Here is a 130193-nt window from a genome sequence, read left to right as displayed (position 1 = left end):
TTTTATTTTATTTTATTTTATTTTATTTTCGAGACAGAGTATCACTCTGTCACCCAGGCTAGAGTGCAGTGGTGTCAGCCTCGCTCACTGCAGCCTCAAACTCCTGGGTTTAAGCAACACTCCTGCCTCAGGCTCCTGAGTAGCTGGGACCACAAGCAGGTCCCACCACACCCCGCTAATTTTCCTTATTTTTTGTAGAGACGGGGTCTCGCTTTTGCCCAGGCTGTACTTGAACTCCTGATCTCAAGAGATTCCCCCGCCTTGGCCTCCCTGAGTGCTAGGATTACAGACGTGAGCCACTGCACCCAGCCATAGGCTGGTATTTTTAAAAGTCATTTTTTTATTGCTAAAGGGGAGCACGTGGACAGTGAGGAAAGAATTGAGGATCTTATCTCTCATTATCCGTTTATCTCCACCAAGGCAGTCTGCCCTCCTATCTCTCATCTTCCCCTCCCCAGCTTATCTCTCTTGACCCTTCGTCACCCTCACCCATTTTTTCTGTCTTATTTTCACAAAACAGTGTGTAGCCTGCGGCAGCATGGGGACGGGGACCAGAGCTGTGTACCCCTTGGGCTGCTGGGGCCTGGGGTTTGTAAAGCGTGTCTCTGTCTGTGACCCAGTTTGGGTCTGCATTTCTGATTTCCTGCCTGTACTTCCACCGTTCAGGCATTGGGCAGATATTTTCTGAGCTCCTACTTCCTGGGTGACAGTAGTAAGAGCTAACAGTCATTATATATAACTTTTATACCCATTCCGGAGCTGGGGAGATTAAAGCCCTATGCAGTTAAGGGACTTGTCCCAAGTGGAACAGCTGGGAGGCAGGTGACCTGGATGTGGCTTTCATGATTCTGACCCCAGGCTGCAAGTCTTCAAACATCGCTGAAGGAGGTCTGGGGACGCCAAGGGGAACTGCACCCATCCCTTGGAGGAACTTGAAACCGCCCCGAGGTGGAAGGGCAGTTAGAGGGAGGAGGAAGGTCGGGGAGGGTACAGGCCTGGGACTCACATGCACCTGACTCGCTGTGCGCACCTGACTCACCGTGCGCCCCTGGGCAAGTCACGTCCCCTCCCCGGCTTGTCCCCACCTGAAAAGTGGGAGAGAGGTTTGCCTCGGCCACGTGGGGCGCTTGGCAGTCAGCGCTCGTTAAATGCCGGCTGGTATTATTATGATCATTATCTCCATTATATCGTTAATAACCAATTAGGTAGCTCTAATGCGCCCTCCCCACATCCGGTCCGGGAAGTCATGGGACCCCGAGGCCAGCTCGGACTCAGACCCCCGCCCCATCTCACTCCGTCCTCCCCGGCCCGCGTTAGGACGCGGGCGGCGCGGGCCTAGAAGCAGGAGTCTGGGTGGGCGGCAGTGGTGTCGCTTCTCTATTTCATTGTGCAGGATGCGGGCGGTGGTGACGGACTCCCCACGGTCCGGAGTCCCGCAGTCCCGAAGAGTCGGGGTACCCGCGGGGCGCTAGGACCGCGCGAACGCGCGGTGTGGAGGACAGGCTCGCCCCGAGGCCACGCCCCTCTCCACGGTGATTGGCTGCCTGGCCCCGGCGCGCGGCTTCGATTGGGGGAGGCGGCCGCCGCTCGTCCGGCTTTCCGCCCGCCCCGCCGCGCCCGGCTGTAGAGTCCCCGCCGCGGGCTTGGCCGCTGCACAGCAGCGCAGGGCGCGGACTCTGCGCTCAGGGGCCGACGCGCGGCGGGGGTCACGGCCCCGCGGGGTCCCGGTGCGGAGCGTCTCCAGCGGCCCGGCGCCATGGGCCCGGGCCCCCCCGCGGTCGGAGCGGGAATGTCCCCACGGCCGATGTCGCTGGTGGCGCGGCTCAGCTATGCCGTGGGCCACTTCCTCAACGACCTGTGCGCGTCCATGTGGTTCACCTACCTGCTGCTCTACCTGCACTCGGTGCGCGCCTACAGCTCGCGCGGCGCCGGCCTGCTGCTGCTGCTCGGCCAGGTGGCCGACGGGCTGTGCACGCCCCTCGTGGGCTACGAGGCCGACCGAGCCGCTGGCCGCTGCGCCCGCTATGGCCCGCGCAAGGCCTGGCACCTGGTCGGTAAGCACCCGCGCCCGCGCCCCCGGGACTCCCCATCCTGAGCCTCTTCTGTCCCCGCACCGCTCTGCCCGCCTGCCCGAGCCAGAGTCTCCCCTCTGTCTGTCCATGGCCTGAGCCTCCCCACTCTGTCTGTCTGTCCACGGCTTGAGCCTCCCGCTCTGTCTGTCTGTCCATGGCCTGAGCCTCCCCACTCTGTCTGTCTGTCCACGGCTTGAGCCTCCCCCTCTGTCTGTCTGTCCACGGCCTGAACCTCCCCGCTCTGTCTGTCCAGCTCTGTCTGTCTGTCCACGGCTTGAGCCTCCCCCCTCTGTCTGTCTGTCCACGGCCTGAGCCTCCCCGCTCTGTCTGTCCAGCTCTGTCTGTCTGTCCACGGCCTGAGCCTCCCCCCTCTGTCTGTCTGTCCACGGCCTGAGCCTCCCCGCTCTGTCTGTCCAGCTCTGTCTGTCTGTCCATGGCTTGAGCCTCCCGCCTCTGTCTGTCTGTCCATGGCCTGAGCCTCCCCGCTCTGTCTGTCTGTCCATGGCCTGAGCCTCCCCCTCTGTCTGTCCATGGCCTGAGCCTCCCCCTCTGTCTGTCTGTCCACGGCCTGAGCCTCCCCGCTCTGTCTGTCCAGCTCTGTCTGTCTGTCCACGGCTTGAGCCTCCCCCCTCTGTCTGTCTGTCCATGGCCTGAGCCTCCCCGCTCTGTCTGTCCAGCTCTGTCTGTCTGTCCATGGCTTGAGCCTCCCCCCTCTGTCTGTCTGTCCATGGCCTGAGCCTCCCCGCTCTGTCTGTCTGTCCATGGCCTGAGCCTCCCCGCTCTGTCTGGCTGTCCATGGCCTGAGCCTCCCCGCTCTGTCTGTCTGTCCACGGCCTGAGCCTCCCCTCTCTGTCTGTCCAGCTCTGTCTGTCTGTCCATGGCCTGAGCCTCCCCCTCTGTCTGTCTGTCCACGGCCTGAGCCTCCCCGCTCTGTCTGTCCAGCTCTGCCTGTCTGTCCACGGCTTGAGCCTCCCCCCTGTGTCTGTCTGTCCATGGCCTGAGCCTCCCCCTCTGTCTGGCTGTCCAGCTCTGTCTGTCTGTCCACGGCCTGAGCCTCCCCCCTGTGTCTGGCTGTCCATGGCCTGAGCCTCCCCCTCTGTCTGGCTGTCCACGGCCTGAGCCTCCCCCTCTGTCTGGCTGTCCACGGCCTGAGCCTCCCCCCTCTGTCTGTCTGTCCACGGCCTGAGCCTCCCCCCTGTGTCTGTCTGTCCACGGCCTGAGCCTCCCCCTCTGTCTGGCTGTCCATGGCCTGAGCCTCCCCCTCTGTCTGGCTGTCCACGGCCTGAGCCTCCCCCTCTGTCTGTCTGTCCACGGCCTGAGCCTCCCCCCTGTGTCTGTCTGTCCACGGCCTGAGCCTCCCCCTCTGTCTGTCTGTCCACGGCCTGAGCCTCCCCCCTGTGTCTGTCTGTCCACGGCCTGAGCCTCCCCCCTGTGTCTGTCTGTCCACGGCCTGAGCCTCCCCCCTGTGTCTGTCTGTCCACGGCCTGAGCCTCCCCCTCTGTCTGGCTGTCCACGGCCTGAGCCTCCCCCTCTGTCTGTCCACAGCCTTAGCCTCCCCCCTCTGTCTGGCTGTCCACGGCCTGAGCCTCCCCCCTCTGTCTGGCTGCCCAGTCCCCCTCTACCTGCCTGACCCATGAGCCTCCCCACCTTTCTGCTTGGCAGCCCTGTGTCTTCTCTGTCTGCCCGTGGCCCTCCCCATCTGACTGTTCAAGGGATCCTTCCATGTCACTTCCCTTTGTCTGAACCCTGGGGGCACTCAACCCTCTCTGGGTTGGGCCTGTGTGCTCAGCTGAGCCCCCCTTTCCTTCGGGGTGACTGTTGGGACAGCTCTGCCTGAGGGAAGGTCAGCTGCCTAGAGCCCCTCTGTCTGTCCATCCCCCCAGAACACCCCCATCCATCCCCCGCCTCATCTCTGGCCACCTGGAGCTTGGGCAGCCTGGGGGTGCTGCCCCGGGAGCTGAGAGTTGGGGATGGGTGGGACCACAGGGTCAGAGGTCTGTGCCCTCTTCTTGCTTCACATCTGACTGGCTGACCAGGGATAGGGCACCCCCATGTCTGGGGAGGGGCCCTAATTAGAGAGGGCTGTCGCGGAGGGCAGGAGGTAGGTCCCATGGGGCTGGGATGATAAGCCTGCCCAGCTGCTTCCCAGTGGCTCTGCTCTCTCTGCCCACCCTGGGCCCAGAGATTAGCTCCCACCACCTTTGGCCATGTTCCGGCTCTGGGCAGGCGGCATGTGTCTGGGAGCCACCGGAGGTGGGCTGGAGCCTCCATGCCCTCAGGAGCCACAGCTGAGGGCAGAGGTTTGAAGCATTCAGTCCCTCCTGAGGGACATTTTTTGCAAGATGAGCAGATCTCCGGGTGGCCTGAGGGAACTGGCATTGCAACAGCCCCCGCCTGGGGGCTGGACTTCCAGGTTCCTGAGGGTGCCCTGGGCTCACTGTGGTAGACTGTGGCAGACTGGCAGACCAGCAGGGGAACGGTGGTCTCTTGCTCTCTGACTGACAGATTGTTTGCAGAGCTGAGCCCAGAGTCTCAAAGGCAAGTTGGATTCTAACTGTGGGGCAAACTCAGTGTCAGAGAATTCCCGGGCAGGGGAGCCCCTCTGCGCCTGCCCCTTACCAGCTCTGCGCCTCCCAGCCTGACTGTATGCTCCTTCCATAGGTGGAGGCCTGAGGCTCGAGGAGAGTCCCGCCAGACCCCAGAGGAGGAGTCTGAGGCCCCCAGCAGAGGCTGGGGGGTAGAAGAGCTGGGGGAACTTTGTAAATAAAGGACTGAAGGCTTTGTGTTTTTGCCTAACAGCCTTGAAGCTTCCACCTTGGCCCTTCCCAACCTCCGGGTGGGCACAGGGGAGGCCCCAGGAGGGTCTGTTGGGCCAGGAAGCTGGGGTGACCCCTCTTGACATTTGATAAGGTGACTCGAGTGCTAGTCACCCTGGCAACAGTGCCGACTTCTCTTTTTCACCCTCGAGTCCATGGATGGACTCACTCCGTCCCTTAACGAGCCCTTGGGGCTCCCTCCTGTAACCTCAAGAAGAACCTCAGTCACCGTGGATGCCTGTGGGCTGGGGCAGATGGCAAGACTGGGCATCTTGCCAGGAAGAGGGAATATTAGCTTTGGGGTTTTGAAGGGTGAGTAGGAGTGTGTGCATGGGTGGTATTCCAAGTAGTGGAAATGACTGTGGAAAGGCATGAAGTGTCCTTGGCCTGGAAGCTGCTGAGGTTCACACATTAACTCGTAATCACACTTTACCCCTGTTTTCTGGAAACTGAGGCCCAGGGAGACAAAGCCACTTGCCCAGGGTCCCCCAGCCAGGCAGCCTGGCCCCAACAATGGTTAACCCAGCCTGGTCAGCAGGCAGGTGGAGTCTGGCCAGGGAGGAACATTCTCCTGACTAGAGTCCACAGTTTGTGACCACCCCCGTGCCCCACCCTGGGTGGCTTCCACGCCCCCAGGAATCTTCCCACAACCCTCCGGGGCACCAGTTCCAGAGAACTAGGCCAGGGTGGGTTTGGTTTCATTTCTCAATCTCGAGGGCGGGTCCAGGGTCCGGGGGTGGCAGTGGGGGATGAGGTCACCTCCGGAGCCTGCAGGAAGGAAGCCCAGCTGCTGGCACTGCACAGGCCCCTCCAGGCTCCAGGTTGGGAGGCGCAGGCCGCAGCAGGCTGGATTCGCCAGACCAGTGCACTCAGCGAGCCTCAGTTTCCCCGCCTAGAAAACTCGGATTATAACACCCCCCCTTCCAGGCTATAGATTGAGGCCACGAGTGCTGTTCTTCACTCATTCAAAAGACAGTGATGGCCGGGCGCGGTGGCTCACGCCTGTAATCCTAGCACTCTGGGAGGCCGAGGCGGGTGGATCGCTCGAGGTCAGGAGTTCGAGACCAGCCTGAGCAAGAGCAAGACCCCGTCTCTACTAAAAAATTTAAAAAAGGAAATTAGCTGGACTACTAAAAATATATAGAAAAAATTAGCTGGGCCTGGTGGCGCATGCCTGTAGTCCCAGCTACTCGGGAGGCTGAGGCAGGAGAATTGCTTAAGCCCAGGAGTTTGAGGTTGCTCGCCCCGGGCAACAGAGTGAGACTGTCTCAAAAAAAAAAAAAATAAAAATAAAAACCTTAAAAAAAAAAAAAGAAAGACAATGATGTGTCGGGTTCCCTGCTAGGCGCTGGGGACATGCAAGTGACACGGAGGGACCTGTTACCCAGCCCCATGGAGCCTGCTGTCTGGTGGGGGAAGCAGCCAAGAAACACGCAGACAGACCCCAGAATTCCCAGGGGTGCCGACGGCTGTGTGGTAGAGAGAGCAGAGCCCAGGACAGAGTGTCCCGGGCCTGGAGGGGACCACTGGTGACGGGGCCAGTCAGGGAGGGCTTCTCTGAGGAGGTGACATTTAAGCACAAGCCTGAAAGAAGTGAAGGAGTGAACCAGGCAGAGGGCACAGCTTGTGCAAAGGCCCTGGGGTAGGACTGTGCCTGGCATGTTGGAGGCGCAGCGAGGAGGCCCGTGTGGCTGGAGCAGAGGGAGGAGGGGAGGGTGAGGAGGGGACGGGGCAGGTTGTGCAGGGCCTGGCAGGCTGCAGGGAGAACCCTGAATTCATTCCGAGGTATTGAGGTTTTTCTGAGCACATAGATGGGGAGAGTGTGGCACACAGCAGGTCTTGGTACGTGGCAGGCTCTAGTTTCTAAACTCTGTCCCCAGGGACCAGGACACCCCAGTGTTCCAGGGAGAGGCCCCTTAGGAGTTGATGGGGACAGCGGGGAGCGGGGCTTGGAGAGGGAGCCTTGACTCCCGGAGGATGCTCGCTAGTGGCCAAGCGGGAGGAACAGGCCTCCTGCCACGAGCGACAGGGAAGCTGTGGCTGGACATAGGCCCCTTGGCGGGCAGTTCCCCGGGGAACCCGCTGCGCCCTTCTCACCTGCCGCTGGCCTTGGTCACTGTGTCAGTTACCTGCCTTCACCAGAGGGCAGCCCGGGAGCCCCGGGCTGGCAGGGAGGGGCCCATTCCTGCCCCTTCCCACTCCCCTGTCCTCTGCCTCAGTTTCCCCATCTGACTGGTGGGTGGAGACCTGGCCCCATCTATCCTGCTTAGCTGTGTGACCCGAGAGACACCCCAGATCTTTCTGCCTTGGTTTCCCCCTTTGTCACAAGGGGCCACGTGCCTGGGAGCCCTGGGCTGGTGCGGTACGACCCCATGACGTGTCCCCCCTGGCCCCGTCCACAGGCACCGTCTGCGTCCTGCTGTCCTTCCCCTTCATCTTCAGCCCGTGCCTGGGCTGCGGCGCGGCCACGCCCGAGTGGGCTGCGCTCCTCTACTACGGGCCGTTCATCGTGGTCTTCCAGTTCGGCTGGGCCGCCACGCAGATCTCCCACCTCAGCCTCATCCCGGAGCTCGTCACCAACGACCACGAGAAGGTGGAGCTCACGGCGCTCAGGTACCCCTCGGTGGGGCCCTCTGCCCTGGCTGGCACAGGTGTACAGTGGTGTCTCAGCCGGGCGCGGTGGCTCACGCCTGTGACCCCAGCGCTCTGGGAGGGCCAAGGCGGGAGGATCCTTGAGGCCAGGGACCCACAACAACCGGTGTGCCTCTGTGGAGCCACCTGAGAATTCTGCCCGCCACACGCAGGTGTGGTTGGCACCTGGCTTACGCACCATCCTGCCTGAAGTGCTAGAGGAGGCTGTTCCGGATGTGATGATAAGAGCATTTATTGAGCACTTGCTGTGTGCCAGGCATCGTTCTAGTCCCTTGACATGAATCCACTTCTTTAATCCTTGCTATGTGCCAGGGTGGTGGGAACGGCTGTCCCCTCCGTATTCCAGAGGTGTGCCCCAGGCTGCGGTTTGGGTAGCATCTTCATCGGGTCTATTCCATCTCCAGGCCAGCCTGTCCACCCTGGCCGCCTCCCCAGCCCTGCCTTTCAGTTCCCCACTGTGGCACCGACGGCAGGGACTGCCCAACGCCCAGGGTCCCCGAGGGCCCTGCTGACCAGGGCCAGACTCTGGGGCACTTCCTACATGGCAGCACCTTGCCAGTGACCTCCTGTCAGGCTCATCTGGCCTCTGGAGATGGCATCGCTCCTGCTTTCAGAAAGGGAAACTGAGTCCTGGTGAAATCCGGAGGCTCCGCCCTCTGCCCCTGGCCAAGCAGGGCTGCAGGCCTGGACGCTAGGCCAGGATCCGAGAGCCAAGAATTCTAGAATCCTGGTTTCTGGGCATCTGGGCACTCAGTTTTGGGGTTGCAGCCTGGACCTGGCCCTGGCAGATGGGAGGTCATGTAGGGTGGGGTTGCAGGCCAGAGCTGCACGTCCTCGGATCATGTGTAGGCTGGGGAAACTGAGGCCAGCAGGCGCTTCCCTGAGGTCACCCAATGTGTTGGTGGCTGAAATCACCTCTCAGCCAGGGATCCCCCAGATGCCGCAAATTGCCCCGAAGGTGCGGCCCCCGGGAGGAAGCAGCCCGTGGTCCACGGCTGCCCTGCTGAGGCCGTGCCCCCCCGCCAGGTACGCCTTCACCGTGGTGGCCAACATCACGGTCTACGGCGCCGCCTGGCTCCTGCTCCACCTGCAGGGCTCCTCGCACGTGGGGCCTGCCCAGGACCTCAGCGTCAGCGACCAGCTGGGGATGCAGGACGTGCCGGTGTTCCGGGTGAGCCGGGGCCCGGGTGGGTCACTCCAGAGTCCTTGCCCCTGAGGCTGGGGCTGGGAGAGCCGCCGCTGACACGCTCCTCGGGGTCCCCAGAACCTGTCCCTGTTGGTGGTGGGCATTGGAGCTGTCTTCTCGCTGCTGTTCCACCTGGGCACCCGGGAGAGGCAGCGGCTGCGGCTGGAGGAGCCGGATGAGAGCAGCCCTCTGGTGGCCCCCGCCGCCCGGCCCCTGCTGCTCTGGAAACACTGGCTTCGGGAGCCGGCTTTTTATCAGGTACGTCGGGGACACCCCTCTCCCCAGCCCAGCCCTTTACCCTGCAGGGTCACAGCGTCCAGAGAGCAGTCAGAGGTGGCAGATGGCAAGCGTAGCCCCTGCTCAACCCCACACCTGGGCAGACATTGCTAGTCAATCGCCGCTCTCTTCTGGCCTGACCACCTGGGCAGTGAACTACCGATGGATCAGACACCTGCTGCAGGGGCCGCGCCCAGGCCCTGGCGCCCCCTGCTGGTAGGAGTGGAGAAGGGCCGCCAGACCCCTGCCCGTCCCTCTGGTCGTCTGCCCACAGGTGGGCGCGCTGTACATGTCCACGAGGCTCATTGTGAACCTGTCCCAGACCTACATAGCCATGTACCTCACCTACTCCCTCCACCTGCCCAAGGTGAGCTGGGTGGGGCGGGGAGTAGAGACGGGACGCCCCGTAGCCCCATGAGCTGCGCCTGAAACGCCAGTGCCACCTCTGCCCCGACAGAGGTTCATCGCGACCATCCCCCTGGTGATGTACCTCAGCGGCTTCTTCTCGTCCTTCCTCATGAAGCCAGTCAACAAGCGTATCGGGAGGAATGTGAGTGTGGGGACAGCGGGCAGAGGGCGGGGCGGTGGGGGCTGGGGGCACCTTGCAGCTGAGAACCCACCAGACACAGCAGACCCGGCAACTCTGGTTCCAGCCCGGGTGGTTCCAGGCCTGGGCGTTCTCGCCTCGTAGCAGCCCCGGGTCTGAGAACCAACAATTCCAGAATCCTGGCTTCCGAGTATCTTGGGTTCTCAGACTCTCGGGGCTGCAGAGCTCTGGGACTTTCTGTCCACCCCGTGTGGCTGCGATTGTCTTCGCTGTAACCAACTTGCACTTAGACATAAATGGCCCCCTCTCTCATGGCTGCACTGCACAGAAAGCACAGCCCTAGGGTGTCAGCCCCGCAGAGCTCTGAGCACCTCTGCGTCTCGGAGTCTCCCACTTGGCCAAGGTCCGAGCTGGGGGCTCCTGAGGAACCGTCCGGCTCGGGCACCTCATTTGCTGGGGTTGGGGGTAGGGGTGGTGGATTGAAGACCAGAGAGGGCAAGTGCCAGGCTCGGGGGTGCCCAGCAGCATGGGTCTGATGCCCAGCCGGGCTTCCACCTCCCCTAGCTGACCTACTTCACGGGTCTCCTGGTGATCCTGGCCTTCGCGGCCTGGGTGGCGCTGGCAGATGCACTGGGCGTGGCTGTGTATGCGGCGGCTGTGCTGCTGGGCGCTGGCTGTGCCACCATCCTCGTCACCTCGCTGGCCATGACGGCCGACCTCATCGGCCCCCACACGGTAGGGCCGGAGGGCAGGGCTGGGGTGGCGGAGGCTAGGGACCTCAGGGGCCGCAGTACTCACCACCTGCCTGTCACCCCCAGCACAGCGGAGCCTTCGTGTATGGCGCCATGAGCTTCTCGGATAAGGTGGCCAACGGGCTGGCAGTCATGGCCGTGCAGAGCCTGCACCCCTGCCCGTGAGTGCCACTCACTCATTCGTTCGTTCCTTCAGTGAGCACCTGCTGAGTGCCAGGCAGTGCTCCGGGTCCCGGACATAAGACACCTGCCCTGGTGGGACTCACAGGCCAGAGAAACCTCTCATTTCTTACTTTGGGCACTTCGTTTATTCATTCAACAAACTCTGCATCTGAGGACACAGCAGGCATGTGTACTGGGGAAACACAAGTGGGTCCGGCTGGAGGGAGCCCAGAGTCCATGATACGCAGACCTGTAGAGCATTGGGGTCCGGACATGGATGGTTCTAGACCACTGAGTTCGAGCCTGTAGAGGCCCAGGACCTGGGAACCAAAGCTGGCCTGGTCTCCTGTCCTCATGGAGCTGGGGGCAAAGCCACGTTAATAATCGCAGGCAAAAATGTGTAATCGAGACCAGTGGTGAGAGGTGTTGAGGTGACCACTTGGAGAGGCCTGGCTGGTCAGAGCAGGAAGCCGGGGAGGGCTTCCCTGAGGAGGTGACATTGGACCCAAGGCCTCAAGGATGTTAGGAGTTGTAAGCCTGTGGGGAGGGACAGCTGTGCAAAAGCCCTGGGTCAGGACCGTGCCTGGCGTGTTAGAGGCACAACAAGGAGGCCCATGTGGCTGAAGCAGTGAGGGGAAGAGAAGGAGGAGAGGGAGGGCAGGGAAGGGACAGGGCAGGCCGTGCAGGGCCTAGTGAGCCCCAGGGAGGACTTGGGCTTTGACCCAGAGGGAGGTGGGAGCCATGGAGTGCTGTGGGCAGAGGAGGGACAGGCCCCGACTCAGGTGCTCACAGGCGCCCTCTGGTGGCCGATGTGGGGAGGAGACTGGGGGCTGAGGGCAGGAGCAGGGGCACAGGGCGGAGGGGACTGGGCTGGTCCAGTTGGGGGCAGGGGAGGGGCAAGAGCGGGTGGATTGGGGGCAGACTGGAGGCAGAGCCAGGACGGGCGGGGTGTGGGGTGTGGGAGGGAGTCAGGGGGCCCCAACCTCTCTGGCCTGAAGGACAGGCCGGAGCCACCCTGGGTGGGAGGGGAGGGTCCCCACGGACGTCCACTCAGCTGTCCCTCCTGCCCCCAGCTCGGAGCTCTGCTGCGGGGCCTGCGTGGGCTTCTACCACTGGGTGATGGTGGCCGTGACCGGCGGCGTGGGCGTGGCCGCGACCCTCTGTCTCTGCAGCCTCCTCATCTGGCCCATCCGCCTGCGCAGCTGTGAGTCATGGGCCCCGCCCTGCCCCCCAAAACCAGCCAAGCCGTGGTGGGTAGGGCCGGGCCAGCCCCGCCCTCCCTGACACTGTCCTCACGCCCCCCATTGTAGGGGACCCTGGTGCCCAACCCTGACAGCCCCACGGAATCCTGCATCTGCACAAGTGACCCACATTTCTGCACAGCGACATCCAGCTCGAGGCCTCTGGGAGAACCCCCCCAACTTCTGGATTCTTGTCTGGCCCTGGGGTGCAGGCCAAGAACTGTTGGGGGGACCTAGCGACTGATCCTTGGACTTACAGGGGCCGTGGGTCCCCCAGGTTTGGGGGTACCCCAACTCATCCATTCCCAGCCCCCTGGAGGACTTGGGGTGCCCCTCTGTAGAGCAGGGGGGCCGGAGGTGTGAGGGTCCCAGTGGGGCCCAGGGGCTGCCCTGAGCTTAGCCCCAGTTTGCCCCCCACTTCCAGCCTGGGGGTCTCTGGACACTGCCAGGGGCCCCTTGGGACGGTGCTGTGACCCGAGCCTGCCAGGAGACCTGGGCTGCCGGACGGGCGGGCTCTGTGGCAGTGAATAAAGAAAGATAGGACTTGGCCTGGCTCCTGCCTGTCCCCACGCTGGCCTTCGCTCACCTGGGCGTGGTCGGTGACCCGTCTATCCGGGTGCCCGGCCACCCAGTGCCCACCCGTCCCCAGACTCAGGCAGCCACACGGGGGAGGGGCAGCGTGACCTTTATCAGAGGGTGGGCGTGTAGACGGGTGGGGGCCGCTGGCGTGTGGAGGGACAGTAGGGTTCCAGGCCCCACTGGCGGTAGTTCTGGGTGGTGTAGCGCGGGCGCTGGGGCGCCGACAGGTAGGGCACGTAGTCGGACGCCCGCCAGAGCGGCTCCGCCTGGTACCTGTTCCTGTTGAGCACTGTGGGCCGGGAGGTGGGTCACCCCGCCAGCTCCCAGCCACAAGGGCCACCAGGCCTCCCCCCACACCGGCCTCCCTGCCACCGGGCCTTGGGGGACACGATCCCACCCCGTGCCTGGCCTCACCTAACTCCTTCCCGCGGGTGGGCCTGTCCTTCCACAGCACGCTGCCCCACCGGGTGCCCAGCGTCGTGTACTGGGCGGGGACGACGGGGTCATAGCAGGCCATGTCCCGCAGGTGCTGCGTGTAGGCTGCGGGGCGGAGCGGGCCGTCAAGTCTGGGCCTGTCCCCACCAGGGGCCTGGTGCCGGGGGCAGGGGCCGCACTCACCCGAGGGCATGCTCCGCTCCTGGTGCTGGCAGCACCCGTGCCAGCGGCCGTGGGCCTCACGGCACGGGCTGTCCAGGGCCCGGGGCAGGTTGTACCAGGCCTCTCGGGGGGCCGAGTTGGTCAGGCCTGTGTACCACAGCTGGCCGGCTGCGTCGCGTCCCATGGGCGTGTACTTCCAGCGTGTCGCCTGCTTGATGGCTGGAGCCCAGCGGGGCCCCTCCTGGGACAGGTAGTCATCGCTGAGGGCCAGGGCATGGACAGAGAGTGAGCTGGCCGTCCCCTGTGTCCCCCGGGCCTCAGGCTGCTTCTAGGATGGGTGTCCTGAGCCCTCTGTGACGTGCCAACCCCATGCGCTGCACCTGTCCCTCAGCATGGGACCCCCCCTAACCCCGGGGCTGGCAGAGGGAAAGAGGGGCCAACTCTCCTCTTCTCTGCATGTCCCGCCCCAGCCAGCTGAGACCGTCACCAGACTGGTCCCCTCAGAGCTTTTCTTGCCTGGAGACCAGACACCAGGGAGGGGAGGGCCAAGGACAAGGGCCCTAGCCACTCCTGGGGCCCTAAGGACCTTGTCTAGCCTCTAAGACTCCCCAGCCTGAGGTGCACCAGGAAAAAGGGTCTTGGCTGGGGTGCGGGAGGGCTGGGGTCGTGTGGCCTGAGGAGGACACAGCAGTCCCAGCGCAGCTCACATTAAAGAAGAAACTAAGTGGCTGCACAGCGAGTGCCTTTCAGGCCTTTGGTGACAGAACCTGTCCTAGGCCGAGAACACAGGGAGGGCTGCCCGGAGGAGGCGGCAGGTGGCACACACAGGCCCTGAAGCAGCAGGGGACGGCTTAGGAAACAAACTAAGGACTAGAACCTGCAGCGGAGAGGAACACGGGAATGCTCTCATGGCAAAAGTTGAGCCTCGACCAGAGACGAGGCTCAAGGATGCTCGCAGCCTTTGGCCTCGTGAGCTGGCTCCTGGGATACGTCTCCACCAAGTCACCCCAGGAGCAAGGTTGCACCGGCAGGGCTGGGCACCAAGCAGTTTCCTCCAAAGCCTGGCTCAGGGTCGCCTATTCAGGACTTTGGTTAAATCACGAAAGCCTGGAGTCCCGCGTCCCACGGGACATGGCATCAGCCTGGTTGACCGTGGAATCTGTGCCAGGGACCTGGCATGCACTTGGGTTCCCACGTGAAAGGGAGTTGCCAGGTCATCTGGGATACCCCACCTTTCGAAATGACCATTTCTGAATCGCAAGGCCCATGTGTGGGTGCAAAATAACAGTCGATGAAAATGGGTGCCCTGTGCCCCAGCCACCAGCCCCCGAGCCAGGGTGCCCACTCTTCCTGGTTTCGCCCGCTCCCTCCAGACGCAGGTGGGGCCCGTGTGCCCGCCTGTGACACGGGCAGGAGCTGCAGCACCTGCTGCTCCACCGCTGGGTTTCCTCCCTTGGACTCACGCATCTCTCTCCCCAGCTGCGGGGCAGCCTGTAGGGGCTTGTTTGGACAGGCGCTTACTGATGGGTACGGGACTGGGGTGAACGGTGTGCCCCAAATCCACGTCCGCCCAAACCTCTGAGCATGGCCTTATTTGGAAACAGGCTTTAGACAGGCGGGTCTCAGTAAGCTGAGGTCACACTGGGTGAGGTGGCCCTATCCATGCCTGGTGTCCCTGGACACTGGATTTGTCCTCAGTTTTCTCCCAGGTCAAGGGTTCCCGACAGTAAATGTCCGCCAGCTTCAGGGCCTTGCTGTGGCCTTGGGCCGGGGGCGGGAGAGGGCCCCACTGGTAAGCCTTGAACGACACTGCCCCGAGAGGGGGCGGGTCCAGGCGGACCCAGGTGTGCCAGGACTCACCTGTACAGAGGGGCCGGGAAGTCCACTTCGAGGGTCCCAGAGGGGACGTAGGTCCCTGAGGGGATGTAGGGCCGGGCAGCCTGCCGCCTCAGGGTCTGCATGTCTGCCTCTGTGTCCTTGCGGGCTCCTGCCAGGAAGGCCTCTGGGGCCATTGTTGACAGCGACAAAGGCCACCCAGTGTCCTGGCAACCACCTGACCGCTCCCTCCCTCCTCCCAGCTGCGGGCAGGGGGAGTCTGGAGAGCTGCTCCCCGTACTCGACAACCAGGGCAGCAAGGGTGGGGCTCGTGGCGAGTCCCCAGTTCCTCGCACCCCTCTCGTGGGGCTCAGTACCCCCAGGCTCCCTCTGCACATCCTCAAGGCAAGGGGGAAGGGACTCCATCTCCCCACATCCCGCCATCCCGGGAGGCAGTGCCCCTGCCAGGACTCCAGCACCCGGAGACCCCGATTCCCCTCCTCACTCCACACCCACGGTCCACCTCTGTTCACGGCACACGCGGAGCCGGAGCGTGTCCGGGAGCACGCACAGCACGACTCGCACCGGCCTCCGGTGCCCGTCACCCCAGCCGGTGTCCACAGCAGGTGCGTGGGTCAGCACACCGGTCCCTCCACTATCACTCAGCCACCAAAGGAGACGAGGCTCTGACACAGGCCACAGCGTGGAGGGACCTTGAGGACGTCGTGCTCAGTGAGAGACGCCAGACACAGAAGGACACACAGTGTGAGACTCCATTTATATGAAACGTCCAGAACAGGCAGATCCACAGAGACGGGACGTGGATTCGTGGTCACCAGGGGCTGGGGGAGGGGGTAGGGAGTGACTGCTGATGGGGACGGGCTTCCTTTTGGGGTGATGAGAATGTTCTGGAATTAATGGTGGCCACACATCACGAAGGTACTAAATGCTGCTGAATCGTTCCCTTCGAGATGGTATGTTGTACGTTAGGCGTATTTTACCACAATAAAAAAATGTAAACAAAAGCCAACGCCCCCTCTGCCTTGGGTCCCGTCCTGCCCCGCGTGGGTCCCCCACACAGCAGAACCTGCCTTGTCCGTCCCCCACAGCCAGGGCTCCCCCCCCACCGCATTCCGCAGCCCACCAGGCCCCACCCTCCCCGCCTCACTCTGCCTCCCCTGCACATGCCACGCCCCTGCCTGCAGTGCCACCCGCGTCCTCAGGCCCTCGCTGGAAGTCAGGCTGGTGCTGAGCCCTGATGCAATGCCACCCTTCCCCAGGGCTCCTGTCCCCATGTCACCTGTCCACACACTTCCTGATGACCTTGTCTGTCCTGCAACTGCCCCAGCACACAAGCTCCCTGGGTGCAGGCACTCGTGCATCCTCACCCAGAGGGGAGGCCCAGATGCAGCTCCCCTCACCTCTCTCCTCGGTGTGGCCAAGACCGAGCCTGGAGACCGCATGGGGTCCTTGGGCTGCCAGGCCCCCTCCTGGCCGCCCCTCCCCCTCGTCCCTCCCCCAGCTTCAAACCATCCTTCTCTGTCCTCCAGCCCTGGCCCCTGCAAGGCCCGCCAGGCTGATGCACCCAACCCCAGTCCTCCCTCTCCTGGCTCTGCTGGGCTCTCGCGAGACCTGTCCCTGTCCCACCGCACCAGACCCTCCCTCCAGCCTTCTCCGCCCTCACCTCACTTTCCCAATGGGAATCCCAGACTTCACCCTCTGGGGCCTCAGGCAGCCTCTGCCTCCATCCCGGCTTCCCCAGCCTTGGTGATGCCCCCCGACCTCACACCCATCTGTCAGGTGGAGGTGGCAGCAGTGCCACCCGAGGCCTCACATCTCGCCCTCCAGGCTCCTCTGCCCCTCATAGCTGTCATTCCCGTGGCCAGAGCCCTCTGGGCCACATGAGAACTGATGCCTGCACACTCCACACGAGCCCCGCCTGCCCCCTTCCCCCTCCCACCAGCAACCTTCCCCTCACTTGCTGTGCCCCGGGTCCCCCAGTGTGGCCAGCCCTCAGAGGACACGCTCAGAGCAGCACCACCCCCACCCCCATCCTCCCTGCCATGGTGACAACACATGTGGGGAGCCAGTCCCTGACCCACAGGACTGTGAATCTGGGAACTGTGCCTGCAGAGACAGCTGTGAGGTCTCTGTGGCCTGTGAGGCCAGTCCCCTACCGTGACAGCCAGGCCTGGGGCAGGACTGTGCAGCCCCCACCCAGCCAGGACCCACAGACGCCAGCCAGCCCTGCTGTGCATGAATCCACAACTTGTTTAATGACGGTGACACTGCATTACATGGAAAACAAGGCTCCGTCTGTCCTGCAGGGCACCCGCCACCCGCCTCTGCAGCCACAGTCACCTGCCAAGGCGACAAGTGTGTCGCCCTCTCCTGCGTGTGGACCTGCAGTGGTTCTGAGCCCAGGGGAGGGTCCCACAGAGGCCCGTGCGGGTCCCACGCTCAGAGCCAACCAGGCCCCCTGCTGACAGCAGCTCCGGGCTCCAGCCCGGCAACGCACAGGGCTGAGTGAGGGGAAGGTGGGGTTTGTTTTCTCGTTAAAAAAAAAACTCAAACAATAAGACTAGACCAATCAAACGCACACCTCCTATGTACACACGACCTGCCGAGGCAGGAGGGGTGGGACGCGCAGGTGGATACCAGTCGTCCCGGGAGTGCAGCGACCTGCCTCCTCTACACAAGTAGGCTCTGGCCCGGTGACCTGGCCCCCAGGAGCAGTGGCTGGGTGGCGGGTGGTGGGAGGCCTGGCAGGCCCCAGCCCCTCGCTGTCTAGCCTCAAACAAAAACGTGGAAGTCCAAAGAAAAGTCACAGATACGTATGTACACATGCACACACCCTCGTGCTCCACCCCACAGCCGGTCTCACCCCTGCCTGCTGTCCAGGGACAGGAGAGCATAAGCCAGTATCTGAGCGTCAGGTGTCAGGGAAAGCCCAGGAAGCTTCTGGAAGGACCAAGGCCCAACCCTTCTGCCCTGGCCTCCCCACGGCATCAGCACAGACGGACACAACAGCATGAGTCAGCCGAGAACGGTGAGGCCCCCACGGTCACCCAGACCCAGCCACTTTCAAAGGGACCCCGGCCACCCACAAGCACGAGGAACTTGAGTCTGGCTTGGGGAAGGAGGATGCTGGACCCCACTGGGGACACGATGAGGTCACTCTCCAGCCAGCATGGCGAACGGGTTCCTTCTGCTTTCCTGGAGGACGATTCCCTCTGCAGAGCTTCTCCGGTGCGAGGGCCACGGCCCAGCAGGACGCTCGGACCCCAACTGGGGCTGCTGCCCGCGGGCGTCGCTCCACGTAGCGCTTCATCCGCGACCCTGCCTGGGGCGCTGACCACAGAGATGGCAGCAAAGATGCCTCCAACCCAGCTGGGGCCCCTTGGTGCACCGGCACCTGTGGGCTCACAGGCCCCCGCAGCCACCTGGCTCTGGGCTGGCGGAGGGCTGCATCTGTGAAGAGGCAGCCGGGGGTGCCAGGCCCCCGTGTCCAGCTGTCTGTCCCAGGCGCGTAAGCAGAGGTGGCTTCCAGGAAAGGCATGCAGCCCCGACCAGGTGACAGGTGCGGCAGGCGAGCGTCTGGGGCATCCATCCTGCTCCAGGTGTAAATGGTCCGACCAGGGCCACGTGGCCACCCACGGTGGTTCTTGGCCTTCGGGAGGGAGATGGAGCCCCCCACGGGCCCACCCCAAACACCGGCGACGTGCTCACAATCAGGCGTTTAATGAGACTCCAGGGTTCTCCAGGCCCAGCTCCCGCCCCGGCCGCCCCTCTGGGGTTGTGCAGGAGGCAGGGTCCATGCAAGCTGAGCACGGCTGGGGGTCTCCAAACCCCGGACAGCTGGCGCCGCGTGTCCCGCCCGGCAGGTTTACCGGATCCTGGTGAAGAGGTTGAGGACAGACACGGACTCCTGCAAACATACAGGAGGGACGGGCTGAGCCACAGCCCCAGGGGGGAAGGGCTGCCTGGATGGAAACTGAGGCTGCGGGCCTGGCCCCCAGGGTGGCTGGGAGGCGCCGTCCCGCCCTGCCCTGCTGCTCCCTGGGTGCTCCTGCCCATGACCTGAGTGTGAGGTCAGGGGCGTGGAGGTGGGGGACCCCAGGGGCAGGTGTGCCCGAGAGGACGGGGCAGCAGGGGGCATGTGGCCCTGTGATACCAACCGACTTTACCTTTGTCGAACGGGTTTTGCTGAAGACATTCCAGAACCTCAGGGTCTCGTCCCCAGCACCGGTGACTATGGCCTCCCCATCAGGGGACATCGCCTGTGACGGGAAAGGGCTGAGCTTCAGGCAGGGCCCTCCAGGCCGCATGGGCAGAGGCCAAGGTGGCAGCGTTTTCCCCCAGGCACAAAGACGCCCCTGCAGGGAGGGACGGTCAACTCTTTGCAAACGCAAAGGGTTGACACGCACAGGCCACCCAGACATGTTGACTCGGCTCACAGCGTTTTCTCTGGGAAGAACAAAACCTTGGAGAGTGAGTGGCATTGGGGGTGAGAGCCACCCCTTTGCCCTGTCCCAGCCACGTCCACACGGTTACTTTGTGAGACGACCACACAGATTACCTGAGTGGCCAAATGTAGGTTATTTTTGGCTTTCTTCATGTCTCTCTTGGTGAAAAAGAAAAAAAAAAAGAAAAACACAACTAAACGCAGGTTCTCAAGCAGGGCCGGGACACTGGTAAAGCACATTCATAATGATGACAGAACCAGGCCTGGTGCGGTGGCTCACACCTGTCATCCCAGGACTCTGGGAGGCCGAGGCAGGAGGATCGCTTGAGGTCAGGAGTTTGAGATCAGCCTGACCAAAAGTGAGACTCCGTCTCTACTAAAAATAGAATAATCAGCCAGGTATGGTGGTGGCACCTGTAGTCCCAGGTACCTGGGAGGCTGAGGCAGGAGGATTGCTTGAGCCCAGCAGTTGGAGGCTGCAGTGACCTATGATGACACCACTGCACTCCAGCCTGGGCGACAAAGTGAGACTCTGTCTCCAAAAAAAAAAAAAAAAAAAAGGAAAATCAAACTGATGACAAAACCAACATTTGAGACACAACCTGCCACGTCTGCTGCCCGGCTCCAGGTGCCCATGTTGCACCCAGCCCAGTTCCTCCTACAGAAGAGGGTGGGCCACGGGCACCTGCGAGCCATCCACTCCACACAGACTCACCAGGTACAGGACGCGGTAGGAGTGCCCGGTCAACTTGGCCACCTGGGTCAGGGACGGGTACTTCCAAACGAGGATCTGGTTCTGCGAGTAGCCGTGTGTGCTCACCTGGGTGGCCAGAGGGGGCAGGCGGTCAGGCCGGGCCGAAGCGGGGCCACCCTCTGCCCCGGGCTCCCACCGAGTGCACGAGAGAGCTCAGAGACGCTAGCCAAGGCCCTGGAGGAGCGGGACACAGCAAGGCCACGATGGGCCCAGGGTCTGGGTCCCTGACAATTTCCTGCCTTCTCAGCCGGCCTCCTCCGCCCTGCCCCGCGCTGAGCCACACTAACGCTTTCCTCGTGAATGGCTCTCAGGTGCCAAGGGGGGAACAGACGTCCAGGCCGACTGTGGCACCTGCGCAATGCCCCACTCACCAGCTCGTTGGCGTGCTTGGACCAGGCAAGGTTGCACACTTGGGAGCCCGTGTCAATGCACTGCAGCGGCTGCCCCGTGAGTGTGTTCCAGAAGCGGATACAGCGGTCGGCCGTGCCGCCGCCGGACGCCAGCAGGCCGTGCTGGTGTGGGGACCAGGCAATGGCCTTCACGGCCGCCAGGTGCTCTGTGTACTGCTGCACGGGGCTGAGGCTTGAGTGGTTCCAGACCAGCAGCTGGGGGACAGGGACTGTGAGGCCTGGGGACACCCCCAACCCCCGAGCAGCTGTGGCCCTACAGGCTGGCCCCTGACAGGGAGGACCCACACCCTTCATCCCCGTGGCACAGGCCCCACCTGAAGCCCCTCCTGGTCCTCCCTCGAGGATCTCTCGGGGCACACTCTTGTCACCCTGTGTAATCCTGCAGCACTGGCCCAGTGGGAGGGACAAGCCCAAGGCCGCAAAGCCACCAGGGGCAGAACCTGGCTGACCTGCAGCAGAGAACCCCTTGCCCCCCATCACCAGCAGTGTGGGGGACAGTCCCTGCAGCAAGGGGCACACCACCCAGGGAAAGAGAAGCCCTGGCTGTATATGGGGTGGTGTTCTCGTCTAGGGTACATACCTTATTGTCGTTGCCCCCTGAGGCGAGGAGCTGGTGGTCTGTGGACCACTTAAGCCCGCACACCTCCTGCCGGTGGCCCTGTAGCCGCCGCTCTGATTGCAGGGGCGGGGTACGGATGTCCCTCTGCAGGATCATGCGGTCCCGGCTCCCAGACGAGAGCTGGTCAGCGTTCCAGGCCAGCGCCCCTGGGGGCCGGGCAGAAGGCAGGTGAGCCCTGGCCTCTGGAGCTGGGCCCGGGGGAGCCACCAGCCCGCCAGGACAAGGCTCCTCACCCACGCGCGCTGTGTGGCCTTCCAACATGGACAGCTTCTTCCCTGCAGCTGCGTCCCAGATCTGCACAAAGCCCTTGTGTGTGCCCACTGCCACCAGGTTCCCCTAGGATAGAAGGAAGGCACAGCAGAGAGTGGGCGTCAGGCCCCAGCGTGGCGACCCTGCAACCAGCCAGGCCTTGGTCACCCTGGGATCTGCCCTCGCCAGGGCTTTGGGGCGGTTTCCCTAGACAATCTTGAATATACGTCCTTGTGGGTGAAGCTTAAAACCCTCCTTGGAGTTTTCTGGGATGACAGGCACCTGGGTGTGGGTTTGTCCGAGTCCAGCCAACACACTTAGGACTTGTGCGCTTGGACGTGTGCACGTTTCACACAGAAAGGAGAAAACTGCGAACGGGCACTGAGGTCCACTGTGACGCAGGTGCTGAGGGGCAGAGTGCAGACGGCTGCAATCGACTTTGAAGGTGTCAGAAAATAAGACAGACGGACGGCAAGGAGGGGACAAAGCCAGCATTAAGCGCCAAGGGCAGCTCTTGGTGGGGCGCGCGGAACTGCACTGTAAGGTTCTCTCTGCTGCTTGGATGTTTTCACGGTATCAAACGACCCAGACCCAAGCGTCCCCGCTGGAAAGTGGAGTTCCAGGGGAGCTGAAACGTGGCTGGACAAGGAAATCAGGAATCGGGCTCTGCTTCCCGCTGGCCCTTCCCTAGCGGTTACTGTAACCCTCGCTACCAGCAGCGAGCCCAGGCAGGGACAGGTGGGACATGTGCGTGCGCCTGTGCCTGGACCCTGGAGGGCTCAGGCTACACTCTGGCTCCTCTGGGTGTCCCAGCACTGCCCAGCAGGGGCAGAGCCCTCTGGACTCACCCGCTCAGACCAGCCCACGGAGGTTACTGAGTCCCCTTCCACAGAAAGGTCGCAGAGCCGGGTCACCTGGGGGCAGAGGTCAGTGTCAGCTTATGTGCCGCCTGCTGGTCCTTCAAGGCCCTGGACTGTCCAACCACCCATTGTCATCCGTCTGTTCCCTCACTCACTGCCCCAGGCTGAGGGGCGCCCAGGCTGGTCAGCACAGGGCTGGGCCTGGGGACTCCTGCATGGCCTGAAGGTGCTGGGAGTGGTGGCAGGTGCAGACCATGTGCTGCTGAGGGGCAGGTAGACGGCGGCTCTCCTTCTGCAAGGCCTCCGTGTGCCTTCTTGTGAGACCCCTTGTGTGGTCTGAGCCTGAGAACACCCACCCCAGGGACCAGCAGGCCCCTTGTGCCCGGGGACCACTCCAGGAGAGCAGCCGCTCGGCCATCGCGGGCTCGGCAGGCCGGCACACCCACCTCCCACTTCTTACTGATCGGGGCAGAAGCTGCAGCTCCGGTGGGGACTCCCTGCCACCACAGACGCCAGCCCAGCAGAGAGGGATGCGGAGACGCCCTAGCCACACCTGCTGCCCGCCCTGGAGCCTCCGGGGGCAGAGTGGCAGGAAAGGCTAACCAGGCACTGCCCCGGCTCCAGAGCCCCACTGCGACACGGGCGCCTGCCACGCAGGCCCCCAGAGCACAGGCATCCCACGCTCGAGGTGCCCACCTGGCTGGTGCACGCGCTCCACAAGTACACGCAGGTCCCCAGCCCCACGCTGAGCACATTGAGGGACGACCAGTCGACCAGGTTCAGGTAGAAGTCGTCCTGCAGCTCAGGCGCGTCCAGGACCTTGAAGGGGATCTTGGAGATCTTGCGAGTGGGTTTCCGTGGAGACCGGAGCAGCTTCTGACTGCAGACACGGCAACACGGCATCGTCAGCCAACGCGTTAGTGTCGCTTTTTGGCAAATGCACAGAAAACACGTCCTCCCCTGTCTGAGACCAGTGCTGTCAGGCCATGGAGTGTCCTCAGTGACGGGGTTCTCTGGGCCCCCTCTGGGCCTGGCACACCTGTACTACTAACCATGGCTCCCTGGGCCTGGCCCCCTCTGCTACAAGGGGACCCACTCCTGGGAGGCTCCACTGCAGCCCCACCCTGCCTGTCCCAGGACCTGCAGGGACCCGCTGCCGAGGTGCCTGGACTCACCTCTTGTTGCTGACGGGGGACAGGGAGTACGGAGACACGTCGTTGCCATCGTCAGGGCTCGAGCGCTTGGTGCTGAGGGAGTACTGGGGCGGGACATGTTGGCTGAGTGGGTGCCACAGCCCCGGCCCCTGAGCCCCCCGTGCCCGGTACAGGCGAGTGAGGAGTGGGGCACTCGCCAGCCACCCCGTAGCCCACGTGCCTAGGCAGGCGCTCCAAGCAGGAAGGAGCAGACCCGGCCTCACTCTGAGGCGTCCTCCCTGCAGTGACCACGAACACCAGCGCCTTCTGCTTGAGTGGCCCAGCCCCACCGCCCACCCTCGAGGGGCCCATGCTGGGCGTATGACCCTGCCCTCGGGCCCCCCGACCACCTCGGGGGCAGGCGGAAGGTGCTCTGTGAGGACATCCTGCTCCTGCAGAGAGGACCCCGGTGCCCCCTGGGCTGTGTGTCCGGACACCTGGGCTCCCCCAGGCAGGGCCCTGTCTCCGGTACTCGGGCCCCCACATAGCACTGCTGCTGGGGGAAGAAACGTGAAAGGCTGGGCCTGGATTCTTCCTGCATCCCCACCTCCTGGCTCACTTGCTGGGTACCCTGGCTTGGCAAGGGAGGGGGGACCCCTGCCCCAGCCAGCTAGGGAGGGGGCAGCTTGGCTGTGGCTGGGCTGTGGCTGGGAGCAGCGCTACTGACGGGTCCCCGGGGCCTGGGCCCCAGGCTGGGGAGGCAGAGCTGGGAGGCTGCTGCCGGAGGACGCAGGCTCACCGTGAAGAGGCCCTTCTTCTCGGGCGTGGACGGCTGCAGCCGGCGGTCCTCGGTCTGTGGGTCCTGCACCTTCTCAATGCCAGCTCCCAGCAGCTCATTCTTGAGCAGGGCGGAGTAGGCCAGGCCATCTGCGGGCACCGGGCACAGTGAGGCAGGGCGGGCGGGTCAGGCTGCAGGGGCTGGGTGGGCTCAGGTCCTCACCTTTCCCGTTGTCCGAGGTGGCGTCCTTGGCCTTCCGGTTTTGGCTGGGTGACTTCTCATTCTCCTGTGGGAGGAAGGGAAAAGGCGGGAAGGGATGCTGTGCCCACTGTCCCCAGCCCTGGGGTGTCCCCACTCCCTGCCCACGGCGCCCTCACATTGATCCTGTGGAAGTTCACGCTCCAGTTGGCGCCGGCTCTCGAGGGGATGAAGCGGTCTCCGTGCTTGCTGGGCGATGACACCGGGGAGTTGGCAGGCGTCAGGGTTCTCCGCATCTCTGTGACCTGAGATGAAGGGGGGAAGGGCTTGTTCTCGGTCCTCGGAGCCCCCCAGAGAGGACCCCAAGGTGAGCCTCTCTTGGTCTCTGGCCACCGAACAAAGTGAAAACCCAGTGGGTGGAGGCCAAGCATTTCGGTCAGTGAGTTGGGTGCTGGAGGCCCCTCGAGGTGCCAGGCCTATGGCAGGCACACTGTCCCTACTCTGGGGCCTGGAGGGTAGACAGGGCAGGGGCACGGGATGGTGGGGGATAGAGCCCAGGAGCAGGGCTGGTGAGGCCCCGACTGCTCTCCCAGAGGTGGGGGATGCCACGCGGTTTATGATTTCTAAAGCATTGCAGACAGAAGTGCTGACGGTGTGGGACACAGAACGTTTCTTCCCGGAACCCTTGGGCGTCTGCCCGCCCCTCACCCCTGTTCCACCACACGAGTACGTTCTCGCCCACCACCCTCCAGCCTGAACCAGGCCCCGGGGCCCCCGCCGAGCCCTCCCACCCTACTGGTCATCCCAGGTATCCTTTCTCTCCAGGAGGGGTCTGCTGTGTGCTGTGTCCCCTGAGGACACACTGAAGGGCTGAGGCCCACGCCCTGGGAATGGAACCTCATCTGGACATGGGTTCCCTGCGCGTGTAATCACAACCAGGGTCACCAGTGTGAGAGGCAAATACGGACAGAGACAGGGGGAGGGGGTCATGGGACAGAGGCAGAGACTGGGACCTTGTGGCCATGGCCCACGGATGCCTGGCGCCCCGAGAAGCTGTGGAGGGAGCAGGGCCCTGCCACATCTTTAAAAAGAATTTTTTTTAAACTTTTTTAAAAGCCAATCAAATTTAGCAGGGGGTGGGGCGTGCGTTGTATACCAACTTTAGTGACACTAATGTCAGTAAGTTTTGATAACCCAGTACCATCAGACCAGCCCTAATCTTTTCTTAAAGAGACAGGTGTTGCTCTGGCCCCCAGGCTGGCGTGGCTGGATCCCAGGTCACGGCAGCCTCCCGCCTCAGCCCCCACGCACACCCTGATCCCGACGTCTGGCCACGGGGACCGCAGCAGATGGACACACGGCTGCTGTTCAAGCCGCCGTCCTCAGGCCTCTGTGGGGAGCCCCAGGAATGAACACAGACTCCATGCTGGGGTCACTGTCACATCCGTCATCACATCTCTGTGGCCCCCCAGTCTGGGAGGCTGCTCAGCCTCTCCTGTCATGACCTGACACGTGCGATTTCGGCCCAAGCTCCACAACGCTGAGCCGTCACCTACTGGTCCCTCCAGGGCGTGTTCAACCCTGACCATGGCCTTGGTGATGGACTGGCACCCCTCACAGCCCTGCGGTGACCAAGGCGGGTGGGCACCCGATGGGCTGCGGGGCTCCCGCAGCAGCGGGAGGGGTGCACAGGGCCTACGCGCCACCGGCGCTCGGGGCAGGTACTCACACAGGGCATCGTGTTCTCGTTCTGAATGACGATCTGGCGGAGCAGGCGCCGCTCATAGTCCTGGTCCATGGCAAGGCAGGGCCGGGCCGCGGTCAGCCTGCGGGGCGGTGGGAGGGGTCAGCGGGCAGGGCCGGCTGCGGGACAGGCAGCAGCACCCCCTGGAAGCCAGTGCGGCTCGAGCAGGCACCGGCTGGGCTCTCCAGGCTCCTCTCGGGGGACTCCCACAGCCCCTCCCCTCATGCTGGGCCAGTCTCTCACCCGCCCCGCCCCGGCCCCTCCTCGCTGCCCGCAGAACCTTCCAGCCCACACGGCCCCCACCTTGTCCTCCTCCTGCAAAGGGGAAGGGGCTTTCTGCCCTGGGGTCTGGGGAGGGAAATGGGGGGAGGGGGCGGGAAAGAGTCAAGGTGGTCCCGGCCAGGACCCCTCTCCCTAGCGTGGCAGCCCCGATGTCCTGATGTGCCAGCCACAACCCACGAGGCACGCGTGCAAGTACGTGAGTGGGGGAGCCCCCATGTGGGGCTGGGGGACAGGCTAGACCAGGTCACCGCCCAGGCACGTCGGCCTCCAGTGGACAATCCATGCTCACACCAGTTACAGTAGAGGAAACGTCCGGGGCCCTTGGGCTCAGCCCAAGCCAGGAAGGCCTGAGGCGGCATGTATGTCTAGGCTTCAAGACAGCGGTGGAAAGGAGACCCACAAAGAACATTCTAGAGAGGAAAGAGCAGGTCTGCGTGGCTTGGGGTAGGAAGGGTTTGGCCGGTTCCAGGAAACAGCCCCCCTGACACAGGTAGAAGGTGGCCACGACACAGCACTCTTGACATCAGGGGTCTGCAAGCCCCAGCTGACAGCCAAACGCACACCGCCTGCCTCCCCAGTAGCAGAGGGTCTCGCCTGTCACCCAGGCTGGAGTGCAGTGGCGTCATCACAGCTTACTGCAGCCTCCAACTCCTGGGTGATCCTCCCACCTCGGCCTCCCAAGGAGCTGGGACTACAGGTGCTACCACCACACTCAGCCTGTTAGTAAAGTCTGATTGACGCACGGTGGGCTCTGAGGACAGAGCTGCCACAGAGACTGCCTGGTCCTTAGAGAAAGGCTCGAGAGCCCTGTGTGACCTGGGGGGCCGCCTCAGAGCCGGGGGAGCTCAGATGAAGTGGGAGTTTTCAGCACAGCCTGGCACAGAGGGTCCTGGAGGACTCCAGTGCCTTTGTCCTGCTGCCCTGGGTGGCTCCTGTGGCTTGTCGCCTGCCACCAACACCTAGGCTCCTCTAGCGGGACCCCAATGGCACCCAAGGCCTTTGGCACCCCAGTTCCAGGCCCTGAGCCTCCATGTGGGCACTCAGGTTGGCAACTGATCAAAAAAGGTTTACAATTCCCAAGTGTAGCCCCATGGTAAAGCCAACACGTGCCCTTTTAAGAAAAAGTGGTAAAATACGTACCACCAAGTTTACCATCTTAACCATTCTCCAGTGCACAGCTCAGCGGCATTGAGGACATTCCCATTGCTGTGCAACCGTCACCACCCTCCACCTGCAGAACTTTCTCATCTTCCCAAACTGAAGCTCTGTCCCCATGAAACACTCTCCCCATCCCCTCCCCAGCCCCTGGTAACACCCTCTGGCATTAGTTTCTCAACAGACCCAACAATTCCACTCCTGTTAGAAGACACACACCCAGGAAAGTACACGTCCACACAGAAACTTGTCCCTGAACGTTCACAGCAGCTCGATTCACAACAGCCAAGAGGTGGAAACAGCTAAGGTATCCAGCGACAGGTGAGTGGACAAACACCTGTGGTCCACCCACACACTAGAATATCACTCAGCCATGAGAAAAGATGAGGCTGTGACACAGGCCACAGTGTGGATGAACCTTGAGGACATCATGCTCAGTGAGAGACGCCAGACACAGAAGGACACACAGTGTGAGACTCTGTCTATGTGAAATGTCCAGAACAGGCAGATCCACAGAGACGGGAGCAGAGGCCACACTTGCTTTGTACAATCCAGACACCCAGAAAGGCACTACTTGGCACCACCAGGTGGGGAACAAACCCGGGTTCCCTGCTGTCCCTGTCATCTCCAGAACTACATCCTGACACTGAAGAGACTGGCCAATTCCTTTTTTCATATCCCCAAGTGGCCTCTGACGAGTTCCCGGTCCTACAGCAGGAGGGCTGTGGACCGTGTGGCTGTATCGTCCCATTAGCCTGCCGGTCCCCCTGGGGCGGCGCTGCCCCGACCTGCAGTCCCGGGACGCACACAGGGCTCCTGGTACACCAGCAGGCCCTAAAGGTGGATGCTCAGCCTCGGCCACAGCGGGCCAATCAGACTCCGAGGGACAGCAGTGTGCAGCCAGCAGTCCCATGTTACTGGGTTTTTGTGTATCTTGTGCCCCTAGGCACGGCCTCATGACCCTGACACCAGCACGACCCCTCGTGCAGATGAAACTAAGGCCAAGAGTGGAACAGCCACGGCCCAGGATCACGTTGACACAGAAAGGGGCCCCTGCCCTGTGGCTCCTCCACCCGGGCCTCACAGACACCAGGCCACCTGCTCTGCTGGGAATTGAGCTGCAGCACCCCCTCCCCGGCTGAAGCCCCCAAAGTGCCCCATGTGGCTCAATCCAAGGCCCAGGTCCTGGTCCCAGGATGTGGCTGGAGGCTGCCTCCATACACTGCCCATGCCCCGCCCTGCCCAAAGGCCCAGCCGCGCCCAGGGGTCCACTGTGGGCCCCCACCACCTGTGACCACTCCTGGGGCCACACTGGCCATACTCGGGCTGAGAAGAGACCTGTGGGTCTGTCCCCAGTGGACACACCCATTTAGGGGATGGTTTCCCCAGGCCAAGCGTTAAACACAACTGAGCCCCAGGAGGGGGGCTGGACAGAGCAGCATTCATCACTCTGCTCCAGAAATTTCAGCCTGCCAGTGGTACATTTTCCCAGGGTCCTGCCAGTCAACTGTGCTGTGTCCCAAGATGCTGGGAGACGCCCCCCACTGTGTCCCACAGGCTGTGGGACCGATGCTGAGAGGAGTTGGGATCTATACACGTCCACACGGAATGGAGAGGAAACCATGGGGCAGACACCACCCTCGAAAGCAGAATCATTTTACGGAAAACCCACCCTGGGGGGCTACCGGGTGGTCTGCACTGGACAGCACCCCTAGGTCAAGGCTGCACATGAGTGGACATCAGCCGTGGTCACAGGTGGGGAAACAGCCGGAAACGTTTCACTGATGGCAGGGCCCAGACCGCAGCCTTCCACCTTGAGCACCAGAAACCAAGCAGAGCCCCAAACACTGCGGTGGCTCCGAAGCAGGGGGACGGAGGCCAGCGCACCCAGTGGGCGCTCTGGAGCTGCCGCCACGACTCTGAGAGTCCCAGGGCCGAGCGCTGAATTCGCTGAGCCCAGAAAACATGCAGCGACAGGGAGGCAGCCCTCCGCCCGCTGCCCACGCAGGCCTGGCCACTGTAGGCAGTTTATGAGCCCTGCGCAGCAGTGGGCAACCCGCCATTCACAGACATGGCTGCTGAGAGTCAAGGACGATCCAGATGTCCCAAGTGTGGGGGTCTCACCCCCAGACCTTGTGCATAGGTCGCCTCACGTAGACACAGGGATTCTGCAGCGGGTATGGAGTTAAGAACCTCGAGACAGGAGGTCACCCTGGATGACCCGGGGGCCCAGTGTCAGCACAGGGTCCTCCCATGAGGAGGCAAGAGGATGGGAGGCAGAGAGACTGGAAGACGCTGCACTGCTGGCTCTGAAGGAGGAGGAAGGGTCCCGAGCCGAGGGACATAGGTGGCCACTAGACTCTGGGAAAGGCGGGAGACGGGTTCTCCCCTGGAGCCCCGCGGAGGGACGGGCCCTTGCTGTCAGCCCATGAGGCCTGTGATGGCCTCTGGCCTGCAGGGCTGGAGAGGACGCATCTCTGTGTGCTCACCATAGCCAGAGGCCTCCCCTGCACATCCCCGTGTGGCTCCTGCAGGAGGCCCAGCCAGCCCTGTCTCCCCCTCTTCCCTGAGCCCCCAACTCCCCTGACTCCTGATGGCCCCATCTGTTGGGGAAGCGGCTCATCCACCACACCCATTACAAAGCACCTCGGGCCTGGCACCAAGGGCCACGATCCCACCCACAGGGCAAAGGTCAAGGAACCAGGTGAGGAGGACTCCTGAGAAGCAGCACGTGCTACCAGGAAGCGCATTTTCAAAAGTGGCCCCAACAACCAGCTGCTGTAGTGAGGCCAAGAGGGACACAGTGTCCAGATGGGGCTGAGGGCCCCGAGCAGGGGAACCTCCCCGAGACCCAGCGCCCTGCAGTGGGGCCCTTGGGACGCAGGCACAAGATCTGACCTTCCACATCCAGATGCGACTTGGGGGTGAGCCTAGCCCTTTCTGCTGGGCTGGTGGGGGCCTCTCTTAGGCTCCTGAACCTCAACAACCTCTGGCCTCGTATTTGTTGTAGCTGGATGAACTCAGCACCCACTGGGCTCCAGGACTCTCGGAGCCTTGTCAGCCGCAGGGAAAGTCCTGCGTCCTGGGCCTGGGACCTCCTGGGGCCCTACACCCCAGAGCCTGCAGTGCTCAGCTCAAAGACTCCCCGGCCACCTCCTCTAAGCCCCACCTGCCTGTGTTACAGGAAGAACAAAAGACCCAAAAGCCTTGAGGTCTGAAAGGGTGGCCCCTTCAACAATGGAAAAACTAAGTGTCTGCAAGGCACAACACGCCACCAACAGAGCTAAAAAAAAAAAAATGACAAAACTGGGGAAAATATTTGCCACCCATAGGAGAGCCCAAATCGGCAAGGACACTCACCTTTCCCTCGCAGCCGGAAGCTGCAAACCAAGCAAGCCGGGACACCACTTTCCCACCTGTCAGGCGCAGAGTCTACGGACTGGGAAGGTGACGCACCCTCTCTGGCCAAAGCGTGGGGAGAGGCAGCCGCGAGCACTGTTGGCAAGAGATGAAACCGCTACTGCTTTGGAGGAGGACGATTTGGCAATTGCTTCCAAAATTCAAAACAATGCACATCCTCTTTGATGCACTATTTCTACTTCTAAGAATTTATCCTTAGAAACTCCAGGCACGTGCGTAAAGGGGTATTCGCTGAGCCGCCAGGACACGGGGATGAGACGTCCCGCAGAGGGGCGGGTGGCAGGGCTGTGGGACCTGTCGCTGCGTGGAGCACGCTGCTTCTGGAGAGGAGAGAACCACCAGCCAAGGGCAGGGGTGGGGATGATAGAAGACAGGGAGGAAGGAACTACTTTTGTTGCGTTCTCTGTCACGTGCACACTTGCACTGGTCGAAACAACAAGCCCAGGGACAGAGACGGAGCAGATAGAGCGCTCACTCTTGCTCCATTCACTCTTGCTCCTCACTGCACGCTCACACAGCGGCACTGGAAAGCGTTAAAGCAAGATAAACCGGTATCTTTTATCATTGTCCACCGGTAACCACGGAGCACAGACAGCCTGTGCGGCCGAGTGGAAAGGCTCCAACCAGATCAAGGGAGTTTAGCACCAACGAGGAGCCTCGCCGCACGCTGGGGATGACCTGGTGACCACACCCGTGGGTGCCCGGCTGGGGGGCTGCTGCGGCTCTGCCCACATGGCTGCCCCTGCAGGCTGGGCTCCGCCTGCCCATCCCCAGGGCACTGTCGCTGGGGGTCTCGCAAACCCACCGAGCCAGCTCACAAGGGAAGGTCCACCCTTCACCCTGAAGCCCCCAGAATGAAGAGCCCGGAGGCCCTGCTGCCACCGCCTGGGACAAGCCCTCAATCTCCGACCCTCACCGTGCTCCCCCCCAGAGCAGTGACAAGGCCTGGCGCGGAGCGAGACCCTGGGATAAGTATGTGGGAAACCTGAGTTACACTTGCTCAAACCAGACACCAGGACAAGCTCCCGATGGGGCAGACAGCACAGACCAGGGACCTCCAGCCCCTGGGACTCCCCTCCTCACTCTCTCCCCACCCAGTGTGGATTGAAACGTGTGCAGCCTCCTAGGACTTCAGCAGGGCAGGTGACCGTGGTACCTGCCAAGTCTCTTGGGGGTCCGTGGAATCCCCTCACCCAGGGGGGTCTCACCTGGGGTGATTCTGCTCCCTCCAGGGGACACTTGAGGGGAGCTCCTGGCATGGGGCAGGTGGAGGCAGGGACGCTGCTCAGCACCTACAGTGCCCAGGACAGCCCCACCCCAGTGCATCCAGCCCCAGTGTCCAAGGGCCACAGGGCAGACCCTGCTCTATGGCCAGGCCAGGCCAGGGAGGCCATTTGAATGAGTGAGACGTGGACAGCGCACGGGCTGGGCCTGGAGGCAGCCAAGCCCCCCAGTGTCACGGAGCAGGAAGCACCCCGGCCCCACCTTACGAAAGAGGAAACGGAGCCAGATGAGGAGGCTGTCTGTGTGGGATGGATGACACAGCGTGTCGTCTCGGGGCCTGTCCCAGAGGCCCCCCAAGTGGTGCTGGAAAGTGGAAGGAGCATCGATGTGTCAATAGGGCGTGGGTATGAGTCCCCCAGAGTTCTCACCAGTCACCAAACATCCCCAAGAACAGAGGAGGCTGGTTCTAAAAGCTCTCAGCCAAATTCTGACTCCTTCAAGGTCTTGCTTAGCTTGAAAAACTGGTCCCTGCGGCTTTTATATTTTTTCAGGCTATTTGATGAAAAAAAGAATCGAAATGTCCCAACAGGAGCTCTTCTGTGACTCTCTCTCTGCGGCTGAATGTGAGGTGATGTATATTGGGGTGTCCCCTCGGCCCTGCGGACATCTGTCCGGATCACGCTCTGGGGAGGGGCTGTCCTGGGCTGCAGGTACTGAGCAGCACCTCGTCCCTGGCCCTGATCTGCTCCATACCAGGAGCTCCCCCAGTCGTGACAACCACAGATGTCCCCAGACACTGTCCAGCAACCCTGGAGGCGGGACCGCCCACGAGCAAGGGCAACTCCAGTCCCCTCCCGAGCCAACGCTCACAGGCCAGGTGGCACCTGATACCCACAGGAACACGGAGCAGACAGGAGGAACGGGCAGCAGCCGGAGCACTAGAACCCAGACGGGGACAAGGATGGAAATGAACCCGCCTGCGCCCACCACGGGCCACACAGTATGCACTCCACTTTTGTCCTCAGCCCTGTGGGCAGGGGCTGTCCTATCTCAGGCCCAAAGTCACCACGCAGCCAGCAAGGGCGGAGCTGGGACATAGACCTGCTGCCAGTGCCTGGCCCTGCCCTACAGGTATTAGGCTCCCAGGCAGAGGCCCTGACCCCATACTCCCGTCACAGCTGGAGCCTCACTCGATGGCTCAGCAGGAAGCATCCAATTAAGGATCACTGGGTCACAGTGACAAAAGGCTGGGGTGGGGCTGGGGCACAACCCTCCACAGGTACCAGAATCCTCTGTGCCAAGCGCTCCTGAGAGTTCCCAGGCGTAGGAGCCAGGGGAGCCGGGAGAACCAGGGCAGGCCCAGGCACCCCCGACACCTGCGAGACCCCAGGCCCGGCCGCCTCCCCTTGGGGCCCCTTCCTCCCAGGGCCTGTGGTCTGTTCTCAGCCATCATCCACGTGCTGTTGTGGGCTTGCAAGCTCCCTGCTCTGCCTGCCTCCTGCGCCCCAAGCACCCTCCGTGAAATGCGGCTTTCTCAGCGTCACCCTGTCCCTCAATCTCCTTCCCAGCTGCCCTCCCAGAAGATGAATTGAGACGAGTCTCTGGGGCGGCACTTGGATCCCTTCAGGTCCACAATGTCATTAGAGGGGGGCCGTGCAAGCGGAATGAGCCCCACACCAGGACATCCCGTCCACCATAAGCAGCCCTCGGCCCTGCGGAACCCTTCTCACTCCCAGGACCTAAACCAAACAGGCCCTGGCAGGGTCACTGGCAAGAGCAGGGGCTTTGGAGGGACCAGCCCAGGCCTTGAGTCCCAGCCTCAATCCTTTCTGGCCACGTGGCTTTGGTAGCTTCACCTCCTGGGACCTCAATCTCTTCATCTGCCAAGTGCAGACAACACTGCCGGCTGCACAGCTGTGCGACAGGTAGGTCTGAGGGGCAGCCAGTGGCGACCTGCCCCAGGGGAGGTGCTCAGTGAGGGGGCTGGCTCTATGACAGGCACACGCAGGTCCCCAGGCCCGCTTCCTGCTGCCTTATCCATGCAGTGTATGTGGGCTGTGTGGCTCGTGGGCACCCTGGTGGCCACCAAGCTGCCCCAGTGACCTCCTAGACACAGACCACATGTCCTGTTGGTGAGACAGACTTCCTCCAGAGAGGAGGAGGATGTCCCCAGTCAAGGGGCTCCCCGAGGGAGGCCGGCTGTGGTCTTAAGGGTGGCCTGGGCCAATGGAGAGGTCGACTCTGGACCAGAACCGGGCCGGCCCGGGGACAGCCAATACACAGAGGCAGCCCTGTGAGGAGTGGCCTCCCACCCTGCGGAAGAGCAAGCTGAGCTGGCGCCCCGACCTCCACAGTCAGCACAGACACAGCTGGGAGTGGCTGAAGCCAAAGAGGGCTGTGCCCAGATGAGCGCCGGGGGGTGGGGATGTATGCCTTCCCTGGGTGCCCATGTGAGTCACTATGAGGCCAGTCACTTAGAGGGAGGCCTGGCCCCTGGTCCCAGGAACACACTCATCGCGTTTTCATTCATTCGTTCACTCGCATAGCCAGTGGATGCCTCCTCCCCACTGACCTGTGCCGGGGTTCCAGGCGCTGACCCAGGCGCTGCTAAGCAGAGCTGAAGCTGCCATCCCACGGGGCTCACAGGCGGCAGGTGGATGAGAATCCCACCCCTGGGATCTCACAGCCAGCGGCCCTCCCACTGCCAGCCTGCCCTGCCAGAGCTGCTGCTCCACACCTTCCAGCGACACCAAAGGTAAGACCTGACCTTTCTTCTCCTAGGCCTCTGGGCACCACCAAGCACCCACGACCCCACTGGACTGGGCGCGAGGTTCAGAGCAAAAGGACATCTGAGTCTGCAGCAGCCAGAACACACACACGCCCCGTGCAAAGGAGTGAGGGAAGGAAGTGCGTGTGCGGAGCAGCACCGACTCCCAAGGCTGGACCGGGCCATAAGAGGATCGGACTGAGCCCCGAGAGGTCCCTGAGGCCCTCTCTTCTGTGTCTCTGCACAGGCCTGCAGGACAGGGGCTCGCCCCGCCCCTGGGGCAGCCGGTCCCCACTCTGATGTCCCTGGCACTGCAGACACTCAGGCCCCATTGCTCTCTGACAGTGCGGGGAGGGGGGTACTGTCCTGGGCACTGCTGAGCAGCCTCCCTGTACCCACACCCTCTGTACCACCCCAGTCATGACAACCATGGATGTCCCCAGACGATGCCCTATGCCCACGGAGGGGCAGAGTCAACCCAGGTGGACAATGCCTGGTTTGGGGGAATCCCTGGGAGAGTAGTTGCTTCCTACGGGCCAAACAGACCCACCCCCAGCCCTCCAGCAAGAGCAGACAGAGCCCTTCCAGCCAGCATCCGTCCTCCCTGTGCCCGCCATCTCCCACCCTCCCACGCAGTAGCCTTCAATCCTCACTGAGGGGTCTTAACATGGCGGTTCCCAGGCCAAATCTGATCTGGGGGAGGGGAGATTCCTGACGGAAGAGAGTGTGTGCAAAAAGGCCGGCCGCTTTCCAGAGCCACGGTGGTTGGGGCGGAAGGGATGCTCTGGGGCAGGAGAGACGGCAAGGTGGACAGGCCAGAGGGTAGCTACCCCGAGCCAGGCCCTGGGATGGGCAGCACACACATGACTCACTGTGGTGTGGTATGGAGGCCAGGCAGTGTGGCACAGACTGGGGGACAATGACTGCCCTGTCCAGGTCCTAAGACATGGTGGGGACAGGGAGAGGAGGGCCCAGTGTGAGACGCAGTAGGCAGGATGGATGAGACTTTTGTACCTGAATATAGGGCTGGGGCAGGGAGGGGAAGGGTCCTGGGGAGGGGCAGGGTTGAGGACAGAGTAACCTCCTTGGGACACACTCAACCTGAGGTGCCTGTGAACACTCAGGAGAAATGGCAACTGGCCTCTGGCCACATGGGCCTGGAGTTCAGGACCAAAAAGAGGTAAGGACCCTGCGGGTAAGGCTTCCCAGGGGCGAGGTGCAGACGGGGGTGCTAGCGCCCAAGTCACAGAGCAAGAAAGAGAGTCCCCAACAGCAACCAGTCCCCACACAACAACCAGTGCCTGACTGTTCCTGGAAGCTCTACTCGCAACAGGCAAAGGCTGGAAACAGCACAGTGTCCGTGGACAGGTGAGTGGGCATACACAGCATGGTCCATCCACACGTGGAGTATCACTCAGCCACGAAAAGGGACAAGGCTCTGACACAGGCTACACCGCGGATGGACCCTAAGGACATCTGCTCAGTGAGAGACGCCAGACACAGAAGGACACAGTGTGTGACTCCCTTTCTGTGAAATGTCCAAAACAGGCAGATCCACAGAGATGGGACGTGGATTCGTGGGTGCTAGGGGACGGCGGTGACTGCTGACAGGGAATGGAGTTCCTTTGGGGATGATCGGAATGTTCTAGAATTAGAGATGATGGTTGCACAAGTCTGTGAATATATAAAAACCAAGGAATTTTACACTTTGAAAGGGTGAGTTGTGTGACATGAGAATTATATCGGGATAAAGCTGTCACCAGGAAAAATTAAGTAAGTTTCAAAAATAAAATAGAAAAAGAAGGTCCCATGCAGGAGTCTGAAGGAACAGCCGACAGAGTGGCCACAACGGCGGGTTCTGCTTTTCTCAGGGCAAAGTGTGCACCACCAGACTCATGATGCTTAAATCACTAAAGGAAGCAAGGCCAGGCGCGAAGCAAAGTGCGTCTCATTCCATTCACAGGTGAGGAAACTGAGGCAAAGCAAACTAGTTACTTGCCAAGGCACATGGAGACCAATGGCTGCCGAGGACACGAACGTCCCTGGACGAAAACTGCAGTGCCCCACGAGGGCTCTGGGTCTGTGCTGAGCCCAGTGACCACCAGAGCACGTGCTGGACACACAGGCATCCAGGAGGCGGCTCTCAGCGCCCTGCTGTCCCCACAGGCACACATACAGGGTGGGCTCTGCAGGGGTGAAAGTGAGGTGTGGGCAGGGCAGTGAGAGGTGGAGGTGACAAGTAGGAGGTCACAGGTGCCCAGAGGGAGCTGTCAAGGGCAGAAGAGAGTGGAGACCAAATACCCCATTCCCTGCTTGGTGGGCACCCCAGTCCTGTGTCAGCTCCCAGTAAGGCCCCGACACGCCCTCAGTCCACCCATCTGGCCACCCCTCAGCCAGCGCTGGGAGCTCCAGCCCGGCCGGGGCACTGTGCGGTGCTGGGGACAGCATGGAGACCAGGTCTCTCCTCGTTGGCGCTGAGGACACTGGGGACAGATGGTTCTCTATGGTGGGCACCGGGCACTGTGAGGTGCTGAGCTGCACCTCGGGCCCAAACACTGCCAAGTGTCTCCTGGGGACAGAACTGGCCCGGCCGAGGACCTCTGCTCCGGGAGAAGGAATTACAGGGTACTGTGACTTGGCCAGTTCCTAGAAGACCAAGTGCCTGTATCTTGACCCAGACCAAGAGTCCCTGAGATCAGCCCTACAAACAGAAAGACTTTGGATCCTCGTTCCTCTACCTGACACCAAGCAAAAGGTCCCCAGAACCAATCCCATTCTGGACCTCCCCAAACCCAGAGTCACCAGTACAAAAACCCCACCTTGCCAGAAGTCCCAACCAACAGCATCAGTGAGGGGCTTCCTGTTGCACTAGAGGACGGGTCTGAAAGTCACCTAAACCCACCTCCCAAGACCTGTCAGCCTTTTTCGTTCACTTCTAGGTACTGCCCCCCGCCCCCAGCCTCCAACCCCTTCTCCCAGCCAGGACACCAATTCTGATCTTTACTTGGGAAACAGTTGCCAGAGCAAACTGGTCACCACAGTATTGCTGAGACATCCCCATCCAGCAAAGCAAGGATCTGTCATCTGGGCGAGAGTCTCCCAAGACCAGAGCGCCCTGGTCTCTGAAGGGGCAGAGTCTGCATCTTTAACAAAAGCCCCTGCAATCCAGTATCACAAAACCCTCTGTGATCCAACATCACTCGCTAGGAAAGGCACTGAAGGCACCAGCAGCCACAACACCTGCTTCCACTCTGGGATTCCGAAGGAAATGACAATCTGGTATTGTCAAATCGGACAGGGCCCTTGACACAGAAGGCCACAAGAAATTCTGTGTGACAAACGGCCTCAGATACATCCACTCTGGGGACTGTCCCCAGAGAATGTCACCTGCTTTCATAGCATGCAAATCTAGCCCCCACCCCCAAGAGGGACCACCCAACCTCTTCTACTTCCAAGTCCCTCCAGGCTGTCCCCATCCCAGGGGTGGCTATGTGTGTTCTGGGTGGATGATTTTTCTTTAGCTAAATCACCCCCATTTGAAGGTGATAAGAAGTTGCGGGGGGGGGGGGGGAGCCCTCACCATGGGGAGGCATGAGGTCATTGCCCAGTGGACTGGGGAGGGATGAGGGGATCTGCTTCTTGAGCCTGGGGATGAGTTTGGGGCAGATAAAACAGGGAATAAAACAACAAGTTTAGGCTGAACAAACATCTGCACGTGGCTGGGTCTCAGGCTTTCTTTTGGGTGGGGACAGGTCTGGAAGATGGGGGGGGCGGATCACAGGTTTTAGTAGGGGAAGACGGCTCTGACTAGGGTACCCTCCACATTTCGAGGGTCTCAGGCGGCCGAGCTTGTGTTTGTGGGAACACACAGGCTGCAAGTTCAGATGGGAAGGGGAGAGTTGGGCACAGGCATGCTGTCTCAGGTTTTGGTGGGATCACCCCTGAAATGGGAAAGCTGGGTTTCAGCGAGTATCGAGGCTAGCGGGGGGTCACTCTGGGATGGTGGAGGAGCAGAAAGCAGGGGCTCCAGGTGGGACCGGGACATGCATGCCTTCAAACCGCAGTGGAACTGGGTGGTACATACAATGGTGACCCCAGACACACAGGGTCCCAACCTCCCAGTCTCCTCGTTTCCGGGTCTCCAGGACTCGGACTGCACTTTCTTGGGGTGAAAGGTAGATTGGGGCCTGGGCAAGAGTCACAACAGGTTCAGCTATCGGGGCCGGTGTAAATGTGGGGAGGGCTCGAATTCGGAAGACCCGGGGATGACAGGCCAGAGAGAAACAACCAGGGTCGGGAGGATGTAGGTCTGCCGAGCTGGGGAGAGGGCCGGGCCGGGGCGCCCTGGCTCCTGGCTTTGGGGGGTCGGGGCTCAGCCTGCTGGGTTAAGGAGGATGAGGGACCGACTGCAGGGGGAGGACGCGGCTTGCAGGTGGCTCGGGCTGGGGGAGTCATGACAGGGCCTGACGTGGGGGGACGCTCGGATTTGGCGATTCACACGGGAGGTGGGGATGCTGAGGTCACCGGGGCCTACTTCGGCCCGGGGGGCGGCATTCAGAGGAGCTGTGGGCTCCTGGAGGGGCCTGAGTTGGGCGGGGCCGCAGCCAGGCTCCCCGCCCGGTTTTGAGGGGGCTACGGTCGACCCCGCCGCCTCGGGCCCAGGGGGCGGGTCCCCGACCCCGACCGCCTCACCTGGCTCGCTCTCGTCGCCCGCTGGCTTCCGCCGGCCCCGCCTCTCCCGGCACCGCGCCGCGCCCGCCTCCGGCCCCCGCAGCTCCCCCAAGCCCGGCCGCGGCCGCCGCGGACCGGATCCCGGGCTCCGCGGTCCCTAATATGGCGGCGCTGGCTGCTCCGCGGACTCCCGGCTCCCTCCCTCCGCCGCGCGCGCCCGGCTGGCCGCGCGCGCGCCCCCTCGCCCGCCCGCCGGGCCACGCCCCCACGTCGGCGCGCTGCGTGCCGCGGCCCCGCCCGGTCACGCCCCCCGGGCCCTAGATCCCCACGCCACGCCACGCCCATTCTGCGCCACTGCGCCTGCGCGCGTTGAGCACCTCGGGAGGACGTGACGTCTCCCGCGATTCGAATCAATACAGGAAGCGCAGCGCCACGCGTTGCCAAGGGCAACCGCGGCCGGAAATGGACTGAATCTGCGAGGAAAAGGCGGAAGTGGTTCTGCTGGGGGAGGGCGTGGTTCTTAACTGGGAACAGTCGCGGAATCCGGCCCCCGAGGGCGGCCCCACGACAAGGGAGACCTTAGCCGGGCACGCACGCCCGTGATGGACACAAATGAGACCCAACACCAGGGGCGTGTCCCGGACATACAAACCTAACCGCGGAGACATTCATTCATTCATTCAACAAACACGTATTGGGCGCCTGCTGGGTGCTCCTGCAGGCCCCAAGGATACAGCAGGGGACAAAACAGACACAATGGGCAGAGCCTCTGCGTACTCAAACGTTTCTCTAAAAACGATATGCAAATAGCCGTTACCCTCTTGCAGAGATGGTAAACGTCATTAGTCATTCAGGAAATGCAAATCAGAACCACAGTGAGATACCGGTTCACGCCTATGGGGTGGCTACAATTCAAAACAAAACACATCAGTACAGACAAAAAAGGAAAAAGAGAAAGAAAAGTGTTGGCAAGGACGTGGAGATATCGGAACCCCTCGTACACTGCTGGTGGCTGCTGCGAAAACCAGTCTGGCAGTTCCTCCAAAAGTTAAACATAGCATTGCCATATGACACAGCAACCACACGCATGGGTACCTACCCAAGAGAAATAAACACGTACATCCACACGAAAGCTCATACACCCATGTTCATAGCAGCATTATGCATCATAGCCAAAAAGTGCCAACCACCCAAATGTCCATCAGCTGATGGATAGTGGCCCATTCATACAATGGGATATTATTTCACAAGAAAAAAGCATGAGGCACCGACACGTTACACTGTGGATGAACCTTGAAAACATCGTGCTGGGTGAAAGAAGCCAGACACGAAAGACCACAGATTGTGTGATTCCATTTATATACAATGTCCAGAATAGGCAAATCCATAGAGAAGAAAGATTAGTGGTTGCCAGGGGCTGGGGGAGAGGGATGGGGAGTGAGGGAGGGATAGGGGCTTTCTATTTTGGGGTGATGAAAATATTCTAAAATTAACGTGATGGTTGCACAACTCTGACTATACTAAAATCCATTGAATTATACAATTTACGTGGATGAATTGTATGGTATGTGAGCTATATCTCAATAACGCTGTTATTAAAAAGTTCCTGTGTTCCTAGAGCTGAGGAACGCAGAAATGAAAACAGAGAAAAGGGAGAGCAAGGGGTTGTAGTTTCAGACACAGGGGTCAGGGAAGGTCTCCCTGCCTATGTGATGCCTGGACAAAGACCTGAAAGAAAGGATTGCACTTTTCATGAAGACAGACATATTCTATATCGTCACCATCCAATACGACAGCTACTGGCCAGGAGTGTCTATAGAGCACTTGAAATGTAGACAGTCCCACTCTGTAGCTGAATTTTTTTTTTTTTTTTTTTTTTGAGACAGAGTGTCACTTTGTTGCCCTGGCTAGACTGAGTGCCGCGTCAGCCTAGCTCACAGCAACCTCAAACTCCTGGGCTTAAGCAATCCTACTGCCTCAGCCTCCCGAGTAGCTGGGACTACAGGCATGCGCCACCATGCCTGGCTAATTTTTTCTATATATATTTTAGTTGGCCAGATAATTTCTTTATATTTTTAGTAGAGACGGGGGTCTCACTCTTGCTCAGGCTGGTCTTGAACTCCCGACCTCGAGCGATCCACCCGCCTCGGCCTCCCAGAGTGCTAGGATTACAGGCGTGAGCCACCGCGCCCGGCCGTAGCTGAATTTTTAATTTTTTAAAAGTGAAGTAATTTAAATGTAAACAGAAAGAACCTAATATTCGATTCAGTTCATGGAAAATTATTAGGCATGCTCGGAACACCTGGAACAGGTGAATCTACTGTTTCCACTGTGAAATTTCATAAAATATAAATAGAGATCTAGTATTTCCGGGGAAAATTAGTACCAAAGTTGAGATGTGATGTATGTGGCCAATACACATGGGATTTTAAGACTGAGTATGAAAATAATAATATAAAATACATCATTAATAATTGTTGATTTTGATTACATGTTGAAATAAATTTTTTTTTTTGAGACAGAGACTCACTCTGTCACCCTGGGTAGGGTGCTGTGGCATCAGGCTAGCTCACAGCAACCTCCAACTCCTGGGCTCAAGCGATCCTCCTGCCTCAGCCTCCCAACTAGCTGGGGTTCCAGGTGTGCACCACCACACCCAGCTAATTTTTCCATGTTTAGTAGAGATGGGGTCTCATTCTTGCTCAGGCTGGTCTCAAACTCCTGACCTCAACTGATCCTCCTGCCTTGGTCTCCCAGAGTGCTAGGATGACAGGCATGAGCCACCGCACCTGGCCTCTGCATTATTTCGTACAACTGCGTAGACTCCATAATGCTCTCAATATAAATTTCTTTTGAAAATCAAAATTAATTGCCTTAGACTGTAATTTATCTTGTTTACGGAGTTTTTCAGCCCTCCCCTAAATTTTTTGCCCGAGACGACGAGTGCCACAATTGCCTCTACTTCGTCCCCAAACTGCTGGGCAAATTGTTTCCTCTCTCTGGTTCCACTTACGGAGAGGATCCTTTAATTCCTATTTTATTCCTCCTATTTTAGCAGAGGTTCACGTTTTGGCAGAATAGAAGTCCAAAGGGGAGACAGAGCCCAGTAAGCCTTCAATAGATCCATCCTGTGTGCTGTGCAGAGCGTGTTAAGAGAGAATGGAGGCTGCAGGAGTCCAGTGCGGGAGGCAGGGTGTCTCTTGTCCAGGCAGGCTTGAGCCAGGGACCAGGCAAGGGTTCCTGGATGCCCAAACTGAGACTGGACCAATAACTCAGTGTCGTGGGCTAAATTCTGTCACACACCCCCCCCCCCAAGACATGTTCAACGTCTAACCCTGGTACCCTTGCACGTGACCTTGTTTGGAAAAAGGGTCTTTGCAGATGCAATTAAGATGAGATCATACTGGATCGGGGTGGACCCTGATCCAATGACAGGTGTCCTTATAAGAGAAGGAGATTTGGACACAGAACACACAGACAGACATGTAGGGAAGGAGGCCACATGAAGACAGAAGCAGAGATTGGAGTGATGCAGCCACAAGCCCAGGAACACCAGGGATTGCGGCCAGCACCAGAGGCTGGAAGAGGCAGGAAGGACCCTCCCCAGGAGCCTGCCGAGGGGGCACAGCTCTGCAGACATCCTGACTTCAGATTTCTGGCCTCTGGGGCCTTGCTTGAGCACAGAGGAGCCACAGGACAGAACCTGCAGACGTCCAGGCTGAGCGCAGGTTTCCCTCCTGCTATCAGTTCCTCACATCTGCAGAGGCCACACGCCAAGTTCTCTGACTTCCACGGCCTTGCTTTGGGGTGTGGCTTCTGGTATCTGCTTCCTGCACCCTGGGCCTATCTTGTCCCCCAGAACATCTTAGGGGCCCATCGCACCTGGCACCCTGCCCTACAGCCTTCCAGAGTCGGCACAGCCCTCGGCTCTGGGGAAGTCCTCCATAAACATTGGCCTGAGCCTCGACTGTGACCAAGCTGGTGTCTTCGCAAAGTGGCAACGGCTGCCAAAAAGGTGGTTATCTGGAGTGAGCTTTCAAACACACAGGAAGGCCATGAAATAAAAATAATCAGAATGTGGGCTCCATGAGGCCAGAAACCATGTCTTTTGCTCTATGTCTTCTGTGCCTAGGATGGGCTGGTGCACACAGTAGGTGCTCCATAAATAACTGTGCAGCAAATGACAGAACGTTGTCTTAAAGTAGAAGTTAGGACCAGGCGCAGTGGCTCACGCCTGTAATCCTAGCAGTCTGGGAAGCTGAGGTGGGAGGATCGCTTGAGGTCAGGAGTTCGAGACCAGCCTGCGCAAGAGCGAGACCCCGTTTCTACTAAAAATAAATAAAATTAGTCAGCGTGGTGGCACCTGTAGTCCCAGCTACTCAGGAGGCTGAGGCAGGAGGATCTCTTGAGCCCAGGAGTTTGAGGCTACAGTGAGCTATGATGACACCATGGCACTGCAGCCTGGGTGACAGAGTGAGACCCTGTCTCAAAAAAATTAATTAATTAATTAATTAATTAAAAAAAATAAAAAGGGATGAAGTCTCACTGTGTTGCCCAGGCTGGACTTGAACTCTTGGGCTCGAGCGATCCTGCCACCTCAGCCTCTGAAGGAGGTGGGGTTACAGGTGCATGCCACCACACGCAGCATAGCCAAGTGTTAATTATCAGGGCTTTTGTGAGTGACCTGTGGTGGGAATATTTACTCGAGAGGAATTGGCAAACGCTACCAATGCGGGTTGCTGTTGTTTTCAGAGAGCCATGGGCCAGTGCACCATGGTATCATACACTAGAGAACACAGCAGACAAAATCCACGAATCTCTGCTCTCGGTGCGTACATTCTGGTGGGGAAGACAGGCAATAGACAAAATAATTATGTGAAATGGACAGTGAAATATAGGTGCCATGGAGAAAAATAAAACAGAGAAGCGGATAAAGAAGTGCTGACCAGGACATTGTGATTTGAATGAGAGTTCTCAGGGAAGGCCTTGTTGAGGAGGTAACATAGACCAAAGCAGCACACATTTCAGTGACAGAGGGAACACAGATATTTGGAGGAAGAGTGTTTCAGGTTTGGGGAACAGCCTGTGCAAAGGCCCTGGGGCAGGACCGCACCTGGTGTGTTGGAGATACAGTGAGGAGGCCCATGTGGCCGAAGCAGAGAGAGGAGGGGAAGAGAGGGAGGAGGGGAGAGAAGGAGCAGAGGGGACAGGTCGTGCAAGGCCTGGTGGGCTGCAGGGAGGATTTGGGCTTTGACCTTGAGGGAGGTGGGAGCCATGGAGGGCTGTGGGCAGAGGAGGGGTAGGCCCTGACTCAGTGCTCACAGGCATCCTCTTGTGCCTGCTGCGGGGAGGACAGACTGTGGGGAGCAAGAGGGTGGAAGCTGGATACAGGGCAGTGGGAACAAGGCTGGCCCGGGGGCCATGATAGGAATGACCTGGTGGCAATTGCAGAGGGGCTGTACTTTACCGCATTTCTTTTCTTTTGCCATTTCTAAACATGTTGCAACGAGTGCATCGTTTTCATTTCTTTTCATACTACCATCCCATACATTCTTCAAAAAGGATTTGAAGACTCAAAGACTTCATTTAAAAGTTAAAACAGGCCGGGCGCGGTGGCTTACGCCTGTAAGCCTAGCATTCTGGGAGGCTGAGGCGGGAGGATCGCTTGAGGCCAGGAGTTTGAGGTTGCTGTGATCTAGGCTGACGCCACGGCACTCTAGCCTGGGCAACAGAGTGAGACTCTGAATCAAGAAATAAATAAATAAATAAAAGTTAAAACAGTTTTAAAATCTTTAACTTTGAAACGTTTAAACACTGAGAATAATAGTCACCCTCCTTTTCCCAGCCACCTAGTTTTCCAACATCTTATTATGAAAACTTTCAAATATATAGAAAAATTGAAAGAATTTTACAGTGAACTGTCATATGTCCACCACCTACTTTCTCCAATTAATAGTTTGTTGTTCAACAACAAAAATAAATAAATGGGATCTGATTAAATTAAAAAGCTTCGGCACAGCCAAAGAAACTGTCACGAGAGTAAATAGACAACCTAAAGAATGGGAAAAAATTTTTGCATGCTACACATCCGATAAAGGACTGATAACTAGAATCTATTTAGAACTCAGGAAAATCAGCAAGAAAAAATCAAACAACCCTATCAAAAAGTGGGCAAAGGACATGAACAGAAATTTTTCAAAAGAAGACAGAAGAATGGCCAACAAACATATGAAAAAATGCTCAACATCTCTAATCATCAGGGAAATGCAAATCAAAACCACAATGAGATATCACTTAACTCCAGTGAGAATGGCGTTTATCAAAAAGTCCCATAACAACAAATGTTGGCGTGGATCCGGAGAGACAGGAACACTCACACACTGCTGGTGGGACTGCAAACTAGTGTAACCTCTGTGGAAAGCAATAGATACAAGTAGACCTACCATTTGATCCAGCAATCCCATTATTGGGCATCTACCCAAAAGAACAAAAGACATTGTATAACAAAGATATCTGCACCCGAATGTTTATAGCAGCACAATTCACAATTGTGAAGATGTGGAAACAACCCAAGTGCCCATCAATACATGAGTGGATTAATAAAATGTGGTATATGTATACCATGGAGTACTACTCAGCTATAAGAAACAATGGTGATATAGCACCTCTTGTATTTTCCTGGAAAGAGTTGGAACCCATTCTGCTAAGTGCAGTATCCCAAGAATGGAAAAATAAGCACCACATGTACTCACCATCAAACTGGTTTCACTGACCATCATGTAAGAGCACATTTAGGAATAACATTGATCGGGTGTCGGGCAGATGTGGGTGGGGGAGGGGATGGGTGTATATACACATAATGAGTGTGATGTGCACTGTCTAGAGGATGGACACGTTTGAATCTCTGACTCAGGGGGGTGGGGGGGGCAAGGGCAATATACATAACCTAAAGTTTTGTACCCCCACAATACGCTTAAATAAGAATAAAAAAATAGTTTGCTGTTTTATTAAATAAATGAATGAATGAATGAACAACTGCAACGCTTCCTTTTTTCCCCCTTCCCTGTCTGGGTTGGCCACGCCCCCGGAGCCTGACCCCGCCCAGCCCGCAACGCTGCGCATGCTCTGTGGCGAGCCGGCCGCTGAATCGGCACAAACCATTTCCACTTATCGTACCGGGAGGGGAGGTCGGAGAGAATCTTTTCCGGAAAAGGGGCGGCGTTGCCAGTTCCGTTCCCTGAGGAATGTCGCGGGACGGCTGCCGATGTAGTAGTGTGAGCTATGGCACTGGTGCCGACTCAGGCTTCCGGGCCTCTGTCCTTCCTGGGAGCCTTTCGCTGGATCCCCCCCCCGAGCTGCGTTGGTGCCGTCCGGCCGGTCACGTGGGCGGGAAGATGGCGGCCCCCAGGACGCGCTGCGAGCGTCGCTCCTGGTGAAGCGGTTGTGGCGACGGTGGCGCCTGCCGGAGCTGGCCGGAGCGACGGGTCCTGAGTCTCGGGAGCTCGGTGGGGCGTTCCGGCGGCCGGGAGCACGGTGCGGGGCCCGGGCCTGGCGGGCGGGCGCGGGGAGACCGCGTCGTCTGAGCATCTGGTCTCGGGGATTCGTGGGCTGGGGCTGGGGTTGAGCTTGAGGGGTCCCGAGTCTTGGCGATCTCTTCCCCCCGGGATCTGGAGACCTGTCTCCGGGCATCTCCTCGCTGGGGGACCCGGGGAGCCAACACGTGAGGGGCCCCATGGGGGCGACCCCTTTCTCGGAGTCTTGGGGACTTCGAGAGCCAACCTGTGACAGACTTAGTACTGGGGGATCCGCATAGAAGGATCTTGAGGCATAGTTCCTGAGGGTCTTTCTCAAGGGGGCTTGGGGAGCCAGTCGTCGCCGGAGAATCCTTAGTGCCCCCCTTGAGGGATCCCTTGTGAGGACGATCCCTTTCCTGGGGAGGAGTCTAGTTACCGGAAATGTTTAGGGACTCTTGATTTAGAGAGGTCTCTAGGAGGGGGAGGGGTTTCCAGAATTCAGGTCTTTTCTTCCATCATTTATTCATTCCTCTTGTGAGCCCCTAAGACTTTCACAGGGTTGAGCGGATTCTCAGACTGCCTTGCGGGGGGGCTGATCCCCTGAACCCCAGGCCTACATTCTTGTCCCCCTTCCCACCAGAAAATGGGCCTAAGGTGTGAGTTTTGGACTTAAAGGTGGATAGGTGTACCTTCCCTTGTTCTTCTGAGCACAGAGATGGGTATTGGGCTCCCTGTGGAAAAACTTAGTACTAGCTCTAGTTTATAAAGTGCATGCTAGCAGGGAGTTTGCGTTGTTAAACATGAGGGTTGGAAAAGGCCACCCTGAGGGTAATAACTGAGCAGAGACTTGAAGGAAACCCAAGACTCGAATTGTTAATACTTTTATTCCAAATGAAGAGACCAAGCTCAGAGACATTTGCCACCGTTTGGGTCTTACTCAAGAGCCGTACAGCCTCTCTTCTCTTTATTTCCTTTCTGTAGCTAGAGCTGCCTTCTTGGCCACAGAGTTCCCTCTTTCCCAGGAGTTTAAGGTCTCGGGATGAGGAGCCTTTCTCAGATGTCTTGAGGGAGGCCCTGCACAGACTGGGTGTCAGAAGTCCTGGGTCCTGTGTGCTCTTGAGACAAGTCACTGCTCATCTGTGTAGAACAAGGGGTTGGGTCTCCATGGCCCCTAGTTCCCTGCCATCTCACACACTCTTGGCTTCTGTGGTCTCTGATGATCCCTCTTTCAAGCTGTCACCCTCCTTTGATGGCCACCTGTGCTTAGGCAGCTACACCTCCCTCATTAAAGCCAGGCAGCCCTGCCAATGCCACGGGACACCAGAGAGGGCTGCTGACATGCCGTAGCCTGCCTGTCCTGTTTATGAAGCAAACATCATGTCCTCAGTGGGTCTAGAGGGCAGAGAGGCGTCCTTTCTCCCAGCCTTAGCTGTGTCATTCCATCTTAGTTCATCCACCCAACAGAACATTGGTGGTTTAGTGCCTGACTCTGCCTTTGTTTCCTTGCCTGCAAAATGGGGACAGTCCTAGTACCTACTTTATAGGGTTATGATGAGGCTAAGTGAGTTAATATAAAGGGCTCAGAGAGCCTGACACATAGCAAATGCTACATAAAGGTCAGCTGCTGTTGTTGTTACACTGTTTTTATTGGGGACCTGTTGTGTGCTGGTCATTGCACTAAGTGCTGGGAGGACAGGAGTGTGGAGGGTAGACTCAGTCCCTGCCTACAGGGTTCTGATGTTGAGGGATGAGACCAATTGTAAGTGACTAAACCAATAACATCCAATGCAATGTCTAGCAGTGGTCAGTGCTCTGAAGAAAAATGAAGGTGAACAAGGGAAAAGAACAGAAGTAACATTGCAGATTGTGGTCAGGGAAAGCTTCTACAAGGAGGTGACATTTCAGACTAAAGAAAGCAAAAAGATGAGCCATGGGTGCATTTGGGGAAAGAATGTTCCCTATGAAGAGAACAACCAGTGCAAATTTTTCTGGGGCCAGAGCAGAATGAGCGAGGGGGAGAGAGGGAGGAGGGAAGGGCGTTTGGGGCTATCAAGGAGTTTGCAGTAATGAAAAGCCATTGAAAGATTTCAAGGAAGGGAGTAACAAGGTCCAGCTTACATACCGAAAGGATTCCCGAATCAGTTATCTAAGCTGCGTAACAAATTACCCCATACTTAGCAGCTGTAAACAACAGTAAATGCTACCTCACACAGCTGCCGTGGGGCGGCAGTCTGGGCCTGGGTTAGCTGTATTGTTCCGGCTCTGGTCTCTAAGGCTGCAGTGAAGACATAGGCTGGGGACATATCACCTGAAGGCTCAGCCAGGGCTGGAGGAGCTGCTCCCAAGCCACTTCTCTCACATGGCTGTTGGTGGGAGGCCTCAGTTCCTCGCCACCTGGGCCCCTCCGCAGGGCTGATTGAGCTTCCTCCCAACATGGCTGCTGGCTCCCCCCCCCCCCCCCCCCCCCGAGAGAGCGCAAGGAGGAAACCGCTGCCTTTTATGCCCTAACAGCAGAAGCCTCACTGTTATTTCTTCCATATCCTACTGTTCTCAGTTCTATTCATAGTGGGAGGGGACTAACTATATAAGGGCATGGATACCAGGAGGTGGGATCAACGGAGGCCATTGGGGACCAGCCATCCCTCCGGCAGCTGTGTGGAGAGCAGACAATGGAGGGCATTGCTGATACATAGGTGTGGGGAGTGAGGCTCAGAGAGGGAAAGTAGCTTAGGGAAGGCTGAACAGCAGGTAGGTGGGGTCCCAGATGGGCTTTCAGCCAGATGCCCAGTGGATAGGAAACCACCCGCCCTGGTACGGTGAACACACCATTGAGCTGGTGAAAGACACCTCTGACCTGAGCCCTCCTTTTTCTACTGTAGGTTGTTACACCCCTGAGACCCTCCATTTAGCCCGGGCAGGGCTGTGTCCAATCGACGGGCAGGAGGAGGTGGGCACCATGGTGACGGAGCAGGAGGTGGAGGCCATAGGGAGGACACTGGTGGACCCCAAGCAGCCCTTACAGACTCGCTTCCGGGCACTGTTCACGCTGCGTGGGCTCGGCGGCCCGGGCGCCATCTCCTGGATCAGCCAGGCCTTCAGTGACGATTCCGCCCTGCTCAAGCACGAGCTGGCGTACTGCCTGGGCCAGATGCAGGATGCCCGCGCCATCCCCGTGCTGGTGGACGTGCTGCGTGACACTTGCCAGGAGCCCATGGTGCGCCACGAGGCAGGTGAGTGGCCAGGGCCTCACGCCCTCCCATCTGTGGCCGGGACACCCCACTCCCTTCTGCCTCTCCTCTCGGTTGCCTCTTGTGTTCGCGTACTCACTCAGGTGACACAGGTCAGGGCAGTCAACTTTCTGTAAAGCCCTGGACAGTAAATAGCTTTAGCTCTGCAGACTGGACAGTGACTCAGAGACCCACCGCAAGCCCTCCGCCACCACACGGCCATGGCTGTGACCGACAGCAACCACTTGTAAGTGTGGAGATTTGAATTTCTTATGATTGTCACTTGTTAGGAAGTACTATTCCTTTGATTTTAAAAAAAAAAAAAACAAAAACAATTAAAGGCCAGGTGAGGTGGCTCATGCCTGTAATCCCAGCACTTTGGGAGGCTGAGGTGGGAGGATCACTTGATGCCAGGAGTTTGAGACCAGCCTGAGCAAGAGCAAGGTCCTGTCTCTACTAAAAATAATAATAATAATAAAATAAATACAGAAATAAGTCTAATAGTCGGCGTGTCAGTGTGGCTGGGACCGTGTGTCTGTAACCAGAGAGCGTCTTTGCAATGAGCAAGTGACAGGCTCCTGACCCACAGGGCATACTGCGCACACGGGATTGTGCCCAGATGGAGGGAGACGGGCAGGCGCACACCTGCATAGCCTTCAGCAGGAAAGGACAAGGCCGCCGTCTCACCCACTCCCCAGGCAGGGGCCTGTGGGCTCTATTTCGAGAAAATGCAAAGCTCCCACGTGCATCCAGGGCTCCGCAGAGAGAGAGCAGCCCCTAGGCTTGGGCTTCTGCCTGGGCCCACCTGACTGCAGCCTCACTGGCCCCGGGCTCCGTAGTTTCCAGCCAGCAAGCCTGACCTGTGTTTCCATTTGATTTTTTTTGTCATTTTTATTATTATAATTTTTTTAGAGATGAGTCTTGCCCTGTCTCCCAGGCTGGAGTGCAGTGGCGTCATCACAGCTCACTGCAGCCTCCAACTGCTGGGCTCAAATGATCCTCCTGCCTTAGCCTCCTGAGTAACTGGGACTACAGGTGCCACCACGCCCACTCCATTTGATTATTTTGGGGGCATTTTTAATATTCCTTGAGTTACTCATCAGCTATGCTGAGCTGTCCCAGCTAACTATCAAGATTCCAACTACAGTTTTGGGTAGCTCTCTTTGCAAAGAGTGTTCTACCCCAAACCTTGCTTTTCCCATAAGCAGAACACCAAGTCATGCTATGGTTGAAATGTATAAGTGCCTGGGGGAAATAGGGCAGGGAACCAATGGCGGTTCTGCAGGTATTGCAGGGAGGGAAGAGTTGCAGTTTTCATTTTATTTTTTTTTATTTTTATTTTTTATTTTTTGAGACAGAGTCTCACTCTGTTGCCTGGGCTAGAGTGCCATGGCGTCAGCCTAGCTCACAGCAACACAAACTCCTGGGCTCAAGCGATCCTCCTGTCTCAGCCTCCCGAGTAGCTGGGACTACAGGCATGTGCCACCATGCCCAGCTAATTTTATATATATATTTTTTTAGTTGTCCAGCTAATATCTTTCTGTATTTTTTAGTAGAGACAGGGTCTCGCTCTTGCTCAGGCTGGTCTGAAACTCCTGAGCTCAAACGATCTGCCCGCCTTTGCATCCCAGAGTGCTAGGATTACAGGTGTGAGCTACCATGCCCGGCCGAGTTGCAGTTTTTAATCTGTAGAGAGACCTGAATGCAGTAAGGGAGTTGTCTGAGTGGAAATCTATGGAAAGAGCATTCCAGGTAGAGGGCACAGCCTATGCAAAGGCTCTGGGGCAGGACCATGCCTGGCGTGTTGGAGGCGCAGTGAGGAGGCACGTGTGGCTGCAGCAGAGGGAGGAGGGGAGCCCTGGTGGGCTGCAGGGAGGACTTGGGCTTTGATCCTGAGGGAGGCGGGAGCCATGGAGGGCTGTGGGCAGAGGAGGGACAGGCCCTAACTCAGGGTCAGGTCTGTTACGTGCTCCTGGCAGCCTGGACTCTGAGTTTGCTGAAGGAGCGTCTTCCCCAGCTCCGGGTTTCCACCTGGTTCAGCGCCCACCTGTGCCCACAGGAGAATAGATTGCTCCGTGTGGGCGCGAGGCCCTGCCCAGTCTGGTGCCTGCTGACATCAGCTGTGCTGCAGGCCCCTGCCCCGACCTGGTCTTTGTATACACCTGCCACTGCCCGCTGCACCCTCCCTGCACCCACATCCTGGTCTCAGGGCAGGTGGCACAGGTGTCCGTCTTGGCCAGAGGCCTCAGTGTCCAGCCTGCCTTGGCCTGGCCAGCCTCCTTCCCCGATGGCAGCGTAAAATCTCCTCTTGTAGGGGGCTGTTCCTGACGGCTCCACTAGTCCAAATGTTCCTGGAACTCCTTGTCAGCTGCGTCCCCTGGTTGTAATGACACACGTGTCTCGGAGTCTCAGGGGTGGGGGCAGCTTTGCTGTCTGCTGTGGCCTGTGTGGTTCCAGGCAGGTCCCCACTCTGGTGAGGGGACTGATTGGCCCGGCTTGGAGCCTGTACCCGCTGCAGCTCCAATCAGCCGTGGCCAGAGGCGGGAGCGGAGTCGTGGGAGGGGTGTCAGGGGGTCTGTGGCTCCCCCAGGTAGTGCCACATGTCCCGCCCACCTGCCCACCACGTGCTATCTGGCTGCTTCTTCCCAGGGGAGGCCCTGGGAGCCATTGGGAACCCAGAAGTCCTGGAGCTGCTGAAGGAATATTCCACGGACCCCGTTGTCGAGGTAACACAGCCCCCATCCCTCTCCCTGCCTGCCGGGCCCCGGGGAGCTCGCCCAGCCCTTGAGCCCCTGAGCCGGCCGGGCCTCTCCTCTCCAGGGGCGTCCAGTCCCACCGCCAAGGCCCTCCGAACCCCCAGCTGTCCACCTCCCCAGCCCAGCCCACGGGACCTCTTCACGGGTCTCCCTGCTGCCTTTCGGCATTTCTTTCTCTTCTTCTTCTTCTTTTTTTTTCTGAGACAGTCGCCCAGGCTGGAGTGCAGTGGTGTCATCACAGCTCACTGCAGCCTCCAACTGCAGGGCTCAAGCGATCCTCCTGCCTCAGCCTCCCAAGTAGCTGGGACTACAGGTGCCACTACGCCAGGCTAATTTTTCTATTTTTATCAGAGATGGGGCCGTTGTGACTAGAGGGGCCATTGTGCCTAGAGCAGCCGTGGACATGCACATGCAAGTCCTCGTGTGGACATACGTGTTCCTCCCTCGCCTGCTGCCTTTCTTGTCCACATCACACACCCCACCTCTCAGCAGCAGGGGATACAGGGGACACTCAAGTCTGGTATCTGTCCTGTGCTGAAAGCTCTTGTCACCTTTAGTACAAAACCCGAAATCCTTACCATGCCCACAGGCCCTACGTGGTCTGGCCTGGCCACCTCAGATCTCCCCAGCTGCTCACCCCCAGCCGGCACCCTCTCCCTGCCTCGGGGCCTTTGCGTGGGCTGCGTCGTCATCCCCCAGGTCTTCACCTGACTCCCTCCCTGGCTTGGTTCAGGTCTCTGCCTTGATGTCACCTCCGCATTGAGGTCCTCCCTGGCCCTCTGTCGGTCATCCTTGTCACCCTGCTGGCTTAGTGCCTGCACCAGCCATTCTGTTGCCCCTGCCAAACCCCAAACCCCCAGAAGGTGGGGAGGGCCCTGTCCCATCCCCCCAGGACTGCCAGTTGCCCGAGCACCTCCTCTCCCTGCAGGTGGCCGAGACCTGCCAGCTGGCCGTCCAGCGGCTGGAGTGGCTGCGGCAGCACTGTGGGGAGCTGGTGACGGGGCCCTACCTCTCAGTGGACCCAGCCCCGCCAGCCGAGGAGCGAGATGTGGGGCGTCTGCGGGCTGTGCTGCTGGACGAGTCCCAGCCGCTGTTCGAGCGCTACCGCGCCATGTTCGCACTGCGCAATGCTGGGGGCCAGGAGGCCGCGCTGGCGCTGGCTGAAGGTGAGGAGGGCGGGGTCCCGCTCAGTGCCCCCGTGTGAGGCTCTGTGGCCACCTCTGTGCAATGGACCAGGCCTGGCCCCGGGCATTTCCCACGGGACTGTTAACGGACCCGTGCAAGGGGCGGGCGTGGTGACTCACACTGTAGTCCCAGCAGTTTGGGAGGCCGAGGTGGGAGGATCACTTGAGCCCAGGAGTTGGAGGCTGCAGTAAGCTGTGATGATGCCACTGCACTCCAGCCTGGGTGACAGTGAGACTCTAGGCCTTCAGAACTCTCTCTGGCTGCTCTGGCCTCTGTAGCTCTGGGTCAGCTCCCTGGAGCATCCGGACCACCAGGCTGGGGCTGCGGTGTCCTCTGATGAGCCCCTTTCTATATCTCTCAGCCCTGGCTCTGTCGTTCCTTCTCTCCTCTGGGTGTGCCGGCCCCATGCCTATGGCCCTGCCCAGAGAGTGACCGCCGCCTCCCGCCCGCAGGCCTGCGCTGTGGCAGTGCCCTCTTCCGCCACGAGGTCGGCTACGTCCTGGGCCAGCTGCAGCACGAGGCCGCCGTGCCCCAGCTGGTGGCCGCCCTGGCCCGCCCCGCCGAGAGCCCCATGGTGCGGCACGAGTGTGCTGAGGCCCTGGGCGCCATCGCCCGGCCCTCCTGCCTGGCCGCACTGCGGGCCCACGCGGCTGACCCTGAGCGCGTGGTGCGAGAGAGCTGCGAGGTGGCCCTGGACATGTACGAGCACGAGAACGCGGCGGCCTTCCAGTACGCGGACGGGCTGGAGCAGCTACGCCACGCCCCCTGCTAGACCCCCACCGCCCCACCCTTGCCCAGGCAGCCTGGCTGGGGCTCCCCGAGGACCCTGGAAGGTGTGGACGTTTCCAGGCACAAGGGTGGGACTCCGCGAAAGCGTTTGGGGCATCCAGCTCATGACGGGCTGTCTTTGGAAGGAGGGTTTGGGGGAACCCAGGGAAGGGGTACAGGGTCTGAGGACCTGGGCAGAGGTGGGGAGGTGGCCCTTTAGTGGGTTGGGCCGAATGCAGGGGCCGGGGAGGGACAGGACACTGCCCAAATGGAATATTAAATTATTTTTGCCAAGTGATGACTCTCGAGTGTGTTGGGGGAGGGTGAACGGGCTGCTCACAGAATATTGCCTGAGTGTGGGGGCCGTGGCATGTTCGGAGCCACCAGCTCTAGGAATTGTCCTGTCTGTGACACTGCACAACCGTCAGTGACAGGCAAGGGGTAAGGTCTGCCCAGCCAGCCCCTGTTTCCCTGCCCACCAGCCTGGCCCACCCCACACCCTCATCTTCCCCCAGCTCCTATTGGGGGCACCAGGGAAGGGGTGCCCTGAATAGGAGCCGTGGTACAGCTAAGAGCACAGCTGTGGGTTCCCTTCCTGGCTCCCCCGATTTCTGCACACGCGGCCCCGGGGTGGCCCATCTGCCTCTCTGTGAAGTGGGTACAGCAGGAGAACCGTGGGCCCAAGGCCGCTTGTCTACAGCCACAAGACCCAAAACCAAAAGTTGGAGGCAAAGTCAGCACGAGCTGATCGTCCATGTTTCGCTACGGCCCGGTGGTTCTCAGCTGGGGCGATGGGTCCTGCCCCTTGGGGACAGTTCTGGTTGTCACAGCTGCGGGTGGGGCTGCAGTTGGCATCTAGTGGGTGGAGGCAAGGCCCTGTCCCCACAACAGAGAACTCTTTGGCTCCCGGTGAGCACTGAGGTTGAGAAACCTGCCAGGTTATGGAATGTGTCCCTCAGATCGCCTGGGAGCGTTGGTGACAAACCCCACTGTGTAGAGTCCTTGGAGCTGTTCTTAAACAGTCCTGCCACCTGTGAGTGTGGCTGGGTGAGCCTTTCCACCCCTTCAGATGCAGCCGTGGCCATGTGACCTCCTTTGGCCAATGAAACGGGAGTGGGTGTGGCCCGCAGAGCCTGGGGTGAAGTGCTTCACTGCTGTTCCTCCCTCTGCCCGTCCCAGCAGCTGCTCCCACAGCTGGGCCCTGGGCAGCGTGGAGAAGGCCTCGGCCAGTCCGGGCCCCCAGCGGAGCAAGAGCAAGCGGCGCACCAGGCAGCCCCACCCTGACCTAAAGTAAAATCTCAGGAGAAGTCTTACCTGGGTTTTGAATTTGCAGTAACAGGTGTGAGCATTCTAGCAGCAGTTTGATGATCATCTATGATACTGCAAACAGGAAAAAACAAAGAGTAAGCAGCAATGAGCCGATGTTGCAAGCCGCTGAGACGTGGTTGTGTTTGTTGTGCAGCATAGTCTATGCTGTCCTGCCCGATACACACTGCATTCATTACCTTCCCCAAATGTGAAAAGCGCTCTAAAGCCCGTGGGGCCTCGAGGATTTCAGGATTTCACACCTGGGTAATTTTTGTATTTTTTGTAGAGACAAGGTCTCACTATCTTTCCCAGGCTGGTCTTGAACTCCTGGCCTCAAGCGATCCCCCTCTCTCAGCCTCCCAAAGTACTGAGGTTACAGGCATGAGCCACCTCACCCAGCCTGGGCTGCCATTTTTTTAAAACAAGAAGGCCAGGCGTGGTGGCGCACCTGTAATCCCAGCACTCTGGGAGGCTGAGGCAGGAGGATCGCTTAAGTCCAGGAGCTGGAGGCTGCAGTGAGATGTGATGACGCCACTGCACTCCAGGCTGGGTGACAGAGTGAGACCCTGTCTCAAAAAAAATAAAATAAAATAAACAAAAATAAAAAGAGAAGAGGGGGGAGGGACAGGAATAGGGTAACTAAAAGCTAGAGTGGACAATTCAAATGTCCATGTACAGATGGGTGGATAAACACAGTGGATAAACACGGTCCATCCACACACTGGAACACCACTCGGCCATGAAAAGGGATGAGGCTCTGACACAGGCCACAGCATGAATGGAGCTTGAGGACATCGTGCTCAGTGAGACACGCTGGACACAGAAGGACACACAGTGTGAGACTCCATGTATATGAAATGTCCAGAACAGGCAGATCCACAGAGATGGGACGTGGATTCGTGGGTGCCAGGGGCTGAGGAGGGGATGGGAGGTGACTGCTGATGGGGACGGGGCTTTTGAGGGTTGATGGAAATGTCCTAAAATTGAGCGTAGTAATGGTTGCACAACACAGTGAATATACTTAAAAACACTTTAATAGGTACAGTGCATGGTATGGCAATTAAATCTCAACAAAGCTTTTACTAAAAAAAAAAAACCCTATGGTAAAAACACTAAAACAGCCAGAGAATGGATTGCTGAGATATTACCTTCTAAGACAGCTCTATCCAACAGAAATATAATGCAAGCCACACACACAATTCTACATTTTCTAGATACATTTAAAAAATGAAGGAGAAACAGGTGAACTTAATTTTAATAACATATTTAACCCAATCTGCCCCAAATATTGTTTTCAATGCGTAATCACGAGTAAAAGTATTCACGAGCTACTTTACATTCTTTTTTTGTACGAATTCTTCAAAACCCCATGTGCATTACACACTCAATTGAGACACTTAATTTTCATTACAAATGTTTGATCTGCATTTAGATTTCATAACATTTACCATGAAAAAGTTGGATTTCCATATCCAAATGGTTCCAAACCTACTTAAACATGCTCCTGTAAATTCATGGTGGCCAGCTCATGCCAGTTCACCCAGCACTGACCTGGTTTTAACCGTGAACATCTTGCTAGGCAAACCAGGACAGTTAGTCACCCTAAGCAAGTGCCATTTTTTAATTTTTTATTTATTTATTTATTTTTGAGACAGGGTCTTGCTCTGTCACCCAGGCTAGAGTGAAATGTCGTCATCGTAGCTCACTGCAGCCTCCAACTCCTGGGCTCAAGAGATCCTCCTGCCTCAGCCTCCAGAGTAGCTGGGACTACAGGTGTGCACCACCATGCCTGGCTAATTTTTCTATTTTTTTGTAGAGATGGAGTCTTGCTCTTGCTCAGGCTAGACTCAAACTCCTGGCCTCAAGCAATCCTCCTGCCTCAGTCTCCCAGAGTGCTAGCATTGCAGGCATGAGCAACTGCACCTGGCCTGTTTTTTTTATTTTAATAAATTAAATTAGACATCTATTTATTTAGTCCTATAGCCACATGGACAGCATGTTGTTCAAAAGACAACAATATTTACAGACTCACAACAACATGAACACTCATTATTGATCTAACTAAACTTACTGATAACTGCATTAAGGTGGGCGGGGGCAGGCAGGGAGACGGGGGTTGGTGTAATGGAGCTAACTCTTATCACCTGTGATCAGTATTGTCCACCGTTGCAAATCCAGAAATAGAAATAGAACCCTGAGCTTTAGTATTGAGAGTAACCTTTCTTTCCTTTTTTTTTTTTTTTTTTTAGAGACAGGGTCTCACTCTTGCTCAGGCTGGTCTTGAACTCCTGGCCTCAAGTGATCCCCCACCTCAGCCTCCCAAAATGCTGGGATTACAGGTGTGAGCCACCACACCTGGCGGGAGAGTAACCTTGCTCAAACTGTGATCCCCAGACCTCCAGCAGCAGCACGGCTACCTGGGAACTTGCTAGAAATGCAGATTTGCTGCATCAGAAACTCTCAGGTTGAGGCTTAGTAATCTGGGTTTCAACAAACCCCTCTCCAGGTGAGTCCAATGCACACTCGAATGGAAGAACCACTCCCTTAAGGATCAACACCTACGCAAACGGTGAGAGTAACACATGGTTGCCTCCAAGGAACCTGATGGAGGTTTTCAATCTTTGGATACTCTTTGTTTTGTTTTATTTCGCACTTAGAAATAATGTGTCAGCCAGCTCAGTGGCTCTTAGCCTGTAATCCCAGCACTTGGGAGGCCGAGGCGGGAGGATCGCTTGAGGTCAGGAGTTCGAGACCAGCCTGAGCAAGAGTGAGACCCCCACATCATTACTAAAAATAGAAAAATTAGCTGGGAGTGCTGGTGCCTGTAGTCCCAGCTACTCGGGAGGCTGAGGCAGGAGGATCGCTTGAGCCCAGTAGTTTGAGGTTGGTGTGAACTAGGCTGACGCCAGGGCACTCCAGCCTGGGCAACAGAGCAAGACTCTGTCTCAAAAAGGTAAATAAATAAAATAAAATAAAATACACATACACATTATCATACCACACCTGACCAGTGAACATGAGTTGATCTACCCAAAAGAAATGAAAGCAGGCTGGGCGTGGTGGCTCTCAGAGGGCAACAGAGGGAGACCCTGCCTCAAAAATAAATGAATTGCCGGGCGCGGTGGCTCACGCCTGTAATCCTAGCACTCTGGGAGGCCGAGGCAGGTGGATCGCTCGAGGTCAGGAGTTCGAGACCAGACTGAGCAAGAGCGAGACCCCATCTCTACTAAAAATAGAAAGAAATTATCTGGCCAACTAAAATATATATAGAAAAAAAAATTAGCCGGGCACGGTGGCGCATGCCTGTAGTCCCAGCTTCTCGGGAGGCTGAGGCAGGAGGATTGCTTGAGTCTAGGAGTTTGAGGTTGCTGTGAGCTAGGCTGATGCCATGGGACTCTAGCCGGGGCAACAGAGTGAGACTCTGTCTCAAAAAAAATAAAAATAAAAAAAATAAAAAATAAATAAATGAATTAAAATAAAATAAAAGACACCTGGGATTTCCACCATCCGCTATATCAAATGCAGCAGAGAAAAAAATACTACCTTTTTTTTTTTTTTTTTGAGACAGAGTCTTGCTCTGTTGCCCGGGCTAGAGTGAGTGCCGTGGCATCAGCCTAGCTCACAGCAACCGCAAACTCCTGGGCTTAAGTGATCCTCCTGCCTCAGCCTCCCGAGTAGCTGGGACTACAGGCATGCACCACCATGCCCGGCTAATTTTTTATATATATTTTTTAGTTGTCCAGATAATTTCTTTCTATTTTTAGTAGAGATGGGGGGGGGCTCTCACTCTTGCTTAGGCTGGTCTCGAACTCCTGACCTCGAGCGATCCACCCGCCTCGGCCTCCCAGAGTGCTATGATTACAGGCATGAGCCACCGCGCCCGGCCAAAATACTACCTTTTAATGTTTCTTTCTCTACTGGTCCCCAACCTTTTTGGCACCAGGGACTGTTTTCACGGAAGACAGTTTCCACGGCCCTGGGTGGGTGAGGATGGTTTGGGGATGATTTCAAGCACATGACATTTATTGTGCGCTTTATTTCTATTATTATTACACTGTGCTATATAATGAAGTAATTATACAATTTATATGATTTTATAATTTACACAATCATATAATTTTGTTAAGGTTTTAACTGTTTTTTTTTTTCCTTCAGTGAAAGCCTCTCATTTTGAAACGATGTTTTTCTTCAAGCAATGAAGGTGGTAGAGGAAATTCCTCGACTTTCTGAACAAGTCACATGCCACGGGCCTCCACAAAGCACTGATTAAGAAAGCTAAAGAATAAAATGTTGCATTTCTTTTAAAACAATTTAAAATACATTAAATTTTCCTAAGGCAGATTTTGCTTGAATGAGGCGTCTTGATTAGATAACTACCTGCCACTGAAGGAGAACAGTACTCTTAAGGAGTTATTTCTGTTCAGGGCTAGAGTTGAAACCAGCTGATTAATCTAACGAGGTTAAGCAGCAAAGCCTGATCCCGAGCACGGGAGTATCAGCTAAATCACAACAACTCCGATTCTTCACGCAGTTAAGACACATCTTCACAACTGTTCAATTTCAGTACTGTGGCTTTTAGATATCATCAAGAAAAACACGGCCGGGCGTGGTGGCTCACACCTGTAATCCCAGCACTCTGGGAGGCCGAGGCGGGTGGATTGTTTGAGCTCAGGAGTTCAAGACCAGCCTCAGCAAGAGCAAGACCCCATCTCTACTAAAAATAGAAACAAATTATATGGACAGCTAAAAATATATATAGAAAAAATTAGCCGGGCATGGTGGCACATGCCTGTAGTCCCAGCTACTCGGGAGGCTGAGGCAGGAGGATCGCTTGAGCCCAGGAGTTTGAGGTTGCTGTGAGCTAGGCTGACGCCATGGCACTCACTCTAGCCCGGGCAACAGAGCAAGACTCTGTCTCAAAAAAAAAAAAAAAGAAAAACACAATTGTACCTTAACATCTGTTGAGAAAATACAAATAAATATCATGCCAATAAATGGCAACCGACTACATAGGTTGGGGTCCCCTGATTTAGATGACATTTCTAGAAAAGACACAAAGACAGAAAGCTGTCTTTATAAAAGACAGAAAGCTAGGAGTGGAAGGAGTGCATTGATTCAGTACAGACGAGAGGGACGTTTTGGAGATGACAGAAATCTCAAAATGGATGGTTGTACAATTAGACAAATGTACAAAAAAATGATCGACCGGTGTGCTTAAAATGGGTGACCTCACCTTACGTAAATTCTAATTCCACGACGCTGTAATACAACATTTGACCTATAGAGGATGCCAGAGACCATAAGTTCATCTCAGAACCTCTCCGCGCCTTGGAGGTCTCCCTGGGGTAAAAAGCCACCCCCTTCTCTTAGGTGACGAAATTGGAATTAACAATTGGCCAACTGGGGATCTGCCCTCAACAGCCTAAACCGCCTTGTTTGACCAACGGTGGCCACACTTAGTCCTAAATGTGTACAGATTGGCTGAGTGACGAAGTCTCTGGAGCACTGGACACGGAGACTTGGTGATGGTGTCACTCACCACATGCCTTCCCCCAGTTCCAGAGGGAGGGATCTTACTGGGTAAGGTGTAGACCAAGAGCCATGGCTTGACCTTCAAAAGAAAGAGCCTACCCCTTTTCTTTTTTCCTTCCTTCCTTCCTTCCTTCCTTCTTTCTTTCTTTCTTTTTTTTTTTGAGATAGGGTCTCACTATGTTGCCCAGGCTAGTCTTGAACTTCCTGGGCTCAAGGGATCCTCTACCCTCAGCCTCCTGAGTTGTTGGGACTACAGACAGCCATCACCATGCCCAGCCCCCAATCTTTCCCCACCTCAGAGAGACAAAGACAAAAGCCTCGACCCCTGGTCCATCTGACAACCTCAGCACCACCTGCCCAACCCAGATGGGGACAGAGGGAATTCAGGGTCCCCTGGGGTGGGGGGGGGGCAAAGCTACCTTGGGCCCCCACCTAAGCAAGATGTCCCAGGTGAAAATCATAGCTTAGCCACTTAATATCTGTGCCACCCTGAGTAGGTCACTTATCCTCTCGGGGCCTTCGTTTGCTCCTCTGCAAAATGGGTTTCTCAAGGCTGGTGAAAGGGTGAAGTGAGTTGCTATAGTGACATAGGTGAGACTTGTCAGAATCCAGGGGGAATAAGCACCAAAATAAGTAAAAAAGTACATAAATGTGCCTGGATGGACACAAGGATCATGCATCTAGCCATCCTCCCGACAGTAATTCCCAGAGCCATGGCCGGGATGGACAAGGAAGAATGAAGTAAACAAGAAAACATCACAGGGTGGTGCGTGTCATCAGGAACTCGAGAGAGACCAGGGTGAGAAAAGATTTGTAAATTGAGTTGTGGATGGCAGACGGTGTTTGATCGAACAAGGGGGAAACAAAGGCTCAAACATAGATCATGACTCATCAGCGACCCTACATGACACGAGCAAAGCCACCCCCAGACTCCTGACCACCAGAAACAGTGGGAGATATTAATAATAAATGTTGGTTGTTCAACAATTAGTGTAAATGGCCCCCTGAGTTTGGGGGCAATTTGTTACGGCAATAGCTAGCTAATACATCTGGATTCCTTTCAAGGGGAGACAGCAGGGCCCAGGGAATCCAAAACCCACTTCTGGAGTGGACATGGCTGCTCCTTGATCCAAGCTTGGGTCTGCGGGGAGTTCCAATCTAATGCCACCACCTGGGCATTAGTTCAAGGTCGGAACATCGTTGGGTCTCAATATGATGCAGTAAGGGCACACGGCCTGGAGCAAGATGGCCTGGGTTAAAGTGCTAGCTTAGCCACTTAGTAACTGCATGACCCTGAGTAGGTCACTTAACCTCCCCGGGCCTTAGTTTCCGCCTCCATAAAATGGGTATAGCAAAGTTGATGAAAGGATGAAATGAGTTTCTATAGTTACCCAGCTGAAACTTGTCAGAATCAAAATGGAGTCCTTGTGTTAAAAACAACAAAACTGTAACAAGTAGAGCCAGGAAGGCTACAGAGAGAGGATCTTCATGCATGAATGTCTGATAACAAAAGCTATCGCAAGAGACTCTGCGAAAACCACAACCTGGCACCCAGGCCGTCACAAGCGAACATAAAACATACTTCTCCGAGGACATCTGCCCAGCAACCTCTGGTCCAATCTCAGACTGGCGTCACCCTTGCTATTGATTCTTGTGGCCAAGGATAATTACCTCAAAACAATTGTGTAATCCTCCTCATTTTTCCTTTAAAAACCTTTGTTCTCCTTTACCTCCCTGAATATGCACGTAATTTACCAAGGCGGGCGTAGCTCCAGTTCCATGCCCTATTCCCGAACAAATATCATTTTCTTTTTTAGAGAGCTTCTCCCTGTTTGTTATTTATGTTAACACTTAATTTCTTTTCTTTTTTTTTGAGACAGAGACTTGGTCTGTCGCCCAGGCTAGAGTGCAGTGGCGTCATCACAGCTCACTGCAGCCTCCAACTCCTGGGTTCAAGCGATCCTCCTGCCTCAGCCTCCCAAGTAGCTGGGACTACAGGCATGAGCCACCTCGCCCCACTAATTTTTCTATTTTTTGTAGATACAAGGTCTGGCTCTTGCTCAAGCTGGTCTCGAACTCCTGACCTCAAGCGATCCTCCCGCCTCGGCCTCCCAGAGTGCTGGGATTATAGGCCTGAGCCACTGCGCCTGGCCAACACTTAATTTCATTTCTGAGCCCTGTAGTGGGTAGAATTGTGCCCCCTCAAAAAGATATGTTGAAGTCATAATGGCCCCTCCATCCAAGTACCTGGGAATGTGACCTTCTTAGGAAATAGTGTCATTGAAGATGTGATTAGCTAAGATGAGGTCACACTGGATTAAGGTGACCCCTAGATCCAATGGCTTGTGTCCTTATAAAAAGAGAGAAATCTAGACACGGACGCAGAGACACACAGGGACAAAGGCCATGCAAAGATGGAGGCAGAGATGGGAGTGCGGCCAAGGACCACCGGGGACAGCCAGTGACCACCATGGGCTAGAAGAGGCCAGAAAAGACCCTCCGCCCTGGGAGCCTTCAGAGGGAGCCCAGCCCTGCTCACACCTGCATTCTGCCCTCTGGAACTGCGTGGAAGATTCATTTCTGTTGTCTTAAGCCGCCCGGGTTGTGGTCATTGGTTGCAACAGTCACAGAAAACAAACGCCAGCTTCTTTCTACCAGGTGGCAGAAAGCAAAGCTGAGTGGACCCCAGGGAATTGGAGAAGTCCACTCTTCCTGTGCCAGGGGTTCTTGCAGATCTGACAGTGGGGACAGCTGGGGGCAGCTGGCCCTTGAGTGAACCCCAGACCAGTCAGCAGCTTCAGAGTGTCGCTGTCCTGCCTGCTTCTTGGTTATTCCGTTACCAAGGCCCTCCTACCCACAGCTTGTCCCTTGGGGGGTGGGAAGTTTGTGGGGGGAGTTGAAAACTGTTACCACCTCCCTGCTATTCCAGGAGCCCAAAGAAGTCACTCCACGGCCGCCTTGTACCCTGGGCTCTTGCCAGAGTCCTCTCCCTGGCCCACGAGGAACACAGGGAACCCTCAGCCTCGGGGTGGGGGCTGAGAACCTTTTCCTCCTATCTTCTTCTTGGGTTTTTTGATGTTTTCTTTTTTAAACAAAAATTCCAAGGCTGGCCTGGTGGCTCACGCCTGTAATCCCAGCACTTTGGGAGGCTGAGGTGGGAGGATCGCTGGAGGCCAGGAGTTCTATACCAGCCTGGGCAATACAGCCAGACCCCATCTCTACAAAAAATAAATTTAAATAATTAGCTGGGTGTGGTGGTGGCGCCTGTAGTCCCAGCTACTCGGGAGGCTGAGGCAGGAGGATCGCTTGAGCCCAGGAGTGTAGGCTCCAGTGAGCTATGATAGTGCCACTGCACTCCTGTCTGGGCAATAGACTAAGACCTTGACTCTAAAAAAATTTTTTTTTAAATAAAGAAAAATTCCGAAGCTTTTGGAATGCAAAAGCCTTTTTCTCTCAAACCTTCCTCCAGCCCTTGAGTTTCCAAGTAAACTGTAGCCACTCAAAAGCCAAGAACAGGAAGGAGCTCTTGGGCTCCCCTCCTGTCTGCTGTGTCATCCGTCTGCCCCGCAGGCTCCAGGGAGGTGGCTTCTCTGCCGGCCAGGCTGCAGGAGCCAGGCACAGCCAATAGAGGAACTGAGGAACCGAGGGTGACAACAGACGAATGAAAGCACCAAATGTCACCCCAACCCCACCTGCAGCGGGGCCTGTACGCTACCGACTTCCACATGAAGTCAGAATTTCTCTTTTCTAAGAAACTCATATCAGCGCCGTCCGCAGGGACGTTCCGTGATGATGGAACATTCTAGATCTTCGCTGTCCAGGCTGATGACCACCCCCCAGACACATGTAAGGACTGAGCACTTGACATGCAGCCAGTGCACCTAAGGGATAGAATTTTAAATTTTATTTCATTGTAATTAATGTTCATTTAAATAGCCACACGGGCACTCTGTGCGACAACACAGCCTTGGATAGACCGATGTCCGTCTACGGCTAGGGACAGGGGCGGAGCAAAGTCCTCAGAGGAAGGCAGTTAGCAGGCCGGACCATAAATAAAAACACCCTTCAGATAAGGGCGGGGGGAAGGATGAAAAGTGAAAACCCCCGCAGACTGGCTGCAAAACCCACGTTGATACGTGTTTACATTATAACCTCCTCGGACTACTCATCCCAACATTTAAACCCTCCAGTTCCCACCAGTAACAAAGCGTGGAACAGGGGAAACTGAGGAAGAGTTCTCAGGCCAGGTTAGGATCCCAAGTCATGAGACCTATCCCGGTGCCCGTGTCACACTGCAAGGTCACAGGACGGAGGGGACGCCTCTCTGTAGGAGACTCCTGACAGCATTTTATGAATTTTGAACGCAGCAGGGTTTAGAGCCATCGTGGGAGGCTCCCGCCACAGGAGCCACGGAGATTACAAAATGAGCTCCAATCCAAACCACATTGGGAGGGGAAAAAAAAAACAAGAAGAGAGATACAAGGAAGGGAGCCCTGGGAGGCCTTGCTGAGTGGAGAGTGCTGAGCAGAGAGCTCAGAGTGCAGGAGCCAGCCAGTGGCTGCCCAAGGGAGACTATCCCAGGCCGAGGGGACAGCCAGTGCAAAGGTCCTGGGGCAGGCATTCAACCTCTCACTCCAGAAATCTGGACTGACCCCTTCATATTTCAAGTAGAAATTTTGAACCAGCCAAAACAGAACTCCTTTTTGTTTTGCTTTGTTTTCTGTTTTAGAGACAGGGTCTGCCTCTGTTCCCCAGGCTGGAGTGCAGTGTCGTCATCATAGCTCACTGCAGCCTCCAACTCCTGGGCTCAAGTGATCCTCCTGCCTCAGCCTCCCAAGAGCTGGGTCTACAGGCATGCGCCACCATGCCTGGCTAATTTTTTCTATTTTTGTAGTGACGGGGTCTTGCTATGTTGCCCTGCTGGTCTCAAACTCCTAGCCTCGCAATCCTCCTGCGTCCACCTCCCAAAGTGCTGGGATTACAGGCATGAGCCACTGCACCTGGCCAAAACCAGAACTGAATCTCCACCACCCACAGCCCCAAGACCTCACCCACCAGCCCACACACAGGAGGTTTCCCTCCCTCAGTAAGGACCCCTGCACCGTCTGTCCCAGGTGTCTCTCTGGCATCATCACCCCAGGCCTCCCTGGCTGTGCTCTTTTGACCAGTCCAGCTCTGCTCTCCCTCAGAATCATTGCTCTCCCTGACCCTGGCCTTCAACCTAGCGCTGCTGTGACTTCGCTGTCCCTGTGATGGCTCTCAGATCCCTTGTCACAGGGCTGGGAGGACAGTAGGAAAACTTCACTGATGAATTAAATGCATAGCCCCAGCTGGGCTCCCAGGAAGCGCTGGATCCCGGGGAGCTAGTAAGTTCTCTCCAGAAAGGGGCCTCAAGCTCCCTTTGCATTGCGCCTTATTCAATAGGGAGGAAAAACCTCACTCGCCCATCTCCAAGAATTGGGGTGAGAGTGCCAAAGACCCCCCAAATGATCAGACTCCATAAACGAGGCAACTACTCGCCGCCTATCCCTCCCCAAGTCCCACCCTCCGGCCTCCCAAGGCCCACGCCCTCCCACATTCCCCCCCCCGCGCCCCCTGCCAAGTTGCCTTTGGCTCACTCTGAGCCCCGCCCTTCCCAGCAGCCGGACCGCAAGGGTTAAGCGGCGGCTCCAGGGCTCGCTGAGTGACAGCTCGTCCGGCGGCCTGGGCGAGCCGACCAATCAGCAACGACGGGGCGTGACCCACGTGGGCAAGCGGCCTCGCGATTGGTCAACACCGTCCGCCACCACCCGTGGAGCCCGAGCCCACGTGCAGCTGCGGCGCGCTCATTGAGCGACTTCGCCGTGCAGGTGGCGGCTGGGCGGGGCCGGGGCGGGGCCCGACGGGTCAAATGGCCCTCAATGCGGGATGGGGAGGAGGAAGTCTTTCCTCCTGGCCTCAAGTTGGCTGACCTGTCTGCAGTTTCCTCCTCCATCCTGGGGGAGGTGAGTTGTCCCCTTACCTAGAGGGGACTCCAGGGTTCCCAGCCCCGGGAGGGGGCTGGAGGGGCGTCAGGGGCAGAACTGAATTCAGGCAGGAGCTTGGTGCTGCAGCAGTGGTGGGGGTGGAGGGAGGTCTCTTTTCCTGTCTCATAAATGACCCCTAGTCCCCTGGCTAACTCTTACTCATCCCTCAAAACCCCTTTCTAATGACCCAATTCACAGAGTGAGGTCTGGGGGGCGCAATTCAGGCCTTCTGGGTCCCCACCATTAATCAGGGCAGGTAGAGGTGTTGAAGGAGGAATCTAGGACATCGGGTGGGTAGGGTTGGCTCTGTCCCTGGCACTGCTGTGTCCTCAAGACCTGCCATCTCCTTGTTATTTTTTTAGGGTCTCTGGCTAAAGTCCTGGGGGCTTCTGCCTGAAGATGATCTCTATGGGCCAGACCAGCCCCACGGCTACTCTCGAAGGAACTTCGGTTAGGAGGGCGTGGGTGGCACTGCCTTGGGGGGAGCCCAAGCTCCAATCCACTTCTGTTCCCTTCTGATCTTGTATCCACCTGTGACCTGGGCACGTGCCAGCCAGGCCTTGCAGCTGGACGCAGTAGCCCATCACGGCCCCACTTAAGCACAGGTGCCAAATCGTAGCTCACTGCAGCCTCCAACTCCTGGGCTCAAGTGATCCTCCTGCCTCAGCCTCCCGAGTAGCTGGGACTACAGGCACACACCACCATGCCCAGCTAGTTTTTTCATTTTTTTTTAAGAGAAAAATTCATTTTTTGTAAAGGTGCTACATGGTGAATATTTTAGACTTCAGCCCAACATATGAAATAAAAGATACTCTTTAGGTACCACACTAACAAGAGAAAAAGCAAATTCCTGTTTTAGGAGGTCCCATCTTACCCCCTACAAGGTTTGTCACCTCCCTTCGGGCTGTGCCAGAACTCTGGCTGAGATGGAGACCTGGGGCTTGGATGTTTGGGGGGGCCTGTAGGTTTCATTAATCTCTTCTTTGACCCTTGCAGCCTCATCGTGGGATTCCTACCTCCAAGAGCTCCCCAGCCCCGAGTTCCCAGGGCCTCCTAAACCAGATGGAACAGTTCTCCAGGTGAGGGTGATTCCAAGGGCTGGCGCCTTCAGGGCAAGAAGGAATCCCACCTGGTCCCTCTCCTTGGGGCCCTGTGGGTGAGTGGTCTAGAAGCCCCCCAGCCCAGGGATCACCATCCATACCGAAGCCAGAACCAAAAGGACAGCCCAGTAATACCGATCCTGGCTTGGATTCAAAATTTCAGTTTTCTTGTTCAGCATACATTTGTTTACATTCAATTTTACCGTTGAAAATACTGCATTAAAATCTAACTGAACTTTTTTTTGGATGCTGCCGCTTTAACACAGTGACGGCCATGCTAGAAAAAAAATTTTTCCCCCCTCTGGAGCCACGGTGTTTTATTAGGAAAATAGAATAAACACTTGGAAAACAAAATGATCCTTTCTAATTTAATGAAAAATTTGTTACTGTTTGTTGTTTTCTGTGCATAAGTTATATGCACCTTGAAAAATAGTTCAAGTGGCTCCCAAGGTGAAGAGATGTGTGTCACATATGCTTTGCCAGGCTCTGGGCTCAAAACTAGCGTGAGTTAGATACAATTCACGTGGCAGTCGATGCGTTAAATTCGGCTCCTAAAGCAAGTCCACACCTGCGTTGGGTCCTGAGGCCACAGGTCGTCCAGCTCCTCTCTCTGCCCCTTCAGGTGTCCCCCACATTTGGCTGCAAAGTTGGAGAGCATTTGTTACTCGGTAAGCCAGACCCAGGCAGCCCCTACCTGGGGAGGGACAAGCTGGGGACACCCCCTCCTCTAGTTCTGTTTGTTTACTCTGAGCAAGTGAGCTAACACCTTGGGCCAAGCTGCTTAACTAGTACTACCCTGGCCTCAAAAACTAGAAATGCCACATAAAGTGGGTGTTCATTTGGGCCGTAGTTCAGGGATACAGCAGAGGATGAAGTCCCTGCCCACTCTAGTTTTTTTTTGGAGAGTCAGGGTCTTGCTCTGTTGCCCAGGCTGGAGTGCAGTGGTGCGATCACAGCTCACTGCAGCCTCCAACTCCTGGGCTCAAGCGATCCTCCTGCTTCAGCCTCTCGAGTAGCTGGTACTGTACTTGGCTGTATTTTCTATTTTTTGTATAGATGAGGTCTCGCTATGTTGCCCAGGCTGTTCTTAAACTCCTCGTTGGCCTCCAGGGATCCTCCTGCCTGGGCCTCCCAAAGTGCAGGGATTACAGGCATGAGCCACTGTGCCCAGCCTTGGGACACGCTGGCCCAGCCCAACTTCTGGGGAAGGCACAGAGAATAGAGGAGATGCCCCTGCCCCATGCCCACGAGATGTGTCTAGAGTGTCTAATGTGGCACCCACAAGCCACAGGAAGCTATTGAGCCCTTGAAGATGCAGCTCATGTGACTAAGGAACTGAATTTTTTTTTTTTTTTTTTTTTTTTTGTGAGACAGTCTCACTCTGTGGCCCTGGCTAGAGTGCCGTGGTGTCACCCTAGCTCACAGCAACCTCAAACTCCTGGGCTCAAGCGATCCTCCTGCCTCAGCCTCCCGAGTAGCTGGGACTACAGGCATGTGCCACCATGCCCGGCTAATTTTTAAAATATGTTTTTATATGTGCGTGTGTGTGTATATATATATATATATACACACACACACATATATATATACAGACATATATATATACATACATATATATATATATTTTAGTTCAGCTATTTTTTTTCTATTTTTTAGTACAGACGGGGGGGGGGGGGGTGTCTCGCTCTTGCTCAAGCTGGTCTCGAACTCCTGAGCTCAAGGGATCTGCCCGCCTCAGCCTCCCAGAGTGCTAGGATTACAGGCGTGAGCCACTGTGCTGGCCAGGAACTGAATTTTTGAGTTAAACAGCCACACCTGGCTCTTGCCTGCCTCCCCAAACAGGGCAGTCGTAAGGGGAGGAGAGAGACAAGTCAAATAGGGCCTGGTGGGCTGCAGGGAGGATTTGACCTTCACCTTATGTCAGGAATGGAATCCAAAGAGCTCCCAAATTAGCTCCTCCTGTGAGCTTGGTAAGTGCTGTGCCATGTAAGAGCAGAGACCAGAGAGGTGCAGAGACTTGGCCAGGGTCACACAGCCTTCATAACCCTGACTCCCGCCTGCACCGGGGACTGCCTCCCAGCGTGATCCGGATTGTCCCTTTGCAGCTGCAGAGGGTGCAGGAGGATCTTGAAGGCCACCACAAGCAGGTAAGCACCTGGGCTCGGAACGGTTGCTCCTGGCAGGGATGAGAGAGGGAAGAAGGTATGGGCAAGTCATGCAGGGCCTGGTGGGCCTCAGGAGAGGACTTGGGCTTTGACACTGAGGGCAGTGGGAGCCATGGAGAAAGGGCTGTGGGCAGAGAGGGGATGGGCCCTGACTTGGAACTCCCTGTGAGGTATTAGTGGCCTCCTCCCCCCTACAACATCTCGGGGACACGGGGTGGGGGCATCTCCTGTCCTTTCTCCGTGCCTCCCCTGGAAGTCGGGCTGGGCCAGGCCTGCTCTTTGTCTCTGAGTGACCCTCCACAGGTCATCGGCTTCAGACAGGCCGGGCCTGTGCTGTGCCAATCTGTGGTCCTCCCCATGTCCGACAGTTGTCAATGCCCCAGATCACGAGGGAGCCGGGCCGGGCACAGGGCAGGCTCCCACCTGCCAGCCCAGGGCGCCCGGCCCAGGCTGAAGTACGTCTTCCACCCCTGCCTGTCCTCCTGCCACCTGGCCCTTTCTCCCGGGTGCTGGCAGGACTTTCTGCCTGTGCCAGATGTAACTGGCAGGGGCCCAGGGCCGTGTCTGCAACTTAGCAGGGTGGGGGGCCAGGAAGCAGCGCGAACATGGGTATTCATTCAGCAGATACTTGTCCTTGCCTGCTTGCCAGATACCGTTGTAGAGGCCAGGGAAATAGCAGAGGGGAACACAGGCAGGGCTAGCTGTCCTGGGGGTGAGCGAGCCTGGTAAACAGAGAGTCAGGTGGTGAGGAGCAGGCTGGGGAGGGGGTGGAAGAGACCCAGCCCCATGGGGATTGTGGGGGGAGGGGGACAGGGGCTGCAGTTCTGGGTGGAAGGGGCGGGGAAGGCTCCCTGAGAAGGTGACATCTGAGTGATTGATTGAAGGAAATTGGAGAGAGGAAGTGTGGCTGTCAGACTGGGACAGGGGAGGTTATTCCAGGCAGAGGGCACAGCCCGTGCAAAGGCCCTCAGGCAGGTCCATGCCTGGCGTGTTGGAGGCACAGCCAGGAGGCCCATGTGGCTGGAGCAGAGTGAGGAGGAGAGAAGGGGACGGGGCAGATTGTGCAGGGTCTGGTGGCGGTGAGGAGGACTTGGGCTTTGACCCCGAGGGAGGTGGGAGCCATGGAGGGCTGTGGGCAGAGGAGGGCCAGGCCCTGACTCGGGTGTTCACAGGTGCCCCCTGACTGCTGCAGGGAGGGCTGACAGATGGGGCGGTGGGTGAGGGCAGAAGCCAGGGACCATGCAGGTGTGGGATGCTGGTGGCTTCGTGGTAAAAGGAATTGAATTGTGGACCTGAGTACCGGCAGGTGGGGGTGAGGAGCCCACGCTGAGCCCCTCTGTTGCTGCCCCCACACGGGAGGGTCCCCACCCAGCGGGCCCCAGGCTCTGCCAGGCCCTTCTCAGGGTCTAGGCCAGACCACTTGCCCCTCCCCACCCCTCGGCTTCCAGCTCCTGGTTTTCGAAGCCTCCTCCCTGCGCTGTTAAAATCCTCATCCCAGCAGCCGCCTGCACGCCAGGCCCGCTCCCCAGGGAGGGCGGCTAGCAGGCAGGAGGGAGCGGCGCTTCTCCTGCTGAGCGCATTAAAGTGCCGGTAAATTGCGCATTAACGAGCCGGGGTGAATTGGAGAGGGCTCCCCCGGGCTCTGTGCACAGGCGGGCGGCGGGGCTGGGGAATCCATCACCCGCTGCCCCAGGAGGCACAGCAGCCCGGGGCTCCCAGGGAGGGTCCCGCCTCCCAGCCCCTCCCTCCTCACCCTGCCCAGGGGACAGACAGGTAGCCCGTGTGTGCGGACACACACAACGCAGATCTGAACACTCAGCTTCTCTAGTGGTGGCCCTGATGTCCAACCCCTTGGCCACTGGGCACTCGAGCCAGACCTGACCCAAGGTCACACGTGCTGGGACGTGAATCACACGCCCCTACTCTCAAGGCAAAAAAGAATGCAATATAAACTCAATACTCTTTTTATATGAGTTGCACATTGGAAGGACGGTTTAGACCTATTGGATTAAATGAAATACATCTAGAGTTTGTGTCGCCAAGTTCTTTACACCTTGAACGTGGCTGTTACGACATTCTACGTACATGACTCAATTCTGTGCATGACTCTAGTTATGCTTGTATTGGATAGCTCGGGTCTAGATTTTATTCGGTTTGGGAAACTTTAAGTTTGGAATCAGTAGTGGTCATGTGGGTTTTTAAAAAAAAAATAAAACACCATAAAGTGATTCTCTTCCAAGGTTTCCCCAGTGTCGCGATTTCTTTTTCTCAGTAGGTGATTCTCCGGTTTTTTTAGTATCTTTATCCAAGGTTTGTTTAAGCAAATTAAGATATCTTCCTTACCCAGGGAGGCACATGTCTACGCTGTTTTGCTTCTCAAAGTCATTTTAAGCAGAGGGTGGTGGTGGTGAGGTTTTCGCTTTGAAACATCCGCACGAGAACAGCTGGGATTTGAACCTAGCTGTATCTTGATGGTGACCAGCCATCAGGGTCAGATTTGTGTCACCAGCTCCCGAGGCTGGCTTCCGGGTGTATTGAGAACTTGCTTTACAAAGCAGGGCGTTTAATCTGGCCCCAAACCTCGGTTCAAGGCAGGCAGTATGTCCCCATTTCACAGACGGGGAAAGTGGTGCGCTGTCGCGTTAGGGAACCCTCACTGCACTAATGTTGAACTGTTCTACCTGCCCCCCCAAGATAGGAAACATCTTACAGATGGTGGAGAGCTGCGGCGAGCACCAGGAGTTCCCATCCACGGGGGTAGGTTTCTGGGTCCTCGAGGAGTGGAGGTGCCCCTGTCTGGGCTTGGGTGAAGGGTACGTCCTTGCGTGTGTCACTGCCCCTGTGCCTGCCGTCGTACCAGGTGGCCCAGATCCCACCTGCTGAGCCCACCCCCCCTGACACTCCCCCGCACCTGGAGGCCAAGACCCCGCAGGAGTGGAACTTCAGAGAGGTCCTGGCCACGAGGTCATCCGACTGGCTCTGGTGGCCCTTTGGAGCAGGAGCCCAGCAGGAGACTCGGCTGTCCTGGGACCATCAACCCCGGTTTTGGCAAGATATTCTGACCGAGCGACTCTGGCAGATTTTTGCCGGTGTCCACAATGAGACCAAAGACCTGGGACACTACAGTGAGTCTCCCTTGGGGTGGGGGGAAAGGGGCTGGTCTCGGGCTGGGTCCCAGGGGCTGTGCAGTGAACCCGACTGTGCTGTTTCCCCATCCCCCTCCACCTCTCCCGTTGCCATAGTGACAGAGCAGGCGCCAGGGCTGGTGAGTAGATACATGTGGCTGTACCCAGGGTTGGGCGGGGGCATCTGGGCTGGGTGGCTGTCCTGGTTGGGGTCCTCGATGTCAGGGCATGGGGGTTCCTGTGGGATCTGTCCACCTCCTCCACCCTCATCCTGCCTCCTGCCTCCCCACGGAGGACTCGGGTGAGACGGAGGCTGTGCTAGAACAGCCCAGGGTCTGTAGTCTGGGGCTGCTGGGACCCTGCGCTGATGAGACTTGTCCACAACTCTGCCTGGACAAGGAGGAGACAGGGACCCCAGGCAGTTGACAAGCCCCACTTGCCCCAGGGCACCTGGCTTGGGCACCCCTGAGGTTTTCCGGTTTTAATACCCCGGGCAGCTCAGCTGGTCTGACCAGAATCTTCCATCCCCCAGGGGCAGGAAAGCGAGGCCCTGGGTTCATGTGAGTCGGAAGCGCAGCCAGGTACAGAAGACGCCTGGAGTCACCACGGTAGGAAGGGGCTGGCTCCAGCCTGGGGCGGAGGGTGCAGCCTGCCCTGGGGGGCCAGCACCAGCCGCTTAGGTCCCCTTGTTTCTGCCCAGCTCCTGGCCTGCCCAAGACCTCCACTAGGCCCCCTGAGGGCTCCCCAGAGGAGAGCAGAAGCTGGGGTGTGGCCCAGGTGAGATGCAGGTCTGAGCTAGCACGTGTCCCCATCAAGGCTGGAGGGGCAGAGCCGGTGGGCACCAGTGGGCAGGGATGATGGGGGTAGCTGAGATCTCGCCCCCCCTGCAGGAGCCTGCTGGGAGACCCTGTTCTTTTCTGAAGCCCATGTAAGAGTCTGCATGGTTTGCTTGGGGACAGGAGGTGGCAGGGACCCCCCCAATTCCCTGTACCTCTGTCCCGGGCAGGGGAAGGGGACCAGAGGTGTAGGTTTATATCACCCCTCTCCCATCACTGCTGCACTGTCCTCTCCAACTGGGCCTGTGGAGTCCAGCACTGCCCCTTCCCTACGTAACCACCCTGGATTCGAGGGATTTGGGGAAGCAGGACAGGGCTGTGTTTGCAGATGGTCCCAACCTTGTAGTTTGAGGCTGAGATAAGCCCAGATATAGGGGAAGAGAGGGCTTCCTGGAGGAAGGGGCTTAATGGTTAGGACCCTAAAGGATGAAGAGGAGTTTGCCCACATGGGGCAAAGCATTCTAGGCAGAAGGAAGAAACATGGCTGTGGCAGAGGGGCACTCTTTGGAGGAGTGTGGGTAAGATGTTGGATGTTGGGGGAAATGTAGTAGGGGAAACAAGGCCTAAGAAGAAAACCCCAGTATCTAGTCAAGAATGAAGCCCCTCTGGGGCTGGATTCGTGGCCCCCACCGGACAGAGGGGCTCACAGACAGGCCAGTTACCCCAAGGCCTCCCTCCCTCCCCGAGATGCTGGGATCCAGAGGACTTTGAGGACACGTGGAAGAGGCCAGACACCTTGCCCGGGCAATCCAGGCGGCTGGCTGTGCCGTACAAGCTGGAGACGCTGCGGACGCTGGAACACGGGGCGTCCGTGCTCGCTGTGGCTGTCAGCGGCTTCACGCGGCACGTGTTTACCTGCGGCAGGGGCGGCGTCAAGGTGTGGAGCCTGACCGGCCGGGTGGCCGAGGACAGGTTCCCCGAGACCCACCTGCCCGTACAGGTGAGAGGCGGCAGGGTGGGCTTCCGGGGCCCGGGCTGGGCTTCAGAGAGCCGCCTGCTCACGTGACTCTGCCCATCGCAGACCCCAGGGGCCTACCTGCGCACCTGCCTGCTCTCGTCCAACAGCAGGACGCTGCTCACGGGCGGCTACAACCTGGCCGGCGTGAGCGTGTGGGACCTGGCGGCGCCCTCCCTGCACGTGAAAGATGAGCTGCCCTGTGGGGGTCTCACCTGCCAGGCCCTGGCTGCCGACCCCGATGACAACCTGGCCTTCAGCGGCTTCAGCAGTGGCACAGTCAGGATCTGGGACCTGCGGGATCACAGCGTGGTCAGGTGTGGCCCGGTGCAGGGGCGCAGGAGGGTGGGCAGGGGCCGGGGTCGTTTCCAGCGTCCTGCGACCACTCTCAAAGCCGGAATCCCTTTCCACCTTGAACTTGCATTTGAGAAAGTGAGAGACACAGAGTCGGATCTTAGTTGGGCTGTTCGCTTGAGGCGAAGCCATCCTACTTTGTGTCTGCCTCAGTTTCCCCCCACCTGGACAGAGTGTGACAACCCCAGGATTCTTAGGAGGGCAAATTTGTTGTAAAAACGTAAAACGATACGTAAATGTTTCTGGGAGTCGATGGCTGACATAAAATACGGCATCCCACCCACCAGCCCCGCTGCCTTGTCCTGTTTGACTGGATTCTCCTAGACACACTTCAGCGCTAGTGTAGACTGAGGGTGGCGCTGTCCCTTCGGTGCCCAGAGGTAGTGGTGGTGTTTCCTGGGGCCCAAACCTCAGAGTCTTGGCCTGACCCCCTCCTGATGTCCCTCTGGCCAGGGACTTGACGGGCTACCCGAACGGTGCCAAGAGCATCGTGGTCAAAGACCACAACATCTGGACGGGGGGGCTGGACGGCTTTCTGCGGTGCTGGGACCAGCGGATGGTCAAGAAGCCCTTGGAGTACAGATTCGAGTCTCAGGTGCGCAGGCGGGGGTGGAGCCCGCCTGGCCGGGCAGCTGCGAACAAGGTTAGAGAAACAAGGTTGGTGCAGGGACTTTTCCTGAGTCTTGGTGACACTGCAGGAGTAGGGGTCATTAGGAATATTCTCTGTTGTTACCCAAATGTCAAATACTCTTATTTCTGTGTCAGGTGCAAAGTGTAGGGAGGCTTGTGCCCATTTCACAGACCAACACACTGAGGCAGAGGGAGGAAGTTGTTTGGCCTGGGACTGGGAAGCTACAAAGTGGCCTCTAGGGTGGGTCCCTGGGCTCCTGCCTGCCTCCTGGGCCAGGCTGGGACCTGACCAGGTTCCTCCCTGCCACCTCCCCCCGTCCCCCAGATAATGAGCCTGTCCCACAGCCCCCAGGAAGACTGGGTGCTCCTGGGCATGGCCAACGGGCAGCAGTGGCTGCAGGATACCCACGGGGGCCAGACACACATGGTGGGGTCCAGTGGTGGCACCATCTTGGGCCTCAAGTTTTCCCCTTTTGGTAAGTGGCCGGTGGGGTGGGAAGCCCCCTGTGGCCCCCACCCCATGTCCCTCTGGAACACCCCAGAGCCCCTGGTTAGCAGAAACCACTCTGGGGCATGCCGTCGCAGGGGGATGCAGGAGGGAGGGTGGGGTCTGACCCTCGGCAGCTGGCATTCCCGTGCCCCCCCGTGTCCTCCCAGGCCAGTGGTGGGTGAGCGTCGGCATGGACGACGTCAGCATCCACAGCATGCCCGTGGGCACGATGGTGTTCCAGGTACCACGGCGGGCTGGGAGCCGGGAACCCTGGTGGCCCTGAGGGGACCATGTTGAGCTCACCAGTGGAGGTCAGGGCTCACTTTGCCCCCCACCCTCTCAGGTACCCGAGACCTCCTCCGTCATGTGTTGCGACGTGTCTTCCAACAACCGACTGGTCGTCACGGGCTCCGGGGACCATGCCTCGGTGTACCAGATCACCTACTGAGGGGCCTCCCGCTGCCATCCGGCCCCGGCTCCTTTCTGTCTGTCTGTTTTTTCCCCCCTGATGGAGGGTAGTGGTGGAGGGGGGGACAGGAAGGGTCTTCCACGGCATTGTGAGATTGAATCGGTGGTTTGTGAACTCGGGTCTTTGTCACGGGTAATAAAGCAACGAGGAAAAGCAGTGCAGGTGTGTCCTGTCCTCTGAAGAGGGGGAGCATTCCCGGTCCTGGCGCTCCCCGTCTTGCTAAAATTTGGAAGGACTTTGGCTGGGTGACTGAGCCCTTGAGGCCATGTTCTCAGAGAACCCAATCAAAGCCACCGACCCGGGCTGTCGCGAGTGGGTCTGCAAGATTCCCAAGACTTGTCCCATTAGACCGATGGGTCTGAACCAGGAGTGATTCTGTCCCCCATGGGACACTGGGTGATGTCTGGGGACATCTGTGGTTGTGACTGGGTTGCAGAGGAGCTCCTGGCATGGGGTGGGTGGAGGCAGGGATGCTGCTCAGCACCTGCAGTGCCCAGGACAGCCCGCCCCAGAGAACCCTCGGCCCCGGGTCCTGAGTGGACACCAATTGACGATAGCTTCGCCGGTTGGCCTTCCACGCTAAATGGGGCTCAGAAAACGCCCCTCGCCCTTTGCAGACTAGGAAGGAGCCCAGACGGCTTCGGCGAGTCTGGTTTCCTCAACCCGGAGAATCGCCCCAGCTCCGTACAGTGTCTTCAAAAACACCCCCCTGGGTGTTTTCAGCAGGAACCTGCCATTTCCCTCTAGCGTATTCCAACATCCTTACTGTCCCCCATGCACGTGGCACCACCTTGTCCCCAGGATTCCAGAGCTGATTGCCACTACTCTCCCCACTCCAGACTTAACCCTCAGCTGGAGACCTCACTGCAGAACTCGGCTGGCCTGCTGTCCGCCGGGCCAGGCTCCTCTCCTCTGAGCCTCCGCACATGCCGTTCCACACTCTCCAGCACAGTCTCCTCTCGGCCCTCAGGTGGCTGTTTCTCATCTACTCGTGTTCTGTGTAGCCACCACCTCTGCTGGGCATGACGTTTGCTGAGCGCCTCACTGTGGGCTGGCTCTTGAGCATGGTCTCTGGGTCTCACAGGCAGTGCAACTGGACCCTGAATAGCTGTGTCTACCTTATATCCTCCCCCCTTGAATTTACACCGAGTTTTGGGATGATTCTATCCCAGGGCTGGCAGTGAAAGAGATACAGAAAATTTAGGGGCTGGAGTATTTTTGAGGGGATTGGGTCTCACTCTGTCACCCAGGCTGTAGTGCAGTGGCACAATCATAGCTCACTCAGCCTCCAACTCCTGGGCTCAAGGGATCCTCCTGCCTCAGCCTCCCGAGTAGCTGGGACTATAGGTGCCACCATAGCTAATTTTTAAATTTTGTGTAGACATGGGGTCTCACTATGTTGTCCAGGCTAGTCTTGAACTCCTGGCCTCACGTGATCCTCCCGCCTCGGCCTCGGCCTCCCAAAGTGCTGGGATTATAGGCGTGAGCCCCCATGCCCAGTGTGGGCGAGAGTATTTAAAGCAGTGGGCAACCGGTCTCCCCTGCCATGTCAGACCCTGCAGCTACAAATTGAAGTGCAGAACTTCCTGCCTGGGGCCCTGAGTGCCTGCTTGGCTCAAGCCCGCAGGCCACCTGGGTGTGAGCAAGGCAGAAACGTCTGTTGTGTTAAACACTGGGACAGGGGTGCTGTTTGTTACACAGCCTCATCTGGACGGCCGCGCCCCATACCGCTGTCTCGGTAGTGGCCTTTCGCACAGATGTGCCTCGTGTGTCAAGTGTAGGATGAACACTCTGTTACCGACGGTCACACAGCCTGGCAGCGGTGGCCTCCCTGTAACTGTGCCCAGGACAAGCAATGATGGATGGCTGGTCGCCCAGCCCAGGCAGCCAGGCGGCTGTGATAAATACATTTATTTCCCCGGGGCCCCTTCCCCACACCCAGCAGGGAAGGCGGGAGGCAGCAGGCTGGACAGCAGACGGGGCTTAGCGCTCACAGACGTGGCTGGGGAGGGAGCTGTTGGGGCCTCTGTCCTGGGTTCCCCGTGCGTGTCCCCTAGGAGTCAGGCTGGGGGTGCAGGAAGAGGGGGTCTCAGTAGACCACCTCGTACACGGTGGCCTTCTTGTCGCCCGAGCCCGTCACGATGTATTTGTTATTCCTGGAGATGTCACAGCTCAGGACTGAGGATGACTCCTTGGACTGCCGGGAGGAGAAGAAAAGAAAGGGGAGGAGTGAGGTGAGGCCCCCAAGGATGGGTGTGTGGTCCGGGCTGGGGCAGAGTCGGACCCGGGCGTGGAGCCAGGACGCTCCTGGCCAGGAGGAGGGCGACGACGTTTCTAGAGAAAGGAGCTTTGGAGCTGGGCTCTTCTGCACAGATGTGTCCCTGGGGGGAACAGGGCCTCCGTTCCCTCCACCCCAAGAGAGCTGGAACAGAAGCTCTGCTTTTCTGGGCAGCTCAGAGAGGGTGTATACCAGGCATGAGGTCACACAGCACAGGGACGAAGTCCAGGGGTTGGCAAACTTTGCAAAGTGCCCAAGACTAAGGATTTTAGGCATAGCCTGAAGTCCAAATAAGTCTATTCACATATTCTACAGGATTTTTTGGGTAACCCTTTAAATATGTGAAAAGCAACGCACACCCACTAGGACGGGTATAATACAAACAGTAGCAAGTGTTGGTGAGGACGCGGAGGGACTTTAAAACCTCATTTGCTGCGAGTGAGGATGGAAAATTTGGAAAACAGCCTGCAGTTCCGCAAAAGGTCACAGAGTTAGCAGAAATGCCACCCCAAGATGTCTGCCCGGAAGAGTGAGAACGTATGGCCACACGACAACTCGTACGTGGATGCCCACGGCAGCATCATGCACGACAGCCAGAGACAGGAAACAGCCCAAGTGTCCACCAGCTGACGGACAAACACAACACGGTCCGTCCACACACGGGAGTATCACGCAGCCATGAAAAGGGACGAGGCTCTGACACAGGCCACAGCATGGATGGACCCTGAGGACATCGTGCTCAGTGAGAGAAGCCAGACACAGAAGGTTCTGCACTCACAGGAGGTCCCTAGAGTCATCAGATCCACAGAGACAGGAAGTAGGATGGTGGGTGCCAGGGACTGGGCAGGGGGCAGGGAGTGAGTGTTTCACGGGGAGAGAGCTTCGGTTGGGAAGACGAGAAAGTTCTGGAGGTGGAGGGTGATGACGGCTCCACCACACTGTGAATGTGTTAATGCCACTGAGCTATGCGCTTACAATGGTTAAGATGGTCAATTTTATAATGTTCTATGTATTTTAGTAAAACCAAAATACTTTTTGAAAACCAACAGGCTACGGGCGGATGAGGCCCCCCAAGCCCTGCTATGGTAGTTGGTGGTGGGGAGGCTTCTGGGACCCCAGGGAAGGGTCAGAGCGGCAGGTGGGTGGGCCTGGGGGATGGGGGCGCTCCCTGCATCTAACCCTGGTGCACCAGGGCACGTGGCGTCCTGCCAGGGCTGGGGGCTGCTGGCCACTGCTTACCTGGAAAATGCTGGCCCCGTACGGCGTCCTCCAGGCGTTGAGCAGGTTGTCCTTGCCGGTGCTCACAAACCACCGCCCTGGGGAGGGAGGGCAGGGAAAGTTACAGGAGGGGACACTGTGGCTGCAGGGGGAGGTGGGACAGGCTGGGCCTGGCCTCTCCCTCTTTTTCCAGCCACCTCTGCCCTCGCTGAGGGGGCACAAAACCAGCAAAAGGGCTGAGGCTCAATCCTTTCCCCGCATTTCCCAGGTGGCAAAGTTCAGGCTCTAAGAGGCTCCAGCTGGCCCGTAAGAAGGGGGTGGCAGGGTTGCCAGATAAGATCCAAGATGCCCAGTTAAGTAAGACTCTCAAGCGGGGAGCAGTGGCTCATGCCTGCAATGCCAGCGCTTTGGGAGGCCGAGGTGGGAAGATCACTTGAGGCCAGGGGTTTGAGACCAGCCTGGGCAACATAGCAAGACCCCATCTCTATAAAAAAATTTTTAAAAATGTTTTTTAGGCCGGGCACAGTGGCTCATGCCTGCAAACCCAGCACTCTGGGAGGCCAAGGTGGGAGGATCGCTTGAGCTCAGGAGTTCGAGACCAGCCTGAGCAAGAGAGAGACTCCCGTGTCTACTAAAAATAGAAAAAACTAGGTGGGCGTGGTGGTGGCACCTGTAGTCCCAGCTACTCGGGAGGCTGAGGCAGGAGGATCGCTTGAGCCCAGGAGTTTGAGGTTGGTGTGAGCTAGGCTGACGCCACGGCACTTGCCGGGGCAACAGAGTGAGACTTTGTCTCAAAAAAAATAAATAAATAAAAATATTTTTTAGTAAAAGTTTATTCTATGCACTCCATACCATGTGGGCTATACTCGTACTAACAAATTACTGGCTTTTTAGTGTATGTCACACACAGTATTTGGGACATACTTATACTAACAAATCATTTGTTATTTATCCAAGACTGAAATTGAACTGGGCATCCTGGGTTTTCCTGTTTTGTTTTTTTTTTTTTTTTTTTCTGGGGGAGTGAAGCCTCTAGGCCAGGGCCCTGGTCCCCGCCCTGGGAGCCGCACCGCAGGACGCGAACTTGAGGGACAGCACGCAGCTCTCGTGCAGGTGCAGCTGGTACTTCTCGGGCTTGCGCACGTGCAGGATCTCCACGTTGCTGCTCTCCATGCCCACGGCCAGCCAGTCCTGGTTGGGGCAGTGGCCCAGGGAGAAGATCTGGCGGGCACAGGGCAGAGATGGGGTTACCAGCCCCTCTGGGCGCTGGAGATACCCAGAACCGGTGGGAGGACATGGTGGGGGCTCCAACATTCTCCCACCTCAGCCCCCACGGAGAGAGGCGGCTGGCCAGGGCCCGAAAGCAGCAGGCGACTGCATGTCGGATCATTAATATTAATCAGAGATACACAGCGCCCCGGGGCCACACAACCATTATCTGCTCTGAGCGCACAACAGCACTGGGGGAAGCCAGGCCGGGACAGTCGCTCCCCTTGAGCAGATGGTAGAAGCTGAGGCAGTGTCGCCTGAAGGTGACACAGCAAGTCTGTGAAGGACCAGGCCCAGGAGCCGGGACTTCTAACCCCAAGCCTGGAATTCTCCCCACGCACAACATTCCTTTTTGTTTTGATTTGGAAGGACTCAGTGTCCCCATCCTTCGGTGCCCCACCCCATGCGAAACACAAAGAGGAACAATGGCCCGTCCCACTCTGAACCTCTCTAAGTCTTAAACTATCAAATACACGCCTGCAGAAATAGCCCTATATCTACAGCAGAGAGAAGACCAGAAGGTTCCACATGTTCTTTCCTGGCCCTACAGAAGTGCTCCCATGGCTGGGCGCGGTGGCTCACGCCTGTGATCCCAGCTTTCTGGGAGGCCGAGGCGGGAGGATCACTCGAGGTCAGGAGTTCGAGACCAGCCTGAGCAAGAGCGAGACCCCGTCTCTACTAAAAAATAGAAAGAAATGATCTGGGCAGCTAAAAATATATAGAAGAAATTAGCCAGGCATGGTGGCACATGCCTGTAGTCCCAGCTACTCGGGAGGCTGAGGCAGGAGGATTGCTTGAGCCCAGGAGTTTGAGGTTGCTGTGAGCTAGGCTGACACCATGGCACTCTAGCCCGGGCAACAGAGTGAGACTCTGTTTCAAAAAAAAAAAAAAAAGTGTTCCCATATAAAGACAGAGGTGGGGGCACCCAGTGAGATAGGAGATACTCATCCTGGGAGCCCCGGAGATGGACTCAGCCCACCTAAGCCTTAGGGACACGGGGTGGACAGCTATGTCCACCTGCACTCCTAACTTCCATATCAAAGACCTCTTCAGGCTAAACAGAAGAGCAGGTTGGACGTAAGGAGGAGCTGGCTCCTCCCAGTTCCAAGGAGAAGGGGCAAACTGGAGATGGGTTTTGAAGGATGTGTAGGAGTTCACCAATTAAAGAAAGGAGGGAAAGGCATTTTGGCCAGAGGGAACATAAGTACACAGGTCTTCAGGTGTTCCAGGGTGTGGTGTGTGTGAGACTAGCCTGTGACACCATAGCTGACAGGACAAGGAGCTCACATGCTGCCCTATAAGCAACAGGTTGGTGGTGCCTGAAGGCCTGTCCTTGATGGTCTTTGCTCAGTCTGGAGGAGCCCTGCTCTTCCCAGCCCCTTCACCACGTCCTTTAGCCTAGACTTGCACAGCACCCTCAACAGGGACCTCTCCATGCCCAGCTCTGACATCAGCCTCCACCTGTCCCCTCTGTGGTGTATGGACAGTCCCCCATGTGAATCCTCAGTGGGGCCCAGAGGTTAAGGGCCGGGAGAAGAAACCAGCTCTACAAGGAAAGACAAAGACATGGGGCAATGGTGGCTAGACAAGACCATGTAGAAAGATGATCTGAGGGTCTTAGTGGCCCCACATCTTAATAGCAATCAGCTCCTTGGAGTTTCCCTTTGTCTTTGGAAAGTTAAAGGGGAGGCCTGTGGATGTGTATGGAGGACAAAAAAGGTGGGCACCATAGCAGACATTAGTCCTGGCTGCATCTGGGAGGGGGCACCCCGTGGGGAGAGGAAAGGATGCTGGGTTTGTGCCATTCCCACTCCCCCACCAGATCTCGAGTGGCACCTGGGAGCTGAAGTCATGCTGTTGTAGCTGGCGGCCCTCCCGCAGGTCCCAGCAGCGCACAGTGTTGTCCAGGCCCCCCGTCCAGAGCCGGGTGCCGTAATCAGAAATGTCAATGCAGCTGGCACCGTCCGTGTGGCCCTGGAACTGCCTGGAGACAGAAGGGCCCAGGTGTCCATTCTAGAACTGGGGCTGTTTCCAGCATCCTCCCAGGTCACTGCTCGGCCCCCACTGTGCACAGGGCAGGTGGGTGTCACCAGGGGTCACAGGCACCCCCCACCCACCTGACCATGGTCTGGTTCTGCAGGTCCCAGACCACAATGTTGCCATCGCTGCAGCAGGAGAAGCAGACCTTGGCGTCCGGGCTGACCGCCAGGGCGTAGCAGGCGGGGGCCGAGGAGGTCAGCTCGGCCTTGATGCGGGGCGTGGGCGCCGCCAGGTCCCAAATGGACAAGGTGCTGGCCTCGCCGCCCACGATCAGACTCCGGCCATCGGGCAGCAGCTTGCAGGAACGAATATAGTTGTCTCGGTTCTGGGGCCGGGGAGGGAAGCAAGGACTGGCGTTGGTCCCTGGGGAGGTCTCTGGGAGCCTGGCCCAAGGTCGGGTCTCGGGAGCCCAAAGTAGCGTCGCTCCAGGTTAGCCTGCAAGCCCCGCCCCCATTTGCAGCCCCGCCCACACCCGCCCCTCTGCGCCCCACCCCACCCTCACCAGGCAGTCGAGCTGGGCCACGGGCGTCTTGGCGCCAGGCTGGCCCACGTCCCACACCTTCACGCAGCCCTTGCCGCCCGTGTACACGTGCTGCGTGGAGCCGCTGATGGTGACTGCACAGACCACCTCGCCGTGGGCCAGCGTGTGCAGCTGCCGGGCATGCCGCGGGATGCCCGCGCCCACCAGCGCGTCCGAGGGGAAGGGCACCGGCTGCATCTGCCCGTCGGCGGACACGTGGAAGGAGTAGGCCCTGGACAGGAGGCAGGGGCGTGACCCAGGCCTAGGGGACAGCCCCTGGCACCCTCACCTGGGAGGGCAGGGAGGGGCCTTCGCCCTGCCTGGTGCCCTCAGATGCGTTTAGGGAGGGGCAACAACGTGGTGGCAGGTGACCTGGGACAGCCAGGGTAAAGGCAGAGGGTCTAGGTGGTGGCCCTAAGCAAGCGCTTAATAAACGTTTGAACCGAGGCCCACGAAGATGCCCGGAGCCAGCCGGAGCTCAGAGCCTGCTCTTTCCTGGGAGCCCCGGCCGCACGTGCCCAGGTAAACTTCAACGCACCGCAATAAGATACATCCAATGTTTCAGTTCCTCAGTTGCACTGGCCACATGGCAAGTGCTCAAAAGCCACACACGTGGCTGGTGGCACCCAGAGTGGACAGCAGTAGGACCTACAACATGCCCGTCACTGCAGAAAGTTCTACTGATACTCGGGCCGGTTCGTTCTCTGGGTCAGGGTCGTCCTGGGCACTGTGGGTGCTGAGCAGTGTCCCTGCCTCCACCCACCGCATGCCAGGGGCACCCACAGTCATGACAACCACAGATGTCCCCAGATATCACCAAACGGCCCCCGGGGGACAGAATCTACTACCATTACAGCACATGTACACCTGTCTAGACTTTGCTCTTTGTGTACCCGTCTCCAGCCGCTGCCTAGGAAGCCCAGTTATCTTACAGAAGAGACTTTCTGGAAGGAAAGCGGGGAAACCCCAACCTCCCCCACACACAATGGAAGCACTCAAAGGAGACCAGAGACTGGCCCCGTCCCCAGGCAGGGAGCCCCACCCTGCTACTCACGGCTTTCCCCCGGGGATGCTGGGCAGGGAGGAGGAGATGGACGACCCTCGGAGGTGTGGGTGTGATTCAAATGCCATCTGTCAGAATGCCAGAGTGGGACCATGGGGCAGGTGACTCCAGCCCACCCCTGTGCTGTCCCACGCTCACCTGGCCCGTGATCCCCCTCTGCCGTGTCCCTGTTTATCAGCCCCTCCCCATGGAAGCAGAGATGCTCTCTGTCTAAAACACGTAGGAGAGCTGAGGTTTTCACTACAAAGTCTTTGTCGAGGGAATCCTAGAACCCCAGGGTTGTCCATCTTCTGGTGAGACTTGCTCTAGAACAGGGGTCTACAAACTGCAGCCTCCAGAACAAATCCGGGACACTGCCAGTCCTTGTAAATAATCTCCTAGGGCCAGAGCACTCTGCTCTTCTTCATGCGCCTTAATCCCAGTTGCTTTTTCCGGGGTCAAAAGTGCTGATGTGTATTAAGCTTGTGGGGCCACTGAGACCCTCACATCATCTTCCTACACACACTTCCTGAGCCAAGGGTCCCTTCCGTTTCTCCATTTTTTTGTCTCTCCTGTGTAGCTGGTTTCTCCTCCCAGCCTCCAGCCCCTGGACCCTTCTGACACTGCCTGGTCGTCCCACCCTGAGGACTCACCATGGGGGAGCGTCCATACACCACAGAGCTGGTGACCTGGGGGGACAGGTGGAGACTGACATAGGAGCTGGGCACAGAGAGGTCCCCGTTGAGGGTGCTGTGGGAGCCGAGGCTGAAGGATGTGGTGAAAGGGCTGGACAGACTCAGAGGGCTCCTCAGGGCTGAGTGGGAAGAGGCAAGGACAGGTCTTCAGACACCTGGACCGAGATCTGGCCTCCCACTGCCTTGGGCTCTCCCTGGCTCGTCATTCAGAGCTTCCGTGCTCTGGTCCCACATCGGCCATATCATGGGACACCTCCGGAAACAATATATATAGTTTCTCTGGTTGACATGAGTTTTCCTTTCTTTTAGTTGGCAAACTCCTAATCATCCTTCAAAACCCAGACCAAGTGTCCGTCAAGTTCTCAGGAACATCCTTAAGCCTCACTGCCAACCTCCAGCCTTGCCCACCCTCTACCCTTGCCCTGATTATACAGGGCTGGGAGTTTTGAGGTCTGGGTCTTGTCGTCTGCCACCTGGGAGGTTCCAAGGCCAAGTTCTTTTGGGGTCCCAGAACCAGCACAGGGCCACAAGAAAAGACAAGTATTGTCATCCCCCAGATTAGTGATGGGGAAACTGAGACTCAAAGAGATTGGGGGCCAGGCGTGGTGGCTCACGCCTGTAATCCTAGCACTCTGGGAGGCTGAGGCAGGCGGATCGTTGGAGCTCAGGAGTTCGAGACCAGCCTGAGCAAGAGCGAGACCCCCGTCTCTACTAAAAATAGAAAGAAATTATATGGACAGCTAAAAATATATATAGAAAAAATTAGCCGGGCATGGTGGCGCATGCCTGTAGTCCCAGCTACTCGGGAGGCTGAGGCAGTAGGATCGCTTAAGCCCAGGAGTTTGAGGTTGCTGTGAGCTAGGCTGATGCCACGGCACTCACTCTAGCCTGGGCAACAGAGTGAGACTCTGTCTCAAAAAAAAAAAAAAAAAAACAAAGAGATTGGGTCACTTGCCCAAGGTCACCAGCTGGTGAGCACCTAAGCCTGGCTTGAAACCCAAAGTGTCTGACTCCAAAGCTTGTTTCTCAAGCGTACTAGGCTGAAGCCCCCCAAATAAGTCACCTCCACTCTCTGGGTCTCAGTTTCCCTAACTGTCAGGGCAAGATGATGAGGAAACTAGGCCCAGAGCGAGGCAGCGTCTAGCTAGGGCCAAGGCAGTGAATGCCAGGGCTGGAATCCGAACCTCCTGTCTCCCCACCCCCTACCTTTTTCTGGAAACCTTCAGAGCTGAGGCCTACGCTGGCAGGCGCCAGGAGGCAGGGTGCTCACCAATGCTGTCCGTGGAGGGCGCTGGCTTAGCAGTGAGCTGACACAGGTGACTGGCAGAGCTGGGCCCGGGGGTGGATGTGTCCTGGGGCGGGGAGGAGTCGCAGGACTTGGAGGCAGGAGTGCTGGCGGAAAGGTCATTCTGCAGAAAAAGGACAGGGCTGAATGCCACCAGGCACCTGGCGCGTTGTGGCCCAGGGATGTGGCCAGAAATCGGATGGGAGGGGCTGAGTGTGGTGGCTCATGCCTATAATCCCAGCACTTTGGGAGGCCAGGAGTTCAAGACCAACCTGGGCAACACAGTAAAACTCCATCTCTACAAAAAATTTAAAACTTAACCAGGCGTGGTGGTATACACCTATAGTCCCAGCTACTCGGAAGGCTGAGGCAGGAGGATGGCTTGAGCACAGGAGTTGGAGGCCGCAGTGAGCTGTGATGACGCCACTGCACTCCAGCCTGGGTGACACAGTGAGACCCTGTTTCTAAAAACTCTGCTGTTGCAGGTGCACACAGTGGGGGAACGGGCCCCACAGCTGCCTGCCTGGAGGAGGGGGCATGTGCGTGTCCATGCACATTGGAAAGCCTGGTGGGTACCTGGCTGTGATGGGCACCCAGGGTGTGCCCACAGGGAGGGGCGCACACACATGTGTGCGCCGAAACCCACCGACTCGCACCCCCATCACAGCACCGGCGTGTTCATACGCTAAGGCATGCCATGCGCATGTGCGGTGAGGAAGAGGGGGTGGCGGAGGGGGTGGGGGGGTGTAAGTGGGGTGTGGCATACCATGCAGGGGCTGGGGATCCCCAGGGGACAGTGATGTCCCCTGTAAGAAGGCAACAAGGTTAGAGGCTGTGGAGATCCTTGAGGGTGGTGAATGAGAAACTGGGTGGGCTCATGATGGGGGAGACCCCAGAGGGGCACAGTCCCAGGTGTAGAAAGAGCACCTCGTACGTGGTGCCATCTTCCTTGTTTTCCACGGGGCGGGGGGTGTCAGCCACAGCTGTCCCTCCCCAAGGGGGGGACTCCAGGAAAGGGACAGCTTGACCTCCATCTAGGGACACACTCTGTTGTCTGGGCTTTATGTCATTCCCTCCTCTGTCTTCCAAGAAACTTCGCCTCCTTGTCTTGTGTCTGTCTGCCGTCTCCGCTTCACCAACGGTGACAGCCCGCACGCCCACCCTCAAGAGGGACTGAGTGGGACAACCGTGGGGTCAGGGAGGACTCCCGGGGGGCTTCTCCAGACTGGAGAGGGGCCCTCCCCCTGGAAAGTCTCCCTGGAGTGGGAGGAGGGCACTTAAGATGGACCGGGAGCCCCAACCTCTGGTGGTTGCCATGGCAACCTGCTGGGAGGGGAGGCCTGGAAACTGACATACTTTTCCCATCCCTGGGTAAGTGCAGAGCAGGGAGGGGGGATCTGGGGAGGAGGGAGTCACACACGGAGCAGAATCCCGCATGCCCCTGAGGTGCTTTGTAGACAGCCCCACACACCTGGCATTAAACTACAGAGGTGCCAGGGGAACCTGGTTCCTATATAAATTATCTTCCCGCAGGTCAGGCTGGGCCCAGGTGAGTCTCCGCTCACCTCTGGGAGGCCTTAACCCTTGCAGGCCTGGATCCAGCCTGGGTCAGGCAGGCGCCCACTCTCCGGGGCAGGGGGGGGGGCGGTGTTTCCCATGTGTATTTCCATGGGATTTCCAATTCAGCACAAGAGACACTTGGTTTCCCCATAAAGAGGCTAAGTTGCCTTTGAATATTTATTTAGAGAATTTCTTTAGAAAGTTTCCTTGTAATATTTACTTAGGCTCAAGGAACTGAGTCCATGTAGGAGGAAGAAGTGGTGGACAATGCCAGCCTGATGCCTCTCGGCCCTGTGTCCTCTGTGGCAGTGTCTGTTTCCAGATCTCCCGGAGGAATGAAGTGAGTTTCAAGGCCCCCCACCTCCAACCATGCCTCTTACCAGGACAAGCTCCTTGGCTCTGGGAGGCGGTGAGCCCAGGCTGGAGGTCAAGGACGCTGGACTGTCCACGAGGTCCCGGCGGGCAGGCACACAGATGGGCACCTTTCCACAGGGCGTGGTGGCTGGGCTGGGGGGCTCTGAGGGTTGGTCCTGGGTTTGAGGAGGTGATGTTGAGTGGGGATGAAGTGAGACAGGAAGAAAAGCCCTTCTCTCTCCTCCTCACAACGCCCCATCCAACGTCTAGACGGGGCACTGATGACCCACCCTGATTTATGAAACTTCCTGGTGCCTCAGTTTACTCATCTGTGCAATGGGTTTAATGACAGGATCTAGTCCATGAGCACACACAGCAACGACTCCATCAGGGCTTGGTTTTATTTTCCCCATTGAACAGATGGGGGGAAGTGAGGTCAGGGAAGGGGGTATCACTTCCCTCCCCCACAAGGTACACAGTGACCAGGACTCGAAGCCACTTCTGCCTGTTTCCCGTGTTCTCTGCCCCTACGTTTCCTGACCTGCACCATGGAGAGGAGGCCGGGGCCTGGGTGTCCCCCGGGGGCATCCCCACTCTTCCCGGCCCCATCACCACCACCCACAGAGAGGGGACCAGGAACCCCACTTCCTCTGGGGTCCCCAGTCCAGAAAACCCACCCCTCACTCTGTGCCCAGAGTGGGGAGAGGGAGAGGCTGAACCCCTGGACCCACCTCGTCCACCACCAGGTTGTAGTCACTCTTGTCCTCATCGCTTTCCTAGGGGGACACGGGGAGAGAGCCCTTCCTGTTCACAGCCCTGCCCCAAGCCCCCAACAGGTCCCCAGGAAGGGGAGCACATGTCCACAGGCCCCGGCCTGTCACTGGGATCCTAAGACGCAGAGGAGAAGGCTGCACGTGCACAGCAATCTCTCCAGGGAGCCCCCAAGCTGGCCCCAGAGAGATTTCCCTAAGGCCTATCTCCACCTCTGCTCCACATCCCTCTATAGCTCCCCATTGCCCTTGGGAGAAAGACCAAGCGCTCCAACTCCCTTCCAGGATGCACAAAACACTATCCTGGGCACCCGGGTGGGGAGGCGGGGGTGGGACGGGACCCTGACATGTTGGAACCTCTGCTTTGGCAAGAAACCAAGGGAAGAAAAAAGGTTGCAGCAGGGAAGCCAGATCCACCCAGCCAGTGGGTTTCCCGCCATGCTCAGATTTCTTTCGATGAAAATGAGTTGCCGACATTTACAAAATGAGCTCTTGTATGAAAAGAAAGATTTAAGGCTTCTCTGAGAAACAGCAGGATAGGATCAGCTACCATGGAGCCCGCTGGTCAGCTGGGACCAGGTTGCAGCCACCCCTGCAGAGGAGAGAGGGCTGTGGCCCGGCCCCTACCCTCAGCCTGGCCCCTGGGGTACCAGCACTTGAGACTACAGGTGTGCGGCAATGTGACCACGAGAGGAGGGGTCCCAGCCCTCTGGAGGGGGTCAGGGAAGGAGGGTTCCTGCAGGAGACAGCATTTTTGTGCCTTGGTGGAGAAACCAGTTTCTGAGAGTTAGGAGAAGGGAGGAAAGAAACAGCTGGAACAAAAACCAGGGTGGGGAAATGGCTGCAAAGCCCAGAGGGTGCATAGACTAAATGTAGGGCAGCTAAAGTGTTAAGCTGGGCACCACAGCATCTCTTCTGATTGGCCAGTGCTCTGAGCACTGGGGAGCTATGGAAGGCTGTGGAGTGAGAGAGTCACAGCCAGAACTGGGCTCTGGAAGGCTCCAAGGGGCCAGGCTGGGGGCTGTTGTAGGCCACCCATACCCACCCCGCCTGCTCCCCACTTACATAAGGGCCTGACAGATCCTTATCCTCTGCTCTCTCCTTCCCGTTGCCACCAGAGCCACTTGGTTGCTCCTCCTCCACGAGACTCTCAGGGGGCGAGGGGGACACACTCTGCAGAGAGACAGGGGCCAGGCAGGAGGAGGGGTCAGGGGCCTGGGCCCCCAGATTGCATTGTGGTCCAGCCAAGACGGAGGGTGCCCCCCTCCTGCGGCTGGTATTAGCGTCTGGACCTCAAGCTTCCTTCCCATCTGGGAAATGGGACCTTCATTCCCAGGGCAACCTCAATGCTACAGTCCTCATCTGTGAAATGGGGATAGTAACAGTGCCTACCTCCTGCGGTTGCTGTGCAGATACGAGGTGACAGCTGTGGGACAAGCACTTACACGGTGCCTGGCATAAGCGAGTGCTGACCTGACCGTTAACCCTACAGAAACGCATCTGCACACCCGGCTTTCCTGGCACGACGGATACTGAGGCCGGGTCGTGCTCTGGGGTGGGGCTGTCCTGGGCACTGCAGTGTGCTGAGCGGCGTCCCCTGGGCTCTGCTCGCCAGATGCCTGGTGCGCGCGCCCTAAGTCAATAAACCCCCAAAATGTCCCCGGACAATGCCAAATGTTGCCTGGGGGCAGAAGAGCACATTGGCGAACCACCGTTTCTTCTCACACCCTTCACCCTGTGGGGATCATTCTCCTAGGGCGTTCCCTGCAGGTAACCCTGCGTGCATGTATGTAACATGTAGGTGTGCGTGTATGTAACGTGTTGGTGTGTGTGCGATGTATGTTACACAGGAGAGAAATCTGCAAAGAGATGCTCCAAATGGACAACAGGGGTCATTTCAGGGGAGACTGGGACTGCGGGGGTGGGAGACAGCTGTCAGCTCTGGAGACGGGTGACGAAGGGCACGGTCGTAGGATGAACAGGGTCGCCCAGATCCCGTGTCCACCAGGAGCCTCACGACAACACTCTAGTTGGAAATAGGGTCTTTGCAGGTGCAATGAGCAAGTGCAGATGAAGTCACAGTGGATGAGGGTGGGCCCTAAATCCACCGTGGTGTGACACAGCTACAAGCCAAGGGACACCAAGGCCTGCCAGGGGCCACCAGGCTAGAAGCGGCAAGGAAGGGTCCTGCCCAGGAGGCTGCAGCGGGAGCGCGGCCCTGTGGACTTGCAGCCTCCAGAGAGCCCACGACAGCGCCCTAACCTGCAACCACCGCCATTTTTGTGCAGGACACATTAAAAACCATTACTGGTGTTTGCACTGGGGGCTGCACTGGGACGGAGGAAGAAGAGAGGCTTCTTTTTTCTCTGTTCAGTACCTTTTATTCTGTTGGTTTCATTGTTTCTTGGCTGGTTTGTTTTCCAGCACATTCTAGAGCACTCAGCATACTGCAGAGTGGTGCTTACGATGTGCCCAGTGCCGACTGGGACGCACTCTCGTGCAACAGGCACTGGGACACTCGGAGACTTGGTGTGATTTTAAAAAATGTAAGATATCTCATTAGCAATTTTTTCTTTTTTTGAGACAGAGTCTCCCTCTGTCGCCCAGGCCAGAGTGCTGTGGTGTCAGCCTCGCTCACTGCAACCTCAAACTCCTGGGCTCAAGCGATCCTCCTGTCTCAGCCTCCCAAGTTAGATGGGGCTACAGGCGCCACCACCATGCCTGGCTAATTTTTTCTATTTTTTTTAGTAGAGACGGGTCTCGCTCTTGCCCAGGCTGGTCTTGAATTCCTGACCTCAAGCAATCCTCCCGTCTCGGCCTCCCAGAGTGCTGGTATCACAGGCATGAGCCACATTAGTAATTTTTATATTGCTTACAGGTTGAAAGGACCATAATTTGGATACATTGTGTTAAATAAAACAGACTAGGCCGGGCGCGGTGGCTCACGCCTGTAATCCTAGCCCTCTGGGAAGCCGAGGCGGGTGGATCACTCGAGGTCAGGAGTTCGAGACCAGCCTGAGCAAGACCCTGTCTCTACTAAAAATAGAAATAAAAATTATCTAGACAACTAAAAATATATATAGAAAAAAAATTAGCTGGGCATGGTGGCGCATGCCTGTAGTCCCAGCTACTCGGGAGGCTGAGGCAGTAGGATCGCTTAAGCCCAGGAGTTTGAGGTTGCAGTGAGCTAGGCTGACGCCACGGCACTCACTCTAGCCAGGGCAACAGAGTTAGACTCTGTCTCAAAAAAAAAAAAAAAACAGACTATTGAATTTGATTTCACCTGTTGCTTTTAACTTTTTTAATCAAGGCTACTAGAAAATTTAAAATTACATGAAAGATTGCAAAGATGCTTATCCGAGACTAAGTGCCTGATAAAATGGCATAAACACACACACACACAGAGTGAATAAAAGCCTCACACCTAGGACCAATGTCAGTGTCCTGCATTTGCTATTCTAGTTACACTACAGGTTACCTGTGGGAGAAGGTGGGGGAAGGGCGCCTGGGGCCTCTCCACACGTTTGTTTGTAATCTCCCTTGCACCTCTAATTATTTCCAAATTAAAGCACTTTCTGAAATATCACCGCCCCCCCCCCGCCCCATTGGTATTGTGTCCCTATGGGGCAGCAGTCTTGCAGGTAACTCAGTGGAGGATGCATGAGTGAACCAACAGGAGGCTGGGACAGGGATCCCAAGGGGTGCTTTCATTTATTCAATTTTCCCCACAGCCCCCCCAAAAAGTAGCTCAAGATTGAAAAATGTACATACATCAAACCCTAGCCTTGTGGAAACAGGGCTGTGGGCCTGGTTCTGTGGCTCCATCAGCTCAGAATGACCGACCCGGCCCAGGGCACTACAAAGCGAGGCTCAGGGGGCCCCTGGACTTACCCTGCTCGGGGCTCTCTCCGCTGGCAGGTTGGGGGTGAGGGGAGGAGAGAGAGGAGGAGGAAGAATGAGGCTTTCGGACCCCATGGCGCCAGAGGGGCCAGTCCTCTACGGATTATGAAGCCCCCTGCTCAGGTGGGAACCTCCCCGTCCTTCTGACAGCCTGGCACGTGTGGACTGTCCCTTCCCCACCCGATTCAGACAGATGCCCAGAGGGGGGTAGTGACTTGCCCAAGGACACACAGCCCGTTGGGTGCTCGTACTGTGATAAGCTTGGTCCTCCACCCCGCCCATGCCACCCTGATGCCCACTCACCTCTGGACCCCTCGGCCTCCACGCTGGCTCGGTCCTCCTTGGCAGCCACCGCCAGCTGCGCCTGGGCGGCCAGCGCTCCGGACAGGGCGAGCAGCCCGGTGGCACTGCCACCCACCAGCCCAGCTGGCCGGGGGGTGAGGGGCACGGGTGGGGCATGGTGCGACAGCGGCTGGAGTTGCTGCTGCTGGAGAGGAGGAAGGGTGGGCCGGGGGCGGGCACCCCGCAGTGCCCCTGGCCAGAGGGGTGGACAGCAGGGAGGGGTTTGAGCCCAGGGTGTGCCCTGTGGTTCCAGCGGGGTGCCAGGGACCCGGGCACAGGGTGTCTCCCCACGGCAGGGCAGGAGCCAGGAGGACTCACCCCAATGAGGCTGTTCAGCTCCCCGACGGTCACCTGCTTGGCGCGCTCCACGGCCTGGAGCACCTGCTGCTGATGCTAGGGGCGGGGGGCACCGGGAGAGGCCGCGCTGACCACCCCCTCCGCGCTGGCAACGCCCTCGGGGCCTGCCCACCGCCCACGCACCCTCTCCTCGCTGCCCCACGCTACCCACGTCTCTCCTCTTTCTCCTCCTCCCTCCCTTTCTGTTTTGAATTGTGAAATAAACAAGCTCACAGAGGAAAGAACAAAAACCTAAGTGCAGTTAAAACTATTATAATAGGAATCATACCACATCAGGCTCTGTCCCTCAGCACCATGGACATTTGGGGCCGATCATTCTCTGGGGGTGGGGGCCATCCCAGGCACTGCAGGGTGCTGAGCAGCATCCCTAGTTCCCACCCACTCTGTGCCAGGATCACCCCCAGTTGTGACAACCATGGATGTTTCTCCAGGGAAAAACTGCCCCCAGCAGAGAACCGCTGTTAGAAACCAGCACCGTGTACCAACCACCCGGACCCCGGAACAGAAATTAGCAGCCTCTAGAAACCCCCTGTGCTCCCCTCACAATGTAACGCCCTCCTTTCCCTACCTCGATGACAATAATGTCTTTGTTTTTCTGTATAATTTCGCCACCTACGACTGCCTTCCTAAACCTGCCTGGATTTGTCCGTTTTCAACTATTTTATGGGCTCATACTCAGTGTTCTCCTTTGTAACCAGCTTCTTTCACTCAACAGAACATTTTAAGCTTCATCCCTGATGTATGTGGTGGGTGGCTCTCGTGTGTTCAGCTTTTGGGGCCGTAGGACTTTCTGCCGTGGGACAATGTTCTCTGTCTTTGCTATTCCACACGGAAGCCACTGGCCACATGTGGCTCCCGAGCACTTGAAATGTGGCCGGTGCCACAGAGGAACGAAATGTTTAATTGTGTGAAATTTAAAGGAATATACATTTAATAAATAGAAGTTTAATTTAATAGATTTAAAAATGAGTTAATATAAATTTAAACGGCCAGATATGGCTGGAGGCTCCAACAGGGGAGGGTGGAGCTGTAGCGTATCCTGCCGTGTGTACTATGAGGCAGCTTGCACGTCCCTACGCTCAAGGATGGGCACTTGTGCTGTCCCCACCGAGGAGGTGTTGGGACACTAACATGAGGCTCCAGTAGTGGTACACTGCTACACTGCTATGTGGGTGTACCCGGGATTAGTCTGCAGACTTCTTCTATAAACAGCTGGAGAGGAAGATTCTCCTTTTGCAGGCTGCAACTATTCAACTCCGCCCTTGCAGCAGGAAAGCTGCTTCAGTTTAGAGGACTTGTACACCAATGGGCGTGGCTGTGTGCCAGTAAAACTTTATTTACAAAGACAAGTGGAGGGCCGGATTTGGCCCTTGGGTTGTAGTTTGCTACTTCCTGGTCTAGAAGAGTGGAGTTGCTGGGACAGATAATGTGTGCTTTTATTCACTGCCTCCAAAAGTCCTTTTAGCCACATTTCTTGTCTTTCTCAGTCTGGGCCACTTTGTCCCCACTCTTGGTGTCATTAGACACCACTGCTCCATTCTGTTGTCTAGACAGGACCTCTCCCCATCCCAAGCTTCCAGAAATCACAGACTTGGTAGGGTCCAAACCAAATTGGGCATCTCCCCTCTGATCTTGGTACCCACTGCTGCAATGAAGGCCCCCCCCCACCCAGTTTATCCACTCTGAAGTGAAACCTATTCTTATGTCTCTATGGAGACAGAATGTTCCTGATGGAAACAGGAACATTCAAGTCGGGTGTAGTGGTGCACACCTGAAGTCCCAGCTACTCAGAAGGCTGAGTCGGGAGGATCACCTGAGCCCAGGAGTTTGAGACCAGCCTGGACAACATAGCAAGACCCCATCTCTTTGAAAAAAAAAAAAGAAAGACACAGAAAAAGAAAGACTTGTTTCTTTCTTTTTCTTTCTTTCTTTCTTTTGAACAGCCAGTGCAAAGGTCCTGAGGCTGGAAGGAATTTGGGGCATTCTCCCAAGGGCTAACTTTTTGTTTTGAAGTTTCAATAAAATGCTCACACTATTATACGTATGTCCTATTTCTATCTTTTTCACACTGGCAAAAAAATACATAACAATTTACCATTTTAACCATTTCTAAGTGCACAGCCCAGTGGCATTAAGCACATTCACAATACCGTGCAACTATCACCACCCTCCATCTCCAGAACTTTCTCATCTTCCCAAACTGAAGCTCTGTCCCCGTGAAACACTCACTCCCCACCCCCTCCCCAGCTCCTGGCACTGACCACTCTTTCTGTCTCTATGGATCTGATGACTCCAGGGACCTCCTGTAAGTGGAATCACACAGTGTCTGTCCTTTTGTGATATGTCACCTAGCATAACCTGAGAGTTCGCTTTTACTGGGTGCTGACTCAGCGCCTGGCACCATCCTCAGCACTTTGCACGTATTAGCTCATCTAAACCTTGGGCCAATGCTGATAAGCAGACAGACACAGAAAGGCACAGTCCTGCTCAAGGCCACACAGCCAGGATTCAGATCGGGCACCAGCAGGGCTTGAGGGGGGCAGCTCTACACCTGGATACCAATCAAGGGGGGAGAAGCCCCCAGTCCTCACGCTCAGCCAACACCTCCCTCCCTCCCTGTGGGGGCCGCGGGACTTTCTGCCGTGAGCAAATGTTCTCTATCTGCGCTGCTGGCTACGGTAGACAGTGCCCGCGGCGACCGCCCAGACCTCCCCTCTCCATCTCCTTCCACCTCGGCCCACTCACCTCCTGGGTCAAGAAGGGGATGATCTGGGCACAGATACCGCTGAGCCGCTTCACGATCTCTGCCTGGCACGAAGCAAGAAGAGGCTTGGAGGAGGAGGAGACCGGAACCCCAGGCCCTCAACTCCCAGGCGGGGACCAAACATTTGCAAAGCTGGGCTGAGGGCTGGGGGACCTGTCGCCCTGAAGGTGCACGAGGAGGCACCAGGCGGAGGAAGGAGGGACTCGGAGCCTGTTTGCCCAGCTGCGTGAGGCCCAGGGTGGCCTGGAGCCCAGAAGACCAGGGCTGAGGTCCTAGGAGTCACAGATGCACCACTTGCCAGACACACGCCCCACAGATCTGCAGGAAGCAGCGCACAGACCCAGCCCAGGCACAGACCGCAGACACGCAGGGCTCTGAGGGCAGCATACACGAGCAAGGAGAGAGGGACCCCCGCCTGGAGTCCCAGATCCCAACACCAGGAGGGCTCCCAGGGCCTGAGCCCTGCCCTGTGTCCTCCACTGCGGGGTCTACTGCATGCACCCATGGGTCCACGCCATGCTCGGAGCAGACAACCCCCTCCTGCCCACATCGGAACCAGCAGAGCCCACACACACACAGGCAAGCACGCCAGGGTGGACACCCCCAGGCACCCCACACTCCCAGCCCCCTTGTTCTTCCCACCCACCTGGAAGCCCCAACATGAAGCTCTCCCACTAATTCTAATATTCTGGTGAACAAAATCTAAGAGTCCATCAAGCTCACAATCTTGGGACCCTTCTTATCCTCTTAGAAACCATCTGTTGGTCTCAGGATCTCGAGGTAAATCTTGGACCACGGAGCTAACATCAGAACCTTTGGGTCTATCTCAGAACGTTGAGATCACACTCAGAGGCTTGGGGACAGCCTCAGAGCCTTGTGACGCATCTCAGTCCACACGAGTCAATCTCAGAACTTCGAGGTCTATTTCAGGACCCTGAGGTCTCTCTCTCAGGACCTTCACGCTACACTCAGAAGCTTGGAAGTCTCAGAACATTGTGCCTCACGTCATACCGTCGGCGTCCATCTCAGAGCCCCGGGGACAGCCCACAGAATGCTGACGTCTGTCTTGAAATGACAGGGTCAGTCTGAACCGTGGGTTCAAATTCAGGGCCTTGAGAACAATCTCTGAGCCTTCCAGCCAAGCCCGTGGGATCGATCTTGGAAATTTCAAAAAGCAACGAATCTTGGCCTCCGTCGCACAACTGCAGACTCTCCAAGAGTGTTCCTCCAGCCCCGTCCTGGGACAGAAGTCACCTCCCCAGCCTCCCTGACCTGGCTGCCCAGTCCCTGCTGCCAGCCTTCCCTGGGATAGGGACGCTGGCCCCTGCCTGGTCCCTGCCCACTGCCGGCCTCTGCATCCGAAGTTGAGCATCATTTTCCTTTGATGAGGCTCCAATCTGCCCCCTGTTCCCAAATTAGTGCTCTGGGGCCTCTGCGGAAATTACAGGACAAAACCCTTGTTCCCTGGGTCTGCTCTGCCCCACGCTGCCCTCACTGGGTCTCCCCACGGCTTCCAGACCCGCACCCTCCCCGTGGATACCCCTTCCCCCCACCCCGCAGTTACCTGCTTGTGCATTTCGATGTTGAGCCCGTAGGACATCTCATAATACTGCAAAGCAAACGCAGTGTCTGGGGTCCAAGGCGAGTGTGTGCCTAGCACTGTGCTGGGCGACACTGGGGTCTTCCAAGAGCCCCCAGGCACAGCAGGACACAGAATCCCCCAGCCCCATGTGGTCCCAGGGGAGGCACCCACAGGAGCAAACAAACCTCTGCCTGGAGGGGCCCCTCTGCTGTCCCCAGAGACCCTCGCCCCCACCCCAGATGTCCATGAGGAGAGGGGGCATCCTTGTCTCTGCTCTCAGGAGCTGGGAGGGCCTTCCCAGACAGCCCGAAATCCCCACTGGCCCAATTTACAGACAGGGAAGAGGAGGCTCGGAGCGGGGGCAGGGGCCGACCCCCAGCAAGCAGCTTCCCCACTGCCCCAGCCCTGGCACCAGGATTCTGACCCTCACCATGACATAATGTCGCTGCATCTCCGTCTTCTCACTGGCCAGCTTCTCGCATTCCAGCTTGAGGCTGGGAAGGGGAGATGGCTTGGGGGGAGTCCCACAGCCGCCACAGGTGGGCTCGCTCCCCCCCCCACTTCCTAACCTCCCCGTCTCCTGTCCCGGCCAGTCCCACCCCGCCCCCTCCTGGGCCCCAAACACGCCGGCACCACCAACTGTCCCCAGACCCCAGTCCATCTGCGGCTGCACCTGGTGGATGTCTGGCCCTGGCCCCCAGGGGAGCCCCCCACTTCCCCTGCCCCGGGGGCGCCCAGGTGAACTCGGGTCCCTCACCTGTGGTACTGCGCCTGCAGGAACTGGAATTCCTCCTTGATGCGGTCGCAGATCTCCAAGATCGAGAACTTGAAGGGCTGGCCGGACTGCAGCGGGGTCTGGGGGCGGCGGAGGGGGGGGGGCGCGTCAGAGTCCGAGGACCCGGACGCGGGGTGGGGGGGTGGCGGGCCCCTCCCCGCAGCCCCACTCACCGGGTGCCTTCCCTGGGGGTACATCTTGCCTCGGCGAGGCCCCGGGCGCCACCGGAGCTTGGCGATGTGGGGGTCGGGGAGGGGGGACAACAGAGGGAGGGGAAGGGGGGCCGAGAGAGGAGGAGGAGGAGGGAGGCAAGGCGCGGGGCAGGGGACCCGGGTGTCCCCGGCGCCCCCCACCCCGAGCGCGCGCGCCGGGGGTCGCGGGGCGGGCGGGGCGGGCGGGGGGCGGCGGGGGCGGCCGCGGCAGCCGGCGCTCAGGGTCGGGCGCGCTGTGGCCGGTTTCGGCGGCGGCGGCGGCGGCGCGGGCGGCGGGCCCCGCGCGGAGCCGCCTCCCTCCGGCGGGGCTCGGCCGGGAGCCGCGGGCTGAGCCGCCTTAAGGTGGCGCCGCCGCCCACGCCCCTCCCCCACGCCCCTCCCCCCCGCTCCCGCCCTCCCCGGGCCCCGCGCCCCCCCTGCCCGGCCTCGTGCCCCCCGCGCCCCGCCGGGAACTTGGGCCTCCCGGGGATCCACCACCGGGCGGTGGGGAAACTGAGGCTGGCGTCCAGTCCGCGCCCCCCCACCGCTCCCGCCCTCCGCCCTTGGCCCGGGAGGGAGCTTGGGCCTCCCAAGGATCCGCCATCGGCCGGTGGGGAAACTGAGGCTGACGTCCGGTCCGTGCCCGTCCCCCCTCCGGAAGGGACGGGATGACCACAGCCAGTAAACACATCAACGCCGAGTTTCTCAACTGTGGGGAGTAGCTTGGTGGGACGGGGGCCATTCTGGGGTTAGAAATGGCATTTTTTTCCTGAGCAAGGACATTGGGCCGGGATTGAAGGGTCACGAGGAAGCAGCCTTGCCAAGCCCAGGCAGGGAAACCTGCCAGGAAGCGGGGAGCACGTGCGAACACCCTAGGGAGGGACGCAGCCTGTGGCAGCTGGCTCCCCGGCCTAGCCCAGTGCCTCAGGATTCTCTGCAAAAAATGTCAAGGGTGATGGCACCTGAACAGCCCCGCAGCTAGGCCAGGCACAGAGCAAAGTCCCAGAGCTGCTCTGGGCTGTGTCCCCTCTCAGAGACGCTGTGGGTGCCTAGAAGACAGGAGCCATGTCCCACTTGGAATGTCCCCTAGCTCTGCCATCATACTGAAGTCTCTCTGAGGGCAGTGCTCCATCCCCTTGCAGAGACCACAGACATCCAGGGAGCCTCCCTCAGGCTCACCTGGGAGATGGGAAGGTTCTTGTTCCCATCTTGCAGAAGTAAAACCTCAGGGTTGTTTGTGAAGTCAATCAACAAACATGCACTGTGGAACCCTGTGTCAATGTTTGGACCTGTGTTGGTGGGAGAGTGAGTGAAGGGATACAAAAGCCCTTATCGACATGAAACGCTTTGTTTTTCAGCTTGCAGGTATTTCCTGAGTGCTTACTACCTAGCAGGCATCCTTCCAGGCAGCTGGAAACACAAGGGTGGGTGGAGAACAGACTGCTGCCCTCTCTGAGTTTGTGGGGATGACCAATAGGCCCGGAAGGACTGCAGCCTGGGAATTAGGGAACTGTTTGTGTGGACAGAGAGAGCGTTTAAGGAGCAGTCAGAGATTGATAAGGCACAATCCAACCTCAGGGCCTTTGCAATTGCTGTTCCTGCTACCTGGAACACTGTTCTTCTACTTCTCACTATTCAGGTCTCAGCTCAAATGTCACCTCCTCAGCATGGCCCCCTCTAACCACCCATTTAAGCAGCTTTCGCCATCCACCCTGTTATTTTCAAACACTCCATCCTATTTTCTCTCTCTCTCTCTCTCTCTCTCCTGTTTTGTTTTGTTTTTTACATGAATATGTTTATTCTGAGGTTGTTCAATTCTTGTCTCCCTCACTAAGGCTGTGTAGGGACTTAGCCTGGCTTGGTCCCTGCAGGGCTTGGCATACAGTAAGTGCTCAATAAATGAACAGGCAGTGGAGAGAGGAGAAGAAACAGCTGGTCCAGCTAAAACCAGAAATCACTGGCTCAGAAATTCTAAGAAACAGGGAGCTCCGCAGTTCCACATTGCCAAGGGATCGTGATGCCAGGTTCCTGGCATTGCGAAGTCCCCTGGGAGGACAACATGAGTTGCAAACAGTGGCACCCCTTCCTCTGCCACTTTCCACCCCGTATCTTCTCCTGGGCCTTCACTGGCCAAAGTTCCTGACTCCTCAAACTCAGTAGCTCCTTGTTTTTCCTTCTTATTTTTTTTAGAAATGAGGTCTTGCTATATTGCCCAGTCTGGTCTGGACTCCAACTCCTGGCCTCAAGCGATCCTCCCAAAGTGCTGGGATTACAGGTGGGAGCCACCGTGCCCAGCCCAGGGGCTCCTGCTGGAACCTCAGAGCAGCTTCACCTCCTCCCTACTGCTGTCCTGCCCTGGCCACCCTCCTTCCTCTCTGCACACAGGTCTCTGTCCTTCCTTAGCCCGGTCACCTGAATGTCACTGTGACCCACACCTCTGGCTGCCCAGGCTCTGAGACACCATATGCCCCTGGAGGCTTTATTGATCACCTTTATGAGGATGGCTTCAGGCCCTGGCTCCACCCTGGGTTCCCACCCTGAGACCCAGCCCTGTGGGTCCAGCCACCAACTGGGCATCTCCCCTAGATGTCCTCCAGACCCTCAAGGCTCAGCATTTTCCTTCCCCAGCAGGCCACACACAGCACACCTTGACAGTCCAAGCCAGAGCCTCAGCCTGGCCTCCTATCTCCCTGCCGCCTGCCGTGCAACCCTCCTCCCACCTCCATAGCCCCCTCCCCAGACCAGGACCAGCCCTCTGTCCTCTCTAAGTCTGAACCACAAGCCACCTCCTTCCTCTGAGCAGACTTTGCTTTCGTGACCTTCAATTTGAGCCTGGCCCTCCTTCACTCAAAACCCTCCCATGGCTCCCTATTGCCTTGGAGACCAATTCTCAGCTCTGCAGGCTGCCATTGGCAGCCCTGCACCTACTGGCCCCTGGCAGCTTCACCTCCCTCCCCCGGGCCACACCCCGCCCCCTGCTCCAGCCACAGCGCCCAGATTACCTAATTCCTGTCCTTTCTCTGGGCCTTTTCTTGGGCTGTTATCTCTTTCTGGAATTCCCTCCCTCTCCTTTGTTGCCTGGAGAAAGTCTGTTCCTTCAGCCCCAAAAGACATCTCCAAGAGTCATCCCCCCAGCGTCCTGTCTGCCCACGGCACCCCCAACAGTAACACAGGCCACCTGACGGTTGGGAGATAAATGGCTGTTTATTCTATAGCCACCTTCTCCTGCGGGAAGATGCTAGCGCCCTGGAGAGGACCCAGGCCCAGGCCTCACCAGGCAGGGGCTCCCAGGACAGGTGGGAGAGACAGAGCTGAACTCTTACCCTCCAGGGCCACCCAGCCCAACGTCAGAGCCAGGACAGGAGGTTCCTAAGGCTGAAGGGGCCCAGAGAGGGGAACCTGGAGCTCTGTTTGGTGACTCAGAGGCGGCTTCCTGGAGGAGGGATCTTCACCCCTCAGTCTTTAGATCCCTCAGCCAGGCACACTCCACAGGAACAGGGCAGATTCAAATTTGTGGATTGCCCAGGAAGCCACAAGACCACACGACACACACACACACACACACACACACACACACACACACACACACACACACACACACACACACACACACGCCCCATCTCATGGTGGATGTGATCTACCAAGAAGGAGGGGCTTTTGCTCTGAACAGCAGCGGGTGGATTTTGGGGGAGGCTCAGCCCAGAGCAGTCTGAGAGATGATAGGGAACCCTTGGCAGCCTGTCACTCCATAACTCCCCCAAATGCCACATCCGGCTGGAGTAGAAAGAAAACCCTCCAGGCGTGAGTTACAGCCCGGGCAGAGTCGAGCTCAACCCCCTTATGTCACAGCGAAGATTTCCCCTTTGCCATCCAGGGCTTCGTACTGCACCTCTCTCTGGGCCTCAGTTTCCCCATCTGCAACCTGTGGGGAGAAGCTGCAAGATGGGGAAAGGAGCTTAGCTTAGCTTTAGGTCTCGCCCCCCCCCCCCCGCCCCCGGCCCCCTGTGCAGAGAGGCTCAGCCCCAGGTTTCTGGCTGGGATTTTATGATGTGGATGTGGTTTTTTTTTTTTTTTTTTTTTTAAAGGAAAAAGCCGAGAAGCAGCGCTGGGACCTCCGATTGCTCAGACCACCTTAAATCAGCCTCGCCGCCCCAGCTACTGTGGAAATTCCTTTCTCCGCGCTGGTTGGTCGGGCGCGCCAGCCAATCCGCGCGCGGTGCTCCCACATGGGTCCGTGACGTCACAATGGGCGCCGGCCAATGAGGAGACAGGGAACCGGCAACCAATGGCAGGAGGCGACAGGATCGGTTGGGCCAATCGGAAGGCGGCTAGGCGCTCCCTGCGCGGGTAGGGCGAGCGCGGCTCCCCAGCCCTTAGGGAAGCTGAGCCCCTCGTGGACGGCGGAGCCCGGCCGGATTGGATGAGGGGTCCCGGCTCCTTTATTATCCAAAAACGGGGGGAAGCGAGTCACCCCTTTAAAACAAAAGTCCCTCGTCCTATATGGTGCCTTGCAACAGCCTGGCCAGCTGGCGAGGGCCACGATGTGCCTTTCGCCCTATTTCGCAGATGTATAAACTGAGGCAAAAGGAAGTTGAGTCACACTGGACGCGGGGGCAAGAGCTGAGACTCTGAGCCGAGCCTGGAGGCTCCTGCCTTCAGCTCAGTTTTGTCCCCAGGTCAGATGGGAGAGAATAGGGCCTGGGTGGGGGGGGGGGGAGGGTGTCGGGCCTGGTGCCTCGGTTTCCCTGAGCGCGCAGCCTGGAGAGGAGCTGGGGTTCTCGGGAAAGACTACGATCCCCAGAAGCTCCCGCGCGGCGGCGGCGCGGGCTGTCAATCAAAGTAACGTGGGTCCCGCTCGGGCCCGCGCTCCCCCGCCCGCCGGCTCCGGGCCCGGCGCGGTATAATTACAGCCCATTGATCCGACCCAGGCCGGGAACGCGGCTCCCTCGGGGAGGCCGAGCCTTTGGCTTCCGACACCGCCAACCTCTGCCTGCAGCCCCCCCCCCCCGGCCGGGCTGCCGGGCCACCAGCCAAGCCTGTCCCCTCCCGCCGGCCCCGGGCTCGCGGGTGACCTGGGAGGCTCAGTTCCCTGCTACGCCTGGCTGTGAGCCCCCCTCACAGAAAATAATCACATGCACATTTCCTGCCCCCCAGGAACGTGGGGGGACAGCGCCCCCCACCCACGACCTTGAGAGATTGGAGGGGGCCTCTCTGGGCCTCAGTTTATGCACCTGTGCAGTGACATTGTTGCACAAGACCTTTATGGAACCAGTGCTCCCTGCTGCTCTGAGTGCCAGCAGCCAGGGAGACTGAAGGAGTTTGGGAGGAGGGGTACAACAGAACACTCACAGCCCCAGAGCTGGGGGGCAAGTGGGGGGGAGAGGGTTGGGGATAGGGAAGCCAGAGCCAGTCCCTGCCGTAGGAAGTTGGGAAGGCTTCCTAGATACTGGGTGGCGGGTGTTTATGTTGGGGTTCTGCAGAATGCATAGAAGTTGCCTCATTAGAGCAGTACATTTAGATCACTAAAGGGAACACAAGAAAGATGGAACCTTAAGCCCATACCTGGGTCTGAGGAGCCTTGAGCTCTGACCCCTGGCCTGGCTGTGTGGAGCCCCGTAAGTTAAGGCCTACAAAGTACTTAAAATAATTCATAATAAATGTGCAATAAGGGGTAGCCATTTGTACACCCATCATGTCCTACAGGGCCCCTCTCCCACCCTGACCTCATGTCCCACATCTGGGCTATGCACTCTCCATTCCTCCCATATCTTTGATCACCCGTTAAAATGTGAATCAGATCCTGGTCCTCCCTCACTCAAGAACCTTCCATAGCTCCCTATTGCCCTTAGGACCCTTGCACTTGCTGTTTCCTGTGCCTGGACCATGGCCAGCCCCTCTCTTCTTTCAAGTGTAGAATCAAACATCGCATCCTAGAGAGGCCTTGCCTGGCCACCCTCCTACCTGGTCAGCTTCTCCCACTGCATTTCCTTCCATTGCCTTGCTGCTCCTGGAACTGTGACTGTGTATTCGCCTCTGTGCTTATGGTCTGCCACACCCAGCACAGGGCCGGCTACACCGTACTTATTGAGAGAATAAATGAATGAGCACAGAGAGGGACAGAGCCTCACCAAGGCTACCCAGTGTGTTGGGCAGGGTGTCAGGTCCCCTGATTGCCTGCCCAGTGCTAAAGCAGTCCGTGGGGCCCATAGAGGTCAGCCGAGATCTCAGAGGTGGCACTATCGTGGGAGACCCAGTGTAACTGGTGTACAAGTCTGGGTTCTAATCCCACCTCTGTGGCTGAGTCACTGTGGTCTCATAAATTGGGGTTATTGAGATGTCACAGCTCAGTAGACAAAGTGGCCTTAGTGGGGCCAGAGCTGGCACTCCACAGAACCCCCATTTTTAAAGCCTCGTGTCTTCTGGTCATTGCACCAACCCCAGACACCCATGCCACCGTTCCTCCTCCCTACCAAGTGGAGGCTCCCCTCCTTGCATCCTGCAGACGCTGTCTCCATCGCTACCCTCCCTGGCCTGGGGGCCTTGCTGGACCCCAGACTCGCCCAGCCCCCGGGAGACACAGCACAGATGTGGCCCGGTCTGAATTTTACTCTTCCAGTGCCTGCTTTGCTGGGGGACCTTTGGTCCTCTCTGGGCCCAGGTCTGCTCATTGGGAAAGGGGGTGGGTGCTGTCACCTACCCCAGGGCAGCCAGCCCTGGTTAACGCAACCTGCAGCTGCTGTTACCACTGGGCTGGCTGGTGACCTCGCTCTATCTTGGGTGTCACACTTCCAGTGGCCCTCCAAACTGGGGTCTGGGAACCTCAACAGAATAGGCACGGTCCTGCCTCCTCCTCCCTGACAGCCATCTCCCCGCAGGAGGGTCCTGCTGTTGTCCAGGTGTCAGCTCAAATGTCACCTCCTCAGAGAGACCCAAGTAGCCCCATCACTGTCAACTGCGCCGGCTGGAATTTTCTTCGTAGCACTTGATGATCTGTGAAATTATCTTGGCCTATTTTTTTGCCATCTTCCCTGTGACTCTGTGGGCCCCACGAGGGTCAAGAGGGAAAGCGGGCTCTGCCTGGCTCCCTGGAACCCAACTTGAGCCTGGTACACAGCAGGCACCCAATAAATACAGGACCTAGGAAGGAAAGGCCCTATACTGTTCCAGTAGGTTTTTCTTCCTGCCCCCCAGGTGCGGTTGCTGGGCTTGGGGGCAGCCAGGCCCAGAGACGCCCAGGGAGCTGCCCAGGGTCACACAGCCACGTGCTCACAGTGGGTGCTCTGCAGCTGCTGCCATTCTGGGTTCCCAGGGACGCCCCCACCCAGAATCCCAGGCCTGGTAGGGGGCCTAGTGCCAGGTTGCTCGCCCCCTCCTCCCCTGCCACCCCCCATGGCAGCCAGGCAAGCTGGGGGCCCAGCGGGTAGGCAGCAGGCCGGCACAGTGTGGAGTAGGAGCGCGTGGCCGTGGCGCTGCTCCTCCTCAGGCCAGGATCCCAGAGAGGGTGGGGGAGGGGAGGAGGAGAGAGTGGAGGAAGAGCAGGGACAAGGAGGGAGGGAGGGCTGGGAGGAAGGAGGGGCACAGGGGTGGAATCCAGGCCTGGCAGGCTCCCAGCAACAGCCAGGGGCCCTGGGTGGGTGGGAGAGCATTGCTGGGGGAGGTCGGCTGCCAGGTGGGGGCGGTGGGGACCGAGGCACAGAGCCGGGACTCACAGGGACAGGAGGCAAATACCCAGTCAGAGACACAAACCCAAGGAGTCAGGGACTCAGAGACCCCAGGAGGCAGAGGGATATTCTGCATCATCGGTTTGAAACATGCATTTTATTTGCTTAATAGGAGTGTTTTGTCCCTTTTCTGTAAGTCTCCTGGGACCTTGGGTAGAAGCTGTTCTCACTACACACCTAGCGGCGAAGTCCCCTCTCTGGCACCAGCTACCAAGTGGCTTTCATATTCTACTTAGTGATTTAAATAAACTGAAATATTACTGTAAAAAAAGGTAGGGGGACCTTGGAGAGATCAGAAGGGCAGACAGAGGCCGCCCTGGAGAGGTCTCGGGGTCCTTGGCCAGGCAGTGGCTTGGGCTGGTTTTGGTTCCCACCTGCAGTTTTTAACATCAGAAAACATCTAAGTAGCACAGGGGCCTCCTCCTAAGTTCCTGCCTCAGTCTCCCCTCCAGCCTGGCGCCTCAGTGTCCCCTGGAGTATGTCAGTCATCACACAGTGGGGCGCCTCCCCTGCTCAAGTGCCTGCCATGGCTCCCGACAGGCGCCCAAGATTCCCCACCTGTTTTCACTGGGCCCAGAAACTCCTTTCTCTTAAACCAAATCGTTCAATTCCTGAACTTTCTCACGTTCAAAGACTCCAGATTCCCCCAGCTGTGTGGCCACTTCAAGTCTCTAAGCCTCAGTTTCCCCGTCTGTGCAATAGCCCTTCCTTCACGGCATTTTCGAGAATTGTGAGATGCAGTGAAAACACTTGGCCAAGGCTGGTGTGGCACAGGGTTGCTGTTGTTGTCATCTTTGTGATTCACTGTACCTTCCTCAGTCTAGCTGCTCCAGTGACCCAGCAGGGGCCCTGCCTTGTTCTGTGACGTTGGGCCATTTCCTGCCCCTCCTGAGGCCTCAGTTTTCCCATCTGCGCAATGGGGACAGAGTGAGATCCTTTCTAATTGCACCAGCACTGCAGGGCAGCTTTTATGTTTCCCTCCAAGGCTGCCTCCTGCGGGGCACACACGGTGCAGGAGGGAGGCAACGCAGGTAACCCAGGCAGCAGAGCTACCTGGCTGGCCCCACCTGGGAATGTTTAAAATATCACCTCCCAGTTCTAGCTCATATTCCCAGGGTGTTTTCCTTCCTGGCTGCAGATGGGGGCCAGAAGGGGGGACCCTATGTCTGTCCTTCTGCCCCTGCAGAGCCCTGGCGGCCACACCAGAAGCCTGGGGGCCAGCCTGGCCCTGGGGGGCACTGAGGCATCCCAGACCCTAGAGTCCCCAGGCTGGCTGTGCAGGGACAGAGTCAGTGGGCGCCCGTGGGATTCCCCGACACTGAGGACACTGGGACCTTTGGGTGGATGGGCAAGTCGAGGCACAGGCAGGGCAGGGGACCTCCTCTCTGCACCGCTGGCAATTCCCTCGGGGAAGGGGGAGGAGCTGCGAGCCGGGTGGGGTCGCAGAGGGGGCGGGGCCTTGGAGGAGGGACCCCCCCCGCCCCCAGCAGGGACAGGGTCTTAGAGGGGCCGGGGTAGTCAGGCAGAGATGGGCTCCCCCAGTCCCCTCTGCGTCCCTCCCCTCCCATCCTCCCTTCTCCCCTCCCTCCCGTCCACTCCCCGCTGAAGAGCTGGGAGCATCGCTGCCCCTCCCCCCTCCTCCCGGCCCCTCCCCCTCCCGCCCCTCCTCCCCTCCCGCTCCGTCCTCCCCTCCCTCCCCCCCCCGCCCTCTGCTCTGCTCTCCCCGCACCCCTCCCCCTCCACACCCCTTGTCTCTGTCCTCCCCTCCCTCTCCCCAGCCCCCTCCCCCCGCTGTGCTCTCCCCACGCGTCCCCTCCCCTCCCCCGCGCCCCTGCACCCTCCCCTCCCCGTCCTCGGCTCATTAGGCCCGGCCGCGGCGCGGGGCCCATTAGCGGATCAATTAGCCGAGGTCGCCCGCGGCGCAGTCGTTAAGCAGGGGGGGCGCGCGGGTGGGGGGGCAGGAGCCGACGCCTCCACCCCTCTCGTCACCCCGCCCCGCAGCGGGCCCGACCCTCCCTCACCCCTGCGGGGGGCCGGGAGACCCCCCAGCCCTCAGGCCACTGTGTGGCTGGGCAGGCGGGACCCCCCTTCTCCAGAGAAGACCCCTGGTGGGAGTGGGGGCCAGGGTGGGCTCCTGACCGCCCCCAGGGCGCTCTTCATCTGCCAGCAACATCAGTAATAATAACAATAATATTATTATCAGCTGCCGGCGCGGGAGCCCTTGCAGGATTCCTGATTCTCAGAACCATTTTCCAGAAACCGAGATCAGAAAAGTGACCTCACTCGCCCCAAATCACTCCTGGGGGTCAGAGAGGGTCTAACCCCAAGACTGCCCTCAATAAATGGCCTCCCAGTTCCCTGCTCTGTCTGCGAATTTCCAAAAAGAAAAACGAAACGCAACCCCCGTTCCCTGCTCCTGCCTCTCCGCCTTGTTATTCTATATTAACAAAATATTCTTGATTAACAAATTCTGTGTTAACTAAACTATTTTACTTAGTTATCTCCCCAGCCACGAGGGCGGCGATTCTTGGCGGCGGCTTTGTTCCCTGTGATGTCCTGGGGCTCAAAGTAGAGCCTCAATGAATGAATGAATGAATGTGCCAGCCTCTGCTGGGAGCACTTTCCACGGATTAAATGGGATCCTCCTAACAAGGTTGGTGCAGTGATTATGCCCATTTTAAGGATAAGGAAACCAAGTCCCCAGGAGTGAAGTCACTTGCCTGGATGACCCAGGGGACAGAGGAAGAGCCAGGATTTGAACTCATGCTGGAGGCCGGTCGAGGTGGCTCATGCCTGTAATCCCAGCACTCTGGGATACTAAGGGGGAAGGATCTTGAAGTCAGGAGTTGGAGACCAGCCTGGGCAACACAGCCAGACCCTGTCTCTACATTAAAAAAGAAAAGAAAAGAAACCTGTGCCATAGGCCCCATGCCTGGAACTGTCACGGGACCGTTCATCCATCAGTAATAGCCGCTGTTCTGTTTAGACTCAGGGAATTTGTGTGGGACCTGGGGGAAGGGTGTCATGGAACCCACCTTGCTTTGGAGGAGGCCTTCAGAAAAGAGACTTTGAGGGAGTCTTGATGGATTAGAATAGTGGGGAGGGGGGAAAAAAAGAGAACACTGTTCCAGGCAGAGGGAACAGCATGTGCAAAGGCCTAGGGCGAGGAACTGAAAGATGTTTAAACGTGGCTGCAACCACTGAGTTGGAATGATTGGATGAGTGGTTGGGTCTTGTAGGCCTAGGTGAAGAATTTAGAATTTATTCCAAGAGTTGTGGGAGCCAAAGCTAATCCTTTTTTTTTTATATTTTGAGACAGGGTCTCACTTTGTCTCCTAGGCTAGAGCGCAGTGGCACCATCATAGCTCACTGCAGCCTCCAACTCCAGGGCTCGTCGAGTGATCCTCCTGCCTCAGCCTCCCGAGTAGCTGAGACTACAGGTGCCACCATGCCCGGCTAATTTTCTGTATTTTGTATAGACGGGGTCTCACTATGTTGCTCAGGCTGGTCTCAAACTCCTGAGCTCAAGCGATCCTCCCACCTCAGCTTCCCAGAGTGCTAGGATTACAGGCGTGAGCCTCCGCACCCGGCCTTAATCTCTTTTTTTAAATCATTTTGTAGTGTGAAATATAACAGAAGAACACACAGACTGTAAGTGGACAACGTGATGAATTGTCACCAAGTGAACACACTCACAGAATCAGTTCCCAAGGCGGGGAACAAAACGTGACACACCCCATTAGCAGCCTTTCTTGTCCCTCCTCCCCAAGCATAACTCCATGAAGTCTGACACCACAGGTCACTCGGGCCTGTGTTTGTCCTTTGTATAAATGGAACCACACGTGCTCTGCACTCGTTTGTGCCATTCCACGTCCTGTGGGAGACGCGTTGTGCTGTTGGGCATAGCTGTAGTAGCCTGTTCCTTTTCATGGCTGTGTAGTATCCCTCGGTGACACTGTGTCACAGTTGATCTGTTTAGGGGCAATCTTGACTAGTTATGGTGACTCTGAACACTCTCATTCAGGTCTTTGCGGTGGACTCGTGTGACAGTTCTGTCGGGGGATGTCTCCAGGAGGGGAGTTGGCCCGTGGGGTGCCGAACAGCTTTCGGAAGTAGACGTAACAGTTTCAGTGCCAAGTTGGTGTGGGTAGGTGAGTTTGGGGTTCACGAGGATAAACGTCAGGCGGGAGTGACCTCATCATGTGGGGAATGTTGAGAGGTGCTGTGGCTGCAGTGGGGGAGGGGTGGGACCCAGCCCTGTCCCCTGACCCCTCATTCTCTCCTTGGGGACACAAGACATTTTCCCTGAGGTCTGCTGTCTTACCACTTCCCCTCCCAGCTCCCTGAGGTTGGGACGCCTATGCTCGGCAGCCCTTACAAAGCAGGGACAACCACCTCCCTGTCCCTGGGTGGGCAGCCCAAGGTCCCCTTGGCCCAAGTCCCAGAGTAGCAAAGGACTAAGATCAAGATGGGGGGGATGGGGGGCACCCATTTTCTTTCCAGCGTCCTCAGGGATGGCCCAGTGGAGTAAGGCCATTGTGGGGGGACTTCAGGCTATCCCTTGGGAGGACCCAGGCTCAGCTGGGGGTCTGGGTTCTCTGACCTCTGAAAAGGATATGGGAGGGCAGGGAGTTGGGCATTCTCAAAGGGCAAAGGATGTGGTTTGGGAGCTGTGTGGCCTGGGGCATGGAAACCAGCCCTGTCACTTATTTGCTCAGTGACCCCTTTCTCTTTCTGAGCCCCTCTGCCAACCCATCAAATGGCTGGCTACACCTCCAGCACCTGGGCAATGCTGTGTGACCCCACGTCTCCAGCTCACCCTCTCTGGGCTAGCCATAGGAGGGAGATGAACCACACACAGAAACCTGACTCACCTAGGACTCTTGCTGATGTCCCAGCCCGCAACAAAGGGTGTCTTGGATGGAAGGAACCCCCCCCACCCCGAGACAGAGACAGAACACATTTCTGAACCTTCTCCCATCTTTATTTGAAAGGCACAGCTAAGCCCACCCTCAATACAGCATTGTTCACGTCTCTGCAGAGATCAAACGAATGAGCACAACAAAAGCTGACTATATACAGACACAGGTGTGGCTGTTGCTTTTTTTTTTAAACATTTTTTTTTGTTTGTTTTAATATCCCCTTTCTTAAAAGACAAGCTAATATACTGGAAAAAGAAAAAAATAATAAAAAATTAAAAAAAAAAAAACCAAGACAACTTTAGTACCCTCATCTTTATTTTGGGAAGGGGAGAAGGGAAAGTCCTGGGTCACCCGCCCCCACCCGGCTTGTCCCAGCTAAGCTTGCCCCCCTCTTTCTTGGGCGAGAGAGGACCGGGTGGGCACGGGGGTATCTGGAACTAGCGGGGGTGGTGAGCAGGGCAGGAGGTGGAGGTGGGAGCAGGTCCGGGACCCAGGGGGGACACTGTGGGTGCCCAGGATGGGGAGGGGGCAGCTAGCATTGTGTTTGCATGCAGTGCCAGGGCGGGAGCTGTGGCGTGTGCCCCGGGGGGCCCAGCGAGCAGACTACCGGTACACGTGTTCGGAACAGGGGACGTGCCAGGGGTGTTGGACTTCTTTAGGTTTTGCTCCTTTCTGACCTAGTCTCCCTGTGCCCCTCCAGGCCTTAGCTTGCCTCATCTATGTCACGAGCAGGTATCCGTTCACCTATTCGGGCTGCAGAGGAGGAGGGAGGGGGCCGGGACTTGGGGGACAGGAACAAAGCTAGGAGGTAGCCCCAGAGCCCCAGTGGGCGGCCACCATAAATACTACGGAGCTGAGCCAATCCCGAGCTATACTGCCTCGCGCTAAACATTCCTTTCCCTCCGTGCCTCGGTGTCCCCTCTGTTCCCCCCACCTCCCCGACCCTCCCCGTCCCGGCCGCCTGCTAATCCGACTTCTCCCCGTCATCCTCCTGGTGGGTGTCCCCGTCGTGCCCGTTCTTGTCTTCCTTGGAGAGGTGGGCCTGGGAGCCCAGCGCAGACAGCGAGAGGAGGCCGGTGCCCGCGCTGACTGCCGGCAGCGAAGGTGGCTGCAGCCCCACGGGCAAGGGGGTCAGGGGCAGGGCCAGAGCCTGCAGCTGGGACAGCTGGTGGGCTTGGAGCTGCTGCTGCAAGGGCGGGGAAAGGGGAGCATCAGCTGTCACGGGCCCACCTGTCCCCGGCCTGCCCGCCCGCCCACCGCGCAGGTGCCCAGACCTACTCGGATGATGGAGTTCAGCTCAGGCGCGGTCACCTGCTTGGCCCTCTCGATAGCTCCCAAGACCTGCTGCTGGTGCTGGAAGGGCGGGGTGAGAGAAGAGGCAGGTGATTTGTCCTAATCCTGGGGGGGAGGCGGGGACACCAAGCCCAGCAGAAACCCCACTACTAAGCAGGGGCCTCCTGCCTCTGGCAGTGGCTCTCCGCCTCAAAAGAAAACGCTTGGCTCTGGCCACTTCCTTGCACCAAGGCTGTCTCTTCATCTGGCAAATTGGAAACAAATGGTGCCAGATACTTAAGAAAAGGTCTTTCGGTGAGTGTGAGAGAAATCCTGGGTCATGATCCATCCTACGTGCAAAGCCACCTGCAACTCGGTAAGGAATGTGGGTTGTGTGCAGTACACAACATGACCAACTGTACAGGGAAGTCCTGATCCTATGAGCTCAGAGACTAGGCTCTGAGATGTGAAAATCTAAGCCCTTCTCCTTTCGCAGCTTGGGAAGGCTCAGTGACTTCTGGCAGGGCTGAGGCATGAGTCCAGGGCTCAGGGCGTTTCCTTCCACAGATCTCCCCGAAAGTCTGACTCTCTTGCCATCAGATGCTAGAATCCACCAATCTCCCTTTGTGCCTTGGCTCCTAGGAAGCCTCTGTTGTAAAAGGAAAGCCCAAGTCTAGATCTGAAGGGCTCCAAGGACCCTCTTCTCTGGGGCTTTCACCATGGCCTTCTAGACTTGTCCCTGGGCAAGTAAGGCATCCGAAAAATCCCATGGTAACAGTAGGGATTAAACAGGACATGACAGATTTTTAGGAGTGAACCTGACGGGAACAGGAGCCTGGCTTTCCATGGCCTGAGGTTGGCTGGGGGGGCGGGGCAGGAGCAGGCCTCTCACCCAGAGTCAACCCACTGAAGGGGAGGAAAAGCTACCGCCTGGTCCCTCTGGGTGTGTGTGTCCACGTGTCCCTTGTGCACGTGTGTATCTGTGCATCCGTCTGCTTGCACCGCCGTGTGTCTGCGTGCACCTCCCCGCGCGTACGTGACATATCTGTGCCTGTGTACGTGTGCACACCCTAGTGCAAGGTCCGAGGCAGCGTGCAGAGCTCTGCGTGCGTCTCGGGAGGGCGAAAAGAGAAAGATGGGAAAAAGTTCTGGGTGCAGTTCTGGTGCATCTGACGTCTTTTACCCATGAAATGACTCACTGGAGCTGGGAATTCCACAGCGGGGTGAGGCCCGCCCTCCACCTCCCTGGCGCCCTGGGGTTGCTCTGGCCTGGGGTTTCTTCTGCACAGGCCCGGGTTGGTGTCTGGGGGGTCCAGAGAGGGGAGGCCCGTGCCCTGGAGTGCTCTTACCTCTTGGGAGAGGTAGGGCAGGACCTGGGCACAAATCCCGTTCAGCCTCTTGACAATTTCAGCCTGGAACACACAGACGCTTCAGTCCCCAGGTGGGTGGCAAGTGCAGACCAGCCCCGGGAGGCCTGCCCGCCCAGGGGGTTCCCTCTAAGAGGGGCTGGGCCGGGTGGGGAGGGGTCAGCCAAGCCCTTTTCAGGCCCAAGGGCACCAAAGCCGTGGCTGTGGCTCTCTGCCTGCAGCTCAGCGTGCAGGGGGCGGACCAAATCGGGGCTCAGCCCCTCCCGGAAGACCACACGCAGTGCCTCGTGGGTAGTAAGCGCTCCCTGAAAATGTAGGGACAGGTGGGGGCGGCAAGTCGTGGGGAAGGTCTCTGCCCCTTCCATTCAGGGAGGAAAAAAATCCCAGGAAGCCGGAACAAGAGGCAGGGAGCTAGAGAGGGGGCAACAGGGCCGCCCTGGTGTGTGGCCAAGGGGGCGGGTGCTACCTGCCTGGGGGGTTCCTCCAAAGGGGGGCCGGAGGAGGAGGAGGAGGAGGGAAACAGGCGTACCTGCTTGTGCATCTCAATGTTCAAGCCGTAGGACATCTCGTAGTACTGTGTACGGGCAGAGAGAGAGAGATGGGGGTGGGGAAGCATGAGGGGAGCAGAAGCATTGGGGGGACATCGAGAGACAAAGAGATGGGGGAGTGACACGGAGCGACAGAGAGAGAGACAGCAAGAGACAGCTGAGAGGGCAGGAAAGGAAGGGAGTGGCAGGTGGAGGGAGGCAGAAAGCGAGGGAGGGAGGGACACAGGCACACAGAGTCCCAGCAAGCACAGGACAGGGGCGGGGGGCCGCTGGGGCTGTGGGTGGGGCTCAACCCCCTGCCCATCTCCCCGCACCACATTCTGGGGCCCCTAATCTCGTGTCTTTGTATGTCTTGTCTGTGGGTGGGCCCAGACTCTGGGAAGTTGGCCTCCCTGGGTATAAATACTGAGAATAAACAAAGCCTGCTGGCTCCAGCTCTGGGGCCAGCAGCCACTGGAGCCCCAGGTCTGACCCTGCCCCTCCCCTGCTCTAAACCCTCCCATGTCTTCCCATCACCCCTGGGGGGAAAAAGCCAACTTCATTCCCAGGTCTTTGCGTGGTTTCCTCCACTCTGGCAAGCAGGCTCCTACTCATTCTTCAAAACCCCAGACATAATGCCCCATTTCTCTATGCAGTCTTTCTCGGGCAATGCCCCCTACCCCCTGGAGTCCCAGGTCCCCCTGTCTCTAAATCCAGCCCCACCCTGCTGGCTGAGAGGGTCAGTGTCTGGTTCTGCATCCCCCCTAGTCTGGGAGACCTGGGCTCTGGGCTGAGTCCTCTTCCAGCCGGGGTGTGAATGTGTGGCGGGGAGAGATGGGCAAGGCAGGGGGTTTCTGATGCAGAAACTGCTGGCTGGCACCCCCCCCAACACACACACACACACACACACACACACACACACACAAACACACACACACACACACACACGGAGGGCTCATGCCAGGGCCCCCCGGGGTGTACGCTTGGGTGTGGAGGGGTTAAGAGCACGGACGCCTAGAGCTCAGGGGTGGGGCTGCTCCCCCACGTCAGTTCCTGGCTGTTGGCTTTCACAGCCGGTGCCGCCTCCTCCTCTGCCAAGGACAGCCAGGGACCTGGCGGGCCCAGTCTGCAACCCGGCGGTTTGGCACCTTGGCCACTGCCTGGGCAGGCTGCCAGGCCAGCAGGGCAGGCTCGGCCCAGCGGGGCCTGGCTGAATGGAGAACAGCCCCTGAATGCCCGCACTTCCCGGGGGAGGTGGCCGCCCGGGTGCAGGGGCGTAGGCAGCAGCTGCCTGCACAGGAGGAGGGTCTGGGGTCCCCTGCCCACCCGCTCTCGGGGCCCAGAGTGACTGTACCATCACATAGTGACGCTGCATCTCCGACTTCTCGCTGGCCAACTTGTCACACTCGAGCTTTAGGCTGAGAAAACACAAGGAGGAGACGAGGGGGTGACACAGATTGGCAGAGGCCAGGCTGAGGCCGTGCAGGGGGGAAACTGAGGCTCCGAGGACCTACAGTCTCCGGCAAGGGCAAAATCAGCTCTTTCCTGGACGGACAAGCCACAAACTCTGTCGTGGGGCGGTGGGGGGTAGCAAACACTGAATCCGGGGCCAGGGGAGCTGGTAAGAGTCAAATTGGGGAGAGCGACTCAGTATCAAATGGGGAGCACGACACCAGCCTTGCAAATCTGGGGGCAGAAATATAATCAAAATAACTAAAATCAGGGCGACCCTGAGTCAAGGAGAGATCTGAAGAACCCGTCACCTCTTGCGATCTCTGATGAGGTCACCAGCGTCATCATCAGTCTCCTTTTACAGATGATGTAATGGGTGCCCAGAGAGGTTGAGTAACTGGCTCAAGGTCACACAGCCAAGAAGCAACCCAAGCTCTCAACCATGGGGAACAATTCTCTAGACCCAAACAGAAATTGCGCAGAGCCTGAGAGGGTGCGGGGCTGCCAGGGACAGCTCTGGGCTGGACTTCCCGAGGGGTTCTAGCCTCACGGTGGGCCTCCGCCCAGCACAGTCCTCCCGAATTGCCTGCTTTCGACAGCTGTGAGAAACCATCAGCTCCCCGTTTCTATGTTGGGGGGCCAAGGAGGCTGACACCGGAGCTTCTTTCTGGGGCTCCCAGTAGGGATGAGCTGTGGGCATTTCTCAAAGGCCCCCAGGAGGGTGGCAGGGTACGAGGGACACTCTGTCCTTAAATCTCTTTCTATCCAGTCCAGCACAGGGGCCCCTTGGACCTGGCTGTGGCTTCATTGCCCTCTCTCCCATCCCCAACACTACAGAGCCAGACGGCCTGGGTGCACAGCTCTGCCCTGCTCCTTCCTTGCTGTGTGACTCTAGGCAAACTCCTCTACCTCTCTGGGCTTTCTTGGTTCCATTCCAACCTCCTACGGTAGGGTGGTGAGGATTCCAATGAATACAGAAAAATTCTGACAACAGTGCCTGGCATACAGTAAGCACCCAATAAATGCTCGTGAAGTCTTCTTGCGCCCGGGAGCTTGGCATTGTGCTCCCCAGAGTGGAGTGAGACACAGTTGGGGTAGCCTGGGGCCTTACAAACTTTTAGCTAATTTGCTTTAAAAATGTACATCTGCTGCCACCATTAAAAAAAAAAATCAGGGCCGGCTGCAGTGGCTGATAACTGTAATCCCAGTGCTTCAGGAGGCCAAGGCAGGAGGATCACTTGAGGTCAGGAGTTTGAGACCAGCCTGGGCAACACAGGAAGACCCCATCACTATGAAAAATAAAAAAATTAGCTGGGCACGGTGGCTGCACCTATAGTGCCAGCTACTCGGGGAGGCTGAGGCAAGAAGATCGCTTGAGCCCAGGAGTTGGAGGCTGCTGGGAGCTATGATGATGCTACTGCACTCCAGCCTGGGTGACAGAGCGAGACCCCATCTCTTTAAAAAAAAAAATCAGGAAGTTTCACCCTAAACTCTGGATTTTCTGTCCTTTCTTGAAAAATAGAACTATCCACCCACCCAGGCCCTGTAATGCCAGCAAAATCTGTGTGTGTCCCCAATGTGGCAGGGACTCTCACTGGACAGTGGGAAGCCCAGACCCAGTGGATGGAGGCCCTAAAACCCAGCCAAAGTCACACGACACTGTGACAGCAATCTGATCCTTTCCCTACAGAATGGGGTCAGCTCTGGGCTCGCAATGAAGGGGGCAGAGTCAAGCAGGGACCCCAACAAAGTTTCTGGGGCCCGCCAGAGAAGCGGGCTCCAGTGCCTTCAACTGTCAGTGCCTCAGTTTCCTCATTTTTAAAATGGGCACAACAAGCCAGACACGGTGGCTCACGCCTGTAATCCCAGCACTTTGGGAAGCCAAGGTGGGAAGATCGCTTGAGGCCAGGAGTTCAAGACCAGCCTGGGCAACATAGCCAGACCCATCTCTACAAAAAATAGAAAAAGAAATTGGGTGCAGTGGCAGCACCTGTAGTCCCAGCTACAGGGAAGGCTGAGGCAGGAGGATTGCTTGAGCCCAGGAGTTGGAGGCTGCAGTGAGCTGTGATGATGCCCCTGCACTCCAGGCCAGGGAACACAGCAAGATGCTATTCCCCCAACCCCCACCCTCCAAAAGCTGATATTCTCCCTTCTTGGAGAAAACCCAGGAGCCTTCATTGAACATTTATGGGGTAGGTAAGCTTCAGTTTGTGAATGGCCTAAGGGCCAACTGGGATTTAGGCACAGCCTCTGATTTCTTGAGGTTCCCAGGCAAGGTGTCCCCTCCATACCACAGTGCTTGATCACCTGCATTTTTAAACTAGGAAGAGTGGGTGTAAAGCTCAGTTCAGTTTTGCCACGTCCTGGCTGTATGGACACCCCGAGGAAATCCCTACCCTCTCCGGGTTAAGTTTTTCTAGACATAAAAAAAAGGACAATAATTCTTCCTTCCCCTGAGATCCCGCACCGGCAAGCCCTTCAGGAAGGTCAGAGGTTAGGTTCTGGAGGAACAGCCGTCTCGGACAATCTGCTCCACGCTAGAAACCCCTTCTCCAGGGCAGAGGGAGAGGGATGGGCTGCAGAATTTACTCTCCTGGGGGTGGGCAGGTAGAGGGTCCCTCCCCGCGCTCTGATTGTGGGAAGGTCTTTTACTCAGTGGGGATGGGGAGGGGCTCCGAAGCCATGCAGTTGGGGCTTTGCGCAAATTACTGAACTTTCTGTGCCTCAGTTTTCTCATCCAGGAGATGGGACTGTTTGAAAGACCTAATGGATCCAATCTGGGGAAACTGCTCAGGGCAGGGGCCAGCGCATGAAACACTCTAGATGTGCGTTTTTGAAAGTGTGTGCATGCGGGGGACCACCGTTTCCCCTGCAGGCCTGGTCTAGCCATCTGCACCCGGGGTGGGGAGTGAAAGGGGCGCAGCTTCTCAGGGCACGGGGACCCACCCCTCACCTCGGGTCCTGCTCACCTGTGATATTGAGCCTGCAGCAGCTGAAATTCGTCTTTGATGCGGTCGCAGGAGTCGGAGGTGGTGAATTTGAGTTGCTGGGGTAGGTGCGAGGAGCCCTGTGGGGAGGGGGCAGCTGCGGTCAGGGCCAAGCGGGGGGTCCAGCCACCCACCTTCTCCTGCAGGGCCCACGGAGGGAGGCAGCCGCCGGCGCAGCTGCAGCGCCCCCCACCCCCCCACTTCCTGGGCCGGTGTTTACAGCCCCTGGCACGGCCCCCGCCCCCGCTTCCTGCCCCCGCCTCTCCCGGGGGAAGCCGAGGGGGGTGGGTGCGCCGGAGCCGCCCCGTCCCCCGCCACCCCCACGCCTGCCCTTGGTGGGGGGCAGGGCGCGCCCTCTACCGCCCCTCCAGAGCGCGCGCGGGGGGGGGGGGGCAGCACATCCGAGCGCCCGAAGTGCTCCAACGGCCGGGGTGGGGGCTGTGGAAACGCGTCCTAGAAGAGGCCCCCTCTGCAAGTTGGGGTGCAGCGAGGCCTCCGTGCAAAGTCCCCTTGGGGGGAGGGGTCTCTCTCAGCGCCTGAAACCTCCCGAGGAGGAGGCCACCCCAGATTCCCAGCGCCCTTCCTGGGGGCCGCGCTCTTCCGGGTGGGGTGCGCCCTGGATCCCCCCCACAACAGGCCCCGAAAGCTGCCCCGCGCTGGAGGTGCCCGGCGGGGCTCCCGGGACGCCCCAGGCCCGAGGCCAAGGCCGGCCGAGGCCCGGCCCGTCTCGGTGGGGGGACGCAGGCCGGGAGCTAGGTTGGGGGGGCGCTCCAGGCCCGGAAGCTCGGGGGACCGGGCGCTGTGGGGGGGGTGTCCGGGAGCGGGCGGCAGGAGGGGCTGCGCTGGGCCCGAGCGGGGGAGGACGGGCCGGATTGGGGTGGGGGCGCCGGGCGGGAGCGGGGGGGAGGGGAGGGCCCGGCCCCGGGTGGGGGGGCGCCGGCCGCCGCTTACCGAATGCCTGCTTTGTGGAAACATCATGTCAATCGCGGCGGGGGGCGCGGGCTGCGCCTCGGCTGTGCGCCCCGGCTCGGGCTGCTCGGGGCGCCGGGCGGCCGCGCCTTTGTCCCGGCGCCGATCGGCAGCTCCCGGGGCAGCCGCCGCCGCCTCCCGCGCCCGGCCGCGCCCGCTTCCTGCGCCCCCTCCCCGCGCGCCCGGCCCCGGCGCGCCCCGGGCCCCTCCCCGGCCCTCCGCGCCGCCTGCCGCCCGCGCCCGCGGCCGCCGCTGCTATTGTCTAATGGCGGCGCCGCCGGGGTGGCCGCGGCTCGGCTGCTGCGGAGGCTCCGGCTCCACCTGCTGCCGCCGCCGCCGCCGCCGCCCGAGCCCCGTGCGCGCCGCCGAGGGGGGGGCGCGCGCGCCCGGGAGGCCTGCGGATCCCCACCCCGGCCCGCCTCCCGGGGCCAGCCCGGCGCGGTGACCTTGGCACGGCGCGCCCCCGCCCCCCGCGGCCCCTCCCGGCGGGGGGCGCCTTGGCAGCCGGCCGGGCCTCGGTTTCTCCATCTGTCAAAGAAACCACCCTCCCCACCCCACCCGGCAGACCCGCCATCTAAACCGCCGGCTCTGGCGTGGCACGACCTGGACGCGTGCCACGGACATGCTGTGTGACCTTGGCTCTGGCTGGGCGGCTGCTCTCGCTCAGCCTCAGTTTCCTCTTCTGCAGAAAGACAGCAGGCATACCGCCTGCCTCACGAAGCCGCTCCTGCAGCGCACATTTATGGAGCGCCTACTGTGTGCCAGGCCCATGGGGTGGCTGTGGGGGTGCCTTGAGACACACTAGACACAAATACAGGAGTCAAACCCCAGACGGGAGGGTCAGATGATGGTAACAGCTTTGGGGAAAAACAAGCAGGGGTGAGGGCAGGGGGTACCCAGGGAGGTGCAAGGTTAAACCAGGGGGAGGGAGATTCAGAGAGGGCCTCCTGGACCCCAAAAAGGACCTGAGGAAGGACAGCCTGTGAGCTCAGAGAGGTATGGGACAGAGATGTCCTCAAAGAGGCAGGAGCAGCAAGTGCAAAGGGCCTGGGGTTTGTGGCGTTTGCCCCGGGGCACAGCTCCCAGAAGGCTTTGCACTTGGGTTAATATTCTACTGTTGTGTTTTGAAATTGTTCATCATTTTTGAACTCGGGACTTGGTGGTTTTGTTTTGCACTGGGTCCTGCAAAGCCTGTAGCTGGTAAAGGGGGCAGGTCATGCAGGACCCCTTGTGGCTTTTACTCAGGGTGAGGTGGGAGTCCCTGAGGGCTGCGGGCAGAGGAGGGACATGCCCTGGCTGGGACTTTGAAAGTCTCCCTCTTTCTGCCATGCGGAGAACAGATAGGCCCCTGAGAGGCTGTTGGAATAAGGCTGTTACTTGAAGGTCACCCCTTAGGCAGGTGCTAAATACACAGTCACCATCATCATCACCAACAACTCCCCAGCCTTCCCCCCCCAATGAATGAATGTAACTTCTTTGGACCTCAGGTGTTAGTCTTCTCACCTGGGCGGGGCGGGGCCACAGCTGGGGTGAGATGAATGAGCTCCATTTACGGGACCCCCCAAAAGCCCCCCAGGGATGGAGATAAGTACTACTTTAAGGTGATATTTTTAAAAACGAAAACGAATGCAAAAAATAAAAAGCGTCTGTGATGCACAACATATCAACGTGTTAAATAAAGACAGGATTAGCCGAGCAAATACAGGGTCGCCCTGACCCCCACGCCACGATGCTGTTAAGAGCAACAGACTTGGAAAGTTCCATGGTATTCTTGCCAGGCTCTGGAATATCCAAGCCCCCAAAGATCATATTGGAGCACCCTGTCCGAATGGGCTGCAGAACTTTCTGGGCTCAGGGCAAAATGAAAGTGCAGGCCCTCCTGCTTAAAAATGATGAGGGATTTCAAGATGGTGACAGCAGAGCTAGTCACCCAGCACAGGGCCCTTCTTTGAGTGCAGAGCCCTGTGAGACTGCATTCCTCGAATGCCCATGAAGCCAGTTCTGCCCCCATGTCCCCTGGCTTCCCACCCCCACCCCCAAGAGGACCAGACACCCTTTCCTCCTGGAGGCCACCTGCCAGTATTTACTTAGGGAGGCACCTCAGTGACCAAACACTCCCATTCTAGAAGCCCCCACGCTGGTGGGGGAAGCACAGGTACCTCCAGCACGGTGGGGTCAGCGCTGGGCCACCCACAGGGACCCAGGCCTTTGAAGGAGAAAGTCATTGTGAAATAGTTATTTTCAGAAAACCAGGGTTTTTTCCCCCACCCCCTGCATGCAGAGAAGCCCAGAATTGTGACCCAAATAATGAATAATAAACCCACCAACAGGTATGGGAGGATATTTTGAATATGCACCAGGCTCTGCCTTAAGCACTTTAACCCTTAGGTTCTGGCATCAGACTCACTCTATTTTATTTATTTTATTTTTTGAGACAGGGTCTCACTCTGTTGCCCATACTGGAGTGCAGTGGTGTCATCACAGCTCACTGTAGCCTCCAACTCCTGGGCTCAAGTGATCCTCCTGCCTCAGCCTCCAGAGTAGCTGGGACTACAGGTGCCACCACCACACCCGGCTAATTTTTCTATTTTAAGTAAAGATGGGGTCTTGCTCTTGCTCGGGCTGGTCTTGAACTCCTGAGCTCAAGCCATCCTCCTGCCTTGGCCTCCCAGCATGCTGGGATTATAGGCGTGAGCCACCGTGCCTGGCCCATAATCATTTAAGAGATGAGGAGACTCAGGCACACAGAGCTGAAGTGACTTGGCCAAAATCATACAGTGAGTAAGTTGCAGAGTTCAGATTAATACTAGGAATTTGGGCCTTTGACTACTATGTGATGTGGCTCTGGGGGTGGTGGGTGCGTGATGGCAGCCCATGGTGGGAACACTGGCCAGAGAGGGCAAGGAGACTAGATGATGTGGGCCCTAAGTCCTGGGCCGAGGAGCTGGGGTTTTTTCTGGCTCCTTCCATAGGGAGCCATGGAGGGTTGTAGAGCACTACTTTTCAGTCAGCCTCTGCTATCTTGACATTCTGGCCCAGATCATTCTCTGGGGTGGGGCCCCTGCAGGGTGCTGAGCAGCGTCCCTGGCCTCCACCCTCCCAATACCAGGAACACCCCCCCACCCCAGTCATGACAACCACAGATGTCCCCAAACATCGCCAAGTATCCTTTGGGGGTCAGAATCACCCCTAGGGGAGAATCTCTGGCTTAGAGCATCAAAGGGACACCAGAGCTGGTGGTAGAAGTGGTCTCATTGGAGGAAGAGAAGGAGGAGACAGCAGGCCAGTGCGGAGAGGGCAGCCAGGGCGGGACCAACTGCAAGGAGGGGCTTTGGGGGGCAGCAAGAACAGAACCCAGAGGAGGAAGAGGAAGAGCCCACAGCTCCCCCCCGAAGGGAGCAGTTTTGACCATATGATTAATTTGTAGGGAATTGGGCCTTCAGAACGTCATGTTGTCTGGGTGGCTGCTGTCCCCTACCCGGCCCCTATTCCTGGCTCCACGTGTCCACCCCGTGGTCTCTCCTCCCCCTGGGGTTCTCAGGGCCACATCTGGGGCCATGGAGGGGCGGGGGATCCGTCTCATGTATCCAACCTTCCGAGACCGGCCTCAAGGCCCCGTTACAAATGAGCTCTGGGCCCCGTGGCCTCCAGGGCAGAGCCAGGCGCTGGCGTGTGATGGATGGAGCTGCCTGGCCATTAATCAGAGCTGGAGGAGGAAACAGGTGGCCGTGGCGCAGGCACAGGGACCTCCCTCCGATAGGCCTGGTGGAGGTGGGGCCTCAGAGGTCCAGCTCTGGGTTTGATGGAGGCCCTGGCCTGCTACTGCCTGGGTACCTGGTGGAGTTTACTGGTCTGCACCTTAGTCCTCAAACGCACACTCCCAAATGGAGGTATTATTCATTCATCCCCTCGGTAAATATTTTCTGAGCACCTACTATGTGTTGGGCATGGTTCTAAGCGGAGGTTTAGTACCAGTGACCAATAAGGACAAAAATCCTTCCCTTTGCACAGCTGACAAACTTAAAACTTGAGTCAGGTTCCGTCCCTCCTCTGCCCACAGCCCTCCATGGCTCCCACATCCTTCAGAATAGAAGCCCAAGTCCTCTCTGAGGTCCACAAGGCCCTGCCCTCTCCCCTCCCCATCCTCCCCTCCTCCCTCTCCCCCCTCCTCACTCTGGTCCAACCACATGGGCCTCCTTGCTGTGCCACCAACACGCCAGGTGTGGTCCTGCCCCAGGACCTTTGCACGGGCTGTGCCCTCTGTTTCAAATGTTCTTCCCCAAATCTGAGTTTGGCTGATTCCTTCCTCTCCGTCCAGCGTTGGCTTAAATGTCACTTTCTCATGAGGACTCCTTCGACTTTCCCATTTAATTCTGGCAAGGTCGGGACCAGGATGAGTGTACTTTTCAGTGAGGTACTTTCTTCAGGTATCAATTGTAAGGGGGTGCCAAGAATCTCAGTCATTGAGATAAACACTATTTTGATGTGATCTATTTTTCTATTATGGTAAAACACACATACGATTTACCATTGGAGACTTAATACATTTACGATGTTGTGCAACCATCACCACTAATCTAGCTCCAGAACATTCTCGCCACGCCTCCCCTCCCAAAAAACCCCAGCCTGTTAGCAGTCACTGCCCATTCCCTTCCCCCAGCCCCTGGCAACCAATAATCTACTCTGGACATTTCATCATTTCATATAAAGAGAATCATACACTATGTGGCCTTTTGTGTTTTGTTTTGTTTTGTGTGTTTGTTTGTTTTTGAGACAGAGTCTCGCTCTGTTGCCGGGGCTAGAGTGCCATTGCGTCAGCCTAGCTCACAGCAACCTCAAACTCCTGGGCTCAAGCGATCCCTCTGCTTCAGCCTCCTGAGTAGCTGGGACTACAGGCGAGTACCAACATGTCCGGCTAATTTTTCTATTTTTAGTAGAGATGGGGGTCTTGCTTTTGCTCAGGCTGGTCTCGAACTCCTGGGCTCAAGCGATCCTCCGACCTCGGCCTCCCAGAGTGCTGGGATTACAGGTGTGAGCCACCTCACCCGGCCCTATGTGGCCTTTTGTGACTGGCTCATTTAATTTGGCATAATGTCCTCAAGGCCGATCCATGTTGTAGCATGTGTGGGCGCTTCATTCCTTTTAATAGCTGAATAATATTTGATTACGTGGATGGACCACGTTGTGTTTATGCATATTCATCTGTGGATGGACGATTGGGTTGATGCCACTTTTGGGCTGTGAAGCATCGTACTGTCCTGTACATTCACACACGTGTGCACACAGGTTTTCAATTCTCTTAGGTATATACTGTACCCAGGAGTGGAATTGCTGGGTCCTGTGGCGACTCTTTGTTTAATTGTTTGAGCAGCCACCAGGCTTTTTCTGTAGTGGCTGCACCACGTTCCATTCCAGTTTCTCCACATCCTCGCCCACACTTATGTTCTGTGTGTGTGTGTGTGTGTGTGTGTGTTAATAATAGCCATGCTGGTGGGTGTGCAGTGTGGTTTACATTTGCATTATGCAATATTTTAACAAAGCAAAATTAATGAAAAAATATCCACGATGAACAAAATATCAACATTTTAAAATAAAAACAGGAGCCGGCCGCGGTGGCTCACGCCTGTAATCCTAGCACTCTGGGAGGCCGAGGCGGGTGGATTGCTTGAGGTCAGGAGTTCGAGACCAGCCTGAGCAAGAGCCAGACCCCGTCTCTACTAAAAATAGAAAGAAATTAGCTGGCCAACTAAAATATATATAGAAAAAATTAGCCGGGCACGATGGCGCATGCCTGTAGTCCCAGTTACTCAGGAGGCTGAGGCAAGAGGATCACTTAAGCCCAGGAGTTTGAGGTTGCTGTGAGCTAGGCTGACGCCACAGCACTCACTCTAGCCCGGGCAACAGAGTGAGACTCTGTCTCAAATAAAATAAAATAAAATAAAATAAAAAAATAAATAAAAATGGGGTCCAATTTTTGCATAGCTCAATTTTGACTGCCTCCCTTCTTCCCAGCCCTCCTTTCCCTCAACTGCCCGTGTAGGTAACGAGTTCAGTATTTTCTTTGCCTCCTGTGACACCTCGCCACCTGACATACAATGTGTTTCATGCATTTACTTTGTGGAATGTCAGCTCCAGGAGGCCGGGATTTTTGTGTGTCTTGATCACTGTCATAGTCCCAGCATCTGGGACGGGGCCTGGCTCATTATAGGTGCTCGATGAATAGTTGCCGAATGAATGAATGAATGAATGGGTTGTGAGAATGCACCAGGTTGTTGTAGAGTTAAATGAGATAGGACCTGGAAAGCACTAAGCACAGGGCACCCACAGGGCACCTGACAGCCCTGATTGGAGCCCAAAGGCCTGAGTAGAAAGCTCTGATTCGCCAGGCTTGGGTCACATGACATGTCCAATTCTCCAATTCAATCCTTTTTGTCTGACTACCATGTTCTGATTGGGTAGGCTTGGATCACATGACTTCCCTGAGTCAAGCTATGTGGTCCGAATAGGTGCCCTGATTGGCCAGGTTTTTTTTTTGTTTGTTTGTTTTGTTTTGTTTCTTTTGAGACAGAGTCTCACTCTGTTGCCCGGGCTAGAGTGAGTGCCGTGGCATCAGCCTAGCTCACAGCAACCTCACACTCCTGGGCTTAAGCGATCCTCCTGCCTCAGCCTCTGGGGTAGCTGGGACTACAGGCATGCGCCATCATGCCCGGCTAATTTTTTCTGTATATATTTTTAGCTGTCCAAATCATTTCTTTCTATTTTTAGTAGAGACGGGGTCTCGCTCTTGCTCAGGCTGGTCTCGACCTCCTGAGCTCAAACGATCTGCCTGCCTTGGCCTCCCAGAGTGCTGGGATTACAGGCGTGAGCCACCGCGTCCGGCCATTGGCCAGGTTTTGGTCACATGATTTTTCAAAGTCTCTAAATGAGGAAATGAGTGATTATTATTATTTTGTTTTTTATTATTATGATGATTTTAGAGATGGGGTCTCACTCTGTGGCATCATCATAGCTCACTGCAGCCTCAAACTCCTGAGCTCAAGCGATTTTCCTGCCTCAGCCTCCTGAGTAGCTGGGACTACAGGTGCCACCACCGTGCCCGGCTAACTTTTTCTTTCTTTTCTTTTCTTTTTTTTTGTAGAGACAAGGTCTTGCTATGTTGTCCAGGCTGGTCTCGAACTCCTGGCCTCAAGCAATCCTCCCTCCTTGGCCTCCCAGAGTGCTGGGATTACAGGTGTGAGCCACCGCACCATCCAAAATCCAGGAAACATAAACAAAAACAATAACAACAGTAATTATGATGATGTCTTAGCAGTTACTATGGGCCAGGAACTGTTCTAAGTGTTCCTCCTGTGTCAAGTCAGTTACTGGTCACCTGTTTTGCAATTGAGGACAACAGAGGCTCAGAGCCTGGCCTGGCTGGCAGGGCCCAGGGAACCCAAGCCTCTCTCCCTTTGCTGCCACCCCAGGGCCTTGCTGGAGGCTGGATGTGTTTGTTTTTGTTCTTTTCATTGTCCCCAGAGCTTCCAGCTTCTGCCCCTGGGAGCCTGGCGTTGGCAGGGCCGGGAGTCGCTGTTAGGGTGTTTAAGGGGATTTAAAAGGTGTTCACTGCATTTCCCAGGGGCTGTGGAGTGATTAGGTGCAGTGATTAGAGGCTGGCTCTAGCAGGTGCACCTCTGGGGATACCTGGGGACATTTGGGGACCTGGCTGCCCACCTGGTCTGCCCCCCAGAGGCTCCTGCTGCCTCTCCTTAGACATCCAAGGGCCACATGCTGGTCCCAGCTTTATGACTGGTGAGCTCTGTGTCTCTGCACAAGTGGCTGTCCGTGTCTGGGCCTCTGCTTTCCCATCTCTCTAGTGCGATTTCTGAATGCCTGACACCGCCTTTCCAGCTCTGTGGTGCCTGGATAGCCCCAACCTCTCCCCCTGAACAAAATAATCAACCCCTTCATCAGAAATGGCTGAGGGCTACCAAACTGTCTCAGATCCCCAGGTCTCTCCCAAGCTCTCGGGGTGGCCACAGTGGTCACTCCCATTTCATAGCAGAGGAAATTGAGATCCGGTGGTCCAGGAAATTTGAGAAACAGACTCAGAGACACACCTTTGCCCTCAATGCCACCAGCCGCTATTTCCTGAGTTCCTCCTGAGCGTGGCCGATGCTTTGGTGTTTTGTGTGAATGCTGGGGACTGAAG

The 130193-nt window shown here is 57.6% G+C and overlaps 8 protein-coding genes and 1 non-coding gene across 14 annotated transcripts; 4 read left to right on the top strand and 5 right to left on the bottom strand.

Annotated features, from left to right (window-relative positions):
* Positions 1-1657: 1657 nt before the first annotated feature.
* Positions 1658-12251, top strand: MFSD12 (major facilitator superfamily domain containing 12). The gene is made up of 10 exons (XM_045544765.1): positions 1658-2054; positions 7291-7501; positions 8567-8711; positions 8805-8984; positions 9277-9369; positions 9460-9552; positions 10114-10284; positions 10368-10462; positions 11537-11667; positions 11774-12251. The coding sequence occupies exons 1-10, from the start codon at positions 1757-1759 to the stop codon at positions 11794-11796; spliced, it is 1440 nt and encodes a 479-aa protein (XP_045400721.1). The 5' UTR covers positions 1658-1756; the 3' UTR covers positions 11797-12251.
* C1H19orf71 (chromosome 1 C19orf71 homolog) lies at positions 7766-14907 on the bottom strand. Of its 3 annotated transcripts, none has more exons than XR_006733607.1 (4): positions 14741-14907; positions 12902-13140; positions 9025-12823; positions 7766-8858 (listed from the first exon to the last, which is right to left on the bottom strand). XR_006733607.1 is itself a non-coding variant. In XM_045544772.1 (4 exons), the coding sequence occupies exons 1-4, from the start codon at positions 14890-14892 to the stop codon at positions 12394-12396; spliced, it is 696 nt and encodes a 231-aa protein (XP_045400728.1). In that variant the 5' UTR covers positions 14893-14907; the 3' UTR covers positions 12304-12393. The 3 variants fall into 3 exon arrangements, 2 of the variants coding, with proteins under 2 accessions (XP_045400726.1, XP_045400728.1); XM_045544772.1 differs by lacking the exon at positions 7766-8858 and having other exon boundaries at positions 12304-12572; positions 12698-12823; XM_045544770.1 differs by having other exon boundaries at positions 7766-12823.
* A 2041-nt stretch (positions 14908-16948) lies between these two features.
* FZR1 (fizzy and cell division cycle 20 related 1) lies at positions 16949-39600 on the bottom strand. Of its 3 annotated transcripts, none has more exons than XM_045544736.1 (14): positions 39446-39600; positions 25891-25987; positions 24341-24466; positions 24186-24249; positions 23985-24112; positions 23228-23310; positions 22749-22932; positions 22041-22106; positions 21177-21279; positions 20905-21089; positions 20286-20519; positions 19876-19980; positions 18874-18975; positions 16949-18623 (listed from the first exon to the last, which is right to left on the bottom strand). In XM_045544736.1, exons 2-14 carry the CDS (start codon positions 25957-25959, stop codon positions 18582-18584), a joined length of 1491 nt encoding a protein of 496 aa, XP_045400692.1. In that variant the 5' UTR covers positions 25960-25987; positions 39446-39600; the 3' UTR covers positions 16949-18581. The 3 variants fall into 3 exon arrangements, with proteins under 3 accessions (XP_045400692.1, XP_045400711.1, XP_045400702.1); XM_045544755.1 differs by having other exon boundaries at positions 18883-18975; XM_045544746.1 differs by lacking the exon at positions 39446-39600 and adding an exon at positions 30703-30769.
* Positions 39601-45816: 6216 nt separating this feature from the next.
* Positions 45817-47332, bottom strand: LOC123633452 (proline-rich protein HaeIII subfamily 1-like). The gene is made up of 2 exons (XM_045544723.1): positions 46601-47332; positions 45817-45835 (listed from the first exon to the last, which is right to left on the bottom strand). The coding sequence occupies exons 1-2, from the start codon at positions 47156-47158 to the stop codon at positions 45824-45826; spliced, it is 570 nt and encodes a 189-aa protein (XP_045400679.1). The 5' UTR covers positions 47159-47332; the 3' UTR covers positions 45817-45823.
* DOHH (deoxyhypusine hydroxylase) lies at positions 46805-55168 on the top strand. Its single transcript, XM_045544713.1, has 5 exons — positions 46805-46957; positions 49818-50168; positions 52815-52891; positions 53850-54087; positions 54559-55168. Exons 2-5 carry the CDS (start codon positions 49895-49897, stop codon positions 54876-54878), a joined length of 909 nt encoding a protein of 302 aa, XP_045400669.1. The 5' UTR covers positions 46805-46957; positions 49818-49894; the 3' UTR covers positions 54879-55168.
* Positions 55169-56075: 907 nt separating this feature from the next.
* Positions 56076-56266, top strand: LOC123630877. The gene has a single exon (XR_006732817.1). It is a non-coding gene; the product is annotated as a small Cajal body-specific RNA 16 (non-coding RNA).
* Positions 56267-67624: 11358 nt separating this feature from the next.
* Positions 67625-77999, top strand: TLE6 (TLE family member 6, subcortical maternal complex member). Its single transcript, XM_045544700.1, has 17 exons — positions 67625-67698; positions 68082-68169; positions 68716-68798; positions 69442-69487; positions 70925-70966; positions 73679-73741; positions 73845-74109; positions 74227-74249; positions 74642-74717; positions 74810-74886; positions 75000-75037; positions 75633-75885; positions 75967-76217; positions 76708-76849; positions 77210-77360; positions 77542-77615; positions 77718-77999. The coding sequence occupies exons 2-17, from the start codon at positions 68119-68121 to the stop codon at positions 77820-77822; spliced, it is 1740 nt and encodes a 579-aa protein (XP_045400656.1). The 5' UTR covers positions 67625-67698; positions 68082-68118; the 3' UTR covers positions 77823-77999.
* A 1740-nt stretch (positions 78000-79739) lies between these two features.
* Positions 79740-100933, bottom strand: TLE2 (TLE family member 2, transcriptional corepressor). Of its 2 annotated transcripts, none has more exons than XM_045544681.1 (20): positions 100768-100933; positions 100577-100674; positions 100250-100313; positions 99802-99846; positions 98219-98281; positions 95435-95509; positions 95078-95261; positions 94766-94785; positions 91940-92047; positions 90836-90880; positions 90131-90280; positions 88176-88314; positions 86864-87024; positions 86223-86299; positions 85151-85400; positions 84726-84973; positions 84445-84592; positions 82410-82560; positions 81361-81437; positions 79740-80040 (listed from the first exon to the last, which is right to left on the bottom strand). In XM_045544681.1, the coding sequence occupies exons 1-20, from the start codon at positions 100789-100791 to the stop codon at positions 79933-79935; spliced, it is 2235 nt and encodes a 744-aa protein (XP_045400637.1). In that variant the 5' UTR covers positions 100792-100933; the 3' UTR covers positions 79740-79932. The 2 variants fall into 2 exon arrangements, with proteins under 2 accessions (XP_045400637.1, XP_045400644.1); XM_045544688.1 differs by having other exon boundaries at positions 95078-95258.
* Positions 100934-113725: 12792 nt separating this feature from the next.
* TLE5 (TLE family member 5, transcriptional modulator) lies at positions 113726-122203 on the bottom strand. Its single transcript, XM_045544667.1, has 7 exons — positions 121985-122203; positions 121016-121113; positions 117949-118012; positions 116597-116641; positions 116050-116112; positions 114707-114781; positions 113726-114614 (listed from the first exon to the last, which is right to left on the bottom strand). Exons 1-7 carry the CDS (start codon positions 122009-122011, stop codon positions 114393-114395), a joined length of 594 nt encoding a protein of 197 aa, XP_045400623.1. The 5' UTR covers positions 122012-122203; the 3' UTR covers positions 113726-114392.
* Between the last annotated feature and the right edge of the window lie 7990 nt (positions 122204-130193).

This window comes from Lemur catta, chromosome 1 (genome assembly GCF_020740605.2).
Source record: "Lemur catta isolate mLemCat1 chromosome 1, mLemCat1.pri, whole genome shotgun sequence".
Classification (NCBI taxonomy): Eukaryota; Metazoa; Chordata; class Mammalia; order Primates; family Lemuridae; genus Lemur; species Lemur catta.
This window is presented reverse-complemented; position numbering and strand designations above follow the sequence as displayed.

Bases quoted from the DNA above. Each gene is read 5' to 3' on its own strand.
- MFSD12 (XM_045544765.1), top strand. From the start codon at position 1,757: ATGGGCCCGGGCCCCCCCGCGGTCGGAGCGGGAATGTCCCCACGGCCG. The intron at 9,370-9,459 runs GTGAGCTGGGTG...CTGCCCCGACAG, and splicing joins ACTCCCTCCACCTGCCCAAG to AGGTTCATCGCGACCATCCC. The intron at 10,463-11,536 runs GTGAGTGCCACT...TCCTGCCCCCAG, and splicing joins CAGAGCCTGCACCCCTGCCC to CTCGGAGCTCTGCTGCGGGG.
- C1H19orf71 (XM_045544770.1), bottom strand. From the start codon at position 14,892: ATGGCCCCAGAGGCCTTCCTGGCAGGAGCCCGCAAGGACACAGAGGCA. The intron at 13,141-14,740 runs GTGAGTCCTGGC...CCTGGCCCTCAG, and splicing joins TTCCCGGCCCCTCTGTACAG to CGATGACTACCTGTCCCAGG. The intron at 12,824-12,901 runs GTGAGTGCGGCC...TCCGCCCCGCAG, and splicing joins GGAGCGGAGCATGCCCTCGG to CCTACACGCAGCACCTGCGG.
- FZR1 (XM_045544736.1), bottom strand. From the start codon at position 25,959: ATGGACCAGGACTATGAGCGGCGCCTGCTCCGCCAGATCGTCATTCAG. The intron at 24,113-24,185 runs GTGAGGACCTGA...CGGTGCCCGCAG, and splicing joins CACCTCGGACAACGGGAAAG to ATGGCCTGGCCTACTCCGCC. The intron at 22,107-22,748 runs GTGGGCACCTCG...CTCTGCCCCCAG, and splicing joins GGAGCGCGTGCACCAGCCAG to GTGACCCGGCTCTGCGACCT.
- LOC123633452 (XM_045544723.1), bottom strand. From the start codon at position 47,158: ATGGGGCCCCTCACGTGTTGGCTCCCCGGGTCCCCCAGCGAGGAGATG.
- DOHH (XM_045544713.1), top strand. From the start codon at position 49,895: ATGGTGACGGAGCAGGAGGTGGAGGCCATAGGGAGGACACTGGTGGAC. The intron at 50,169-52,814 runs GTGAGTGGCCAG...GCTTCTTCCCAG, and splicing joins CATGGTGCGCCACGAGGCAG to GGGAGGCCCTGGGAGCCATT. The intron at 52,892-53,849 runs GTAACACAGCCC...CTCTCCCTGCAG, and splicing joins CCACGGACCCCGTTGTCGAG to GTGGCCGAGACCTGCCAGCT.
- TLE6 (XM_045544700.1), top strand. From the start codon at position 68,119: ATGATCTCTATGGGCCAGACCAGCCCCACGGCTACTCTCGAAGGAACT. The intron at 68,170-68,715 runs GTTAGGAGGGCG...TGACCCTTGCAG, and splicing joins CTACTCTCGAAGGAACTTCG to CCTCATCGTGGGATTCCTAC. The intron at 77,361-77,541 runs GTAAGTGGCCGG...GTGTCCTCCCAG, and splicing joins CCTCAAGTTTTCCCCTTTTG to GCCAGTGGTGGGTGAGCGTC.
- TLE2 (XM_045544681.1), bottom strand. From the start codon at position 100,791: ATGTACCCCCAGGGAAGGCACCCG. The intron at 100,314-100,576 runs GTGAGGGACCCG...TCCCCTTCCCAG, and splicing joins CTGCAGGCGCAGTACCACAG to CCTCAAGCTGGAATGCGAGA. The intron at 84,593-84,725 runs GTGGGTGGGGGG...TTCTGTCTCCAG, and splicing joins CAGAACCAGACCATGGTCAG to GCAGTTCCAGGGCCACACGG.
- TLE5 (XM_045544667.1), bottom strand. From the start codon at position 122,011: ATGATGTTTCCACAAAGCAGGCATTCG. The intron at 116,642-117,948 runs GTACAGTCACTC...GCCCGTACACAG, and splicing joins TGCAGCGTCACTATGTGATG to TACTACGAGATGTCCTACGG. The intron at 114,782-116,049 runs GTAAGAGCACTC...CCGCCCTTCCAG, and splicing joins TGCCCTACCTCTCCCAAGAG to CACCAGCAGCAGGTCTTGGG.